The 144,179-nt window shown below is 41.0% G+C and overlaps 1 protein-coding gene, 1 long non-coding RNA gene and 1 pseudogene across 5 annotated transcripts; 1 reads left to right on the forward strand and 2 right to left on the reverse strand.

Moving 5' to 3' along the window:
* Nucleotides 1-6,414: 6,414 nt before the first annotated feature.
* On the reverse strand, nt 6,415-27,579 carry LOC112668322 (ral guanine nucleotide dissociation stimulator-like). Its single transcript, XM_049097153.1, has 10 exons — nt 27,512-27,579; nt 24,809-24,866; nt 15,410-15,449; nt 14,592-14,676; nt 14,156-14,264; nt 13,652-13,768; nt 11,918-12,111; nt 11,270-11,326; nt 10,360-10,553; nt 6,415-10,127 (listed from the first exon to the last, which is right to left on the reverse strand). The coding sequence occupies exons 1-10, from the start codon at nt 27,577-27,579 to the stop codon at nt 9,760-9,762; spliced, it is 1,290 nt and encodes a 429-aa protein (XP_048953110.1). The 3' UTR covers nt 6,415-9,759.
* Nucleotides 27,580-39,141: 11,562 nt separating this feature from the next.
* On the reverse strand, nt 39,142-94,446 carry LOC112644210 (uncharacterized). 4 transcript variants are annotated; one of them, XR_007403784.1, is made up of 6 exons: nt 94,384-94,446; nt 90,245-90,322; nt 48,810-48,902; nt 44,219-44,367; nt 41,076-41,207; nt 39,142-39,658 (listed from the first exon to the last, which is right to left on the reverse strand). It is a non-coding gene; the product is annotated as an uncharacterized LOC112644210 (long non-coding RNA). The 4 variants fall into 4 exon arrangements; XR_007403785.1 differs by having other exon boundaries at nt 39,142-40,506; XR_007403783.1 differs by lacking the exon at nt 39,142-39,658 and adding an exon at nt 88,751-88,850 and having other exon boundaries at nt 40,949-41,207.
* Nucleotides 94,447-111,561: 17,115 nt separating this feature from the next.
* LOC112643522 (vimentin-like) lies at nt 111,562-120,724 on the forward strand (annotated as a pseudogene).
* Nucleotides 120,725-144,179: the final 23,455 nt, after the last annotated feature.

Below are 144,179 nucleotides of genomic sequence, written 5' to 3' on the forward strand. Positions count from 1 at the left end.
ACTTGATATACTGAGTTGTCTTCTGAGAATTCATTAAGATTATGCAGTGAAACCCCATACGTGTTTTAAAATTCAATCGTATTGTATCATTATATCCATGGTTAAGCTGTTAGCAGAGTGAGAAAAAAAGTAAATAGTGTGATTTGATCAAATGCCGTGTTTCCATCGCTCTCGCTCACTGCGTCAAGCAAGCGTGGTTCACGGTTTTCCTGTTTACTTGTCACTTTAACTTTGTTACACCGCTCTATTCTCTGTCCCCTGCAACTTTGAGTTGGCCCCCATCCCCTTTATTTTCTGCTCCTTAATCTTTGCATATTACAACTCTTACATCATTCCACTAATGCTCATGCCTCCTTCTCTTTGGATGAAGCACTGTGGTAGCAAACTGCGAGCATCACCATCGTTTCAGACAGCTCTGGGCTTGTGTCTTTGTTCTGTGACGTGGGAATTGTGAGGCCTTTGGCAAGAAGCTTAGAGTTTCTATGTGTAAAAGGAAGTAATCATATTTAGTTCAGAAAGTTGTGAAATTTAAATAACATGTTGTAAATTTTTGAATACTTAGCAAACTACTCAATACGTTACCTAAAAGGTTTTTTTAAAAATCTGATTCAAATATACTCTTTTCCTCCAGTCTCCCTCCAAACCTCAAATGGCCAGAACTTGATTTTCCCCTATTGTGTTTCTACACAACCTATTGTTCTTTTGAAGGGGGTGTCTCTTCCCAACCCCCATCCCCAGCCACAGCTGCTTTTAGGATTTCCTTTTTGTTTTTGTTTTTCTGTATTTTGATGATCACGTGACCTGTGTGTGATGCGTGCCTGTGTGTATATGTGCACGCGTGTGCTGTGTGTGCCTGTAAGCGCACATGTGTTTTCATTCTGCCTCTTGAATGTGGGAATTGGTGTCTTTCTGCAGTTTGGGATCCTTGGCTGTTCTCTCTCTGGATATTGCTTCTATCTCTGTCCCTCTTTTCCTGGGACCTCAAGTTCAAGTATGATGGGCCTTTTGCTGTGGACCGTGTGTCTTCTGTTCTTTTCATTGCTTCTTCTGCTTGCTCTCCAGTTTTGGTATTGTCTGTTTGCTCTATCTCAGAACTCACCAATCTTGTCCTTTCCTATGCCATCCGAGTTTTCTGTTAAGCCATCGATGAATGCTTGGTGAAAGATAGTTTATTTTATAGGTCTAGAATATCCATGTGATTTCTTCATATGCATTACACTTTTCTCATTCAGTTCTCCATTTGTTGCATCCACTTCTGTCCATCTTGTTACCTGTTTTTCTTACCAGCATGATCTTACTTACTTCACGGTCTTTGCTTATTTTTATTCTGAATTATTGGTTGCATTTTCCTTCCCGTGTATGTTTCTGGTAATTCTTTGGATGTGTGCATAACACAGTGAATGAAAGAACATCGAGGGCCAGATGGTTTATTTAGTTGGTCGATAGTCCCTTCTTCTCTTTGGTGCATTGAGCTGGCCTTCAGTGCCCCTGTAATTTTTCCCTGTTTTTCCCCTGTGGACACTCTGTGTTTTGATTGAGACCCACTAGTCAGAAGCAGGCTCTTTGTCCTCAGCACTGGAAGGCCTCACAAGCACTACGCTAGTCCTTTCAGGGATTTGGAGTGTCATACTTGGTCTTCTTCTGCCCCATGCAGCTTAGTCATCTGGAAGCTCCCACGTGGGTGGGTCTGTGTTTGTGGGAGACCCGTTCTCGCTAGCAGAGGCTCATCCCGTAGGTACTGCGAGGCCACGATAAGCTTCGCTCGGTCCCGTCCCCTTCACCTCCCACCTTCCCAAAGCACACGTCCTGTGGGAATGTCAGCCTTGCATTTGGGCCTCCTTGAGTTTCCAGTGTGTCACTGTATGGTGATGGTGTCCTCTTATCCCAGTGGAGCTGATGTCCTGAATCGGCAAGTGGCCTGGGGACAAAATGGTGCCCCATCATCAGCCTCCCCAGTGAAGCGCTCTCTGTCCTCTGCATGGATCCTTTACCTAGCTCTGGTCATCTGACAGCTTCCTGACTATCGCCAGGAGCACATCTTTTCTGGTTGTTGGGATCGAGGCTTTGGCTTGCACCATGTATGTATGTATGTATCTTCTCAGGAAGTGGAAGTCCCTGATTTAATAAAAAGCTTAGAAATTGTGATTTGTTAATACCTGAAAGATGGTGGTGAGCAAGTTCTTGGTAACTGATGATGCACATAGCGAGTGCCCCATTACTGCTTTTTTAATTGAATGCAGAGTTCTTTCTTCACTGTACACAAGAATGTGTGATTTTTTTCATTCTTTTTTTTAGATTGTATTCAAATTCAAGTTGGTTAACATATAGTGTAGTATGAGACTGGGGTAGAATGTAGTGATTCATCAGTTGCATATAACATCTAGTGCTCATCACTTCACATGCCCTCCTTAATGCCCATCCCCCAGGTACCTGATCCACCACCCACCTCCCCTCCAGTGACTGTCACTTTGTTTCCTATGATTAAGCGTCTCTTATGGTTTGCCTCCTGCTCTGTTTTTATCTCATTGTATTTTTCCTTCTCTTCCCCATGCCCATCAGTTTCATTTCTTAAATTCCACATATGAGTGACCCAGAGGGCTGACACACCCAGCCAGAGAAACAGGGCGCCCGGGCCGCAGGGCAGCCCTGAGCCAGCAGGTATCCCCTGGACTTTACAGCAGCTGCTGTGGGAGGCTGAGGTCAGGGGTGCAGGGAGTCAGGAGGCGGGGCCGAGTGCTGGCACCTTCCCCACCAGAGGCCATCTCCCTACATGCAACAGCGGGCTTCCGCCAAACCTTACATGCAACATGTTCGCCAGATGCCCAACTGCCTGGGGGTTGAAATGGCAGGGATCCGGAGCACCCTGGGTGAAGGAGGACCCCAGAGCTGTGTGGGGCCCCACCTGGCCACTCTCCCGCAGCCCTGTGGCTGCTTCTGCAGCAGAGCTCTTCACTGGGGACCCGCCAGCCTGAGGTCTCCTGTCCCAGGCCCCCCAGACCACCGGACAGCTGACAGGTGGCCCCCGGGGCTCCTATGCCTTTGAGCTCAAGCACGAGCTCCTGTTTGGCAGCCCCTCCATGGCACCTGCCAACCCAGACCCTCTGCAGGCCAGGCACATGGTGGAGGGCTCCTAGGCCCCTGCTGCGGGCTGCCAGGAGACCCCGCCCCAGGCCACAGGATGGCCCCGACCTGGGCAGCTTCCCAACCACCTGCCCTGCAGGAGAGCCTGCCCCAGACTGCCAGCCGCCCCAGCGCTATACCCACACCAGGACTCCTCCTCGGGGAGAAGCACCTGGGCTGTTGGGGATAGGATGGCAAATGACGCCAGGGGCCTACCCCCTGACCTGCAGAGCGTCTGCCAGTACCAGGCCTGTGCCACACGGATGGCAGAGGCAGGGAGGCCCCACTGGAGCAGCATGCGGGGTGGGCGGTCCAGCTCCAGCCTCAGGGTCATCCCTTCCTCTGTGGCCCTCACACCGTGTTTGCATTGAAACGTCCCCGAGTGCATCCGGCTCTGGCTACACAGCGTGGGAAGCAGCATGACAGAGAAGGCGGGAGGCCCGGCCTGGTTTCGTCCTCCATGCTAGCCAGATGGGAGACCACCCAGCCGGGACAGCCCCACCAGGCTGCTGTGCCTGCCGGGACAGGCGGGGTGACACTGACTCACCATGTGCCCCCCCAGCTTGGGCTCCAGTGTCCGTGGGCCTGGTCCCCTCAGGGCAAGGGGAACACACAAGGCCGTACCCATGTCTGGGCTCAGCGGCAGAGGGCAGGCCAGGGCAGCTGTCGGGCTGCACACAAGCTGACCTCTGGAGGCCAGCCAGCCCTCAAGAATCACATCCAGGAAAGGAACTAGGGGTGGGGGAAGTGGAGGTGGGCGGGGTTGGGGGTGACTGGGTGATGGGCACTGATGGGGGCACTTGATGGGGTGAGCACTGGGTGTTATTCTATATGTTGGCAAATTGAACACCAATAAAAAGTCAATTTACAAAGGAAAAAAAAAGGAACTGACACATGTTTCCTAACTGATGGGAAGGCTAAATCCCAATTAGATATTAGCAAAAATTAAAGATACATTTTTCCCATTGATGTTCCAAAATAAAAATAAAAAAGAATCACACCCAGGGAGAGCACCAGAGGCTTGAGCTGAGTGGGGAGCAGAGCCTGAAATGTCGGTGTTACCCCCCACACCCACCGAAGCTGGGACAGGTGCCAGCGGGAGGCCCACGGGAGCGCCACCCTGCCAGTGGGGCAGACCCGGGTGGCTGTGGGTCTGTCCTCAGGTGGGCAGTCCTGGGCACACTCCTCTCCACACCGCAACTGCCACCTCCCGGACACTTCCTTTCTACGTAGAACATGGAGACTGTTCTCCCTCCCACACGTTTTGGGGCAAACTGTTGAAAGATGGGGCCTTTCCTCCCTGGCAGATAATCTCTGGTCCTGGGCACTTGTGCGCTAATGCCACCACGCCTCCTCCATTCACTTGAGAAGCGTCGCTAGAGCCTGACCACAAGCACGGTCCCCGGGACTAGGGTGCGGCCAACGTGCTGTGCCCTGGAGGGTGCAGGCAGATGGGTGAGCCCAGCACCGCAGGGCGAGACTCGCTCCATGGGGTGTGGGGGTGTGTCCTCTGGCTGAAGCTTCGGGATCCTGTGCTCACTTCAGCTTTTCAGAACCTGCTGGAAACCCATGTCAGCTCTGCAACCACAATTCTTTTTTCTTGAAAGCTCATCAGATTTCTGAAAACCACAGGTTAGAGCAGACACAGTTCAGAAGACACTGAGGAATCCCCTACTTTGGCATCTGCTTTGTCCGTGAGTCAGGGACCTCATGGCTGGAGTTCCGGAAAAGCACACATGCAGAGAAGAGTCTCAGAAGCAAGAGACACACACAGATGCTTAAGTGCTTAAATACAGATTTACTGCAAACCAACACTGGAGAGGGGACTTCGTGGGTGGGCACTGGTCTCCGCGGACCTCAGCTGATGGAGCTCACTGGCCAATCTGTGGCAGCCGCGTCTGGAGAGAGAAAACACACAGGCTGCACCAGCTCCAGGGCCCAGGCCAGCAGCAATGGGCAGAGGACACCCACGAGGACGGCCTGCCATCGGCCGCATGGCCCAGTGCCCCAGCCCGCCACTCTGACGCTGGTGAGCCGCTGCCACGGCAGGCGGAGTGGGCCAAAACACAACACTGAAAACGACGTCAGAGAAGATGACGGACCATGGAGTCCATGGCTCCCCAGTCTCCCGAGTAGCTGGGGTACGGTGCATGCCCCACCTCGTCACACCAGGAGACCCCGACGAGACCATCGAGACCGGTTCTCACACACGTGCATGCCATGAGAGCCCTGGGACATGGGACAGGTGTGCAAATCCTGGGGACCCTGAGGATGGGTCTCAGCAGCTCCAGCAACAGGCTCCGGCCCAACTATGGGGGCAGATCTCTGGGCCCCCTTGGCGACGCTCCTCCCAGCCATCTGGTGTCTGCACCTCCTTCGACCGCACGAGAGCTACCCAATGCTTCCCAGGGGCTGCTTCGGACATATTCGGGCATCCCCACCCATTTCTGGCCACCTCGAGCCACAAACCTGCCCCCACACGACTGACGAGTCAGCTCCCACCTACTCAAGCCATTTGAAGGGGGCCATCGCCTAGAAAGGAGTCCTCCTCAGCCTCCAGGACAGCCACCAAGGGAAGGTCCCAGGAAACCTGCCAGCTGACAGCCCCACAGAGCAGCGGGCATGCGGCCTGCGGGCCTGGGGTGGCTCAGGCCCCACAGGCAGAGGAGAGGCAGGAGGAAAGGCCGTGGTTGTGTCTCCTGAGGGCACCCGGTCAGCTCCCCAACAAGGACCAGGCCCCACAGAGGACGTGGGAGGACAGTTCCTGCTGCGTCTGTGGCCTACTCGGGAAGGTGTCCCCACATCCAGCAGCGCCGACCAAGAGCCCCAGTCTGGTCTTCCCGACAGGGCCTTGCAGCTGGCAGACGCACACACACACCAAGCGAGAGCACAAGCGCGGGTGTGCAAGAGAGATGAAGCCGAGCCCCGCCCCCCCCCCCCCCCCGCCCTCCTCAGAAGCAGCCGGCCCAGAACCCGCTCCCCGGGCCCAGCACAAGGAAAGGAAGCAGAGCCCACGCAGTAGCAGCAGGAGGAGAGCGGGTGGCCGGTGTCCCGCTCCCCCCACGCTGCTCCCAACACTGTGGAGATGCAGGGCCAGGCACTGTGGGTTCACCCTTTTTTTTTAATTTATTTATGATAGTCACAGAGAGAGAGAGAGGCAGAGACACAAGCAGAGGGAGAAGCAGGCTCCATGCGCCAGGAGCCCGATGTGGGACTCGATCCCGGGTCTCCAGGGTTGCGCCCTGGACCAAAGGCAGGCGCCAAACTGCTGTGCCGCCCAGGGATCCCTCACCCTTTTTTTTTTAAGATTTTGTTTATTGGAGTTCAGTTTGCTGCCATGTACCATAACACCCAGTGCTCATCCCACCAAGTGCCCTCCTCAGTTCCAATCACCCAGTCACCCCAACCCCCCACCCACTTCCCCTTCCACTACCCCTTGTTCATTTCCCAGAGTTAGGTGTCTCTCATGTTTTGTCACCCTCACCGATATTTTCACTCATTTTCTCTCCTTTCTCTTTATTTCCTGTCACTAATTTTTATATTCCCCAAATGAATGAGACCATATGATGTTTGTCCTTCTCCCATTGACTTATTTCATTCAACATAATACCCTCTAGGTCCCTCCACGTCGAAGCAAATAGTGGGTATTTGTCATTTCTATTGGCTGAGTAATACTCCATTACATAGGTAGAACACATCTTCTTTATCCATTCATCTGTCGATGGGCACCGAGGCTCCTTCCACAGTGTGGCTATTGTGGACATTGCCGCTATAATGATCGGGGTGCAGGTGTCCTGGCGTTTCACTGCATCCGTATCTTTGGAGTAAATCCCCAGCAGTGGAATTGCTGGGTCGCAGGGCAGCTCTATTTTGAACTCTTTGAGGAAGCTCCACACAGTTTTCCAGAGTGGCTGCACCAGGTCACACTCCCACCCACAGTGCAGGAGGGTTCCCCTTTCTCCACATCGTCTCCAACATTTGTTGTTTCATGTCTTCTTAATGTTCACCATTCTCACTGGTGTGAGGTGGGATCTCATTGTGCTTTTGAGTTGTGTTTCCCTGATGGCCAGTGATGCGGAACATTGTCTCATGTGCGTGTTGGCCATGTCTATGTCTTCCTCTGTGACATTTCCGTTCAGGTCTTTTGCCCATTTCATGATTGGATTGTTGGTTTCTTTGCTGTAGAGTTGAATAAGTTCTTTAGAGATCTTGGACACTGGCCCTTTATCTGATGGGTCATTTACAAATATCTTCTCCCATTCTGTGGGTTGTCTTTTAGTTTTGTTGAGCGTTTCTTTTGCTGTGCAGAAGCTTCTCATCTTGATGAAGTCCCAGTGATTCATTTTGGCTCTTGTTTCCCTGGCCTTCATGGATGTATCTTGCAAGAAGTTGCTCTGGCCAAGTTCAAGAAGGGTGCTGCCTGTGTTCTCCTCTAGGATTTTGATGGCTTCCTGTCTCACATTTAGATCTTTCATCCACTTTGAGTTTCTCTTTGTGTACGGTGGTGTGAGAGAATGGTCCAGTTTCATTCCTCTGTGTGTGGCTGTCCAATGTTCCCAGCAGCATTTATTGAAGAGACTTTGTTCCAGTGGATGGTGTTTCCTGCTTTGTCGAATATTAGCTGACCATAGAGTTGAGGGTCCACTTCTGGATTCTCTGTTCTGTTCCATTGATCTCTGTGTCTGTTTTTGTGCCAGGACCACACTGTCTTGATGACCACAGCTTTGTAGTACAACTTGACATCCAGCATTGTGATGCCCCGGCTCTGGTTTTCTTTTTTAATATTCCCCTGGCTACTTGGGGTCTTTTCTGATTCCACACTAATCTTCAGATGATTTGTTCCAACTCTCTGAAGAAAGTCCATGGTATTTTGATAGGGATTGCGTTCAATGTGTAAATTGCCCTGGGTCACGTTGACATTTTCCCAATAAATGAATTCTTCAAATCCATGAGTATGGAATAGTTTTCCATCTCTTTGTGTCCTCCTCAATTTCTTTCAGACGTGTTCTGTAGTTTTTCGAGTAGGGATCCTTTACCTCTTTGGTTAGGTGTATTCCTAGGTATCTCATCCTTTTGGGTGCAATTGTCAATGGGAATGACTCCTTAATTACTCTTTCTTCAGTCTCATTGTTAGTGTATAGACATGCCACTGATTTCTGGGCATTGATTTGGTATCCTGCCACGCCGCTGAATTTCCTGTATGAGTTCTAGCAATCTTGGGGTGGAGTCTTTTGGGTTTTCTAGGTACAATATCATGTCATCTGCAATGAGGGAGAGTTTGACCTCTTCTTTGCCAATTTGAATGCCTATTATTTCTTTTTGCTGCCCAATTGATGAAGCTAGGACTTCTAGTACTATGTTGAGTAGCCATGGTGAGAGTGTACGTCCCTGTCGTATTCCTGATCTTAGTGGAAAGGCTCCCAGTGTTTCCCCATTGGGAATGATATTTGCTATGGGCTTTTCGTAGTTGGCTTTGAAGATGTTGAGGAATGTTCCGTCTATCACTACAGTCTCAAGAGTTTTGATCAGGAATGGATGCTGTATTTTGTCAAATGCTTTCTCTGCATCTATTGAGAGGATCATCTGGTTCTTGTTTCTTCTCTTGTTGATGTGATCCATCCCATTGACTGCTTTACGAGTGTTGAACCAGCCTTGCATCCTGGGGATAAATCCCACTTGGTCATGGCCAGTAATCTTCTTAATGTACTGTTGGATCCTGTTGGCTCATATCTTGTTGAGAATGTTTGCATCCATGTTCATCGGGGATATAGGTCTATAATTCTCCTTTTTGGTGGGGTCTTTGGTTTTGGAATTAAGGTGATGCTAGCCTCATAGAATGAGTTTCGAAGTATGAATGGACCTAAAGTACCACGATGTATAATTTAAAAGCAACAGAGTCAATTTTTACAAAGTTAACTTATCCTTTATTACAAATAAAATTTATGAAGCAATTATAGAGGTTTACAAAAAACACAAAATACAGAAACAGCACAATGAAAGGGGAGGGGAAGGCTTCAATTGTGCTGCAGCCATCACAAGCTGCTGCTCGGGGGCCAAGGCTGGTGGCTCCACTGAGGCAGGTGGCAGTCCGGCCCTTCGATGAACTCGAGAGCCGGCACCGGGACATGCTCCTCCTTCTGGGGTGGCCAAGAAGCAGGTGGCTCCTCCAGGTCGGGACAGTGAATCAAAGGTATGACCCCCAGGTACTTTGGCTTGACCTCAGCAGCTGGCATCTCAGCCCAGGCTTAGCTTTCAGCACCAGCAGCTGGGACCGGCTCGATCACCTCAGGCCCAGGAGCTTCAGCAGGCCCCACAGTCAGCCTCAGGGCGGGGCTCTTGCCACGATGGTTCAGGGTGTTGCTCGGGGTCCGAAGCCGGTTGCTCCCCTGAGTGAGGTGGCTGCTCCAGCACATCAATGACCTCGATAGCTGGTGGTGGGGCCCGTTCGGCTTCCAGGGCTCCCAAGGGTGCAGGTGGCTCTTCCAGGTCGGGACAGGGATTCAGAGATCTGACCACCACATACCTTGGCCTGAACACAGCAGCTGGCATCACGGTTTGGGCCAAGCCCTCAGCTCCAGCAGCTGGGACCAGCTCCATCACCTCAGACCCTGAAGGTGCAGCAGCCCCCACAGTCAGGGCTCAGGCGGGCTCTTGGGGTGGTTCAGGGTGTTGCTCGGGGTCTGAAGCCGGTTGCTCCACTGAGTGAGGCGGCTGCTCCGGCACATCGATGAGCTCGATAGCCGGTGGTGGGGCCCATTTGGCCTCCAGGTCTCCTAGGGTTGCAGGTAGCTCTTCCAGGTCAGGACAGTGATTCAGAGGTCCGACCACGTATCTTGGCTTGAACACAGCAGCTGGCATCATGGCTTGGGCCAAGCTCTCAGCTCCAGCAGCTGGGACCAGCTCCATCCCCTCAGACCCTAAAGGTGCAGCAGGCCCCACCGTCGGAGCTCGGGCGTGCTCCTGGGGTGGTTCAGGGTGTTGCTCAGGGTCCAAAGACAGAGTATCATCTCCAAGAAGACAAAGTATCATCACCAGGATGGACTTTCCACGTCCCTCTCAAATCAAGGACACTCTTCCCACCGCTCAATGTGTGTGAGTGCAAGAGCCCTGGGAGGTCTCCCCAGACTGCAGCCCGTGGGGATGGGGTGTGAGCCTACCCACTGCTCCGGCCCAGCAACACGGAGGCTTGATCTGTGTGACCCACCCTGTCCCCAACTCGGCCACCCCAGTCCTCCTCACCTCCACCCACAAACTCCGCTTGATGGAGATTTCTGAAACGCCAAAGGTAACACACGGCACGACAGTCGAGCACTGAGCCTGGCAAGTACTGCCCCGTGAAGTTCAGCAGCTTTGTCAGGGCAGGAAATTCTGGGGGATCGTGGAAGTCCTCCTCATAGTAGTCCAGCCAGATGGTCAGGAAGGAGGACATGGTGCTGGGGAGGGACAGGTGGGCAGAGGCGTCAGAAGACAGAGCTCCCTCACGCAGAGGTGTCCCGGGGAAGCCCTGCAGGAACCGGGGCCCTCGGCCTCCCATGCAGGGCTGTCGGAGGCCAGTGCTGCTCCTTGTCCACCTGTCACCTGGCGGTCCAGTCTGCCACAGCCCTGCTCGCTGAGGAGGGGCTGGCACAAAGCCTCTGTGCATGGGAGCCCATGACCAGCAGTGTGACCATCACTGTTTTTCCTGGGGAAACTTCCCTCCCGTGGGTCTGCCCTGCCTCACTCATGAGGGGCCCCCAAGGGGTGTCCTTCCACTGACTCTAATCTCCCACGGGGCGGGGGCCGTCTGGTCCGTGAGCCCTCACTGGCTCTCCTGAGCACCTGCCGTGCACCCGGGTCCAGGTGCCACCAGATTGGTGAGTGCGATGCTCCCCACACCCTCTGCTCTGGGTCCCAGGTGTGGGGCAGACAGAGGGTTGGGGGGATGGGCATGGAGGAGGTCACCCTTTGGTGTCCCAGTGCTCTCCCACAAAGCCGACATCCCACCCACGGCTCTCCTTTGCTCTTTTCCTGAAGGGGCCTTAGACCCTTACCCTGTCACAGGAATTGCAGACGTGTGGGGTGAAGGGTCGAGCAGCCCCTCCAACCCACAGCCCCCTCGCGGCCCTCCTGGAGAGGGAAGGCTCCCCTGCATGGTCCAGAGCTCACTCACATTTCCCACTGGTCCAGGATTCCTTCGTTCTTGCAGGAAGCTACGATGTATCGATATCTAGAGGAGGGCAGGGGGCATCACATGAATCGTCCTGTGGACCCGATCTCTCCTCATAGCTGCTGTCACCTCTGAACCCCAACTAGTCCAGAACCCTGGGGGGCCGTCAGCTCTGTGCCTGTGGCCACGGGCAGCTCCTGGAGAAGCACCTGCACCTGCTGGCACTTCCTGAATGCTTGAGGAATGAAAGGGCTCCGGCCAGGCCCATGGCTGATATCCGAGTGGGCCTGGGCGCCCAGGTGTCCCCAGGGACCCCTACTCCGAATGCCCCAGGATATAGACCCCAGATGGACTCAAAACTCCCTTTCAATGGCAAAACAGGCCAGCTCAAGACCCTGGTGACGGTGAGGAGGCGGCACAGGCTTTGTCATGGGGAGAGAAGACGACTGATGAGCACAAGCACAGCCCCTCTAGCCGACCTGCCACAGGCCAGGCACCGGGGGCTGCCCTACAGGACCCGACTAGGCCCTGTGTGACTCTCCTCCAGTCGGAGGAGCAGCCCAAGGGACCGGGAAGTTAAGCAACATTCCCCAAGACTCCCAACCAGTAGGTGGCCCATCCCACTGGGCTGTGGAGGGTCAGAGTGCTCACTTTGCAAACAGCAGGTCCAGCACCTCTTCAGGGGTGCCATATTCCACCAAATAGTTAAGGAATTCAAATATGGACAGGTTATCAAAGCGCAGCAAGGCGGGCACCAGTTCTTCTACCTGCTGCTCCAGCAGCTCCCTCCGGCTGGGGGTGGTTGGGCAGATCCGATTCTTCCTCAGGGCTGAGGCCCTTTCAGCCTGAGGTGGGACAGAGGGGATGTGCAGCCTGCACTGTAGCCTCCAGGAGACCTGGGAGTTGGAGCGCAGACCACAGCCCGAGCTCTCAGTGGCTGCAGGGGGCGGGGGGGGGGAAGGAGTGCCCACAGCAGGGACACGGGGCTTGACGCCTGCGGCTCAGTCACTTAGCATCTGACTCTCAGTTGTGGCTCAGGTCATGGTCTCAGCATCCTGAGATCCCACCCCTGGCAGGCTCTGCGCTTGGGGCAGAGTGTGCTTGAGGAGCCTGTGTCTCCCTCTTCTGCTTCCTGCTGTCTGTCTCTTAAACTGACAGACTATCCAATAAAGAAATAGTTTTAGAGGATAAATTTTCAAAAAAATTTGGATCAATACAAGGATCTCAAGTGGGAGGGGTCAGTATCCCAGGGCCGCTTGTCAGCTGAGTTTTGACAGCACCTCCCTGCATTAACGGCTTCACCCCTTGAATTTGACCACACGCCCCTCTCTCGAGGTGCCAACCCGGAGACCTTTCCTTGGGTGGGAGGGCCCAGGGTGTGAGGGCTGCAGGATGTTCAGCACCGCCCTGTGATTTGGCAACAGAAGGGAATCGCATCGAAGTCCTGCATCAGTGAAGGGCTCAGTGGCTGTGGGAACCAACTGGCCTTCTGACATGTTGTGCAGCACACGAGGCCCCTGTGCCCGACCCCGGGAGCGGGGGCAGGGATGCGCTCCTTCAAAACCTAACTGCAGAGCGATAGACATAGTACAGTGAGCCCCGTGTCCCTTTGGGGAAAAGTCTCCCAACTCACCAGGACCATGCTCAAGCCTTGGAGAAGGTGGGGAAGGACGTCAGGCCAATGGGGCCTCCTGGGAGCACCAGTTAGGAGAAAGCATAGCACAGTGCAAACTACTGGAGACCGCATGCGATGAGACATGGTGTGTCTCTTCTTAAAAAGTTTTTATGGGCAGCCCGGGTGGGTCAGTGGTTTAGCACTGCCTTCAGCCCAGGGCGTGATCCTGGGGACCCAGGATCCAGTCTGACATCAGGCTCCCTGCATGGAGCCTGCTTCTCCCTCTGCTTGTGTCTCTGCCTCTCTCTCTTTGTCTCTCGTGAATAAATAAATAAAATATTTAAAAGAAAGCATTATAAAAAAAGTTTTTATTATTTATTCATGAGAGACACACACACACAGGTGGGGGGGCAGACACACAGACAGAGGTAGAAGCAGTCCCCATTCAGAGAGCCCGAGGCAGAACTCGATCCTGGGTCTCCAGGATCAGGGCCTGGGCGGAAGGCAGGCGCTAAACCACTGGGCGACCAGGCATCCCCTGAAGGCTCTATTCTGATATTCCTACAAATCTGTGCACAGGGACTCTGCATCTGGCCCAGGCAGGGGCAGGGCCATGGGGGCAAGTTTGGGGAGGAGGGGAATCCAGACTCCTGTAGCAGCAGGAGTCTAGGGGGGAGCCGAGGGGAGCAGCAGGCTGGCTTCTGGGACCTGGGGCCCTTCCTGCTGCATCGGGGCCCTGGGTGTCGGGTGGCCCCAGCCCCTGCACTCACCTTGAACCCTTGCAGGTCTCCGTTAGCTGTGCTGGGCTCCTTCCTGATCACCACCGGGGTGTGGGGGATGTCCTCTTCCTCCCGCCTCCGCCGCCACCCCTTGTCCCATGTGGAGCTCTGTAAAGACCGTGTGCGGCAGCCAGGCAGGAGGCCTCAGCGCCCGGTGTGGCCGCCTCGGCTGGGCCGCACACCCAGCTGACTCCATTGCAGACACACCACAGCACAGTTGGCACACACCTCCCCCAAGGAGAGCAAAGGGATGCGGCTGCAGGGCCTTGGGTTAACTCCGGGTCATGTAAGAGGCACCTCAGGAATCCTGTTTCCACCCTGCCCACCGTGACATCAGGGTGACCCTGAAGGGGTCACCGGGGAACCTGCTGCCCTGCAAGGTCCTCCAGCCTGGATGCGACCTGCCCACACATCCCTGGTTCCCTGAAACTGAAGAGGAGGGGATGGGGCTGCCCAGGATGGCTGGCACAGGTGGCCTGGCCTGCTCTGTATTACCCTACAGCGCCTCCTGAAAAGCTCCCTGAGGTGTTGGGTTTGACGGTGGCACCAGCGTCTCCAGCATTCGAAGCAGCCGCATCCCTGGGGTTCCTGGTGTTGCTCAAAACTGGGAAAGCCATCAGGGAACATCTTTCAGTAGCAGAAGTCTCCTGAAAGTGAGCCTGAGGTGGGGCTGCACTAGAATGTGGGGGCCCGGGTACAGGGGTTCCAAGTTCTGTTGGCCTCTGTTGTGAAAGAAGTGACCTCACTGCCTGGGACCCCCTCCCTGAGTCCACTCCTGGAGGGAGCTTCAGGAGCAGCGCTCGGGGCTGCCAACGCCCCCCCCCCTCCCTGCAGGCAATGGCCTGTGTGCACACAGTGACACAACCGCACCCCTGTCTACAGGCCCCAGGGCAAGACTATGTGCAGCCAGGGCCCCAGCCTGGAAACACACCTGGGTTCAGACACAACTTTCCATTCTTCCCTGGTTTTCACCCCGGAGAAGCCGTTGTGCCTGTCGGGGATAGTCTGCCTCTTGCCTGTGGGATAGGGATTATCCTAGCAGGTGCTTCCTCCAGATGTCCCCACGCCACTGTGGCATCATATCTGTGACATTGGAGGTGGGTGTCACGTGCAGGCAATACCTCCCACCACATGTTCTTCCTTGGTGTGTACATGCGTCCAGGCCCACAAGGTCCCTGTGTGCACACACGTGGGCACCGTTACCCTCATTCTGGAGGCCCAGAAGATGACAGTCCCACCGGGGCAGGGATGGGCAATAGCTTCCCACAATCCTAGGCTCCTGAATCCAAGGCAAACCCTACAGTAGGTGTGGGAGTCTTGGCCTAGAAGGTGTGAGGCTGTCCTTATCCTGAAACCCTGCCTGTCAGTGTTACGGGCCATTCCGTCATTTCCACTGGGTGAGCTGTGGACAGCGGTGCACCCAGTGGGTCACCCTGACCTGGGCTCTTCCTCAGACTGGAACGTGCTGGAATGCCTCCTGTCTGGGCTGTCAATGCCCACCCCCACCCCATCACATCCCCATGACTGTAGCCAGTTCCATCCACACAACCTTTTCTCAGCCCCCTGACAAAGGGGAGGGGCAGCCTTGGCCCCCAACGGAGGACACAGAGCTGGCTTCATGCCCCCTTCTGCCTCCTTCCCAGGCTGTGATCCTGGCGAGGCAGTGGGTCTTCACCTCCTCCCCTCAGTGGCCCCCTGGAGCCCCAGCTGCTGCGTTTGTCAAAGCCCCACAGTTTGTCACAGCCTCACCTCCGGAGCTCAGGACCCAGGGAAGCACCAGGCTCTCTTTCTAGGGAGCAATTTGCTCTTTCCATTCCTGATATTTTTCCGTATTTTGTCCATCTTCCCCCCTGGAGCATGAGCTCCGAGAGGGAGGATCTGGTCTGTTTATCAGCTCGGGCACTATCTGTGCTCAGGGCTCAGCAGCTGAAGGAGAAGGTGGGAGGATCCATCCCACCACGGGCCAGCTCAGCGGTGGGAGCCTTATTGACTTGGGGCATTTTAAAATACTTGTGCTTTTCTTTTCTTTTTTTTTTTAAGGAAACTCTGTGCCCGATGTGGGACTCAAACTCAGGACCCCGAGATCAATAACCACACGCCCTTCAGACTGCTCCAGGCAGGCGTCCATTGGTCATTTAAAACTAGTAGACTGATAACTATTTCAGTTAATTTGGTGATCCACATTGCTGAATTACCAAGTGACTCCCCCAATGTCAGTACTGCGTCAGCACAGATTGCCCCACCTGACAGCACTGAGTGGCTGTTCAGATTGGAGACTGAACTCGTTCACGGGGTCTTTCAGGAGCCAGGGTGGCTCCTCCATGGGCCTCCTTCCTCCCTGGGAGGTCATGCACCTCTGCAGCCAGCAGCACAAGGGGAAGACAACAAACACAGGCATGAGGGAGGGGGTCTCCAGCCAGGTCTAGCAGGCCTGCATGTCCACCTTTATGCTCACTCTGTGTGTTATTTATTAGAAGTAGTATTCATTTTTAGGATTTTATTTATTTGTTTAAGAGAGAGAGAGCGAGAGAGAGCGAGCACGCATGATCAGTGGAGACAGGCAGAGGGAGAGGGAGAAGCAGGTGTCCTGCGAGCAGGGAGGCAGAAACCCAGGAATTCTGAATCATATCCCACAAAACAGAGAAAACACATCACCAGATCTGCTCCACAAAACAAACAAAAGGCATCTCCTCAAGCTGAATGAAAATTTTCTACTTGAAGTACAGACTGTATGAGTGAAACGAGAGCAAGATTTGTGTGTGTGTGTGTGTGAGAGAGAGAGTGAGTGTATATGTAAAGTAAATCTTTTTTATATCAATGCTGTTTTGTATAAACTAAAGAAAGCAATGTCTCAGAGAATCTGCAATAACCAAATTGAAAGCTTCTTGAAAATATGTAACTGCTATTAATTAGCTTCATCTGTTTTGGATTTCAAACCATTAGCATTTGGCAAAGGAATAAAACAACATAGAAACTAGGATCTCCTATATGAGTAAAGAGTTCAGTGCAGAATTTTGAGGGTGAGTGTTTGCTGCTTCACCATTATGATCAAACGGAAACTTCATTCCTTCAGATAAAAAGGGCAATGTTACCCCAGCAATGTTACAGACAGCAACTTTCTTCAACCTATAGGAGGTAGGTTCTTCCTATTTTGGATGAAAGTTTAGCAAAACTTTCCAGAGTTACCCACTGAAGAAGCACAGCCTGACACATTTCTTTCATCTGGACACCGCAGAAGGCTGAAGTATTTACAGCAGATGGTATTCAGTGTAATGTTATCATACCATGGATTATCAAAATATCTCCTTTCATCACCTTTTGTTTGGAGTTCTTTTTTTTAAAAGATTTATTTGTTTATTTATTTATGAGAGAGAGAGAGAGAGAGAGAGAGGGGCAGAGAAACAGGAGGAGGGAGAAGCAGGCTCCATGCCGGGAGCCTGACGTGGGACTCGATCCCAGGACTCCAGGATCACGCCCTGGGCCAAAGGCAGGCACTAAACTGCTGAGCCACCCAGGGATCCCCTTGTTTGGAGTTCTATCTGGAGTTTTATGTATTTGAAAAATCCAGGATGAATCCTCAGTTGTAGAAGAAAAATAGACTGTGCTCTAAGCTTATATGTGAAAATGCTCCGAGAAGGTTGGTTTGCTCTGACAAAATTCATAGAAGAGCAGTATAACCAGAACAATTCTGAGGTCTCAGGCTGCAGGACTTGAGAGGGGTCGTCACTGGGGAAAGGCAATGTTGATGTGCTGTGTGGTGCCAGAGGAGATAGCATGTGTGAGGGGGCTGGCAACAGGGCCTTTCTGAAAGAACACAGTGGTCATCAATTTCAGGTAAGGGCTCATATATGCCAGGCTCTGTGCTGCTTCATCTTTCTGACCTTTTCATCCTCATAACAACTCTATGAGATATGTCATGTTATCCACATTTTACAGATAAGAATATAGGGCCTTCGAGAATTGAAGTAAATGACCCAAGGTCACCAAGTGAGTGACAGGAACAGATGTCTTCTTGGGGCTATGCCCCACCATGGTCCACACTCAGTATCTACCCCATATGTCTGTTGACTGACTGGAATCTCAGAGGTCTTAACATCTCACATGTGTAAATGATTGGTTGATACGACCCCTCATCATCCACCAACCTCACAGATAAATCTAGATATTGTGTATATGTGTGTGTGTGTATTAATATTTATATTTATATTTATATATATTTCAAATTTCAGCTTTGCTGGTAGTACCTTACTGGGAACCTCTTGGAATACTAAATGGCTTGAATTATTTGTGTGAGAAAGGATCTTCCTACTATAGCAGGAGGATTCCAAAATGAAAAAAAAAAAGGCATGAAAGATCACCAAATACGTCTGATTTACAGATTCGGTCCCTATACTGTAATCTTCTCTTTGTTCCTGTTCTTTGCTTACAATAATCATCACTGCATTTTGACTGCACTTCAAGTAGGCTGCTTCTTCAGCCTCTGACTTCTCTGATTACTGGCTCTTGATCTTTTGCTTTTTTTAATTTATGTGCATTAGTCTTTATCCCTTTAAAATCCACCCCAAAATCTGCTAAGCATATACATCTGGAATTTCAAATCTCACCCTGCCCCCCTTCACACATGGACATTTCTTCCTTTCCCTCTTAACCTCATTCATCATACATTTTCTGTTTATAGCTCTGGGACACCTTGACTCTGACACACAAATCAGCTTTTTCCTGAGCTCTTACTAGAACTGTGTTTCTCATTTACTCTTGGGCAGTATCCATCCTTATCGACTGAAGTTAGGAGTTGAATTATCACCAAAATAAAAGAAAAAGAAAGAAGAGATTTTTGTTATTACAGCAGAAATTATTTTTTAATCCACAACAGATGATTTATATTCATCAAAAATTTGTGCTGCTTTCAGCAAACAAGCTTACATATGAAGTCATCAGTTCTGTAAAAGGTGAGGAAGAAAACAACTAATTCAAAGAGAGCATTTTTCCCTCCTTTTTGGTATGCAATGTCAAAAACTTGAACAATTCGTATCAAATCAATTCAGTGGTAGAATGTGGTGTATTACATGAGCATGACTTGTAGTCAGGAGACTTTGGGTCTACTCCCACGATTTATTAGAGTAGCTGTGTGACCTTGGGATAAATTGCTTAAAACTATAATCTGAGTCATTTGTCTGTAAATTTAAGATGTTATTTAACTATGTGACCTTTAAAATTATGGACCTTCTGTGGAGAGTGAAACTTCCCTTAAGCCAGAGTCTTTAAAGGGGAGGCTAGAGTGCTCCCAGATCAATTTCCTCCCGGCCCTAGATCTATAAAGAAACAAATTCAAATCCCCAGTTGAAGCCTTCAGATTTGTTAAAATTAAATACATTCAAATATAATAAGAAATTAACATGAATACTAATGAATGAAAGTCAGGGGAAAACAAGAACAACACATTGAGGTTCTTGGGAATTTATAGATATTGAAATCATCAAATAGTATAAAATAATTATGGGTCAAGTGTTTTAAGAAATTAAAGATTCTCAAAAAAAAGAAATTAAAGATGGAATAATAAATGAAAAAGGGTCAAAATGCAAATCTAATAAAAATACCAGGCACATTTGAAAAAAAAACATTTATAAATAACAGATAATTATTAAAACTAATAGCTTAGTGGATGTGTTAAACAGCGGAATATATGCAGCTGAAGATGGAGTTAAATCTGAAAGAAATAGTCAGGCTGTACTACATAGAGACAAGGCAGTAAATACAGAAGAGACATTAAGCTATATGGAGGGCATAATGAGTAATATATATAATTTGAGTTCCAGAAAGGGGAGATAGAAAAAAGGCAATATTTGAACATAGAAGGGCTAAGATCTTCCCCAGACTGACAAAAGGACATGAATCCACAAATAGAGGAAACAAGAGTCCAAATAGATAAAAGGAAAGTCACACCCAGATGTATGATAGTAAAACCAAAGAATAGCAAAGACAAAGAGCAGATCTTAAAAGTAGGCAGAGGGGAAAAAAGTAAATAATAAGGAGGGCAAGTAGGTATCAGTTTCTCAGTAGCAACAATGGAAACCAGAACACAGTGGAATATCTTCAGCGTTCTGAAGAGAAAATGACGGTCAAGCTAGATTCATGGATTTAACAAAACTATTTTTCAAGGACAAAGGCAGTAAAGACACTTTCAGATAAAGATAGATTGCATTTGCAACCAAGAAACCTTATTAAAGGTATTTTTAAAGAATGTTCTTTTTGACGCCTGGGTGACACAGTCAGGTAAGTACCTGACACTTGGTTTTGGCTGGGATCATGATCTCAGGGTCTGGAGATCAGCTCCACGCTCAGCATGGGGTCTGCTTAAGGCTCTCTTTCCATATCCTTCTGCCCTTCCCCCCGCTCTCTCTCAAATAATAAATCTTTAAAAAAAAAGAATGTACCTTAAAAAGAAAAATGGTTCTAGAAACAAGTTTTCAGGATAATACCCTTGGAAGAAAAAAAAAATACCCTTGGAAGAAAACATAGGGGTAAGTTTCCATGATCGTGGATTTGGGGATGGTTTCTAAGATACAACACAAAGAGCACAAGCAACAAACAAACAAACAAACAAAAAATACTGAACTTCAAAATTGAAGATTTTTGTGCTTCAAAGGACGTGATCAAAAACTGAAAGAACCCCCCCCCCAAAAAAAGGGAAAGAACCTACAGAATGGAAGCTATTATTTGTAAATCATATAAATCTTGTGTCTAGTATTCAGAATTTAGAAATTATACAACTGAACAATGAAAAGACAACCCAGTTAAAAAATGGAGACAAAGAATTGAATAGACATTTTCCAAAGAAGATACACAAATGGCCAACAAACACATGAAAAGATGTTCAACATCATTAGTCATTAGAGAAATGCAGATCAAAACTGCAGTGAGATGCCCACTTCATGCTTAGTGGGATGGCTATAATTTTTTTTAATAGAAAAAAAACAAGTGTTGGGTAGAAGGTAGAGAAATTAGAACCCTTGCACGTTGCTTGTGAGAATTTTAAATGGTGCAGCTTCTATGGAAAAAATGTTGGTGGTTCCTTCAAAAGTTAAACATAGCATTGCCATATGAAACAGCAAATTCACTTCTAGTTATATCCCCCCCTAAATTGAAAACAAGTATTCAAACAGATACTTGTACACAAATGCTCATAGTGATACTATTCACAATAACCACATTATGCTGAGTGAAAGAAGCCAGGCACAGAAGGTCACATATTGTATGATTCCATTCGAAATATCCAGAATAGGCAGATCCAAAGAGACAGAAGATTACTGGTTGTCATTGGCTTGGGAGAGGAAGGAATGCAAAGTGACTGCTTAATTGGCATGGAGTTTCCTTTTGGGATAATAAAAATGTTCTGGAACCAGATAGAAGTGATGGTTGCACAACATCATGTATGTACTGTCACCAAATTATATGCATTTAAATGGCTAACATTGTGAATTTTAGGTTATGAATTTTGCCACAATACAAAAAAGTCAAAGGGAGCCTTGTGGCTCAGCCATTTAAGCATCCAGCTCTGGATTTCAGATCAGGTCATGATCTCAGAGTTGTGGGATCAAGCCCTGCATCAGGCTCCACATGGGGCATGGAGCATACTTAAGATTCTCTCTCTCTTCCTCTCCCGCTGCCCCTGCCCCCTATGCTGCCTACATTCATACACAAACACACTCTCTCTCCCCCTTCTCTAAGAAAGAAAAAAAATTTTTTCACAGATGCATAGAAATTAGCAAACATGTAGGTAAATCCAGACATTGTACAATATAAGTGATAATGATAATAATGTCTCATTTGTGTGGTTCTAAAAATGAGCATTAAAGTAGTAGACAACAACAAACATGTGAGTTGAGAAAAAAGTAATCAGAGCATTAAAGTTCTCACAAGACCTTATGAGAGTCATTCACTCTCAAGTGCTTTTGACTGTGATTGACAGTAATGAATGTTTTATAGTCACCCAGTGTACACACATATGTATATGACTGAAACAAAAATTTCTCAAAATAGTCCTTCCCTAACTATATATGTTGTACACTATTTTCTAATCTAGTTAATTTCATTTTTAAAAATGCTAATTGTCTCCCCTTAAGTTGACTCCATCAACCACTAATGGATTGTAACATGCTACTTTAAAACATAACAAAACAAACTGGTATCAAGAGTATGATGGCACCCAAGTAAAGATGTGGGTGAGAAAAAAAATTAAAAAGTCTTGAGTTGTTCACTATCTACTCTGATACTGGGTCAGGAAGCATATGCAAGTGGTGAATTGGCTGTATTTTCCACAATCTTTTGAAGATGTCATCATGTTCCAATATGGTAATCTCCATGGGGCGAAAGTATATTTCTACTAATTCACTGGAAACATTTTAAACAATTCTGAGTTTGTATAACATTCTGTAAATTGTCAAGATAAAGTTCTCTGGAGTATTCAATATGGATGCAAGTAATAGAATTTTTTAAAGATTTTATTTATTCATTCATGAGAGGCAGAGAGAGAGAGAGAGAGAGGCAGAGACACAGGCAGAGGGAGAAGCAGGCTCCATGCAGGGATCCCAACGTGGGACTAGATCCCAGGTCTCCAGGATCACGCCCTGGGCCGAAGGTGGTGCTAAACTGCTGAGCCACCCGGGGCTGCCCAAGAATCTCATATTCATCTCAAATTCATATATGCAAGCAGAATGGTCCATCTCAATTTGAAAAAATCAGAAAAGCTGAATTATGGTCTTACACTTCTTATCCTCTTGTTATTTTGGATAAGTGACTTCATTTGCCCTGGTTTTCTCATCTGCAAAATTAAAGGGAACTTTTAAGTTTTTCCTAAAAGGAAATCTGTGATTCACTCTAACAAGTCTATACAAAACCTTGAGTGCTCTCTCTCTCTCTCTCTCTCTCTCTCTCTCTCACACACACACACACACACACACACACACACAACTGTATTGCATTAAGATGAAGGAAATTTGGGGCGGCCCTGGGTGGCTCAGCGGTTTAGCACCACCTTCGGCCCAGGGCCTGATCCTGGAGACCCAGGAAAGAGTCCCACGTCCGGCTCCCTGCATGGAGCCTGCTTCTCCCTTTGCCTGTGTCTCTGCCTCTCTCTCTCTCATGAATAAACAAAATCTTTAAAAAGAAAAGATGAAGGAAATTTAACATCGACCCTTATGAAACGTTCTCAACATTGGCATTAATCTATTTTAAAGTAGGAAGTGACTTTCATCACTGATGATTTATTGGGCATACTATATATTTTCAGACATGATTTTTTATTTATAAGACATTTGTGACTTTTTTAAAATTAGATTTTTGTTACTGCAACTTCAGAAGCTTTACCAGGTTAAGAAAGGGGATTATGCTGGTCTGAGCCTGTACCAGTAAATATGTCCATATTCCATGGTAGCTAAATGGCTCCTGTTTAAATTCTTGTTCCAACTGCTGCAAAGTACCTTAAGGAACAATGTTTGGTAAGGTATGTTTACACAAGAGATACAAATGTCTGTTTTTCCACCATAGCTTTTTGTTCATGTTAGCTTATCATTGAAACTGTCCATGCTCTCAAGTGATGTGTGACTAAGAGATTTGTTATCTTTAGTCCGCTGCTGTCTGGAAGATTTGTACTAGATGAAAGAGTAGAAAAGACACTCTCCACTTCAGCCATTCTGCATTATTTTCAGGTGCCTAATAGCCTTTTGATGATCTTGCTTACTGGGTTTTTAACGTTGTGTGCATGCCTATGTGTGTGTAGAAAATTTCAAACGTAAACAGAGTAGTGTAATGAGCCCCACTTACTCATCACTCAACTTCAACTATGAATATCCTACCATTCTTGTTTTATTTATACCACCCACTCCCCAGCCCCTCTGTTTGATTATTATTATTTTTTAGAGTTTTTATGGTAAAATTTACATACACTGAAATGCACAAATAATTGAACTGTTTTGACAACTAGATACACCTGTGTAACCTGTGCCCTTACCAGAGTTCCATCTCTTGAAAGAATCTTCCTCTGTCCCCAGGTAATTCCTCAAGTCCCCCAAAAGCATCCAGTGGTTTTTCTCACCTTAGGTGAGTTTTGCTTATTCTAGAACTTCATATAAGTGGAAGCATACAGTATTTCTAAACCCTTTTGTGTCTGGCTTCTTTTCTCTTGTGAGATTCAGTCATTTCATTGCAGGGATCAGTACACTAATGCATCCTTTTTATTACTGAGTGGTAAAATAATACCACAGCTTGTTTGCCCATCCTCATGTTGATGGACATTTGGGTTGTTTACAGTTTGGGGCTATTTTGAGTAAAACTGCTATGAGCATTCTTTATATCCTTTTGTGAAGGATATATTCCCACTTATCTTGGACAGTGACCTAGATCTACAGCTGCTGGACTATAAGGTAGGTATATGTTTAACTTTATAAGAGGCTACCCCACCCTGTACCACACTTTTACACTCCCATCAGCAGTATATATGAGTTCTAATTGCTCTGACTCCTCATCAGCACTTGGGATTTGTCAGTCTTAAATTTTAGCTACTCAGGCAGCCGGGTGGCTCAGTGGTTTAGCACCGCCTTCAGCCCAGGGTCGAGTCCCACTTCGGGCTCCCTGCATGGAGCCTGCTTCTCCCTCTACCTGTGTCTCTGCCTCTCTCTCTCTCTCTCTCTCTCTCTCACTCATGAATAAACAAAATCTAAAAAAGAATTTTTAGCTACTCTAGTGGATGTAAAGTAGTATCTCAATTTAGTGTTAATTTGCATTTCTGTAATGACTAAAGATATTGAGCGTGTTTTCATGAGCTTATCCCTTTGGCCTAATGTATTTTTCACACGTGGTTCCCTTGTCCACAACACTTACTATCTACCACCCTTTTCTAGTTAGCTACTTACACCTTATCTAGTCCTCACCTTATTGAAAGGAATCCTTCCTCCCAAAAAGTTAGGAGTTGAGGAAATCAGCCTGAAAGCTCTATGAGAAACAGTTTTCCAGAATCAGCATCAGCCACTGTCTTTTCGCAGTGCCCTTGAACCTTAAGGCAGGGAAAACTTTTCCTTTACCCTCCTCCAATTCCCACTTTTGGAAATACAAACAGCCCAAGTCGTAGTTGCTCATTCATTTTGATGTTACCGGGTACAGAAGCTCGTAGGGCTGGGACTCCTGTGGAGACAGGGGCATACCATAAAATCTAAAAGGGAGTACCACGTGGAAATTTTATTGAAGAACAGTAAGCACCTCAGCTTCAGTATTTCCCTTTGAAGGGATAATCCTGTGGCTTTCAAGCCTGTAGAGAAATAGGGTGATTACAGTGTACAGCATGAGAAAGAAATACTTCTGGACACCTGGGTGGCTCCGTGGTTGAGCTTCTGCCTTTGGCTCAGGTGGTGGTCCTGGGATCGAGTCCCACAGCGGGCTCTCTGAAGAGAGTCTGCTTCTCCTCTGCCTATGTTTCTATGTCTCTCATGAATAAATAAATAAAACATGAACATATAAACATAAACATAATAAAACAATAAAATGTAAACAGCCTAATAATATATAGAAGTATATAATTTCTTCGGAATATAGACTCTTAAGTTACCATTGACTAGAAAAGCATCGCATTCTCTTGCTGTGCTCTGTAAAGCTTCTTCCTTGACCTGCTCCCAATATCTGCTGAGAAGATAAGCAAAAAATGTTCTCAGGCTTCCCTTAGTCTGACCTCCAGGGATTGCCTGGGGGTCAAGGAGGATCCTGTGTGGGAAGAGAGTAGGACTGCTATCAGAAGGGTTACAATTGATGCTTCTCCTATCTTTCCACCCTCGGTTGCTGGCCTTTTGGTTTCCTCCCATTAAAAAGAAGCTTTATTAGTGTGTTTATAAACAGTTATGCCTCTGAGTAGGTGATTTTGGCACACCATGTATATCCCCTTGTCACTCAACATCCCTATGCATGCTGATAAGCTTTCTGCTGCCAATACCTGCATCCCTTAGCTCTCCCCACAGGAGCATTCTTGGTGCCCGGTGGGCTGGAAGTGCCAGGGAGCTGACATCCCTGGGAACAGCCTCAAACTCATGACAGATGGGAGCTAGTGGCTAAGCCCTCCATCTTTCTTATCCTTTGGGTGAGACAACTCTCGGGTCTGCTCTACACCACTTCCCAGAGTAGCACAGTGGAAATGAGCCCAAGTTCCCCACAGCTATAACATACTCATAAATTCATCTACTGGCTTCCTTCCCTTCCCTGGCTCACTGTCCCCTCCTCCGCCAATGTTTCCTGAGATAGTCTTCCAAATAAACTCCTAGCCTTGGTCCTAGTCTCAGGGCCTGTTCTGGAGAAACCCAATGTAGGCTAGCTTAATAATACCAAGCAAACTCACTAATAAAATATTGGTATAAACATATTGTTAGTAAATCTTCTAATACTTTAAATGGTTCAGATCCAGCGTGGCTAAAGACCTAGCATTCATTTCGTTAAATTTACCTAGCATTATCCCCAAAATGTTATTGTTTCAGAATGCTTCTGAGGTAAAGATCTAGTTTAAGGAGTAATCTCAAAACCAGGGATGTGTGTCTCACATATTTGAGTTTAGATGAAGAGTCAGCGACTTGATTTTTCAAAGCCAATTGGTATAATGTATACTATTGTTTCCCAGCATACTAAGATACTTCTGTGTATAATAAAAGATATCCTCAACATGTTTATATTTTGGTTTTACTCTCTTTAGCCCATTGTTTGGAAACAAAAATGGGAAGGAAGTGTAATTTTGCTGAAGAAAGAGCGCTGATGCTGGTGTATAGGTGTGCATGTATATGGACCCAGGAGTCCTCAGCGTCCCTTGCCCTCCACATACCCACCTAAAATATTTTGGCAAGCTTGGGTTTACGGATGTGTCATGAGTTAAGTTCAGTGAATAACTCCACGTAACATTTTATAGGTCAAGAAAACACAAGAGAAGCACAAATTTGAAACTGTGTCAGGGATTCATGGCACAAGGTATTAGATAGTTTCTGTCACCAAATATGCTTTGCTTCATTATCCATTAAATATTTCATCTTAAATACCAGTTCCAAATCCATAAATTCAGACCTGAGCTTAGTGCCATATGCCCTTCTCAAAATAATTAGCTTCCAGATGCTTTAATATTAATTTCACTGATGCCTTTAGAGAAATTCTTGATGTCTGTTTTTGTGCCAGTACCACACCGTCTTGATGGTCACAGCTTTGTGGCACACCCTGAAACCCGGCATTGTGCTGCCTCCTCCCGCCCCCCCTCCCCCGCAGTGGGTATCTTGGCTACTATTCCCGTGGCCATTCGGGGTCTTTCTGATTCCACACAAGTCTTCAGATGATTTGTTCCAGCTCTCTGAAGAGAGTCCGTGGTATTTCTGAGAGGGATTGCACTAGTTGTGTAAATTGCCCTGGATCACGTTGACATTTTCCCCAATATAAATTCTTCCAACCCAGGAGCATGGAACCTTTTTCCATCTCTTTGTGTCTTTCTCAGTTTCTTTCAGACATGTTCTGCAATGTTTCAGGTAGAGATCCTTTACCCCTTTGGTTAGGTTTCTTCCTAGGTAGCTCATGCTTTTTTTTGGGTGCTGCGGTTGTATAAATGGGATTGACCCCTTCCTCGATGTCCCTTTCCTCGGTCTCATTGTTTGCGTACAGAAAGGCCACTGGTTTCTGGGCCCCGAGTTTGTATCCCGCCACACTGCCAAACTTGCTGTAGGAGTTCCAGCCGTCTTGGGGTGGAGTCTTTTGGGTTTTCTAGGTACGGTATCATGTCATCGGCGAAGAGGGAGTTTAACTTCTTCTTTGATGATTTGAATGCCTTTTATTTCTTTTCATTGCCTGATTGCTGAGGCCATGACATCTCGTACTCTGTTGAGAATAGCAGCGGTGAGAGTGGACATCCCCATCTCGTGCCTGGTCTTCAGGGAAAGGCTCCCAGTGTTTCTCCATTGGGAATGAGAATTTGCTGCGGGCTTTTCGTAGATGGCTTTGAAGATGCTGAGGGACGTTCCCTCTATCCCGGTACTCTGAAGCGTTTGGATCTGGCATGGATGCCATATTTTGTCAAATGCTTCTTCCTCTGCGTCTCTTGAGAGGATCATCTGGTTCTTGTTTTCTCTCTTGCAGATCTGATGAAGCACCTTGAGTGCTCTCCGAGTACTGAAGCAGCCTTGCACCCCAGGGATAAAGCCTACCGGGTCATGGTGAGTAACTTGTTAATAATGTCCTGTTGGATCCCGTTGGCTCGTAGCTTGTGGAGAAGGTGTGCATCCGTGTTCATCAGGGACATCGGTCCAGAATTCTCCCTTTTGGTGGGTGGGGTCTTGGGTTTTGGAGTTAAGGTGACACTGGCCTCCAAGAACGAGTTTGGAAGTATTCCATCTCTTTCTATCTTTCGGAGCAGCTTTAGTAGCACAGGTATGCTTTCTTCTTGAAGCGTTGGATAGAATTCCCCTGGGAAGGCATCTGGCCCCAGACTTTTGTGTCTCGGGAGGTTTGTGTGTTTGTTTCTAGGTGTATTTCTTATTGGGGTTCATTTTGCCAACATAGAGCATAACCCCCCAGGGCTCATCCCATCAAATGTCCCCCTCCGTGCCCATCACCCAGTCACCCCCAGCCCCCCGCCCTCCTCCCTTTCTTGCATCCCTTGTTCGTTTCCCAGGGTTAGGACTCTCTCATGTTCGGTCTCCCTTTCTGCCATCTCCCACTCAATTTTTTCTCCTTTCCCCTCTATTCCCTTTCACTATTTTTTTCTCATCCTCCCCAGAAGAATGAGACCATATGATGTTTGTCCTTCGCTGATTGACTTCTTTCACTCAGCCGTCATACCCTCTGGTTCCATCCAGGTCGAAGCAAATGGTGGGTGTTTGTCATTTCTAATGTCTGAGTAATCTTCCATTGTGTGCAGAGACCACTCGCCCTCCTTATCCATTCATCTTTCGATGGACACCAAGGCTCCTTCCGTAGTGTGGCTGTTGTGGGTGTTGCCACTCTAAACCTCGGGGTGCGGGTGTCACGGCATTTCCCTGCATCTGTACCTTTGGGTCACACCTCCACCAGTGCACCTGCTGGATCGCAGGGCAGATCGGTTGTTACCTCTCTGAAGCACCTGCACACGGTTTTCCACTGAGGCTCAGGGAGGGTGCCGAACCCTTCCGCATGCGCTCACAGGGGTTTGGATGCAGGCACCGTCCACCGTCAGGGCACGGCCTTGGGGTGGTGGCTTGAGGGCCTGGGTTGCTGTGCCCCAGGAACCCCGCGAAGGTCCTTGGCTCTTCCTTCTCCCCCTTCCGCCCCCTCCCCCTCCACCCCTGCCCCCCTTACTCCCTTACTCCTTCCGCCCCTGCCCCCCTTCCCTCTTCCCCCTTCCCAATCTCCCCAGGCTTGCCGGGAGCACGCCAGCCCCCCCTTGGTCCCTATCAGGTGAGTATGGCTATTTCTGAAATTTTTGAATTTTGAAAGCATTCTCCTTTCACCACATCCTCTCCAACATTTGTTGTTTCCTGTCTGGTTTTTTGTTCCCCATTCTCACCAGTGTGAGGTGGTATCTCATTGTGCTTTCGATCTGTATTTCCGTGACCCCGGTGATGTGGAGCATTGTCTCGTGTGCTTGTTGACCATGTCTATGTCTTCCTGTGTGACATTTCTGTTCGTGTCTTTTGCCCATTTCAGGGTTGGACTCCTGGTTTCTTTGCTGTTGAGTTGAATAAGTTCTTTAGAGATCTTGGATAACTCACGCTTTATCTGACAGGTCATTTGCAAATATCTTCTTCCATTCTGGAGGTTTGTCTTTTAGTTTTGTTGAGTGTTTCTTTTGCTGTGCGGAAGATTCTCATCTTGATGAATGATTCATTTTGGTCTTGTTTCTGTGGCCTTCATGGATGTATCTTGCAAGAAGTTGCTGTGGCCAAGTTCAAACAGGGTGTTGCCTGTGTTCTCCCCTAGAAGTTTGATGGAGTCTTGTCTCACATTTACATCCTTCATCCATTTTGAGTTTTATCTTTGTGTACGGTGTGAGAGAATGGTCCAGTTTTATTCTTCTGCGTGTGGCTGTCCAACGTTCCCAGCAGCCTTTAGTGAAGAGACTGTCTTTTTTCCAGTGGATGGTCTTTCCTGCTTGGTCGAATATATGGTCTTGACAATAGAGTTGAGGGTCCACTTCTGGATTTCTCTCTTCTGTCCCATTGATCTGTGTGTCTGTTTTTGTGCCTGTACCACACTGTCTTGATGAGCACAGGTTTGTAGCACAACCTGAAATCCGGCATTGTGATGCCGCCAGCTGTGGTTTTCTTTTCTAATATTGCTCTCGCCATTTGGGGTCTTTTCTGATTCCACACTAATCTTCCGATGATTTGTTCCAACTCTCTGAAGAGAGCCCGTGATATTTCTGATGATAGGGATTGTGTTCCATGTGTAAATTGCCCTGGGTCACGTGGACATTTTCCCAGTATATGAATTCTTCCAATCCAGGAGCATGGAGTAGTTTTCCATCTCTTTGTGTCTTCCTCAATTTCTTTCAGATGTGTTCTGTAGTTTTTTGGGTAGAGATCCTTTACCTCTCTGGTTAGGTGTATTCCTAGGTACCTCATGCTTTTGGGTGCAATTGTAAATGTTACTGACTCTTTCATTTCTCTATCTTCGGTCTCATCGTTGGCATAGAGAGAGGCCACTGATTTCTGGGCATTGATTCAGTATCCTGCCACACTGCTGAACTTGCTGTAGGAGTTCCAGCAATCTTGGGGAAGAGTCTTTTGGGTTTTCCAGGTACGGTATCATGTCATCGGCGAAGAGGGAGAGTTTGACTACTTCTTTGCCGATTTGAATGCCTTTTATTTCTTTCTGTCGCTTGATTGCTGAGGCCGTGACATCTAGTAGTATGTGAGTAGCCATGGTGAGAGTGGACATCGCTGTCTCTCGTTCCCAATCTTCAGGGAAAGGCTCCCAGTGTTTCCACATTGAGGATGATAATTTGCTGAGGGCTTTACTTTCCGTAGATGGCTTTGGAGATGCTGGGAACATTCCCTCTATCCCTGTACTCTGAAGCGTTTGGATCAGGAATGGATGCCGTATTTGTCAAATGCTTTCTCTGCATCTCTTGAGAGGATCGTCTGGTTCTTGTTTCTTCTCTTGCAGATCTGCTAAGTCATGTGGCGTGCTTTCCAAGTGTTGAACCAGCCTTGCATCCCTGGTATAAATTCCACCTGGTCATGGTGAGTAACTTCTTAATGTACCGTTGGATCCCATCGGCTCGTGTCTTGAGAATATTTGCATCCGTGTTCGTGAGGACTGTCGGTCTATAACTCTCCTTTTTTGGTGGGATCTTTGTCTGCTTTTGGACTTAAGGTGATGGTGGCCTCCAAGAACGAGTTTGGAAGCATTCCATCTATCTTTCGGAACCACTTTAGTAGTAATAGGTACGGTTTCTTCTTTAAACGTTTGATAGCATTCCCCAGGGAAGCCATCTGGCCCTGGACTTTTGTGTCTTGGGAGATCTTTGATGATGACTGCTTCAGTTTCCTCCCTGGATATTGGCCTGTTCAGGTTTTCTGTGTCTTCCTGTTCCGGTTTTGGTAGTTTGTGGTTTTCCGGAAATGCGTCCGTTTCTACTCGATTGCCCAATTTATTGGTGTATAGCTGCTCAGGATGAGTTTTAAAGATCGTTTGTATTTCCTTGGTGGTGGTGGTGATCTCTCCTTTCTCATTCATGATTTTATTTTATTTTTTTATTTTCATTTTTTAATAATAAATTTATTTTTTATTGTTGTTCAATTTGCCAACATACAGAATAACACCCAGTGCTCATCCCGTCAAGTGCCCCGCTCAGTGCCTGTCACCCATTCACCCCCACCCCCCACTCTCCTCCCCTTCCACCACCCCTAGTTTGTTTCCCAGAGTTAGGAGTCTTTATGTTTTGTCTCCCTTTCTGATGTTTCCCACACATTTCTTCTCCCTTCCCTTCTATTCCCTTTCACTATTATTTATATTCCCCAAATGAATGAGACCATATAATGTTTGTCCTTCTCCGATTGACTTATTTCACTCAGCATAATACCCTCCAGTTCCATCCACGTTGAAGCAAATGGTGGGTATCTGTCATTTCTAATGGCTGAGTAATATTCCATTGTATACATAAACCACATCTTCTTTATCCATTCATCTTTCGATGGACACCGAGGCTCCTTCCACAGTTTGGGTATTGTGGACATTGCTGCTAGAAACATCAGGTTGCAGGTGTCCCGGCGTTTCATTGCTTCTGTATCTTTGGGGTAATATTGTATTATAATCAATTAATTAATTTTTGTTGTGTTGTTTATATATATACATTTATATATATAGTTTGTATTTTTTATTAAGTGTTTTATATGTTTGGTTGCTCCCACATTGGGTGCATAAATATTTATAGTGGTTAGATCTTCTTGTTGGATTGTCTCCTTTATTATCATATGGTGTCATATCCTTCTTTGTCTCTTGTTAATCTTTGTTTTAACATCTAGTTTATCTGATCTGAGTATTGCTACTCCAACTTTCTTCTGACATCCGTCTGTGTGATAAATATTTCTGCGTCACCCCACTTTCAATGTGCAGGTGTCTTCACATCTCAAATAAGTATGTTGTAGGTACTATAGAGTTGGATCTAGTTTGTTTGTTTTTGTCCATTCTGACACCCTATGTATTTTGATTTGAGCATTTAGTCCATTTACATTCAAAGTAATTATTCATAAATATTTATTTAGTGCCATTTTATTACTTGTTTTGTCATTGTTTCTGGAGATTTCTCTGGTCCTTTCTTGTCTTTGTTACTTTTAGTCTTTCCTTCCCGCTCAAGGAGAGCCCTCTAATATTTATTTTTTTTAATTGAAGTTTGACTTGCCCACATATAGTATAACACCCAGTGCTTATCCTGTCATGTGCCCCCCTCAGTGCCCATCACCCAGTCACCCCATCCCCCTCCCTGCCCACCTCCCCATCTGCAACCCTTTGTTCATTTCCCAGGGTTAGAAGTCTCTCATGTTTTGCCACCCTCTCTAATTTTTCCCAGTCATTTTCTCTCCTTTCCCCTATAATTCCTTTCACTGTTTCTTTTATTCCCTGTATGAGTGAAACCATATAATGATTATCCTTCTCAAATTGACTTACTTCACTCAGCATAATACCCTCCAGTTCCATCCACATTGAAGCAAATGGTGAGCATTCTTCCTTTCTAATATTTTTTGAAGGGCTGTCTAGTAATCATGAACTCCTGTAGTTTTTGTTCTGTGTCCTTCTCAGCCTATTGATAGTGATATTATTAGCTTGGAATGCCTGAGGCACTCACCTGGGCCCCCACTACCTATGGCAAGTCCCCACAGACATTTTCCCATCGAGAGCCAATATTGTGGTTGGCATGGCCCTTGTGGCTCTTATTATTATTGGAAGATGTATCTCAGCAACAACTATCAAGGGACTTTGAAAAAAGAAATTTATTACTCAGAGATCTTGGAAGGCATATGGCATGCCCAAGAGCCATCAAGCAAGGTGTCAGATAGAGATTACAGACCTGGGTACTCTCCTTACTGAGATTGAGGGTAGGCTACCTAGGATTTCTTGGCTTTACTCTTTACTCATAAATTTAAAACAGAGCAGGAATTAGGGCACAAGAGGTGATAGCAGAGTTCCTTAAGTGGTCAATAATCTAGATTGCCAAGGACTTTCTAAAAAGGAAACTCAGATGGGACACCCTGGTTCCTTTTCTTATCTAGTTGTTTTAGCAGTAGTTGTATCATATAGCTGGCAATATGTTTATTCAAAATAGATGTCTTGGAAATGTATGCCTCAGCAATCAAAAGCTGATTTTCAGGCACTTACACTACAAAAACCTTGTTGAATCTTCTTTCAGAATGTATCTAGAATATTACCATTTTTACCATCCCCATAGCCTTGATCCAAGCCTACCCCATTTCTCACCTGTAGAACCACAGTGGCCCTAACAAGTCTGGGTTCCCTGGAGGCTCCTCTAACTGAGTAGCCAGAGTTAACATGTCCTATCTCATCCCTCCCAGGTTCAGAATCCTCCATTACCTCACTCAGCACCAAAACCAAAGCCTGTATGACCAGACCAAACCTGGTCTTCTTCCTTGTGCTGCCTCCTTCCTTCCTCACCTCCTTGTTCTTCTCTTGGTTCTTCTAGAAGTTCACCTAGTCACTCACCTCCCTGCTCACCACACTACAGCCCCAGATGGTTTTTTCACCCTTCTTGAGCACCAGCCTTAGCCTTCCACTCAAAGCCTTTGCACTGACTGTTCCCTCTTCCTGGATGTTCCCTCCCCACACAACTGGGGCGTCCCTCTTTCCCTCTCCTCAGGCCCTTCTCCCACCTCACTGAGGACTTACTGAAAGTCACCCTGATCAAAATCCTGACTGCCTCCCCCAACAGCTTCTGATATACCCGCCCCTGTTTTTCTGATGTAACATACCACACATTATAGTTGTTTAATTAATGTAAACTCTAACCAGAATGGAAGTTACAGAAAGGCAGGGAATTTTGTTCACTACTCTAGCCCTAACACTCAGAACAGTGCCTGCCACAACTGGAAAGTACCAGTTAGGTTGGTGAATAAATGCACAGAAAGATGGATGGATGAATAAATGGAAATAAAACTTGACTTAATTAGTGGTTACACCATAATGACCACAAGATGGAGACATTCTTTAATATAAATTCATCCCTACTTTTCCCTTCTGTTTGTTTCCCCATCCTGATAGTACTTCACTGCCTCTTTTACCTACACACATGCCTGGGTTTTACTCTCCGTGTGTGTGTGTGTGTGTGTGTGTGTGTGTGTGTGTGTGTGTTCTCTCTTTTGAATTTTGTGTCCCCTCTTGGCCACTTGTGTACTCCTCTGTCTACAGAGGCTCTGTTTGCAGGATGGAAGAAACAGGTTAGAACTGAAAGAGATACCTCATTTATTTTTGTTTAGCCTACTGAATTTTAAAAATTTCTTTAATAGATTTTTTGCGTGTGTTTTAAATGGAAAAATAGCATGTTTGCATTTTGTATTCACGTATTTTTATGAAGCTAAATTGATTTACTTTTGGCTTCTGTGCCCTGTATAAAGTGCTGAGGTAGTGGGTCTGAATGAAATAACAGTACAAATCCAAAGATGTGCTTTTTCTTTTGGACCAAACTAGTTCCTTCTCATGTGGTTTCATCTTCAGAGGTGGCCAAGTCTTTCTTGGAGGAAAATGCTTCACTTCCCCGCTCAGGTAGCGCCTGGGGAGCTCAAGTCTCATTGACTTTTCCTCCTTAACACTGACTCAATGTCACATAGGCAATGGGTCTGCTATCATTTATGCAGAAACCTATTTGACATTTCCTTACCTGGGATGAAACCCTATAAATTATAACTCACTTCTTCTTCTTCCTCCTCCTCTTCCTCCTCCTTTTTTTATAGTCTTCGTTTCTATTTCAATTCCAGTTAGTTAATATACAGTGTAATACGTGTTTCAGGAGTAGAATTTAGTGGTTCATCACTTACACACAGTACCCCATGCTCTTAATAACAAGTGCCCCCTTTAATACCCATCACCTATTTAACCCATCCCCACCTACCCACCTCCTTCCAGCAACCCTCAGTTTGTTCTTCATAGTTAACATTCATTTTTATGGTTTCCCTCTCTTTCCCCCCATGTTCATGTGTATTCTTTCTTAAGTTCCACATATAAGTGAAATCATAGTATTTGTCTTTATCTGACTTATTTCACTTAGCATAATAGGTTCTAGCTCCACCCATGCTGCTGCAGATAGCAAGATTTCACTCTATTTGATAGCTGAGTAATATTTTATATATATAATTATATATATATTGCTGCTTCTTTATCCATTCATCTGTCAATGGACATTAAGGCTCTTTCCATAGTTTGGCTATTGTGGATGTTGCTGCTATAAACATTAGGGTGCATGTATCCCTTTGAATCAGTATTTTGTACACTTTCAGGAAATACCTGCTAGTGTAACTGGTGGGTCATAGGGTAGTTCTATTTTTAACTTCTTGAGGAACCTTTATACTGTTTTACAGAGTGGCTGCACCAGTTTGTATTCCCACCAACATTGTAAAAGGGTTTCCCTTTCCCCACACCTGTTGTTTCCTGTCTTGTTAATTTAAGCCATTCTGACATGTGAGGTACTATCTCATCATGGTTTTGATTTGTATTTCCCTGATGACGAGTGATGGTGAGGATCTTCTCATGTGTCTATTAATCATCTATATTTATTCTTTGGAAAAGTGTCTATTCGTGCCCTCTGCCCGTTTCTTAACTGGATTATTTATTTTTTGGGTGTTGAATTTGATAAATCATTTGCAGATTTGATACGAACCCTTTGTCAGATACGTCATTTACAAACATCTTCCCCCATTCTATAGGGTGCCTTTTAGTTTTGTTGACTGGTTCCTTCACTGTGCAGACACTTTTTATCCTGATGAAGTGTCAATTGTTCAGTTTTGATTTTGTTTCCCTTGCCTCCAGAGACCTGTCCACTAAGAAGTTGCTAAGACCAAGGTCAATGAGTTTTCTGTCTGTGTTCTTCTCTAGGATTTTAATGGTTTCCTGTCTCACATTTATTTTTTTATAAATTTATTTTTTTATTGGTGTTCAATTTGCCAGCATATCGAATAACACCCAGTGCTCATCCCGTCAAGTGCCCACCTCAGTGCCTGTCACCTGTCTCACATTTAGATCTTTCATCCATTTGAACTTATTTTTGTGTATGGTGTAAGAAAGTGGTTCAGTTCCATTCTTTTGCATGCAGCTGTCCAGTTCCCTCAACACCATTTGTTGAAGAGACCGTCTTTCTCCCATTGGATATTCTTTCCTGCTTTGTTGAAGATAAGTTGACTATCAAGTTGTGGGTCAATTTCGGAGTTCTCTATTCTGGTCCACTGTCTGTTTTTGTGCCAGTACCATACTGTCTTGATGATCACAGCTTTGTAATACAGCTTGAATTCTGGAATCTCAATGCCTCCAGCTTTGCTTTTCTTTTTCAAGATCGTTTTGTCTATTCAGGGTCCTTTGTGGTTCCATAGGAATTTTAGGGTTATTTGTTCCAGCTCTGTGAAACATGCTGGTGATATTTTGATAGGGATTGCACTAAATGTGTAAATTACTGTGGATAGCATAAACATTTTAACAATGTTTGTTTTTACACTCCTTGAGCATGGAATGTTTTTCCATTTCTTTGTGTCCTCTTCAATTTCTTTCATAAGTGTTCTGTAGTTTTCAGAATGCTGATGATCCCTAGGAATCTTATGTTCTTTCGGAGGCCCCTGACCTCATGGAATCTCTCTCCTGAGATGCAGATGCTGCTCTCTAGCCCCATATTCTTACCCACAGAATATAGTGATCAATTGGCTGCCACACCCATGAATGACTGCCGTGCTCTCTTGGAGGTATGACTGTTGCTTATTCCAGAAGAGAATGAAGTTCAGGGAAAGAGTAGCAAAACAGGGAAATAATCAGTAGAAAAATGAAAGGAAAATTGGGGAAAAGAAATGGGAAGGTAATGGGCATAGATGAGAAGGATGCAGAGAAGAAAAAGAATAATGGGTTATACCTATTAAGTATACACTGTGTATTGACACTGTGCCAACCACTTCATACGGGAGCAATAGTTGAAAAGTTTTTCTCAATGCCTAAAGTCATTTACTCTATAACCCTTTGCTATGGGTTGAGTTGTGTTCTGCCAAAATTAATATGTTGGAGTTCTAGTCTTCAATACCTCAGAACTTTACTGTATTTGGAGACATAGCCTTTTAGGATGAGGTCACTATAGTGGGCCCTGATCCAATCAGACTGATATCCTTATAATAGATGATTGGGACACAGACACTGCCTTAGTCCATCTGAACTGTTACAACCAGATAACACACAACCGATGGCTTATAAACAATGGAAATTTATTTCTCACAGTTCTGGAGCCTGGAAGACCAAGACCAAGCTCCAGACTTGGACCAGCAGACTCAATGTCTGTTAAGGATTCTCTTCCAGGTTCATAGACAGCCATCTCATTGTGTCCTCACACAGTGGAAGGGGCAAGGGAGCTCTGTGGAGCCTCTTCTATAAGGGCACTGATGCTATTCATGAGGGTGGCAAGCTTTGAAAGTCCCCACTATCCAATACCATTGCTTGGGGGTAGGGTGCACAAACATCCAATATATAGCAGACACATGTAGAGGAAGGATCATGTGAAGACACAGGGAGAAGACAGCCCAAGAGAGAGACCTCAGAAGACAACAGTGTTGATGGCACCCTGGTCTCAAACTTCCAGCTTCCAAAACTGAGAAAAGTAATTTTTTATTGCTTAAGCCACCTTGTTCATGTTACTTTGTTGTGGTAGTCCAAGCTGACTGATGTGTCCAGGACTTGGTTATTGGTTGAGAGGCAGGATGGCACAGAGAATAAAGTCCCAGATTGTAAATTGACAATTTGGGTTAGAGTCTCCATCCTGTTGCCACTTTTTCTTTGTAAAACGTATGTGGTGGTAACAGCAACACCAGCCCACTTGAGCTGATGTGACCTCCTTGGAGTTGAATCAGCACAGGATTTCCCATTATTACCCTAAGGGTTTCCTTATCAAAGGTCTCCTGTGTAGGCTCTATTTTGATTTACTGCCTTTCTGGGGACTTTGCTGTTTAACCATTTTTTAGCCTACCATTTCCCCAGTGGGAACTTCACTTTCATACACACTCCTTCCTCAAGCCCTGTCTCAGTTTACCACCTTTGTGTACCAGTTTTGACTCTACCTCCTTTTTCCTCCCTGAATTTTCCTGCCCCTCTGATTATTTGTGCTTAGAATTCCGTGCAGTTACATGCAATCCTTTCATCATTCTCTGTGTATTAGCTCCTTATCCCTGAGGGAGAACCCTGTGTCTTTTGCAGTTTCCATCACTGTGCTGAGCACACAGTGAGAATATGCATAAAACGAGTCCTGGACATATAAACTCTGCACGCTGCCTGCTCAAAAGCCCAGGGAAGAGAAAATGGAGACATAGTCCCAAGGAGAAAGCCACAGTCTATGTAGATTTCAGGCTCAGATAAGCTTATAGAGTGCGAGGGCCCCAGCACGATACAGACAACAGATTGCTTCCCAGAAGGTCATCATTACGTGTGAGGTATTCTTTTCTTTTATGCAACTTACTGCACCCTGTAGGAAACTGAATTTGGAGAATCAAGAGATCCATATGAGCAGGTATCACGGTGTCCATTGTGTTCAGCACCATGAGGACATCATAGTTTGGATCCTGTAAGGGTTATTCCTGACCCCTGCTTCCTCATGGCATCACATGAAGAATGGTTGTGACTGCCCCTGACTTGTGGGACACAGCCTGAGATGCTATCTAATATTTCCTTACTTATTACTTGGGTTGAAGAAAGAATCCATTAGATGAATGAATAAGATTTTTTTTAAATATATTTAATTTATTTTTTTATTCATGAGAGACACAGAAAGAGAGAGAGAGAGAGGCAGAGACACAGGCAGAGGTAAAAGCAGGCTCCATGCAGGGATCCTGATGTAGGACTAGATCCCAGGATTCCAGGATCACTCCCTGCGCCAAACGCAGGTGCCAACCACTGAGCCACCCAGAGACCCCCCTTCAATAAGATTTTTTTTAACCTGAGTTACTAATAAAGATTACAAACATACTTAAGGAAATATCAGCAACTTAATTCTGCAATGTCTGGAGAATGTTGGGGAGGGGAGACATCAGAGGACTCCAACTTTTTCAGGTTTGTAGAATTATGAGCTTGGAAGTGTGCAAACTTCAAAGCAAGACTTTGAGCAAGAAGGGACCAGTCAAGATTGATGAGGTGATGAACATCAGTGGGGATCTCCATTGCTTTGTTCTGTACAGTTGGTACGGATTTTTATGTTATTCAATATACTTATATTCCTCAAGTTGAGGACAGTTTCAGTAGCACAACCCATGGCAAAAATCATAAATATTGGACTATCTGCCAAAAGAAAAATCCAAGAGTTAGTCTTCTCTCTTATCTTGTTTCCCCTCTTCACCCACGTCCTATCCTATCTGCCTCCCTTGGGGAAGAAAAGGGTACACAGAATGCCCCAGAATTCCCCTCTGCCTTCTGTGAAAGAAGCAAGAACCACAGCTCCATCTCTGTCCAGGGACCAAGCCTTAGTTCCCTTTGGGCCCGACATCTCAGTTTAGGATGAATCCCAAAGGGCCCCTGCTGTGTCAGATGCATAGCTGAGATTGGAGTCTGTACCTTCTGACGAGGCAAGAGATAGTTGGAAGAGAGGAAAAAGCCTGAGGTCAGAACTCATGTATTCACCTAAACAGCCCCTTGGTACCTGTTGTTTTCTATCTGAATGGCATCTGTGCATCTTATTACAAGTCCATACTTTTCTCCTCCTCAGGAAAATGGCAAGTCCTTCTGCAGATTTCAGAATCATATCATGCTTATTCATGGGGATTGGGTAATAGCAATAATGGTAGTGATGAAAAAAACCAGAACTGAGGTATCACCCTCTTTGTTGAAGAGGGTGATGGCCAATGACCCAAGTTCCCATTCGAGGAGATCATGATATGACATGTTCCCAAGTGTCAGACTTTCCTGTGGAAAGCAGTTGTGTTCTCTTCATCTTCCCTCTCCTCTCCTCGTCCTCTCCTCTCCCCCTTCTCTCTTCTGACAGATGGCTCCCTCCAAACTTTGGAGAGTGAACTAGGACTTGGCCCTGTATCAGCCTTTGCTGTACATAGTAGTTAGTCTCTAGGATGGCCTGCGATCTCTTAGTATTCATGTCCTTGTATACTCTTCTCCCATGTTGTATCAGAGTTGATCTGTGCAACCAACAGGATACAACAGAAGTGAAGAAATGTTCCTTCTGATATTTGATTACTTTGAAACTGTAGTATCTCCTTCCTCCCTCCCTCTTCTCCTCCTCTTCTCCCTCTGTCATCATTTGCCCTGAGAAATGCCAGTTAGTGCTCTTCCTCCCTCCCTCCATCTCTCTTATCTCTCTTCTCTCTTCTCTTCTCTTCTCTCTATCTCTCTCTCTCTCTCTCTCATCACTTGCTGTGGGGGAATACATTATAAGGACATCCAGGCAGCCCACACAGAGACCCATGTAGAGAAGAACCAAGCCTGACAACTACATGGGTGATCTTGGAAGCAGGTCTTCCTGGTGACAGGCCCTGCTGACAGCTAGATTACAACTTCATGAGAAACTCAGCCAGAAGCACTTAGCTAGGCCACTTCCAAACTCCTGACCCTCAGATGCCATGAAATAATAAATGCTCATTGTTTTAAACTGCCAAGTTTTGGAGTAATGATTACACAGCAAAGATAACTAGCACAGATATATCCTTTGAGAAAATGAACACCAAGAATCCTGTGGAAATAGTTGTACCTATGCCAATAACTTCCACACGCTTTGTCTCTGTACCAGTGCAGGCAAGAAGAACTGGGTCGCAGGAAACATCATACACGTTGTAGCAGGCAGGACACTTAATGCCATTGGGTACTGAGGATTCCTGAGGCACTGAATGAAGAAAGAAAATTTTCATCTCAAAGAGTAAGCCATAAAAGGAGCTCAGAGAATTTATTATCCCCCAACCAAGATCATGCTTATTCCATGATTCCTCCACCCAAAATCAAAATTATTTAAAACTAGGATGGCATGGAGGGTGTGTGTGTGTGTGTGTGTGTGTGTGTGTGTGTGTGTGTGGAGGGGAGTAGGTATTAAGTGGAAAGATAGAGGATCTTATAGGAATTTGGTTTATTTGCTTCTTTCATGAATTGATCCTTTGCCCTGGCTGGAGAAAAATGCTTAGATGCCAGAAGGTAACTTGTGGTCTTAAAAAATACTGGTAAGAAATTTTATCATTTCAAGTTTCACATCTAAGTCTTTAATACATTTTTAGCTTATTTCTGTGAATGGCATAAAAAAGTGGTCTGGTTTCATGCTTTTGTATACATGTAGCTGCCCAGTTTTCCCAGCACATTTTTGGGAGAGACTGCCTTTTCCCCCATTGTATATTCTTCTCTCCTTTGCCATAGATAAATTGACCATACAAGCATGGGTTTATTTCTGCATTCTCTCTTCTGTTCCATTGATCTATGTGTCTGTTTTTGTGCCAGTACCATACTGTTTTGATCACTACAGCTCTGTAGTGTATCTTGAAATCTGGGATTGTGATACTTTGAGCTTTATTCCCTCAGGATTGCTTTGGCTACTCAGTCTTTTGTGGTGCAAATTTTACTTTTATTTTCTCTAGTTCTGTAAAAAATACTGTTGTATTTTGATAGGAATTGCATATCTGTAGATTGCTTGGGTAGTATGGACATTTTGACAATACTCGTTCTTCCAGTCCATAACCAAACATTGGAAGTAATTTCACATCATCTGTAGACACATTTTTCTTTATATATCTCCTTTAGCAAAGGAAATAAAACAAAAATAAACTACTGGGACTACACCAAAATAAAAAGCTTTTGCATAGCAAAGAAAATCACCAACAAAATAAAAAGGCAACCTACTGAATGAAGAAAGATATTTGCAAATTATATATATCTTTTAAATATATAATTAAATATATAAATAATATATAACTTATAAAAAATAAAATATATAAATAATATAAACACTAATAAAAATTATATATAAATAATATTCTAAATATATAAAGAGCTTATACAACTCAATACCAAAAAAGCCCCACGAATAATCCAATTAAAAAATGGGCATGGAGGGATCCCTGGGTGGCGCAGTGGTTTGGCGCCTGCCTTTGGCCCAGGGCGCGATCCTGGAGACCCGGGATCGAATCCCACTTCGGGCTCCCGGTGCATGGAGCCTGCTTCTCCCTCTGCCTATGTCTCTGCCTCTCTCTCTCTCTCACTGTGTGCCTATCATGAATAAATAAAAATTAAAAAAAATGGGCATGGAAAAAAAAAATGGGCATGGGACCTGAATAGACATTTTTCCAAGAAAGATATATAGATGGCCAACGGACACATAAAAAAAGATTCTCAACATCACTAATCATCAGGAAAATGCAAGTTCAAACTATAATGAGATATCACTTTATGCCTGTCAGAATGGCTAAAATAAAAAACATAGGAAATAACAATTATTTGTGAGGGTGCAGAGAAAATGGAATCTTTGTGTGCTGTTGGTAGGAATGCAAATTGGGGATAGCCACTGTGGAAAACAGTATGGAGGTTCCTCAAAAAAATAAAAATGGAAATTCCATATGATCCCATAATTTCATTACTGGGGTATTTACCCAAAGAAAATGAAAAACACTAATTTGAAAAGATATATGCACCCCTATGTTTATTGTAGAATTATTTGCAATAGCTGATATATGAAAAAACAACCCGGGTGTCCATGGACTGAAGAATGGATAAAGAACACGTGATATGTATGTGTGTGTGTGTGTATGAATAAATAAATTTATTTATTCATTAGAGACACAGAGAAAGAGAGGCAGAGATATAGGCAGAGGGAGAAGCAGGCTCCCTTCAGGGAGCCCAGTATGGGACTCAATCCTGGGACCCCAGGATCACAACCTGAGCCAAAATCAGATGCTTAAGCACTGAGCCACCCAGGCGTGTCTATACAAGAGGATATTACACAACCATAAAAACGGATGAGATCTTTCCATTTCAAATAACATGGATGGATTTAGAGCATAAATGCTAAGTGAAATAAGGCAGTCAAGGAAAAATAAATATCTATCATGTGATTTCACTCATATATAGAATTTTAAAAATGAAACAAATTAGCAAACAAAGGTTTTTAAAAAGGCAAACAAAAACCACTCTTAAATAGCATAAACTGATGGTTGCTAGCAGGTAGGTGGGTGGAAGATGGATTATATAGGTGAAAGAGATTAAGAGTACATTTATCTTGATGAGCCCCGAGCAATATATAGAATTGTTGAATCGCTGTATTGTACACCTGAAACTAATATAATACTGTATGTTAATTATACTTCAATAAAAAAATACTGTTGAGAGAGTTAAGAAATAAATAGGCAAGGACAAACACTTTTCAACTGGAATGGAAAAGCAAACAATTTAAACCTACAAACTCATACTTAGTGTAAATCCTGAGGACCCATCCCAGCCGCCCAGCTGCCATTCAGTCTTCCTTAAAAGAAGGGCTTGTGCCTATCCCTTCACAGGAAGGAAAGACAGTCAGTGAGGAAAATCAATAGGCAGCTCAGAAGCAGAGAGACAGGTCGTAGGAAGGTACTTAGAAGACAGACATAAGGGATCCCTGGGTGGCGCAGCGGTTTGGCGCCTGCCTTTGGCCCAGGGCGCAATCCTGGAGACCTAGGATCGAGTTCCATGTCGGGCTCCCGGTGCATGGAGCCTGCTTCTCCCTCTGCCTGTGTCTCTGCCTCTCTCTCTCTCTCTCTCTCTCTCTCTCTGTATGACTATCATAAATAAATAAATTTAAAAAAATTAAAAAAAAGACAGACATAAGACAATGGATTGGGATAAAGGATGGGAAGGGAGGGAGAGCAGAGATGTGTTGGCACTCACCTTGGAAGTCCCCTTGGTTATAGAGCTCATCTTGGCAGCACTGGTAGTTTTACCTGAATGTTTTATTATCTCCTAGTGTTGCTGAGAAGGTCCTTGGGACACACTTGCTTGAAGAACAACCTTCTCCTCAACATATTGTAAGAGCTTCCCTGTACAGAAGCAAACCCCAGAAGGAATTTCCCCTTTGAACCATAGAGAGAGCGATGCCCAAATGGGCTACCATTATTAAAGGATTCTGTGCTTCAAATCCTTTTGTCTTTAGTCTTTCCACTTCTCAAGGAGCCCTTCTGCATTGGTCCATGGAATAAACCAGTGGAGGGATGGTTTGTTAGCACTTGTTAGAATGGGAGTGTCATACTTCAATGAGGTGATGCAGAACAAGGATTGTCCAGTCTTTTTACCAGTGTCTCCCACCCTGCCTCCTCCCACCACCCCACACCCCCAGTCCTATCTGGGTAGAATTCAACATAAGAAAGTAGGGTAAAATAGAAGATGCACAGGAAAGCTCCAGCTGGCACCAACATCAGCACTTGTCTGATCTAATCTCTGATTCCTCAGATGAAGAATCTGAGGCTCAGAGAAATGCAAAACTTGGCTAAAGTTGACTGAGAGGTGATGTGGGTCTCCTAATTTTGTCTCGTGCCTGTTGCCTCCACCACCAACTGCTCTCAACATCAGGAGAACCACAGAAAGCTAGCTCTATCTGTTGCTGCCCTACCTCCCCAGTTCTTAGAGGAATAGCCAAGGGCTTGCTCGTGAAAAGAAACAGGGTCTGAGAGAATGTATTAGTATCTTCAGAGATTCACTGACACTCTGTTAGGGTAGAGTATACTTCCTTGTCTCACTGACAATAGACATGGTCATATGATTTGCTCTGAATACTAAAATGTGAGCAGAAATGTGTATTCTATGTTCCAGCAGAAGCTAGGGTATACTTGGAGTATGGTTCTCTCTATCTCTCTTCATTTTTTTATTGTGGTACAATGCATATAAGGTAAAAAAATACTATCTTAAAAATTTTTAAAGATTTTACTTATTTATTCATGAGACACACACACACACACACACACACACAGAGACAGGCAGAGATACAGGCAGAGGGAGAAGCAGGCTCCATGCAGGGAGTCCAATGTGGGGCTTGATACTGGGACTTCAGGATTATGCCCTGAGCCAAAGGCAGATGCTCAACAGCTGAGCCACCCAGGCGTCCCTATATTAAACATTTTTAATTGCACAGTTCAGTGGTGTTAATCTCCATGCTCTTTCTTCCCTCCACCATGACACCCAGCAATTCTTTAGAAAGCATCTTCTCCATCAACTTGAGTCCCAGGTTAATATGATTTAGAGTAGACATGCGGCTGACCCAGATGGTGTGAGCAAGAAATAAATCTTTAATTTTGTAGCTTCTGACACCTTGGAGTCACTTGGTATAGCAGCGGTACTTAGCCTCTTAGTACTTAGCAGTACTTAGCCTGGCTGATACCAGGATAACACATGGCTGTCATCTCTAACTTGCTGTCCACCCTGCTGGCTAAAGACCATGAAGTTTCCATGCAATAGCATCTGACTTACAACTAAGTAGAAGAAAGTGTTTCTAGCTTCTAAAATCTCAAGGTGAAGGATGCAGACCAAGAATAAAAACATCTGAAAGCAAGGGCAAATGTATACAACTGAACATGTGCTTTCATTGGCACAGGGCATGCTCAAATGGCCTGATCTTCTGCCTTGTTGAGAATGGATTTTCCTCGGATGTGAGTCTTTGAAACAGGGTGTCACAGCCAACTTTCTCATTCTAAAGAGAAAGATAGAAATGAAGAGAAGCCAGGGCAGAGGGAAACATTAGTTCTTCAGTCACTGACTATCATTTCAGGCAGGGAATTTTTATTACTGTCTACCCCTAAAAACACGTAGGAAGACACAGACCAAAGAGATGTGATGGTGTCAAGTTGTCCACCCCCAGCCTGGGGCCACCCAATGCTTGCACAATCCCTGGTAGCCTGCCACCCAAGAGTACAGGTTCTTTGAGTGACCAAGCCCTCTGGTCACTGGGCCTGACAAGGGACAGATGGTGTTTGTACTTCTTCCAAGGATAGACTATGTCATGCTTAGGCGGAGGAGGAAATAAAAGCTTCATAAACACACTCAAGCCCTCTTTATGGTATTCACTTATATACCTGGCAGATGTCCAACTCATCAAAATTCCACCCTTTTCTGAACATGTCAAATGGCCAAAGTTAGGTCGAAGTTTGAGAAGGCAGAGAAGGGTCTGGAAGTGATAGAATTGGGTTGAGCACAGGCAGTGTTCATGGTGGAACCCACCCTGGAGAAAGACAACCAGTTACTCATTTCCCCCTCAATTTCTGGCCCTTGATGTACTCACCAATATCTATCATATCCCTTCTAAGAACCTGGGCCTAAGGGAAGTATAAAAGCTTACAGTTTTTTTTTTTACCTGGATTCTGGAGCCAGAGTGCCTAGGCTCAAAGCACCTAGAACAATGCTAGCATGACTAGATTTGAATAAAGTTTAGCTATAGCTGCTGCTATAATGCTCTCACTCGTCACTTTTCATAGAGCTTGTAATTCAAGAGCACAGATAGGCAGCATTTTTCTGAACCTGAGGCTTGGAAGATAAATGGGATTCAGGTAAGATTCATGTAAGCCTGTGAAAATCCCACTCCCTGAGGCCTAGAGGGAAAATGAAAAGGCAGTTGTCATGTGGAGAAACCACCAATACCAAGAATGAGGGTCCCAACCCTGAATCCCAGATTTTTGGTTATTTCAAGAGGTGGGGATGGAACTCCTCAAAAGCCAGTCTGGAGAGCTAAGAGTAAGGTGTCATCCTGAGGCCCACCACTGTTCATCTGAGACGTGGGCAAGTCAGAGTAAGGATGTACCGGCAGGTGGCCTGATAACAAGAAGTAGGGCTGCAGGTCCTGATGTGCAGGGCATTGTGCACAACATTGTGATGCTCAGACAATCTTGCCAGTAAACCAGGGGAGGTAAAGGTTATGTGCAGGTCTGGGTGGGATTCTTGGCCCAGCATAGGGATGCTTCCCTGAGACCACTGCTCAGTGAGAATCAAGACTCTACATCCAGCTGCCATGGGATCATGAAAGGAAATGACTATAAGAAAATGTCACCCTAACTACTTCTTACTACCAGCTTAAAGCACTCTTCCCCACTCACTAATTCACAGGACCAGAAGGTATTTTCTAACCCCATACGAACATGTAATGGGCAGAACATATAAGGGTGAATGAAAAAGAGTTAGGATGAAGATATGGAAGTTTTCCAGTTAACAAAATAAGCCTAGAAGTCAAAAACTAGAAAGTTTCATGTGAGGGCTATGAATGAAAGTTTGGACAGGGTGGTGTGTGTGTGAAGGTGTGCAGCAGGGAGGCATCTTGGGTTCAAATTATGAAGGTAACTGTCTTGGTTTCTTAGGACTACCATAACAGAGTGCCACCAACCAGGTAGCTTAAACAACAAAAATGTGTATTCTCACAGTTGTGGCATCTAAAAGTCTGAACATGGAGCCAGCAGGGTTGGCTCCTTCAGGAGGCTGTGGAGAAGATACTGTCCCATGCCTTTGTCCTGGCTTCTGGTGGCTGCAGCAATCTTTGTCACCCCTTGGCTTATAGACACATCACTCTGATCTCTGCCTCCATCTTCACATGGAGTTCCCTTGTGTGTCTCCCTCCTCTTTTTATAGGGATAGGGACACTAGCCGTATTAGGTTGGGGCCCACATTATTTCAGTATGACCTCATTTAACTGATAACATCAGCAATGACCCTATTTCCAAATAAGATCATATTCTCAGGTATCCAGGGCTTAGGACTTCAATATATCTCTTTTGGAGGTGCAATCAAAGTCATAACAGGAACAGAAGCCCTTGGATTCCCCCCTCTCAGTGCCCCATTCCTTCTACCTGGGTCCCTCTAACTTTGTCCTTTCATGTGTCCATCCAAGTGGCTAGCACTGCTCTCCTCAGGGACACTCTTTACTGTCTGAAAGCGGTCCATCTGAGAGTGGAAATTGGGACAGCCACTATGGAAAACAGTAGGAAGGGTCCTCAAGAAACTATAAATAGATGCACTTCTGGATATATAACTTAATGAAACAAAATCACCACCCTGAATATGTCTACACCCCATATTCATCACAGCATTATTCACCATAGCTAACCAATGGTAACAACCTAAGTATCTATCAACAAATGAATGGATGAAGGAATACTATTTGGCCATAAAGAAAATCTTGCCATTTATGACAACATGGATAGACATTGGAGGAATTATGCTAGGTGAAATAAGTCAGAGAATGACGAACACTTATAATCTCACTTACATAATAATTGATAGAAACAGAATAGATTGGTGCTTACCAGAGATAGAGGGAGAGTGTGGGGGCATACTCCTTAGTTTTGTGATCTTGGGGCTAAATTTATCCTTTTCTTTGAAAAACTTGTCATGCCCTGTCTTCCATTTTAAGTACCATCTTTATGGATAATGATCATTACAAAGAATACATGTTTGTTGCAAAAAAACCCTCAGAATGTAGAAGTATAGAATAAAAAGTGGAAGTTACCTGCCTTCTGGTGGCTTCTACATCCTGTGATTGTTTTCTGAGTGAGGATGTTCCAGGGTGTAGTCTTCCTGAGGCAACAACTGTTCTTGTAAACTGTAGAGAGGTAGTTTAAGGAAGTGGGTTTATGGATGAACATAAGATTCATCCCTAACTGGGTTCAAATTCCTACCCCTTCTGTTACTAGCTCTTCCAAAGTGGATGTTATTTCAGCTTTCCATGCCCCTCTTTATCTTTAAGCTACAAGATGATCATGGTAGTAGTCCCTATATCATGGAGTTGCTGTGAGAATTAAGTGATTTCACAAACATGGTAATTCTTGGCTACTTTTATTATTGTTTTGTATCTTCCTGCCTACTGGAGGTCTTTGAGCCAAGGAATAATGAGATAGTACAAGTTCAAGAATGTAAATTAACCAACGAAAAGCCCAATAAGGATAATAGCACTGTCTCTGAGGTGTGGATGGAAAACGTAAAAACAATTTTAAAAATTAATTTTTCCAGCTTTATTGACATATAAATGACATGTAATATTGCATAAATGTAAAGAATATAACAGTTGAAAAATATTTTTATTTAAATTCCAGTAAACAGTGTACTGCATATTAATTTGAAATATATATATATATATACTGTGAAATTACTACAATAAATTTAATTAACATCCACACCTCACATGGTTACAAATTCTTTTTCTTGTGATGTGAACTTTTAAGGTTTACATTCTTATCAACTTTCAAATATATAATATTGTTAACTATAGTCACCGTGCTGTGCACTATATCCCCAGACCATTTCATAGGTTGCCTTTTAGTTTTGTTGATGATTCCTACACTGTGCAGAAGCATTTTGTTTTGATACAGTCCGAATAGTTTTACTAGTTTCAGAGGCAGAGCTTAGTGATTCATCAGTTGCATATAACATCCAGTGCTCATTACATCATGTGCCTGCCTTAATGTCCATCACCCATTTACCTCATCCCCTCACTCCCCTCCCCTCCAGCAACCCTGTTTGTTTCCTAGTGTTAAGAGTCTCCCATGGTTTGCCTCCCTCTCAATTTTCATCTTATTTTTCCTTCCTTTCCCCTATGTTCATCTGTCTTATTTCTTAAATTTTACGTATGTGTGAAATATTATGGTATCTGTCTTTCTCTGACTGACTTACTTCACTTAGCATCATACCCTCTAGTTCTAGTCACATCACTGCAAATGGCAAGATTTCATTCTTTTTGATGGTTGGGTAATATTCCATATTATATCCATATATATTGCTTCTCCATTCACCTCTCAATGGGCATCTTGGCTCTTTCCATATTTTGGCTGTTGTACGCACTGCTGCTATAAACATTGGACTGCTTGAGCTACTTTGAATAACTATGTTTGTATCCTTTAGATAAATACCTAATAGTACAATTACTGCGTGGTAGGATGGTTTTATTTTTCAGTTTTTGAGGAACTTCCATTCTGTTTTCCACAGAGGCTGCAAAAGTCTGCATTCTCACCAAGAGTGTAAAAGGGTTCCCTTTCTCCACATCCTTGCTAACATCAGTTGTTTTCTGTCTTGTTAATTTTAGCCATTCTGACTGGTGTGAGGTGGCATCTCATTTTGGCTTTGATCTGTATTTCCCTGATGACAAGTCACGTGGAACATTTTCTCATGTGTCTGTTGGCCATGTGTATGTCTTATTTGGACAAACGTCTGTTCATGTCTTCTGTCCATTTCTCAACTGAATTTTTTGCTTGAGTTTGATAAGTTCTTTATCGATTTTGGATACTAGCCCTTGACCTGATAAGATCATTGCAAATATCTTCTCCCATTCCATAGTTGCCTTTTAGTTTTGTTGGTTTTTTCCTTTACTGTGCAAAAATTTTTATCCTGATGAGGTTTCAGTAGTTCACTTTTGCTTTTGTTTCCCTTGTCTCCAGAGACATGTCTAGAAAGAAGTTGCTGCGGCTGAGTTCAACAGATTGCTGCCTGTATGTATTCTCCACTAGGATTTTGATGGATTCCTGTCTCACATTTAGGTGTTTCGCCCATTTTGAGCTTATCTTTGTGTATGGTGTAAGAAAGTGGTCCAGTTTCATTCTTCTGCATGTGGCTGTATAATTTTCCTAACACCATTTGTTGAAAAAATGTCTTTTTCCACTGGATGTTCTTTCCTGCTTTGTCAAAGATTAGTTGACCGTAGAGTTGATGGTCCATTTCTGGGTTCTCTATTCTGTCTCATCGATATATGTGTCTGTTTTGTATCAGAACCATACTGTCTTGATGATCAGAGCTTTGTAATACAGCTTGAAGTCCAGAATTTTGCTGCCTCCAGCTTTGGTTTTCTTTTTCAACATTACTTTGGTGATTTGAGGTCTTTTCTGGTTTCATACAAATTTTAGGGTTGTTTCATAGATCAATGGAACAGAATAGAGAATCCAGAAGTGGAACCTCAACTTTATAGCCAAATAGTATTCGACAAAGGAGGAAAGACTATCTATCCACTGGAAAAAAGACAGTCTCTTCAATAAATGGTGCTGGGAAAATTGGACATCCACGTGCAGAAGAATGAAACTAGACCACTCTCTTGCACCATCCACAAAGATAAACTCAAAATGGATGAAAGATCTTAATGTAAGACAAGATTCCATCAAAATCCTAGAGGAGAACACAGGCAACACCCTTTCTGAACTTGGCCACAGTAACTTCTTGCAAGATTAATCCATGAAGGCAAGAGAAACAAAAGCAAAAATGAATTATTGGGACTTCATCAAGATAAGAAGCTTTTGCACAGCAAAAGATACCATCAACAAAACTCAAAGACAACCTACAGAATGGGAGAGGATATTTGCAAATGACATATCAGATAAAGGGCTAGTTTCCAAGATCTATAAAGAACTTCTTAAACTCAACAGCAAAGAAACAATCCAATCATGAAATGGGCAAAAGACATGAAGAGAAATCTCACAGAGGAAGACATAGACGTGGCCAACAAGCACATGAGAAAATGCTCCGCTCACTTGCCATCAGGGAACTACAAATCAAAACCACCATGAGATCCCACCTCACACCAGTGAGAATGGGGAAAATTAACAAAGCAGGAAACCACAAATGTTGGAGAGGATGTGGAGAAAGGGGGACCCTCCTGCACTGTTGGTGGGAATGTGAACTGGTGCAGCAACTCTGGAAAACTGTGTGGAGGTTCCTCAAAGAGTTAAAAATAGATCTGCTCTATGGACCCAGCAATTGCACTGTTGGGGATTTTCCCCAAAGATACAGATGCAATGAAATGCCGGGACACCTGCACCCCGATGTTTGTAGCAGCAATGTCCACAATACCCGCACTGTGGAAGGAGCCTCGGTGTCCATAGAAAGATGAATGGATAAAGAAGATGTGGTTTATGTATACAATGGAATATTACTCAGCCATTAGAAATGACAAATACCCACCATTGGCTTCGACGTGGATGGAACTGGAGAGTATTATGGCTGAGTGAAATAAGTCAATTGGAGAAGGACAAACATTATATGATCTCATTCATTTGGGGACGATAAAAAATAGTGAAAGGGAATAAAGGAGAAAGGAGAAAAAATGAGTGGGAAATATCAGAAAGGGAGACAGAACATGAAAGACTCCTAACTCTGGGAAACGAACTAGGGGTGGTAGAAGCAGAGGAGGGTGGGGGGTGGGGGTGATGGGCACTGAGGTGGGCACTTGACGGGATGAGCACCGGGTGTTATTCTATATGTTGGCAAATTGAACACCAATAAAAGATAAATTTATTTTAAAAAATTTTAGAGTTGTTGGTTCCAGCTCTGTAAAAAATGCTAATGCTGGCAGCCCAGGTGGCTCAGCGGTTTAGCGCCACCTTCAGCCCAGGGCCGGATCCTGGAGATTCGGGATCCAGTCCCACGTTGGGCTCTCTGCATGGAGCCTGCTTCTCCCTCAGCCTGTGTCTCTGCCTCTCTCTCTCCCTCTCTGTGTATCTGTCATGAATAAATAAATAAAACCTTTTAAAAATTGGTATTTTGATAGAGATTGCACTGAATGTGTAGGTTGCTCTGGGTAGCAATAGACAACTTTTGGGGTAGCATTAACAATATTTGTTCTTCCAATGCATGAGAATGGAATGTTTTTCCTTTTCTTTATGTCTTCCTCAATTTCTTTCATAAGCATTCCATAGTATCCAGAGTACAGATCCTTTACCTCTTTGGTTTATTCCAAGGTGTCTTATGGTTTGGGGGACAATTGTAAGTGGGATCCATTCCTTCATTTCTTTCATCCGTTCATGTTTAGTGTATAGAAATGCAACTGACTTCTGTGCATTGATTTTATATTCTGCGATTTTGCTGAATTCCTACATCAGTTCAAGCAATTTTGGGATGGAATCTTTTGGGTTTTCTATATAAAGTATCATGTTGTCTACAAATAGTGAAAGTTTGACTTCTTTGCCAATTTGGATGCTTTTTATTTGTCTGATTTCTGAGGCTAGGACTTCTAGCACTATGTTGAACAGCAGTGAGAGTGGACATCCCTGTCTTATTCCTGACCCTGGAAGAAAATCTCTGTTTTTCCCTGTTAAGGATGATATTCACTGTGGATTTTTTGTATGGCTTTTAGGATACTGAGGTAAGTTCCTTCTGTCTTTATACTGCAGTGAGTTTCAATCAAGAAAGAATGCTGTATTTTGTCTTTTATTAATGTTGTGTATCATGTTGATTTGCAACTGTTGAACCACCCTTGCATCTCAGGAATAAATTCCTTTTGGTCATGGTAAATAATCCTTTTAATGAACTTTTGGATCCAATTTGCTACTATCTTGGTGACAATTTTTGCATCCATATTCATCAGGGATCTTTGATCTGTACTTCTTTTGGGTGGGGTCTTTATTTGGTGTTGGGATTGATGCTGGCCTCATAGAATGAGTTTGGAAGTTATTCTTCCATTTCTAGTTTTTGGAACAGTTTCAGAATAGGTACTAATTATTTAAATGTTTGGTGGAATTCCCCTGGGAAGCCGTCTGGCCCTGGACTCTTGTTTGTTAGGAGACCTTTGAGATCTGATTCAATTTCTTTGCTGGTTATGGCTCTGTTCAGATTTTCTATTTCTTCCTGTTTCCGTTTTAGTAGTTTATATATTTCTAGGAATGCATCCAAATTGCCTAATTTGTTGGGATATAATTGCTCACAATATTCTCTTATAATTGTATTTCTTCAGTGTTGCTTGTGATCTCTTTTTCATTCATGATTTTATTTCTTTGAGTCCTTTCTCTTTTCTCTTTTTGATAAGTCTGGCTAGGCATTTATCGATTTTATTAATTCTTTCGAAGAATCAGCTATTAATTTCATTGATCTTTTCTGTTTTTTCCCCCATATCATTGCTTTATGGTCCACTCTATTATTTTTCTTCTCCTGCTAGATTTAGGCTTTATCTGTTGTTCTTTTATCAGCTCCTTTAGATTTCAGGTTATGTTGTGTCTTTGCAACTTGTTTCTTGAGAAAGGCCTGTGTTGCTATATACTTTCCTCTTAGGACCACCTTTGCTGCATCCTCATAGTTTAGGGGACATGTCTAGAAAAATGTCGCTACAGGAATACCAGAGAAATTGCTCTCTTCTAGAATTTTTATACTTTCAGATCTCACAATTAGGTCTTTGATACATTTTGAGTATATTTTGTGTATGGTGTAAGAAAATGGCCTACTTTCATTGTTTTTGCAAGTAGCTATCCAGTTTCCCAACAGCACTTGTTGAAGAGACTTTTTCCCATTATTTTTTCCTGCTTTGTCAGAGAGTAAATGATCATATAATTATAGATTCTTTAGTGTTGTTTTATTAATCTGTGTGTCCATTTTGTACTAACAGTATACTTTCTGAGTTACTACAGCTTTGTAATAGAACTGGAAGTCTGGAATGTGTTACCTCCTGTTTTGTTTTTCCAAGATTGCTTCGGCTGCTTGGGGTATTCTGTGGTTCCATATAAATTTTAGGATTGTTTTAGCTCTGTGAAGAATGCCGGTGATATTTTGATAGGAATTGCATCCAAAGTGTAGATTTCTTTGGTTGGCATAGACCTTTTAACAGTATCTGGCCTTTTTTTTTAAATTTTTTTAAAATTTTTATTTATTTGTGATAGTCACAGAGAGAGAGAGAGAGAATGAGGCAGAGACACAGGCAGAGGGAGAAGCAGGCTCCATGCACCGGGAGCCCAACGTGGGATTCAATCCAGGTCTCCAGGATTGCGCCCTGAGCCAAAGGCAGGCGCCAAACCGCTGCACCACCCAGGGATCCCAGTATTTGGCCTTCTAATCCATAAGCATGGAATGTCTTTCCAATTGTGTCATCTTCAACTCTTTAATCATTGTTTTATAGTTTTCAGAGTATAGGTCTTTTACCTCTTTGGTTAAGCTTATTCCTAGGTATTTTAATATTTCTGGTTCAATTGTAAATGGGATTATTTTATTAATTTGTCCTTCTGCTGTTTCATTATTAGTGTATAGAAATGATACAGATTTCTGTGTGTTGTTTTTGTATCCTGTGACTTTACAAATTTATTTCTCAGCTATAGAATGTTTTTGAAGGAGTGTTTAAGGTTTTCTGTGTGTACTATTATGTCAACTGCAAATAGTGAAAGTTTTACTTCATCCTTGCAATTCCGGATGCACTTTATTTCTCTTTGATGTCTGATTGCTGTGGCTAAGATTGAGAGATAGGGAGGGAGACAGGGCCAGGCCAGGAGGGACAGAGAGTGAGACCGGGAGGGAGAGACAGAGACCCGGACGGAAGGACAGGGAGGGAGACACAGAGCCAGAGAGAGGCTTCGTGCCTCCATGAGCAGGAGTCCCTTGGGACTGAGCGGGGGGCTCAAGGCCTCAAACCCAGCGCCTGACCAGACTACCCGGCAGAGGCATAGGCATTCTCCACTCCGCTCTGAACTCCGCGAAGGGCGGGCCTCTGTGCGGGGGGCGGGCCCAGGGGCGGGAGCGGGGGTGAGGCCACAGGGTTCCAGGAGCTTGCCCCTGCGCCTGACCCCGAGCGTGACCTGAAGGGGGCCGCGGCTGGCCGCAGGAGGAGCTGTGCGCAGATGCGACCCGGCGGTGGCAGGAGGTAGCTCGGCCGCGCCCCCAGTCCAGGCCCGCGGTTCCCCGCGGTTCCCCGCGCTCCGGGCTCGCGGCAGCGGCTCTGCAGGCCTCGGCCCCCTGCGCGCAGGTCAGCGTGGGCCCCGGGAGGTGTGACGGGCCCTGGGGTGGCTGTGCGAGGGGCATCTGACCCTCGCTTGTGGCGCAGCGGGTGCCTGGGAGGGACCGGGAGGGGGACAGCGGGCCTTGGGGCTGCATGGAGGTGGCCCCGTGGCGAGCCGGACCCACACCCTTTGGGCCGCCAGGGTGCCGGGCAGAGGGCTGCGGGGAAGGAGTGGTGGGACCTGTTGGCGGAGGGGGGCGGCGGTGGGGCCTCCTACAGGTCAGGCCAGGTCTCCTTTGGGCGGCTCAGGGAGGGTGCGGGGCCCCTCCCCCGGGCTCAGGGAGGTACCGCGGAACCCATGTGCGTGCGCTCAGAGGGGTTAGGGTGCAGGCACCTTGCAATGTCAGGGCACGGCCTTGGGACGGTGGCTTGAGGGCCTGGGCTGCTGGGCCCCAGGAGCCTCCCCAAGCCCTTGGCTCTTACTCCGCCCCCCTCCCCCTCCCAGCTCTCAGGTCCCTCCCTAAGCACCCCAGCCTGGCCAGGAGCCCGCCCCTCCCGCTTGGTCCCTGTCAGGTGAGTATGGCTACCTCTGAAATTTTTGCATTTTGAAAACGTTCTCCTTTCTCCACAGCCTCCCCAAAATTTGGTGTTTCCTGTCTTTTTAATGTTCTCACCGGTGTGAGGTGGCATCTCATTGTGGTTTTGACCTTTATTACTCTGATGGCCAGTGACCCAGAGCATTGTCTTGCCTGCTTGTTGGCCATGTACATATAGGTCTTCTTCCGTGACTTTTCTGTTCGTGACTTTTCCCGTTTTCTGGATGGGATGGTTGGTCTCTTTGCTGTGGAGTTGCAGAGGTTCTTCAGAGATCTTGGATGCTGGCCCTTTATCTGACGGGGTCATTTGCACATACCTTCTTCTCCCATTCTGTGGGCCACCTTTGAGTTATGTTGAGTGTTTCTTTTGCTGTGCGGAAAGTGCTCATCTTGATGAAGTACCAGCGATCCATTTTCGCTCTTGTTTCTCTGGACTTTGTGGCTGATGTAATTTGCAAGAAGTTGCTGTGGCCCAGTTCAAGAAGGGTGTTGTTTCCCGTGTTCTCCCGGGGGGTTTTGATGGAATCTTGTCTCACATTTAGATGCTTCATCCATTTTGAGTTTATCCTTGTGTTTGGTGTGAGAGGAATGGTCCAGGTTCATTCCTCTGCATGTGGCTGTCCAGTGTTCCCAGCAGCCTTGATCGAAGAGACTGTCTTTTTTTTCCCATCTTTCCTGCCTGGCCAAATATTAGTTGCCCGTAGAGTTGAGGGTCCACATCTGGATGCTCTCCTCTGTTCCATTGATCCATGTGTCCGTTTCTGTGACAGTACCACACTGTCCTGATGCTCACAGCTTTGAGGCGCGCCCTGAAATCTGGCATTGTGCTGCCCCACCCCCACCCCCTGCATTGGATTTCTTGGCTACTATTCCCGTGGCCGTTCGGGGTCTTTTCTGATTCCACACAAGTCTTCAGATGATTTTTTCCAGCTCTCTGAAGATAGTCCATGGTATTTCTGAGAGGGATTACACTATTTGTGTAAATTGCCCTGAGTCACGTTGACATTTTCCCCAATATTAATTCTTCCAAACCAGGAGCATGGAACCTTTTTCCATCGCTTTGTGTCTTCCTCAGTTTCTTTCAGACATGTTCTGCAGTGTTTTGGGTAGCAATCCTTTACCCCTTTGGTTAGGTTTATTCCTAGGTAGCTCATGCTTTTTTTGGGTGCTGCGGTTGTATAAATGGGGTTGACCCCTTCCTCGATGTCCCTTTCCTCGGTCTCATTCTTCGCTTACAGAAAGGCCACTGGTTTCTGGGTCCCGAGTTTGTATCCCGCCACACTGCCGAACTTGCTGTAGGAGTTCCAGCCATCTTGGGTTTTCTAGGTACGGTATCGTGTCATCGGTGAAGAGGGAGAGTTTGACTTCTTCTTTGCCGATTTGAATGCCTTTTATTTCTTTTCATTGCCTGATTGCTGAGGCCATGACGTCTCGTACTATGTTGAGAATAGCAGCAGTGAGAGTGGACATCCCCGTCTCGTGCCTGGTCATCGGGGAAAGGCTCCCAGTGTTTCCCCATTGGGAATGAGAATTTGCTGCGGGCTTTTCGTAGATGGCTTTGAAGATGCTGAGGGACGTTCCCTCTATCCCGGTACTCTGAAGCGTTTGGATCAGGAATGGATGCTGTGTTTTGTCAAATGCTTCTTCCTCTGCGTCTCTTGAGAGGATCATCTGGTTCTTGTTTTCTCTCTTGCAGATCTGATGAAGCACCTTGAGTGCTTTCTGAGTGCTGAAGAAGCCTTGCACCCCGGGGATAAAGCCCACCGGGTCATCGTGAGTAACTTGTTAATAATGTCCTGTTGGATCCCGTTGGCTCATAGCTTGTGGAGGTGTGCATCCGTGTTCATCAGGGACATCGGTCCAGAATTCTCCCTTTGGGTGGGGGGGGTCTTGGGTTTTGGAGTTAAGGTGACGCTGGCCTCCAAGAACGAGTTTGGAAGTATTCCATTTCTTTCTATCTTTCGGAGCAGCTTTGGTAGCACAGGTATGATTTCTTCTTGAAGCGTTTGATAGAATTCCCCTAGGAAGCCATCTGGCCCCGGACGTTTGTGTCTCGGGAGGTTTGTGTGTTTCTTTATAGGTGTGTTTCTTATTTCCTATTGGGGTTCATTTTGCCAACATAGAGCATAACCCCCCAGGGCTCATCCCATCAAGTGCCCCGCTCCGTGCCCGTTGCCCAGTCACCCGCACCCCCCACCCTCCTCCCTTTCTTCCACCCCTTGTTCATTTCCCAGGGTTAGGAGTCTCTCCTGTTCGGTCTACCTTTCTGCTATCTGCCACTCATTTTTTTCTCCTTTCCCCTCTCTCCCCTTTCACTATTGTTTTCATCCTCCCCAGAAGAATGAGACCATATGATGTTTGTCCTTCGCGATTGTCTTCTTTCCCTCAGCCTTAATACCCTCCGGTTCCATCCAGGTCGAAGCAAATGGTAGGTGTTCGTCGTTTCTAACGGCTGAGTAATCTTCCATTGTGTACAGAGACCACTCACCCTCCTTATCCATTCATCTTTCGATGGACACCGAGGCTCCTTCCACAGAGTGACTATCATGGATGTTGCCGCTTGAAACCTCGGGGTGCAGATGTCCCAGCATTTACCTGCATCTGTATCATTGGGGTACATCTCCACCAGTGCACCCCCATGCTGGATCACAGTGTAGATCCGTTGTTACCTCTCTGAGGCACCTGCACACGGCTTTCCAGGCGTGGCTGCACCAGGTCACATTCCCACCAGCAGTGCAAGAGGGTTCCCCTTTCGCCACATCATCACTGACATTCGCTGCTTCCTGTCTTGTTAACGTTCACCGCGGTCACTGGTGCGTCAGGTGGGATCTCGTTGTGCTTTTGACCTGTATTTCCCTGACGGCCAGTGATGCGGTGCATTGTCTCATGTGCTTGTCTGTCACGCCTACGTCTTCCTCTGTGACATTTCCGTTCACGTCTCTTGCCCGTCTACCAGATTGGATCCTTGGTCTCTTTGCTGTGGAGTTACAGAAGTTCTTCAGAGATCTTGGATACTGGCCCTTTACCTGACAGGGTCATTTGCACATAACTTCTCCCATTCTGTGCGTTGGCTTTAAGTTTTTTGAGTGTTTCTTTTGCTGTGCGGAAGCTGCTCATCTTGGTGAAGTCCCAGCGATCAATTTTTGCTCTTGTTTCTCTGGCCTTCATGGCTGATGTAATTTGCACGAAGTTGCTGTGGACCAGATGGTGTTGTTGCCTGTGTTGTCCCCTAGGATTTTGATGGAATCTTGTCTTGCATTTAGATCCTTCATCCATTTTGAGTTTATCCTTGTGTATGGTGTGAGAGGAATGATCCAGTTTCATTCTTCTGCGTGTGGCTGTCCAGTGTTCCCAGCAGCATTTACTGAAGAGATTGTCTTTTTTGTTCCCCCTGCAAGGTCTTTGCTGCCTGGCCGAATATTAGTTACCCATAGAGTTGAGGGTCCACCTCTGGATGCTCTCTTCTGTTCCATTGATCGGTATGCCTGTCTTTGTGCCAGTATCACACTGTCTTGCCAGTAACAGCTTCGTGGCACAACGTGAAATCCAGCATTGTGCTGCCCCCGCAGTGGTTTTCTTGGCTACTCTTCCTGTGGCCGTTCGGGGTCTTTTCGGATTCCACACCAGTCTTCAGATGACTTGCTCCAGCTCTCTGAAGAGAGTCCATGGTATTTCTGACAGGGATTGCATTAGTTGTGTCGATTGCCCTGGGTCACATTGACATTTTCCCGAATATTAATTCTTCCAATCCAGCATCATGGAACCTTTTCCATCTCTTTGTTTCTTCCTCAGTTTCCTTCAGACTTGTTCTGCAGTGTTTCGGGTAGAGACCCTTTACACCTTTGGTTAGGGTTCTTCCTAGGTAGCTCATGCTTTTTTGGGGGTGCTGCAGTTGTATAATTGGGGTTGACCCTTTCCTCGATGTCCCTTTCCTCGGTCTCCTTGTTCGCATGTAGAAAGGCCACTAGTTTCTGGGCCCCACGTTTGTATCCTGCCGCACTGCCGAACTTGCTGTAGGGAGTTTGAGCAATCATGTGGTGGAGTCTTTTGGGTTTTCTAGGTACAATATAATGTCATTGGCGAAGAGGGAGATGTTGACTTCTTCTTTGCCAGTTTCAATGCCTTTTGTTTCGTTTTGTTGCCTGACTGCTGAGGCCATGACGTCTCGTACTATGCTGAGAATAGCAGTGGTGAGAGTGACATCCCAGTCTCGTGCCTGTTCTTCAGGGCAAGGCTTCCGGTGTTTCCCCATTGCGAATGATAATTTGCCACGGGCTTTTCGGAGATGGCTTGGAAGATGCTGAGAGACGTTTCCTGTATCTCTGTACTCTGATGCGTTTGGATTCGTTTGGACTCTTGGGCATGGATTCCGTATTTTGTCAAATGCTTCCTCTGCGTCACTTGAGAGGATCATCTGGTTCTTGTTTTCTCTCTTGCAGATCTGAAGAAGCACATGGAGTGCTCTCCGAGTGCTGAAGCAGCCTTGCACCCCGGGGATAAACCCCACTGGGTCATGGTGAGTAACTTCTTAATAATGTCCCGTTGCAACCTGTTGGGTCGTATCTTGTGGAGAAGGTGTGCATCCGCGTTCATCAGGGACATCGGTCCAGGATTCTTCTTTTTGGTGGGTTCTTGGGTTCTGGAGTTAAGGTGACCCCGGCCTCCAAGAACGGGGTTGGAAGTGTTCCATCTCTTTCTATCTTTCGCAGCAGCTTTAGTAGCATAGGTATGCTTTCATCTTGAAGCATTGGATAGAATTCCCCTGGTAAGCCTACTGGCCCTGGACTTTTGTGTCTCGGGAAGTTTGTGAGTTTATCGGTTTATTTATTATTGGAGTTCGTTTTACCAACATAGAGAGTAACCCCCCAGTGCTAATCCCATCAAGTTCCCCCCTCGGTGCCCGTCGCCCAGTCACCGCCACCCCCCGCCCTCCTCTCTTTCTTCCACCCCTTGTTCGTTTCCCAGGGTTAGGAGTCTCTCCTATTCTGCCCTCTCTGCCATCTCCCACTCATTTTTTTCTCCTTTCACCTCTATTCCCTTTCACTATTTTTGTCATACTCCCCAAAAGAATGAGACCATATAATGTTTGTCCTTCACCTATTGCCTTCTTCCCTCAGCCGTAACACCCTCTGGTTCCATCCATGTCGAAGCAAATGGTGGGTGTTTGTCATTCCTAACGGCTGAGTAATCTTGCATTTTGTACAGAGACCACACACCCTCCATATCCATTCATCTTTGATGGACACCGAGACCCCTTCGCAGTGTGGCTATCATGGCTCTGAACCTAAGGGTGCGGGTGTCCCAGCGTTTCATTGCATCTGCGTCTTTGAGGTAAATCCCCAGCAGTGCAATTGCTGGGTCGTACGGAGGTCTATTTTTAACTCTGAGGATTCTCCATACAGTTTTCCAGAGTGGCTGCACCAGTTCACATTCCCACCAACAGTGTAAGAGGGTTCCCTTTTCTCTGCATCCTCTCCAACATTTGTAGTTTCCTGCCTTGTTAATTTTGCCCATTCTCACTGGTGTGAGGAGATATCTCATTGTGGTTTTGATTTGTGTTTCCCTGATGGCAAGTGATGTAGAGCATTTTCTCATGTGGGTGTTGGCCATGTCTATGTCTTCCTCTGTGAGATTTCTGTTCTTTTGCCCATTTCATGATTGGCTTGTTTGTTTCTTTGGTGCTGATATTAATAAGTTCTTTATAGATCTTGGAAACTAGCCCTTTATCTGATATGTCACTTGCAAAATCACATTGATAGTTTATGAGTGTTGAACCAGCCTTGTGTCCTGGGAATAAATCCTACTCAGTCATGGTGAATAATTTTCTTATGTACTGTTGAATCCTATTGGCTAGTATCTTGTTGAGAATTTTTGCATCCATGTTCATCAGGGATATTAGTCTATAATTCTCCTTTTTGGTGGGCTCTTTGTCTGGTTTTGGAATTAAGGTGATGCTGGCCTCAAGAACGAATTTGGAAGTACTCCATCTCTTTCTATCTTTCCAAACAGCTTTAGGAGAATAGGTATGGTTTCTTCTTTAAACGTTTGATAGAATTCCCCTGGGAAGCCATCATGCCCTGGACTTTTGTGTCTTGGGAGGTTTTTGATGACTGCTTCAATTTCCTCCCTGGTTATTGGCCTGTTTAGGTTTTCTATTTCTTCCTGATACAGTTTTGGTAATTTGTGGCTTTCCAGAAATGCGTCCATTTCTTCTAGATTGCCTAATTTATTGGCGTATAGCTGTTGATAATATGTTTTTAAAATCGTTTGTATTTCCTTGGTGTTGGTAGTGATCTCTCCTTTCTCATTCATGATTTTATTAATTTGAGTCTTCTCTCTCTTCTTTTTAATAAGGCTGGCTAATGGTTTATCTATCTTATTAATTCTTTCAAAGAACCAACTCCTGGTTTTGTTGATCTCTTCCACAGTTCTTCTAGTCTCGATTTCATTGAGTTCTGCTCGAATCTTTATTAACTCTCTTCTTCTGCTGGGTGTAGGATCTATTTGCTGTTTTTTCTCTAGCTCCTTTATGTGTAAGGTTAGCGTTTGTATTTGAGATCTTTCTAGTTGTTGAATGGATGCTTGTATTGCAATGCATTAACCCCTTAGGACTACTTTTGCTGCATCCCAAAGATTTTGAAAGGTTACATCTTCATTCTCATTAGTTTCCATGAATCTTTTTAATTCTTCCTTAATTTCCTGGTTGACCCTTTCATCTTTATTCAGGATGGTCCTTAACCTCCACGTGTTTGAGGTCCTTCCAAACTTCTTGTTGTGATTTAGTTCTAATATCAAGGCATTATGGTCTGAGAATATGCAGGGGACGATCCCAATCTTTTGGTATTGGTTCAGACCCGATTTGTGACCCAGTATGTGGTCTATTCTGGAGAAAGTTCCATGTGCACTTGAGAAGGATGTGTGTTCAGTCGAGTTTGGATGTAAAGTTCTGGAGATATCTGTGAAATCCATCTGGTCCAATGTATCATTTAAAGCTCTTGTTTCTTTGGAGACGTTGTGTTTAGAAGACCTATCGAGAGTAGAAAGAGCTACATTGAAGTCACCAAGTATAAGTGTATTATTATCTAAGTATGTCTTAACTTTGGTTATTAATTGGTTGATATATTTGGCAGCTCCCACATTCTGGGCATATATATTGAGAATTGTTAAGTCCTCTTGTTGGATAGATCCTTTAAGTATGATATAGTGTCCCTCTTCATCTCTCACTACAGTCTTCGGGGTAAGTTTTAGTTTATCTGATATAAAGATGGCTACCCCTGCTTTCTTTCGAGGACCATTTGAATGGTATATGGTTCCCAACCTTTTATTTGCAGGCTGTAGGTGTCCTTCTGTCTGAAATGAGTCTCTTATAGACAGCAAATTGATGGGTCCTGCTTTTTTATCCGGTCTGAAACCCTGCACCTTTTGATGGGGTCATTAAGCCCATTCACGTTCAGAGTTACTATTGAAAGCTAGGAGTTTAGTGTCATCATGATATCTATTCAGTCCTTGTTTTTGTGGACTGTTCCACTGAACTTCTTCTTAAAGGGGAATTTTAAGAGTCCCCCTTAAAATTTCTTGCAGAGCTGGTTTGGAGGTCACATATTCTGTCAGTTCCTGCATGTCTTGGAAGCTCTTTATCTCTCCTTCCAAGTTGAATGAGAGCCTTGCTGGATAAAGTATTCTTGGTTGCATGTTTTTCTCATTTAGGACCCTGAATATATCCTGCCACCCCTGTGTCCTGCCAGGTCTCTGTGGAGAGGTCTGCTGTCACCCTAATACTCCTCCCCATAAAATCAGGGATTTCTTATCTCCTGATGCTTTAAGGATCTTCTCTTTATCTTTGGAATTTGCAAGCTTCACCATTAAATGTCGAGGAGTTGAACATTTTTTATTGATTTTAGGGGGTGCGGATCACTCTATCTCCTGGATCTGAATGCCTGTTTCCCTTCCCAGATTAAAAAGCTTTCAGCTAGGATTTGTTCAAATACATATTCTGGCCCTCTGTCCTTTTCGGCACCCTCGGGAACCCCAATTAAATGTAGGTTTTTCTTCCTCAGGCTGTCATTTATTTCCCGTAATCTATCCTCATGGTCTTTTAATTGTTTGTCTCCTTTTTCCTCAGTTTCCCTCTTTGCCATCATCTTGTCTTCTATGTCATCCACTCGTTCTTCCACCTCGTGAACCCTCGTTGTGAGGACTTGTAGTTTGGATTGCATCTCATTCAATTGATTTTTAATTTCTGCCTGATTAGCTCTAAATTCTGCAGTCACGAAGTCTCTTGAGTCCTTCATGCTTTTTTCTAGAGCCACCAGTAGCTGTATAATAGTGCTTCTGAATTGGCTTTCTGAGATTGAATCGTAATCCATATTTGTACCTTTGTGGGAGAGAGGACTGTTTCTGATTCTTTCTTTTGAGGTGAGGGTTTTCCTTTTAGTCATTTTGCTCAGTGCAGAGCGGCCAAAAACAAGTTGTATTGGGAAAAGGAGAAAAAGAGAGGATAGAAAGAAGGAAAGAAATGAGAAAAAGAAAAAAGGAAGGAAAAAAAGAGAAGAAAGAAAGGAAAATAAAGGATGGGGAAAGCAAACAGAAATCAAAAAGAAAAAAAAAAACACACGGGGGAGTATCTTCTGATTCTGTATACTTTAAGTCCCTTGACTTCCCCTGGAACTTGTGTGTCTAGCTAGTCTTCTGGGGGAGGGGCCTGTTGTGCTGATTTTCAGTTAGCACTTGGGGATCTGCTCTCCCCCTTCCTGGTTCAGGGCTCAGTGGGGGTTGTTTACCCCGTGAGGCCCCAGGAGGGACAACCACAGTGGCAGTGGCTGGCTCTGGAGCCCTGGATTCAGCTTCCGCAGTAACTCGGGATCTCTCGGACTGCAGGGGCCTGGATGCTCCGGGGGCGGGGCCACTGATCTCCTCAGCTCGGGGCAGAAGCATCCTTGCTGTCCTGGGCCCTCCTGGCCTCTGCCTGTCCTGGGGGGAGGTTGGATCCTAGGCTGTGTCCCCAGAGCCCTGTGCTCCCGGGCCTGTGCTGTTGGATTCGCGCTCCTGGCCGCGAAGACCCTCTCTGCGGAACCACCACCTGAGACCCACAGAGCTGCTCCCGGGCCATACGGCCCCCTCCACGTGGAGCCTCTACCTCTGCTAGAGCTGCCTCTGAGCTGCTCTCGGGTCCCTGCAGCCCCCTCTCTCCGGAGCCTCTGCTGGAGCCCCTCCGAGCTGCTCTGGGGTCCCGCCATGCACACGCTGCAGCCCTTAGGGAGCTGGGTGCACTTTCCTGGGGGCGCAGGTGTCTGTTAGTGTCCCAGGGAGCCTGAGGGCATCCCCGCCTTCCTGGGGTCCTGCTCTAACTCCCTGCGAGCATCTTTCTGCTTGGGAAGATTGGTTAAGCTCCTGCTTCTCCCGGACGGGGCTCTCCTGTCCTGGGGACACTCGCCCTGGCCTTAGCCCAGCTCCTTGCGGGGCCTCTCCCCCTTGGAGGCCTTTTGTTTCTTTATTTCTTTTTCCCCGTCTTCCTACCTTGATAGAAGCATGAACTCTTCTTACTGTAGCATTCCAGCTGTTCTCTCTTTAAATCTCAGGCTGAATTCATAGATTTTCAGGATGATTTGAATGTTATCTAGGTAATTTGGTGGGAACAGGTGATTTGGGGACCCTACTCTTCCACCTTCTTGCCCCTCCCTCAAAACGGTAGGGTCTTATTAACACCATCTTTTATTTTATTATTTTTTAAATATTTTATTTATTCATGAGAGACACACACAGAGAGAGAGAGAGAGAGAGAGAGGCAGAGACACAGGCAGAGGAAGAAGCAGGAGCCATGCAGGGAGCCTGATGTGGGATTTAATCCCGGGACTCCAGGATCATGTCCAGGGCTGAAGGCAGGTGGTAGACCATTGAGCAACCCAGGGATTCTAATAAAACGAGAGGATACGAGGGGAGGGGCAAGATAGCGGAAGAGTAGAGTCCCCAAGTCACCTGTCCCCACCAAATTACTCAGATAACCTTCAAATCATCCTGAAAATCTACAAATTCGGCCTGAGATTTAAAGAGAGAACAGCTGGAATGCTATAATGAGAAGAGTTCGCGCTTCTATCAAGGTAGGAAGACAGGGAAAAAGAAATAAAGAAACAAAAGGCATCTAAGGGGGAGGGGCCTGCGAGGAGCTGGGCTAAGGCCTGGGCAAGTGTCCCCAGGACAGGAGAGCCCCGGCTGGGAGAAGCAGGAGCTTCCCCAATCTTCCTGGGCAGAAAGGTGCTCTCAGGGAGTTAGAGCAGGACACCAGGAGGGCGGGGATGCCCTCAGGCTTCCTGGGACACTAACAGACACCTGCGCCCTGGGAGAGCCCCACAACCCAGGCCGAGCTCCCTAAAGGGCTGCAGGGCACGCTTAGCTGGACCCGGGAGCAGCTCGGAGGGGCTCGGGCGGCGGCTCTGCGTGGAGGGGCTGCACGGCGGGAGCGCGAATCCAACAGCGACAGGCCCGGGAGCCCAGGGCGCCGGGGACACAGCCCAGGATCCGACTTCCCCTGGGACAGGCAGAGGCCAGGAGGGCCCAGGACAAAAAGGATGCTCCTACCCCGGAGCTCAGCAGATCAGCGTCCCCGCCCCCGGAGCCTCCAGGCCCTGCAGACGGAGAGCTCCAGAGTTACTGCGGGAGCTGACTCCAGGGCTCCAGAGCTGGCTGCCACCACTGTGGTTGTTCCTCCTGGGGCCTCACAGGGTAAACAGCCCCCACTGAGCCCTGCACCAGGTAGTTGGCAGAGCAGCTCCCCCAAGTGCTGACACCTGAAAATCAGCACAACAGGACCCTCCCCGAGAAGACCAGCTAGATGGACAAGTTCCAGGGGAAGTCAAGGGACTTAAAGTATACAGAATCAGAAGATACTCCCCCGTGTTTTTTTTCTTTTTGATTTCTGTATCCTTCCCCCACCCTTTTTTCCTCTCTTTTTCTTTCTCTTTTTCTTCTCTTTTTTCTTTTATTCTTCCTTTTCTTCTTTCTTTTTCTATTTTCTTTTCTTCTTTTCTTTTTCTCCTTTTCCCAATACAACTTGTTTTTTGCCACTCTGCACTGAGCAAAATGACTAGAAGGAAAACCTCACCTCAGAAGAAACAATCAGAAACGGTCCTCTCTCCCACAGAGTTACAAAATCTGAATTACAATTCAATGCCACAAAACCAATTCAGAAGCACTATTATACAGCTACTGGTGGGTCTAGAAAAAAGCATAAAGGACTCAAGACACTTCATGACTGCAGAATTTAGATCTAATCAAGCAGAAATTTAAAATCAATTGAATGAGATGCAATCCAAACTAGAAGCCCTAACGACGAGGGTCAACAAGGTGGAAGAACGAGTGGGTGACATAGAAGACAAGTGGATGGCAAAGAGGGAAACTGAGGAAAAAAGAGACACAAAATTAAAAGACCATGAAGATAGATTAAAGGAAATAAATGACAGCCTGAGGAAGAAAAACCTACATTTAATTGGGGTTCCCAAGGGCACTGAAAGGAACAGAGGTCCAGAATATGTATTTGAACAAATCATAGCTGAAAACTTTCCTAATCTGGGAAGGGAAACAGGCATTCAGATCCAGGAGATTGAGAGATCCCCCCCTAAAATCAATAAAAACCGTTCAACACCTCAACATTTAATAGTTAAGCTTGCAAATTCCAAAGATAAAGAGAAGATCCTTAAAGCAGCAAGAGACAAGAAATCCCTGACTTTTATGGGGAGGAGTATTAGGGTAATAGCAGATCTCTCCACAGAGCCCTGGCAAGCCAGAAAGGGCTGGAAGGATATATTCGGGGTCCTAAATGAGGAAAACATGCAACCAAGAATACTTTATCCAGCAAGGTTCCCATTCAGGATGGAAGGAGAGACAAAGAGCTTCCAAGACAGGCAGGAGCTGAAAGAATATGTGACCTCCAAACCAGCTCTGCAAGAAATTTTAAGGGGGACTCTCACAATTCCCCTTTAAGTAGAAGTCCAATGGAACAATCCACAAAAGCAATGACTGAATAAATATCACTATGACACTAAACTCCTATCTTTCAATAGTAACTGAATGTGAACAAGCTTAATGACCCCATCAAAAGGCGCAGGGTTTCAGACTGGATAAAAAAGCAGGACCCATCTATTTGCCCCGAATATGGGAGCTGCCAAATATATCAATCAATTAATAACCAAAGTTAAGCCATACTTAGATAGTAATACACTTATACTTGGTGACTTCAGTCGAGCGCTTTCTACACTCGATAGGACTTCTAAACACAACGTCTCCAAAGAAACGAGAGCTTTAAATGATACACTGGACCAGATGGATTTGACAGAAATCTACAGAAGTTTACATCCAAACTCAGCTGAATACACATTCTTCTCAAGTGCACATGGAACTTTCTCTAGAATAGACCACATACTGGGTCACAAATCGGGTCTGAACCGATACCAAAAGATTGGGATTGTCCCCTGCATATTCTCAGACCATAATGCCTTGAAATTAGAACTAAATCACAACAAGAAGTTTGGAAGGACCTCAAACACGTGGAGGTTAAGGACCATCCTGCTAAAGGATGAAAGGGTCAACCAGGAAATTAAGGAAGAATTAAAAAGATTCATGGAAACTAATGAGAATGAAGATACAACTGTTCAAAATCTTTGGGATGCAGCAAAAGCAGTCCTGACGGGGAAATACATTGCAATACAAACATCCATCAAAAAACTGGAAAGAACTTAAATACAAAAGCTAACCTTACACCTAAAGGAGCTAGAGAAAAAACAGCCAAATAGATCCTACGCCCAGCAGGAGAAGAGAGTTAATAAAGATTCGAGCAGAACTCAACGAAATAGAGACCAGAAGAACGGTGGAACAGATCAACAAAACCAGGAGTTGGTTCTTTGAAAGAATTAATGATAGATAAACCATTAGCCAGCCTTATTAAAAAGAACAGAGAGAAGACTCAAATTAAGAAAATCATGAATGACAAAGGAGAGATCACGACCAACACCAAGGAAATACAAACGATTTTAAAAACATTTTATGAACAGCTATATGCCAATAAATTAGGCAATCTAGAAGAAATGGACGCATTTCTGGAAAGCCACAAACTACCAAAACTGGAACAGGAAGAAATAGAATACCTGAACAGGCAAATAACCAGGGAGGAAATTGAAGCAGTCATCAAAAACCTCCCAAGACACAAAAGTCCAGGGCCCGATGGCTTCCCTGGGGAATTCTATAAAACGTTTAAAGAAGAAACCATACCTATTCTGCTAAAGCTGTTTGGAAAGATAGAAAGAGATGGAGTACTTCCAAATTTATTCTATAAGGCCAGCATCACCTTAATTCCAAAACCAAAGACTCCACCAAAAAGGAGAATTATAGATCAATATACCTGATGAACATGGATGCACAAATTCTCAACAAGACACTAGCAAACAGGATCCAATAGTACATTAAGAAAATTATTCACCATGACCAAAAAGGATTTATCCCCGGGACACAAGACTGGTTCAACACTCGTAAAACATACAATGTGATTCATTATATCAGCAAGAGAAAACCAAGAACCATAGGATCCTCTCATTAGATGCAGAGAAAGCATTTGACAAAATACAGCATCCATTCCTGATCAAAACTCTTCAGAGTGTAGGGATAGAGGGAACATTCCTCAACATCTAAAAGCCATGTAGGAAAAGCCCACGGCAAATATCACTCTCAATGGGGAAGCACTGGGAACCTTTCCCCTAAGATCAGGAACAAGACAGGGATGTCCACTCTCACCACTGCTATTCAACATAGTACTGGAAGTCCTAGCCTCTGCAATCAGACAACAAAAAGACATTAAAGGCATTCGAATTGGCAAAGAAGAAGTCAACCTCTCCCTCTTTGCCAATGACATGATACTCTACATAGAAAACCCAAAAGCCTCCACCCCAAGTTTGCTAGATCTCATACAGCAATTTGGCAACGTGGCAGGATACAAAATCAATGCCCAGAAATCAGTGGCATTTCTATACACTAACAATGAGACTGAAGAAAGAGAAATTAAGGAGTCAATCCCATTTACAGTTGCACCCAAAAGCATCAGATACCTAGGAATAAACCTAACCAAAGAGGTAAAGGATCTATACCCTAAAAACTACAGGACACTTCTGAAAGAAATTGAGGAAGACACAAAGAGATGGAAAAATATTCCATGCTCATGGATTGGCAGAATTAATATTGTGAAAACCTCAATGTTACCCAAGGCAATTTACACATTTAATGCAATCCCTATCAAAATACCATGGACTTGCTTCAGAGAGTTGAAACAAATTATTTTAAGATTTGTGTGGAATCAGAAAAGACCCCGAATAGCCAGGGGAATTTTAGAATAACATAAGAAAAAAATAGTATCATAGACAAGGACACTTAATAGCTACTAACACATAATAAAAAGTGTAGTCATAAAAATAGAACCCAAGTGGATAAATGAATTAATAGAATATAATGATAATTCTGAAACAAACAAATGTGAATGTGGGACCTTGACATATATGGAGAAATACAAAGTCAAACATTTAGCTTATAATTTATATCTTCAACTCCAGTTGTGTTAAATACCTAAATTTGAACAACAAAACCATAAAGTTAATAGAATCAAATAGGAAAATATCTATGTGATTCTAGAATATGGAAAGATTTTTTAACAAGACTCTAAAAATGCAATCTGAATGTGAAACATTGATGGATCTTATTACATCAGATGTAAGGGTTTCCATTCCAAAAAAGGCATTTAGTTAACATGTGTGTGACACAGCAGAAGATATTTAAAATGTCTAGATTTGACAGGACATTAATAATTATGTGAAATTCCTGTGAACCACCAAGAAAATACATTACAACTACTAGATGTTTTCTATGTATGTAATATATAAAAAGAGATAAATGAGTACACTTAAAAATTATCATTAAATAAGTATCACAGGATGATTTCTAAAACAATAACATTTATGTGAATTAAAATAAGCAAAATCAATAGTATATATTTCAGAAGTATATAAAATAATAAAATGCATACCTGTGGGAAAAGGAAAGATTATAGTGATCTCTGCTGAAGGGGAACAATATAATGAAAAAAAGAAAAAAAAGATCGTTTCCATGGTCTGAGGGAGACAGTGTTTCTTGAACAGAGAAATATAATTAACTCTGTTCTCTGCGTCAGGATGCAACAGAAAAGTGAACTGAATACCCAAAATCAGGTAATAAAACAAAGTAAGATGAATTAATTTTATGTGAATTTAAAGATATTTACTTACTTGAAAAGTCATATAGTGAACAAAATACTCTGACAAAAATGGGAGGTGAATAAAAAAGAAAGTATGCAAAATACTGGATACACCATAAAACTAAACATAAAATGAATCAGTATTAATGCCAAAAACCTAAATATTCCAGTAAAAAAACAAAGATTACCAGTATTCTTTAAGACATCTGTTACAGAGATGCATTTTATATATTTACTTTTTTTCAATAAAATTCAAGTTTACAGAATAGACAAAGCCATAACAGGAATTACAAAATAAATCTGGTACATCTGTATAATTACCACATGCAAAAACATTTAAAGAAAACAAAAAAAAGTTTTTGATGAAGAGAATTTAGGTACTATTAAATATAAAATGTTAAAAGAACCATAAAGACGAGTTTGTAAATCTCTATACTCTATACTAATAGCATCAAAACATACAAAATGAGAATTTTGATAGAAGTTGTGAAAATGATTACATACTGATTTTTACACTTGATAATCAGAGAAAAAAATTGGAATATAGACTACTTGCATATCACTTAGCAGATTCAATATCAATGGCATGTATAGAAAAACACATCCACAAATCAAAATCAATCAGATATGTACTATACCAGCATTCATAGAATATTTATTAAAAGTAAATCCGTGTATATACACAATATAAGTTTCAAGTCTCAAAGTACAGTCTATTCTCATTATTTATCGTGCTCATGTTCTATAAACATTTGCAGATACTGAATTAGTGAATACTAAACCGTTGCTCCTACAGGAAACAGAGGTGGGTTCATGTCAACCTCCGGTTACAAATTTTTGTCAACCAAGCAAGACACAACCTTGTTTTATGTGTGTTTCTTTAGAAAGAAAAACTTGTTTAATATATGTTATTGATTTATTGATATTGAACTCACATCCAAATGCTGCATAACCTGTGCATGAATGGAGCTTATGTAGCACATATTTCATCCATAAGGCATGTCACAGTCTTGTGCTCAGGACCACTAGACACTTCAGCAGTATATTTGGGGGCCATTTTAAGTGAAATCACCAACAAAAAGCACAGGAATGCAAAACATGTGCCCCTAAGTAAATCACAAGAAAGACATGTATTAACAGTATAAGACCTGAAACAGAAAACCAGCGCGTATCCCTGGTCAGTCTCAATTAGGAATGTGCACATTTGTAGACTCAAATTTTTCCCACTCTGCACACATCCATGAGCGACTGTGAAAGAACCATGAGTATTGATTTGGCAAGTAAACAAATATGCAAACACAGAATCTGCTAATAAAGATTATTGCTATAATTTAGATATGTGGTCTGAACATAATGGACTTAAACCATAAATAAAAATATAGATAAATCATGGCTTCAAGAAATAATGAATATTAGAACATCCTTAAAACTAAAAAAAAAAAAAAGAAAAATAATAATTATGTATCATTTACCTTGCAGGATGACTTTATAGCAGGACTCAGAGGGACACATAAATTTAAGTACTTATTTTGGGAAAGAAAAAAGGCTAAAAGTGAAGGGATTAAAGATAGAATTTTATTTTTTTTAATTTTTTTTATTTATTTATGATAGTCACAGAGAGAGAGAGAGAGGAAGAGACACAGGCAGAGGGAGAAGCAGGCTCCATGCACCGGGAGCCCAACGTGGGATTCGATCCTGGGCCTCTGGGATCACGCTCTGGGCCAAAGGCAGGCACCAAACCACTGCGCCACCCAGGGATCCCCTAGAATTTTAATTATTTTTCAAATAATGGGAAAAAATGAATATGAAGGGAAGGGAAACAAGAGCAAAAATTAATGAATTAGAAAAAAAGATAAAATAAGTTTGAAAAACAAAAGGTTAGTTTTTAGACTAATTACATAAAGTATTATTATCTTTATCACATTACATTTGAAAATGCACCTTCAGTGGATAAATTCATAAGGAAATAATACTGCCACCAAAGGGATTAACAAAAATGGGATAAATACATAATATTAAATAAACTGAATCCACAATAAAACAACTCACAATAAAATACCATTCACAAACTGATTTGCCAAACACTGAAAATGCAAGAAACGTGTAATTCCAGTCTCACCCACAATGGTCCAGAGATATACCCCTTAAAAGAGGACTCACTTCTCAATTCTTTGTGATGAAAGAATTTCAAAACTAGGCATAATGTAAATTTTTAAAAAATCAGTTGTAAATGTCAATGTCAAAAGATTAGCAAGTCGTTTGAGGTAATAACATATATGGTGCAGCAAGTGTATTTTGAATTTATCCCAGGAATTCAAGATACATTTAATTTAGTCATTTTTCTCTACCTGACAAAAATATGGTTAAGAAGAGCTCCAAGTTTTATATATCCTGCAATTCCTACCCTTTCTAAAACTAACTAACACTGCACAGCATTCTTATAGGTCTTGATAGATGGAAATAAATCTCTGTAGATGTGCATTTAAGAAGCACAGATAATGTTGCTCTTTGTAGACTCTCCCTTCATTAAGAACTGCTTCCTTCTCTGGGGCCCCTGGGGGGCCTAGGGCGTGACGCCGGGGTCCTGGGATCAAATCCCACATCAGGCTCCCTGCGTGGAGCCTGCTTCTCCCTCTGTCTGTGTCTCTGCCTGTCTCTGTGTCTCTCATGAATGAATGAATGAATGAATGAATGAATGAATACATCTTTAAAAAAAGTCTTCCATCTAGATTTTTGTAACTAAAATCAGAACTACATATAGAATAAAGATACACTATCTCTGCCAACCTACATTTGTTCAATCATGTTCAATGATTTTTCAAAATTTGTTAGAATTTGTTCAATTCTAACAAATGAACCTAGAAGCATCTTTTGGAAACTAAACTTTCATAAGTAAAAGAACTTTTGCTTTGGGATTTAGTTTCTGATACATGAGGCAGCAGCACAACTAATTGGAAAAAGAAAGCTCACCAGACCAGACAATATCTGGATCATGGATTATATTTTTGGGGAAAAAAAGTAATTCTTACCTCCTACTATTAAACAAAATTAATGGTGGATGAAATACACATATAAACAAACATTTTAAATAAGAAGAAAATACAGGTAAATTTCAAGCTGATAGCTTATAGATATTTTTAAACATATAAGAACAATTAAAGAAATGAAGACATTGTTTACATTTACAAGATAATTTTACTGGATCAAATAACCTAAACAATTTCCAAGTCGATTAGGTAGACTGTAAGGAATATCAACAACAAATATTGTAGACTAAGATTTAATATTTTCAGTATATTGGGGATCACACCATAATAGAAAACTATCAAATTCTGTTAGAAAAAATAAGCAAAAGAATTTATATAGAAATTTCATCCAGAAATCTGTCCAACTTCATCAATAATCCAACAAATCAAGTAAGAACATGATATGGTTTTTGGATTCTCTATTTAATAAAACCGTAATTATAAAATAATAGTACCAGGCTGGAAAGGTGTGGTGAATGAGAACATATAGAGAGGGTATTACAAAGTATAAAACTTCTGAAAACCAAGTCACATTAGAGGATTTAAAAAACTCTTAATTTTTGACTTAGTATTACCAGTTGTGAGCATAGATTTCAAGTGGTGGTAAGATCACAAATTTATTATAGAACACAAGTGTTCATTGATGACAAAGACTGTGACATAGGAAATTGGAGAAAATCTAAGTGTCCAATAACATGGGGATGGATAAATAAAGCACATCTACTTTTTAATAAGGACATTAAGTTAAGTTTTAGGAATATTAAACTCCAATTATGTTACTGCATTCGTATCAATGTTTATCTTTCCAAAAAAAGACAAATTCCCTAGAATGTTATACATATTAGTCAATACATCTTCTTCTCTAAGGCAATTTTCTGAATTACTGTATATTTTTATTTGGAGCAAAGGGATAAAATTTAATGTGTTAAATTATTTTGGATAATTTCATAGTCAACAGTAGACTGATAATAGTGCGTGCTTTCAGTGTAGACACATTTTCTGATCAAATGAAGAGTAATTTATTATAATTGCTCTTGATTTTTTAAGTAAAAGAAGAAATGAGTGTACTTCACTATAAATCATATAATTCTGTATAACTGATATATGTCATTAAATTGTTCCACACACTTCTTAATCAATACTGTATACACAGCTATAATTTTTGAAATTTTTTTCTTAATCAATTCTCCTAGGAATTTGTCTTATAAATAGTCTACATTTACCTAACAGCTACAGTTATTCACCTGATTAGTTAATAAAGAAACATTAGAACAAAGATTTTAATAATTGAAGGTATTTTACAGTTATTTAGATATAAGGGCTTATTACATTTTACAATTTGATATTTTGGAATCTTATGAGATAGGAAATAAAATATTACATCCAAATTTTTTTTTATTAAATGAACAAAAGTCCATGTATATAAATTGGCTAATGCTACCTGACTAAATAGTTGTAAAATAAGTTTAAGTTGCGTGTCCTTTTCCTGGCCACAGAAATATGTGTGAAATTGGAACAGTACTAATTCTGCAAAATTTTACTATTGGTGGTCACCAACTGCAAACGATAATATGAACGAAATCACTGGGTAAACATGAGTCCTGTTGTAGATACGGGATGGCCACTGAAAGCTTTTAAAGGAAAAGCAAAGAAATGATGTAGAGCTCTGGGTCCACACTCACTTTCACTTGTTTTTCCTGCAAGATACAGCAAAAGCAGCATCACCTACAGTCAGGAAGGAAAGTTATTTAGGTACTACTTGTTTTCTAAATAGAGCAAGCGAGCACACCTGGGCGGGGAGGAGGGGCAGAGGGAGAGAGAGAATCTTCAGCAGGCTCCACACCCAGTGGGAGCCCCTTGGGGGGGGCTCAGGCCCAGGACCCTGGGATCACAACCGGAGCCGAAATTAAGTCAGATGCTCAACCAACTGAGCCACCCAGGCACCCCTACGTACTGTTAATATTAGCATTTTACAGACTTAAAATGGAGTATTCTTGTAAGTGGGTGGCTCAGTTTTTAAGGTTTCAAGTCACTGTTTAGTATATTGTTGTATAAGATGTAGAGATAATGACTCAACTGATTTATAACCAAATTGGCCATTTTCTCTTAATTCTTATTTCTCTTAACTCTCCAGATATACTGTTTGTCCATGTATTTAACAAGTGTATCCTCTTCACCTTATTTTCCATTTAATTGTCTACATTCAGGTATTTTTCATAGTATTCCTGCCTTTTTTATTTTTTTGCCTTTCTTTTTTTTAATTTATTTATGATAGAGAGAGAGAGAGAGAGGCAGAGACACAGGCAGAGGGAGAAGTAGGCTCCATTCACCGGGAGCCCAACATGGGATTCGATCCCGGGTCTCCAGGATCACACCCTGGGCCAAAGGCAGGCGCCAAACCACTGTGCCACCCAGGGATCCCTTTTTTTGCCTTTCTGAATCTTACCTTTCTTACCTTCAAATGCACACCACAAAAGACGTGCTGCGTGCACGGAGTAGGAAATCTACCTCCTACTTGCAAGTTCTAAATTTAATCATTGTGCTCATTCTCTAAGCTTCTATTTCTGGCTTTTGAGGGAGCGCGATCCAATTCCAACCCACTTGCGCCTGAACTCCTGAAGGTATACACGCATGCAGTTTAAGTCGCTGTGCTAGAACAACACTGCTGACTTCACAGAAGGAAAGAGAAAACCTACTTTGATTAAGCCCAGTGTGGGGTACAAATGCCATCACTCAGGCTAGCTAGGGCATGCAACTGAAGTGTCTACCTAGAGGGGTAAACGGGGATGCAACATCATCTGGGGATTAGTGACATGGAGGTAGTGAATCCACAGATGTAAAAGCAACTCCTTATACTCTGTAGAAGCTAAAGGCAGGATGCCAAGGAAGATCCCACACCAATAAGTGTCACGGAGGTGGGTAGCCACCGCCCAAACCCCCACCTTTGTGCGTGCATGCACAAAATGTTTTTCCTAATGCATACAGCAAGGAAAATGTTCAATCAGGAAAGTCTGCACAAGGAGAGTGGATTTCTATCCCATGGAAGGATATTTACAACAGCCTCTGGGAAACCCCAGTGCAGATGAAAAGTGTGGTTCAAGGTCAGTGCTACTGGAAGGTACCAAGTGTTAGAAGCCACAGGACTCGCAGAGAAAAGACAATGGGGACCCCACTCTGCAGAGATCGTTTATTCAACCCTATTTAATCTTAAGCAAACTTAACTGCTTGTGGCGATTTTGGCCTGATTTTTAGACCTCTACTGAAGGAGGATTTTGCCATTTTAAAAGTGGTGACTTCGCCTTTTAAAGGGGCTTTCTATAGAGTAGGATTGGCTTTTCCTGAAGTGGATCCAGGAGAAAAATGTGTTTCGTGTTATTAGTAGAGGACGCGGAGAAGGGTGTGGGGAGCAGAGTTGAGAGAGGGTGAGACTGGCTGTAGCTGCCATAGCATCCAGCGTCAGAAAGACTGTTCCTTTCCTCCTTGATGGAATGACCCTCAGGACTGGGTCTTGTCCCCGCATTTAGTTTTATTATCCAAGTCTCAGTAATTCTTTCTGTGGGACTAATTCAAAGCAACCCAATTCCTTGCCTAATGCATTCCTCAAGAGAGCTCTGTGTAGGCCGTTTCCTAGTGTATTTTGAATCAGCCATGACCCTGGGATGATCTTCATGGTCATTTCATTCCCAGGGTGAGGAGATCTGAGTGCTCCAACTCCTTCCCCAGGGAGCTGAAAACCATAGGTGCCATTGGAGACCCTTACCATTAAAATGTGTATCTGTAATTATATCCAAAATCATCATTTTATTCCAGACTTATATCCCTAGAAATGACAGAGAATCACCAAACTCACAGTCTACCAGAAGTCACACACTGGGAATGCAGTTAAGTTAACATGGATCTGTATCTTCCAGATTTATGCAGACCGTATGCATGTGAGGACGAGGGATGGGAGAGGTCTTTGGAAGCCTCAGCTGCTCCCCACTGCTACTTCTGGAACCTCTTGTCCGATGTGGAGAGGAGCGTCTCTGAGCTGCCCCTTATCCCATCTTCTTGATTCTGTATTATTGAGTGAGCTTCTTAAACATGTACCAGGTTCTTCACAGATGGCTTGTGCTCTTCTTTGACAAACTTTACACAGTTTGGGAGGCAGCAGTTTTTCTGTTTGCAGCACTTGGACTTCAATAGTAAGTGCTTCATAGCACTTGTTGACTATGTGAGGTCTGCTCTTCTCACTGCCAGGAATCATTTCTATAGTTGCTCCCCAAATAGCAGCCCCAAGTAGCCTCTCTCTGTCCCTCCCTCCCTTTCTCCCTCTCTCCCTCCTTCTCTTTCTCTCCTTTCTGTTTTCATGCTGTCAGCTTGGTCCGTGTTTTTCTCTAGTGGTAGTTTGAAGTTTCCTGTCGAACTTTTCCAGCCATAGAAATGTTGCCTGGCGGATGCTGCTTGAAATATCTCCACCATAGGGAAGAAGTGATTGGCATTAGGACAGTGAACAGAGAAAATCTCCTAATGTGAACAACACCACCCTAGCCCTGTGTATGGTATTCAAGGCATAACCTTCCCTGGAGGGCACTGGAGATTGGGGTCACTGCCAACAGGAGGCTTAATTTGCCTTTCCACTTCTTAAGGTAATATACCTGATTTATGAGGACACAAATTTCTGCCACACAGTGATACCTACCTGAATAGACTGCAGTTTTATTAGAATCTCTTACGTTCCATTGGTATTTTTTATAAGGTGAATCCTAGCCACCGTATTTAGTCTACATAGATCACACCTGCTCTTCTTGATAGGAACGGGGACTTTGTTCTGGACACTGATGCACATATAATGCTCTTTCTTGCTAAGTACTCTAAAAAATAGGCACTTCTGCTATTGTCGGCTGTGTAGGTTTCTACTGGACCAAGTGTCTTTGGAGAGTGACTTTTTCAAATTTGGTGCCGTTTCTGAAGGTGTATCCTAGTTAGTACCAGGAAACTCCGGAGGACTAATTACACTTAAAACATTCCCCTTCTGATCTTTCTTCGGGAAGAAAAATAATAGTTTTGTTGTATTACCGTGGCACAATGGTTAACTTGTCCAACTCATAGCAACAATTATATTCTAGTTGGTTCTAAGAGGTATGAATTGCGACAAAATAGCTCCTATGACTAGCATATGTGTGTGGTGGTTAAAGATATTAAGATGTCACAGGACTAGAAGTAGTCATTGGTTATCCTATGTTGTTTTATTGTTTGTCAGATACCACATGGTCTTTCCCTGACCAGTCTGTTTTCTTTGCAATTATTGACTAAAGAAAGGTAAATACATTTGTGCAATTTTAAACTCAAGTGGATGTAATGGAAACTAATGGCTCCCACAGAGTAGATGTGGTTAAGATATAAATCGTTGTTAGAGACAATATTGGTCGTTATTCTTCATATCTGAATACCAACCCAGGCCCTCTATATGTATATGAATATGTATAATGTTATCACATATAGTGAGTATACATATATACGTATATAAATATACATATACATGTATAAATATATATATGTATTTATTAATGTCCATAATTCTAAAAAGGGCACCAGAGAGCAGAGAGGAGATAATGGACTTATATATTTCATATTTATTTTAAATAAATTATTAATTTTTTGCTTGTGCAGTACACCTCTTGGTAGTCCTTTGTCTTCTTATGAAATCTCTAAATTATTCTATTTTCCATGTAAGTAGCTGGCCATTTATTTCACATAAATTATACTCAAATTAATATTCTCAGACAGTTTAAGTCTGCCTTTATTTTATAATCGGCAGAAAAATCTTTCTTTGAATGTTAGGTTGTGTTGCCAGATACAGTTTTGATTGAGAAAGATGTAGATCTTTTTCTTCTCCAAGAATCCACAGGCTATACAATCAGTACATAAGTAGTATAAGAAGTAAAGACTAATAAAAATCATAAAAATATGCAGATAAAGTTCTGCAGCAGTTCTGAAGAAATTAGAGTGGGCTAAATAGAGGAGTTGGCATCTGACATAGACCAAAGTTAATGTATTGACCTAGAAGCATGAAGAGCATAGACAGAGCAAGGAACCTGACCAAATTCATAGCAATAAGATTTCACAAAGAGTTTGGTGAAATAGAGAGCCTCCCAAGCTCTGAGTGGAATGTTGACACTTAACCCTTTCAGACTTAGCCTTCCAGATGTTAACTACCTTGTATTTGGCATTAAATTGGATCCACAGTGGCTGGTGGGTATAATGAAAGAAGTCACATTCAATGAAAAGGTACCTGTCTGCTTATTTTGCACACACAGGCCTCTGCTAGGTGCTACAGGAATATCCATAAACATTTATTTTCTATATGCTCCATAATTATGTTATGAAATCAGCATTGCTAAGGCCAGGATCCAAATCTGCTGGCTAACAGTATTTTTACTCCTGGGTTAGTTCTATTTATGGACTGTGGGTTGAGGAGATATACTGTGATGTCATTTCCAACGTACATAGAAAAGGAGAATGTAGTTGTAACAGAATGGGATGATACACATCGCTCTACCTGGTAAAATGGGCCAAAGCCTAGCCACTGACTACAGATCCCCAGGGGACTGCGGTTGAGACACCTGGCGGATGGCTCCCACAATATGCTTCCTCCTCTGCCTGTGAGTACATCACTCAAAAGATTTTATGTGTGGAGCTACTAACCATAAAAGGAATGAATGTAATTTTAGTCATGACACTTCTCCAGAAAATTAATTTTTTCTTAGTCTATCAAACGACCTATGATAGGATATTCAAATTCAACTTTTCAGTTTTCTCCCAAGTTTCATCTCACCTGCAGAAAAGATGACTCTGAGATTCCTGTCTATGGTTATTTCTTGGACAAGTTTGGGTCTGAGACATTCTGGACCTCAGTAATGAGTGAACGGAAGGCCTAGTTTCACCCCAGACACATGAAATATTGAAGCTGGAGCAACAGGAATTTCTAGATGGCTCCTATAGATGCTCTAACCATCTGTAGCTGAAGGCATCCCTCTTCTCCCCAGCTGCACCACCTATTTGGTATAGACTTCTGTCCCCACCTGTGTGAACTCAGTGCAGAGGTGGAGCCTGAGCCTGAAGACAGCGATACAGAGGCATGTTTCCCAGGGAATTCAATGCAGTTCCTGCTGACCCCTGAGTGGAGGACCTGCCACCAGCATGAGTAAGCTGAGAAACCAGAGGAGAAAAATTAAATTCTTAAAACTTTAAAAGACAGGCTTCTGTGTAATATAATCTAGCCATATTAGGGTCCGAACAAGAAATCGGTGCATCTGATTGATTTATCTTACCCTTGAAACCTGCCCAGATGTGGCATCCAGGTGATTTAGTGCCTTGTGTTTGGTTAGTACAGCAGGCATAGGAATCTAGCCATGAAAACATGGAGGATTGGAAAATCAAGCTGCCCAGGGGAAATGGTGTTATAGTATGTATGTGAATGCAATTCAGGTAATTTTCCTTAAGATAATAATGGGGAGGTTCCTATTTCTACTAATATGTTCAAGTCTTTTCTACTAGAATGTAGATTTGATTAGGAACGAAGCTATGTCCTCCTTGTCCTGTAACTCCTACCCACAGGAGAGTGGTTTTCTAGACCAGCAGGATCAGTATCACCTGGGAAATTGTTAGAAACTTGTTAGGATCCAAAGTACAAATTTTCATGCCCTTCTCCTTATCTATCATATCACAAACTCTGGAAGTGGGGATACAACAATTTGTGTTATAATAAGCCTGCCAGGGGATTCTGATGCAAGATATTCCTGGCACATAGTAGACATATATCAAGATGTGCTAAAGGATGAAGCAGTAATAACATAAGAGAGTAAACATTTCTGTTTTGTAAAAACATATGCAAAGCACTGATGAAAGGTGTTTCTCTTACAGCATGAATTTTTATAATGTAAATAAAGAATAACTGGACTGGTTTATTAAGAAACACAGTTTGCACTACATGCAGAAATGCTGGTATAAATTTCACAGCAATCAGGAGTTACCTCTAACCCTGTGTTATCAGTGAAGATCTGTTTCTCAGGGCAAGGATGTAGTTGCTTTATACCTGGCCATTGAGCTTTTGTTTTATCCTTTCATATATTAGTGGTTGTTGCCAGCTATAATTTATTCTGATTTCGCATATGGGTATATTAACTTCAAAAAATAGTTTGCATTTCTTAAGCAAAGGCAAAGTTCATGAACATTTGTGTGACTGATGGGTCCAGCTGGTGATAGAAGAACAGACTGTCCCTCCTCTTGGTGATCACTAGCAAACTTGTTCATTCTTTAGATGCTGCTCGGTAATCAACTGTGTATTTTTGTCAGTCTGCAAGGAAACTATCAACTAACTCAGAAAGATAAGTATCTTTCTTATCACTGTAATTGCAATTAGAAAATGAGTTTGCCATATTTGACACTCTAGACCTCTACCATCACTTCTCCCCTTCCCATTTAAATAATGGATTCAACAACATAATTGGATAGTATAACTTTTTAGGAGCTAAATTCTTAAGTTATAAGAACAAAGTAGCATGTAATATTCTAAATAGGATGTACAGTCTACAAATATCAGTGACAGAAATCTTGAAATAAATCATAGCTGACGGCAAAACCATACATCTCCTGTAACTTTTCCTAATAGAGTCAAGAATCTGATTTGTTGAAACTATTAGGTATTCCTTAATTATTCGGCTCAGTGAACAGAGCTGAGCAAAATATACCAAACATAATCTGTTAGCTAAGTCAGGATTTAGACACTTGAAAATAGATTATGTTTGTATTCCAAATCAGATCATGTATTTATTCAGAGCATATGATGTACAGCTTACCATGTTAATGTGCTGGTGGGAAATATAATGAGTATCAGAAACCTTTTCTGACCCGAAGAATTGGCACAAAACATAGACTCAAATACACTGAGAGTTCTAACATCCTATGCATTGCTAATATAGGACATTTCTAATTTTTAAGTCTATATAGGCAATTCAATTTAGTTATTTAACACTCAACATGTATGGCTTGAACTCATGACCCCAAGATCGAGAGTCACAGGCTCCATGGCCTGAGCCAGTCAGGTGCCCCAAGGCAATTATATTTTTCTTTCAGGAAGGAAGGTTTATTTATGTATAAGTTCAATATGTCCATAACAGTTGCCATGCCAGTAAATACCATATATTAAATTGAGCTATATGAAATTGTCTTTGGGTAGGTCAAAATCATAGAATATTAGCAATTTGGGATCCCTGGGTGGCGCAGCGGTTTAGCGCCTGCCTTTGGCCCAGGGCGCGATCCTGGAGACCCGGGATCGAATCCCACATCAGGCTCCCGGTGCGTGGAGCCTGCTTCTCCCTCTGCCTGTGTCTCTGCCTCTCTCTCTCTCTCTCTGTGTGACTACCATAAAAAAAAAAGAATATTAGCAATTTCATATGGCTCAATATAACATTGTTTTAAAAGATGGCTTTACATTTTTTGAAATATTGTGCTTTATGTTTGACTAATGTTGCCATGAATTCTCTCTGTGGATGACTTTCAGAAGTCTGCATAATTTCTGTTTACTTGCATTCCTCATCCTATAATGTACTTTGAAACCATATGAGTGAACATTTGAGGAAGATTTTTAGTGTCTTGTTCTATCACAAATTAATACTATTGAGTGGCTTTGAAGGGTTATTTAAGCTTCAAAAATATATAGTCCTGGGACGTCTGGGTGGCTCAGCAGTTGAGCATCTGCCTTCAGCTCAGGGAGTGATCCTGGGGTCCCAGGGTCAAGTCCCACATTGGGCTCCCCACAGGGAGCCTGCGTCTCACTCTGCCTGTGTCTCTGCCTCTCTCTGTGTCTCTCTTGAATAAATAAATAGATATTATATATATATATATATATATATATATATATATATATAGTCCAGTAAGAGAGTATTTATCAAATAAGAGGAGCCCAGCACAGAGGAGACATTTCATATTGCTTAACATTCAAATTTTACCTATATGTTATTAAATTGATGTGAACAATTTAAGAAATGGTCTTATACTCATTTTTACAGTAAAGTAATTTTTCAATTATGTTAAATTTGACTTTGAATTTCACATATTGCCATTTTATTTTAGCACCTCTTTAATCACTGTTTTGTGAATTGAATAAATTAAAATATGTAATTGAGTTTTTAGAAATATTAGCAACTTATTTTAATATTCAACTTGATGACATCATCAGTGGAAGATGAGATTTGAGGCTTTTGCTTTTGAGAATCTAAATGGTCATTTGGATTCTTTATTTTGTAAAAGAAAAAAAAATAAAAGTGAATAGTGCAGAGATTGAGATTACACCACAAACCTCCCCACATCTACTCCAAAGAAAGTTCCATTAATTCAGATTTTAGAAAAAGATAATAAATTTCTTTATAGTTACATTTTATTTTTTTATTTTTTTAATAATAAATTTATTTTTTATTGGTGTTCAATTTGCCAACATACAGAATAACATTTTAAAATCCAGCATAAAGTTTAATGACCATTTTAACTACATTTTGAATGCTTTATTTAGTTTATTCAATTTCACATAATGCTTCTCTGCATTGAAAACCTCTTTTCTTTACAATCTCTGCTAACTTCTATTTCTCTAAAATAAATTCCAAATTATTTAGCTTCATATTCAAGATCCTTCAACATCCAGACCCCATCTATCTTGCAACATTGCTATATAGAACCTTCATTTCATTCAAATTTGTTTTTTGATATTAAATCAGCAAATAACCACAATGAGGTACCACTTCACACGCATTAGTGTGACTACTGTTGGTAAAACAGAAAGTAACCAGTGTTGATGAGGAAGTGAGAAAATTGGAAATAGTGAGCATGTGAAGTGGCGCAGCTGCTGTAGAAAACAGTATGGCAGTTCTTCAAAAATTAAAAGTGGAATTACTGTATGAGCCAGCAGTTTCACTTCTGGATGATATATATCCAAAAGAATTGAAAGCAGAGTCTCAAAGAGACATTTGTATGCCTGTGTTCATAGCATCTTTATTTACAACAGCCAAAAGGTGGAAGCAACTCCCATCTATTTACAGGTGAATGAATAAACAAAACATGGTTTTTACAAATAATCAAATGTTACTAATCCTTTAAAAGGGGGATGATGACACCCTCTATAATGGATGAACCTTGAAGATATTATGTTATCACAAAAACACAAGCACTGCATCACTCCCCTCCCAGGAGACACCTAGCATAGTCAAATTCATAGAGGCAGAAAATAGCATAGTGGTTCCAGGAGCTGAGGGAAGGTGGGGATGGGGAGTTGTTTGATGGGTACCGAGTTTTAGCTTCACAAGATGAAAAATTTTGAAGTTCTGTGTCACGATGTCAATGTACTTAAAACCACTTACCCATACACTTTAAATAGTTGAGATGGTTAACTTTATCTCATGCATTTTTTACCACCATTTTAAAAAATTAAGTGAATAGATAATTTTTTAATGTTCCAATAATAATAATAATAATAATAATAATAATATTCCTATATCTAAAGCAAGTCCTTAGAAAGTGGTTTCCGGGATCCCTGGGTGGCGCAGCGGTTTGGCGCCTGCCTTTGGCCCGGGGCGTGATCCTGAAGACCCAGGATCGAATCCCACATAGGGCTCCCGGGGCATGGAGCCTGCTTCTCCCTCTGCCTGTGTCTCTGCCTCTCTCTCTCTCTCTCTCTGTGACTATCATAAATAAATAAGAAAAATGTTTGAAAGTGGTTTCCAGTCACTGTGTTGTACACCTAAAATTAATGTGTCAACTATACTTCAGTAAAATAAAATATAAAAATTAAAAATTAGGGGATCCCTGGGTGGCTCAGCGGTTTAGCACCTGCCTTAGCCCAGGGCCTGATCCTGCAGTCCCAGGATCGAGTCCCACATCAGGCTCCCTGCATGGAGCCTGCTTCTCCCTCTGCCTGTGTCTCTGTCTCTGTCTCTGTCTCTCTCTCTCTGTCCCTGATGAATAAATAAATAAAATCTTAAAAAAAATTAGGGACACCTACGTGGTTCAGCAGTTGGGCATCTACCTTTGGCTCAAGGTGTGACCCTGGGATCCTGGGATCGAGTCCCACATCGGGCTCCCTGCATGGAGCCTGCTTCTCCCTCTGCCTGTGTCTCTGCCTTTCTCTCTGTGTCTCTTATGAATAAATAACTAAAATATTAAAAAATAAATATGAAAATTAAAAATTAAATACCAAAGGGATGGCTACTAAAATTAGTATGGCAGTTATATAATGTATTGAAAAGTCAGAGATTTCTTGTCTCTTGCTGTTTTAAGGATCTTCTCTTTATCTTTGGAATTTGCAAGCTTAACTATTAAATGTCGAGGTGTTGAATGGTTTTTATTGAATTTGGGGGGGGGATCTGTCTATCTCTTTGATCTGAATTCCTGTTTCCCTTCCCAGATTAGGAAAGTTTTCAGCTATGATTTGTTCAAATACATATCCTGGACCTCTGTCCCTTTCGGCGCCCTCAGGAACCCCAATTAAACGTAGGTTTTTCTTCCTCAGGCTGTCATTTATTTCCCTTAATCTATCCTCATGGTCTTTTATTTCTCTTTTTTCCTCAGTTTCCCTCTTTGCCATCAAATTGTCTTCTATGTCACTCACTCGTTCTTCCCCCTCATTCACCCTCGTCGTTAGGACTTCTAGTTTGGATTGCATCTCATTCAATTGATTTTTAATTTCTGCCTGATTAGATCTAAAGTCTGCAGTCTTGAAGTCTCTTGAGTACTTTATGCTTTTTTCTAGAGCCACCAGTATCTTTATAATAGTGCTTCTGAATTGGCTTTCTGACATTGAATTATAATCCAAATCATGTAACTCTGTGGGAGAGAGAGAGGACTGTTTCTGATTCTTTCTTTTGAGGTGAGGTTTTCCTTCTAGTCATTTTTCTGAGTGCAGAGTGGCCAAAAACAAGTTGTATTGGGAAAAGGAGAAAAAGAGAGGAGAGAAAGAAGGAAAGAAAAGAGAAAAAGAAAAAAGGAAAAAAAAGAAAAGAAAAGAGAAGAAAAAGAGAAAGAAAAAGAAATAAAGGGAAAAAAGGGTGGGGGGCAGCAAACAAATCAAAAAGAAATAAAACACGGGGGAGTATCTTCTGATTCTGTATACTTTAAGTCCCTTGACTTCCCCTGGAACGTGGCCATCTAGCTGGTCTTCTGGGGGAGCGGCCTGTTGTGCTGATTTTCAGGTATTAGCACTTGGGGGAGCTGCTGTGTCACCTGCCTGGTGCAGGGCTCAGTGGGGATGTTTACCCCGTGAGGCCCCAGGAGGGACAAGTGCAGTGGGCAGAGGCCAGCTCTGGAGCCCTGGAGTCAGCTCCCGCAGTAACTAGGGAGCTCTGCGTCTGCAGGGCCTGGATGCTCCGGGCGGGGCTGCTGATCTGCTTATCTCGGGGCAGGAGCGTCCTTGCTGTCCTGGGCTCTCCTGGCCTCTGCCTGTCCTGGGGGGAGGCCAGATCCTGGGCTGTGTACCCGGCGCCCTGTGCTCCTGGGCCTGCGCTGTTGGAATTGCGATCCTGGCCCCGCAGCCCCCTCTCCGCAGAGCCGCCTGAGCCACCTCCGCGCTGCTCCCAGGTCCAGCCGTGCGCGTGCTGCAGCCCTTGGGGAGCTCGGCGCACTCTCCCCGGGGCGCAGGTGTCTGTTAGTGTCCCAGGGAGCCTGAGGGCATCCCCGCCCTCCTGGGGTCCTGCTCCAACTCCCTGCGAGCCCTTTCCGCCCGGGAAGGTTGGTGCAGCTTCTGCTTCTCCGGGACGGGGCTCTCCTGTCCTGGGGACACTCGCCCGGGCCTCAGCCCGGCTCCTCGTGGGGCCCCGCCCCCCTGGAGGCCTTTGTTTCTTTATTTCGTTTTTCCCGTCTTCCTACCTTGATAGAAGCGTGAACTCTTCTCACTGTAGCATTCCAGCTGTTCTCTCTTTAAAGCTCAGGCCGCATTCGTAGATTATCAGGATGATTTGAAGCTTATCTAGGTAATTTGGTGGGGACAGGTGACGTGGGGACCCTACTCTTCTGCCATCTTGCCCCTCCTCAATCCTCATAAAGTTTCTATGATTAAGCATGGTAATGTACATAATTTAACAGTAAGTATGCAGTGCTAGCTGTTATTACCATTATTATTATTATAATTATTACTGAAGGATTCTTAATTCCTAAAACATTTAATTACAATAAATTCATGACCTTATATTGAAACTTAAACTGAGGTGTGTATGACACACAATAGATATATATAATGTTTCACTTTTGGGCAAATTTTTAAAACATCTGTACTAACATTCTAATGCTCTAATGAATGCTGTATTTACAACCGCAAGACAAGAAAATAGATGCCAATCTGTTCAACAGACTTCATCATTCTTCAACAGATATTTTATTGTATAAATTTTGGGTTTTTGTTGAGTGTGGTTTGGGGCAAATCATAAGATGGGTAAAGGAAATAAAGAACTAAAATTCATTTTTAAATGCTCATTTGCTTAAAGTAATTACCGCACTAATATGCTTTAAGTCTTAGATTAAAAATACATGCTTTAACTCTTAAAAGTATAAATGTACTTATTTATGTCTCTGGGCAATTTATACCTCCTGCATTCTCATTACAGAGGTGACAATGTTCTGATCTCTTATGTGTATTTCCAGACATATTTTAGGCATATATAAACAAATGCATTTTCCTTCCTTTTCACACAAATGCAAGCATACAAAACACTCTTACCTTCTCATCTTTTTTTTTTCACCAAAAGCTGTATAGTGTGTTGGTGTCTATATCAGCACTTAGTAAGCTTGTAAACTCTATGACTTATACAGCTTCACTGGATGGATATATCTAACCAATGTCATCAGACCACAGCTCATGGACAGTTTCGTTAACAGCTGTAACTTCTTGTTATAAACGTACTGAATACATAGTATTGTCCAATTTAAATCAGTTAGTATGTATGTAGTATACTGGATGATAATTCCAAGGAAAGGAATTGGTAGGTCAAGGATAATGCATGGTAATTAATTTTTAAAAGAAATTTTTCATTTATTTTTGAATATTAATACAGGCATGTAGCACATAACTCAAAAGGAAAAAAATGAATGGTAAAAATAAGACTCTCTCATACCATTTTCCTATATTCATCCAGTTTGTTGGACTGGAGATAATCAGGCTTACCCGCTTTATGTCTAAATATCCTTCCAGAGACAGGTAATGTGTACATGTGTACGGAGAAGAATCCCTATTTTTCAGGCAAGTGTTGTTTTCTGTAGCATAAAAGCTTATGACATCAGAAGACTCTTGCCTAGATGTTTGTTTAAACAGAGATACTGGGCTCGAGGGTAACCATTCACCCAGGATTGCACATCATGTGGCCTTACCATTCAGTCTCAGCCATCGTAGTCCTTATCAGGAAAAGTGATGCTTCCTGGGAATCTCACTATAGGGCACCGTTTTCCCTGAATGAAGAAGGGATAGTGATGAATTCTGTACCTCCTCACCAAGGATTTTCAAACCTCCTGCCATCCGCCTCTATGCTTGGCATGCAACGTGCATTCTGGGATTCCTCTTCACCATAATTAGAGACATTACTTTCACTACTCCTCTAAATCTTTTATTTCATGTGTCTTGGCCACCCTCTTTCTTAGTTCTGTGTCTAGTGTGTTACATCTCCTAGTAGCTTCCTAAAGAAACGTTAAGGGGGTGGCTATTTTTTTAAGTCATGTACGTTAGCACATCTCTTTAGCTAATTCTCTCAGCTGATTTTTCTGGATATAGACTTCCGAAGCAGTTTTTCAGCTTTCTGATTGCCAATGTTGCTAATGAAAAATTCAGACATTCTGATTCTTCATTCTTTGTTTATGAAATTTTTGTCACTCTCCCCCCCCCATGGCAACTTCTGGGATCTTCTTTTTTTGCCTCTACTGTCCTAAAATATCAGAATGCATTACTGGTCTGGCTCACCCATCCTACTGGGTACTTGGAAGGTCCTGTTAATCTGGAATTCGATTCTCTTTAATACTAGTAAATGGTCTTAAATTATATTGCATCATATAATATTCCATTTGTTAAATTATGTTATACATGTTTATTGTGTATAATACATACAGTGATGATGTATGTAGTTTATACTAAATGTGATGTGACATTTATAAGTCAGCATGTAAGTTATTATTATTTTTTTTCAAAATGAACAAGAGTACTATTAAAGAGTGTTTGCAGTCAGTTCAGGAAATCACATATATGCTACTTGCAGAAGAGTTACACCCACAGTAATGATGTCCTCTAAACAATATATATTTTTATATTTTCAAAATATTTTGGCAACAAATGACTAAATTTGACACACCATATTTTATCATTCATCTCTCACACACATACATACAGATACATATCTATAATATTCTACTACTCTATCGCAGAGACTATTCTAGAAATATAATTATTGGTAGGTAACAATATTTTTAAATGAATTAATTCAAGTTCCAAATGTCAAAGTTCACTAACACCTTATTCTTAAAACAGAAATTTATATTGTTTTCTTAAATATTTTACAATCATTTCTGATGTTAAATAAGATAGCTTTTGCTTTTCTATGCTCAAAAATATATAGGGTTATATATAACCTGGATTTAATATACTAATGCAGATTTATAAAATCATAGCATATAATAGCTATGGCCTATAATAAATGTGTAAATATTCATTTTGGATTTTCAGCCCATTATTTCCCCAGATCATCTACCTTCTTACCATAACAAAATTGTTCAGTGTACAAATATTAAGACTGAATTTATGTGATATTATCAATAAGAACGTTCCATCAAGTGCCATACCCCACTGAGGAGTAGAAGTAGACCTCCACTAATAATCTCCCTTTATTGGACAAAATGTCATCATTATATTACATCTCATTATATTTGAAACATATATTTAATTTTCATTTTTAAAAAGCTTAAACACAATTGTACTACATTTCTTTCTTTCTTTTATTACTGTTGCTTTTCATTATTGAAATAATTTGAGAACTAGCATTGGCATTATGCTAAATTATCATTCAAGATTTGTGTTGTTTTGCTTTGTTTTCAGCATGCAGTGACCTGGAGTTCAGGGAATTGGCAAACAGATTGCGGGACTGGTTCAAGGACCTTCATGAAAATGGAAGCCAAAACAAGATGACAAAAGCATTACTGAGGCCTGAGAGAAGCAGTAAGATTTCTAAATATGACATGTGCCATTGTCTTTGACATGGAACTTTATTTCCAATGAATCACTTAGATCAAAACACATATTCCAAAATTTATTCTTTGCTAGGTGCTGAACAAAAATCAGAACATTGCTATTACTTCCAAGCACACTCATAGTATTTTGCAAGGAAATAAAACATTTGTGACAACTCTGATTGGTTAAAAAAAAAGACATATCCCCTCAGAGACGACATTAACTTCCAGTTGAAGTGAAAGAATAAGAATATTTTTCAGTTTTGATAGCAGTGGTAAAGAATAAAACAACACTAGAGATAAAGGTAAGATTGTTCGAGTGCTTGAGATTTTTACAGACACAATTAGTCCCCCCTCCACACACACAGGCCACCCTTTACGTGATGACTCTGCAGGCATTTCTACTTTTCTACCAAAAAGCCAGTAGACAAGAGTTCTTTCAACAACAGAGTGCAAATCAAATTCATTTTTAAAAGAAGAAAATAAGCTATATGAAGATTATATGAATCTTTTATCATCTGTATAATTTCCTCAGTGTTTTCTAATTCCTTAGAAGTAGGAAATGGTGATTGAAGTAAAGCACTTGTTATGAAAATTGTATGAACTTTAATTCTATATTTTTCATTTATAGAAATGTTATTACACATTTAATACATGTAAAAGAAAGATATTGAAATATGAGCTTAATCTGAGGAGGCTTCAAAGATTGAATATTTGCTCTGAAATATAAGAAGAGGTGGTGGGGCAATAATTAGAAGCAGCATCTTTTAGTTGACCAAGTCCCAAGTGTGCCCCCTTCTTTGCTCATTGTGACATGACCCATTCACTCTACTTTGCAATCCTCAAATAGCACTTTCTTTTTTTATTATATTTTATTTACTTATTCCTGAGAGACACACAGAGAGAGGCAGAGACACAGGCAGAGGGAGAAGCAGGCTCCATGCAGGGAGCCCGATGCGGGACTCGATTCCAGGACCCCAGGGGTCACGCCCTGAGCCACAGACAGACGCCCAACCACTGTGCTACCCAGGGGTCCCCTCAATAGCACTTTCTAACAAAATCACCTCATAGATGGTCATGGTTATCCATTCGCTATGGTCTCCAAATACCTCACTTTTTTTTGTCTTCTCATCCAGGGATTTTCTAAAATCCCAACCTTTTGTATTTATGAATCTGATATATGTTCTTAACTAATTTAATAGTTCTTTTTAACTAAACTAATTCAGCTACCACTGATAGACATGATAATTATCTTTGAACATGTGATGACGATGTATATATGTTTCTTCTCATGAACTTCAGAAAGAGATTATAGTATTCCCCTACCCTGTAGGAGTGTTTCTCAGGTGTGTCTCAGGTGTGTCTTTGGAATCATTGATTACATTTATACCAGATGCTAATTTTTTGGATACCTTGAGTATAGGTAAAATGACTAACCTTACTTAATAGAAACAACAGAGTATGTTTGTCTCTGCATTCATAAAGCAAACACATCTGGGGTCGCGTAAAAGTTTGTTCCAGACCCTTACATATCGATCTTTAAAAATTAATGTCTACACCTACCCTACCAATTCTCAGACTTGAATATTTGTATTTCTTGATCTCAAATTTCTCCTTTAAACTTAAGACTAGTGATCTCTCCCATATTTGGAGGTGGATAGAAGGAGAGCTCCTGGAACACTCAGCACAGTGCCTGGTTAATTGTACACAGTCATAAATACCATTTTCCTTTCCGGCTTCTTGTTTCAAGAAATGAGGCACTCTTGATATAGTGGGTTATTTACAAGAAACTTGTAGGTAGCTGAATATCTTTGGAAAGTAAATGAAAAACTGGACATAGGATTATTTTTACTACTTGAAATGGTCAGAGGCCAACTAGGAGTAAGAGATGAAATCCATTCAGAGATAAGACAAATCACTAGAAGAAAAATGGAGGATTGCCTCAATTCCTCAGAATTGGACATCATCTGAGTGTATTCTTTCCTGACTCAAATCATACTTAATTTGTGAACCAACCCACGATATTATATTCTATTTCCTTCATATTTTTATTTTTCCTTCACAGCATTTCTCAGTATCTACTGCAGTAGTAATCTACATGTTTATTTGGATTCTCTCTCTCCCTCTCTCTCTCTCTCCCCTCCCCCTCTCTCTTTCACACACACACACACTAGATGACAGAAATCTTTACTGACCATCGTACTATAGGAGTAGAGTGGTTTGGTACATAGCACTGCTAAATAAAAACAAATACTAGTATTAATGGAAGAAACAAAGAAACCATCAAAATGCTGCATTACCTGGATGTACCACAATTTAATCAGCTTTCCTCTTAAGAATGTTTATTGTTTCCATTATTTTCTCCATGACGACCAATTCTGCAGCTGATTGTTATGCTTTTATTTCTAAGAAAGATTCCAAGAAGTGCAAGTGATGGGTCAACATGTGCATGCAGTTCAAATGCTAAATGATAATAGATGTTGCAGGTTGCTTTGCAAAACAAAAAATCTTAAGGTATTTCTAAGATTAGGGTAACTCACAACATGGGAGTTACCTTTTGTCTTCATCCCTGGCAGCAAAAATATTAACCATTCTTTTTAACGTTTCCATTCTGGTGAGCATGCTGTTATAGTTCATTATTAATCCCATTTGCATTCCCTTGATTAGTAGTGAATTTGAACATAAAATATTAGTGGAGGAGAACTTTCATACAGCAAAACGATATAAAATGACTCATTCAGCTCAGGCTACTCTAATAAAATACTATAGACTAGGCGGATTAAACAGTTGACATTTCAAGAATTCTGGAGGCTGGGGAAGTCCTACATCATGATGCTGGCAGATTGGATTCTGGATTCTTTTCTCATGGTGGAATCAGAAAAAGATCTCTCTAGGGCCTCTTCTTATGAAGGCACCAATCCCCTCACGTAGGCTCCACCTTCATGACCAACTGCCCCCAAAGGCCCATCTCCAAATGCCATCCAGCTAGGGGATAGGACTTCATCGTATGCATTTTGGGAGGACACGATTCAGTACAGAGCACCAAACAAAACGGCACACATACACCTGGAAAAACCACTAGTTATGTCAACTTACAAGTTCCATTTTAAGAAAGGTATATTGATGACTTCCATTATAATTGTTTTTAATCATTCCTTCTAGTATTTTGGGGAGTTTTTGCTATATGTGCTTGCTACTCTATTTCTTAAATATATAGATTTATTTATGTTCTATCCATTAATAAATTATGCTTATCACTTTATTTTATGATACTATATTCTACTTACTGCTTTTTTGCACAGATTTCACCTAATCTGATAGTAATATTATCACTCCTACATTTAATTTTATTGCATTTGCCCAATATATTTGGAAACATTTTTTGTCAATCTTTCTTTATTACTTAGAACTAAATGTCTTTCTTGTAAGCATCCATAATTGAGCTGTGAGTTTTCAATATGATGGTAAGAAAACTGAGTGACTTTTATAATCAAGATATAACAATAAAGTCAACAAAAAGCACAGAAAAAAAAGCACAGAAAAATATTCTGATAAAACACAGAATGTTTGCCATAGGAGATTACCCAGAAGACAAAGAAAACCTTGTTATCACAATTTCTGGTTAAGAAAAGACCAATAATCTAAGAGAAAATTGTCATTTTAAAAGAGAAACAAAATTTTAGTTTTACATCTGTCTAATATTTGATACTAATTTTAATTTTTTCTATAATAAATCTTTCAAATATTAGTGAGCCCTGACTATGAAAATAGTTTCAAGGATCCTTTTATAATATTTTGTATTCATATACCATTTGGTCTTATGCATTTTTGTAACAGTAAGTCATTTTATTTTAGAATAAAACTATGTTTTTTAACAAAGTCATATCTTTCATACCTTGCATATCAAGTTGCTTATATCATTATTTTTTCCTACTAGAGTATTACTTATATAGATATTATCATTTGAAATTACAGTAATTTTTATTTTATATAGAAAACTATGAAGTAGATAATTTTGAACTGTCATGCATTAGTATTTTGCAGATTAAGAGGATTTATAAATATATATTTTATGCTTTTTATACCCATATCATTTTTTATATGTAGCTTTTTAAGTTGCAAAAATGAACATGTTTATTAACATACCCAAATATATAAAAATGAAACTACAAAATTAGTTTGAATCATAAAAATTAGAGGCAAACAGTATATAAATTTAAATTTCTCTAGTAGATGTAATGCTAACTTATTGAATCAATATACCTATTTCAATTTAAGACAAATATGTTCCAGTAGAATATAAATGTATGCTTACAGTATATGTAATGCTGATAACTCTGAAGATACAGTTTTTTTATTAATTTTTAAAGGTTTTTATTTATTCATGAGAGACAGACAGAGAGAGAGAGAGAGGCAGAGACATAGGCAGAGTGAGAAGCAGGCTCCCCATGGGAAGCCCAATATGGGACTCGATCCCAGGACCCTGGGATCAACAGCTGAGCCACCCAGGCATCCCAGTTTTTTTATTAAAAAATATTAAATTAGTTTCTTTTACAAAAGTTTATACTATGCTAATTGAATTTTTAAATTTTTAAATTTTTTTAAGTTGACCTACAATGTTATGTTATTTTCAGGTGTACAACATAGTGATTCAACTTCTTTATACATGACATTAGGTTCCCCAGAAATGTACCTACCATGTGTCCCAAACATCACTATTAAATTACTACCGACTATATTCCATATGTTGTATCTCTCATTCCCATGACTTGTTTATTCCATAACTGGAAGCCTGTACTTCCCACTTTCCTTTACCCATTTTGTCCAGCCCATCACCTCCCAGTCCTCTGACAACCATTGGTTTTTCTGTATTTTTAGATCTGGTTCTACTTTTTGTTTGTTTATTTCATTCTTTAGATTCCATAAGTAAGTGAAATCATGTAGTATTTTTCTTAGTCTGACTCATTTCACTTAGTATAACATCCTTTATATCATCCATGGCTATATGATATTTATATTATATATATATCATATAATTTATATATATTTATATTATATATAATTTATAAATATTAAATGTATACATACACTACATTTTCCTTATCCTTTTGTCTATTGATGAACATAGGTTGCTTACATATCTTGGCTCTTGTAGATAATGCTGCAGTAAATATAAGGGTGCATCTATCTCTTTGAACTGATGTTTTGTTTTGTTTTTTAAAGATTTTATTTTCTCCCTCTGCCTGTGTCTCTGTCTCTCTCTCTCTCTTTCTCTCTCTCTCTCTGTGACTATCATAAATAAATAAAAATTTTAAAAAAATTTAAAAAAGGGATCCCTGGGTGGTGCAGCGGTTTGGTGCCTGCCTTTGGACCAGGGCGCGATCCTGGAGACCCGGGATCAAATCCCACATCGGGCTCCCGGTGCATGGAACCTGCTTCTCCCTCTGCCTGTGTCTCTGCCTCTCTCTCTCTCTCTCTCTGTGACTATCATAAATAAATAAAAATGAAAAAAATTAAAGATTTTATTTATTTATTCATGAGAGACACAGAACTGGGCTAAAGGCAGACACTTAACTTCTGAGCCACCCAGGGTCCTGAACTGATGTTTTGTATACTTTGGGTAAATACCTTTGTGAAATTATTGGATCATGTGGTACTTTTATTTTTATTTTTTTTTAGGAATGTCCATACTGGTTTCCACAGTGATGTTAGCAATTTACATTCTTGCCAATAGTGTACAAGAGTTCTTTTTGTCTACATCCTCACTAACACTTGTTGTTTTTTGCCTTATTTTAGCTGTACTGACAGGTATGAGGTGACATCTCATTGTGGTTTTGATTTGCATTTCCTTGATGATGAGTGATGTTGAGCATTTCTTGTATATTTATGGGCCATCTGTATGTCTTATTTGGAAAAAATGTCTATTCATGTCCTTTGCCCATTTTTTAAAAATCAGACTGCTTGTTTTTTTTTTTCTGATGTTGAGTTGCTTAAGTTCTTTGTGTATTTTGGATATTAGCCCTCTATTAGGTCATTTGCAATTATCTTCTCCTATTCAGTAGGTCACCTTTTTTGTTGATGGTTTCCTTCACTGTGCAAAAGTGTTTTATTTTGATGTAGTCTCAATAGATTATTTTTGCCTCTGTATTCCATGTCTTAGAAGACATATCTATAGAGTGTTGCTATGGCCAATGTCAGAGAAATTACTACCAATGTTGTCTTCTAGGATTTTCAGGTTTCATGGTTTCATATCTTTAATGCATTTTGAGTTCATTTTTTGTATATGATGTTAAAAAGTGATCCAGTTTCATTCTTGTGCATGTAGTTCTATAGTTTTCCCAGTACCACTTATTGAAGAAATGGTCTTTTTAAAACATTAAGTTCATTAGAAGGTTTTTTTTATTTCTAAAAATTTTAGTAATATATAATTAATATAAGCACTTACTATTCCTAAGCTAATCACAATACACATTTCTTAAGTGATTTTATAATCTAATTTGAGAATACCATCTGAAGATAGGGGAAAAATACACATACACACCCCTGCACATTCATGCATACACATAAAGATTGTGTTTACAGAGGATAGAATAGATTGTAGTTATAGTTAAATATGAGACCAATGCTCTACAAAGTATTTTGCAATTTGTCGAGATATCAGAAGGAAATAGTCCTTGGAGAAGCAGGCTCCATGCATCCATTAATCTGTTGATGGACATCTGGGCTCATCCATTCTTCTTTATCCATTCCTCTGTTGATGGACATCTGGGCTCTTTCCATGGTTTGCTCTTGTGGACACTGCTGTTATAAATGTAGGGGTGCAGGTGCCCCTTTGAAACATTATTTTTGTATCCTTTGGGTAAATATTTAGTAGTGCAATTGCTAGGTCATAGTGTAGTTCTATCTTTAACCTTTTGAGGAACCTCCATACTCTTTGCCAAAATGGCTGCATGAGGTTGCATTCCACCAACAGTGTATAAGGATTCCCCTTTCTCTGAATCCTTGCCAACATCTATTGTATCCTGAGTTGTTAATTTTAGCCATCTGACAGGTGTGAGGTGGAATCTCAGTGCAGTTTTGATTTTATTTCCTTGATGATTAGTGATGTTGAGATTTTTTTCATGTATCTGTTGGCCATTTGTATGTCTTCTGTGGAGAAATGGCTGTTCATGCCTTTGGCCCATTTCTTTTTTTTTTTTTTTAATTTTTATTTATTTATGATAGTCACACAGAGAGAGAGAGAGAGAGAGAGAGAGGCAGAGACATAGGCAGAGGGAGAAGCAGGCTCCATGCACTGGGAGCCCGACATGGGATTCGATCCTGGGTCTCCAGGATCGCGCCCTGGGCCAAAGGCAGGCGCTAAACCGCTGCGCCACCCAGGGATCCCCTTTGGCCCATTTCTTAACTGGATTTTTTGTGTTTTGGGTATTGAGTTTGATAAGTTCTTTATCGATCTTGGATACTAGCCCTTTAATCTGATGTATCATTTGCAAATACCTTCTCCCATGCCATAAGATGCCTTTTAATTTTGTTGATTGTTCCCTTTGCTGTGCAGCAGCTTTTTATCTTGATGAAATCCCAATTTCCTCATCTCTCCATCCATCTTTTGTTTCCCTTGCCTTTAGAGACATGCTTGCAAGAAGTTGCTTCGGCACAGGTCACAGAGGCTGCTGCCTGTGTTCTACTCTAGGATTCTGATGGTTTCCTATCTGACATTTAGGTCTTTCATCCATTTTGAGTTTATTTTTATGTATGCTGTAAGAAAATGTTCCAGTTTCATTCTTTTGCATGTTGCGCCCCAATTTTCCCAACACCGTTTGTTGAAAAGACTTTTTTTTGTATTGGATATTCTTTCCCACTTTGTTAAAGATTAGTGACCATAGAATTGAGGGTCCATTTCTGGGTTCTCTATTCTGTTCCATTGATCCATGTGTCTATTTTTGTACCAGTACCATATTGTCTTGATGATTGAAGCTTTTTAATACAGCTTGAATTCTGGAATTATGATGCCTCCAGCTTTGGTCTTCTTTTTCAACATTGCTTTGGCTATTCAGAGTCTTTTCTGCTTCCATACAAATGTTAGAATTGTTTGTTCCAGCTCCGTGAAAAATGCTGACGTTATTTTGATGGAGATTACATCGAATGTGTAGATGATTTGAGTAGGATATACATTTTAACAATATTTGTTCTTCCAATCCATAAGTACAGAATGTTATTCTATTTCTTCATCTCTTTCTAAATTTCTTTCATAAGTGCCCTATGGTTTTCATAGCACACCTGTTTGGATAGGTTTATTCCTAGGTATCTTATGGTCTTTGGTGCAGGAAGGAATAGAAAATATGAACAGACTCATAACTGGAAAAGAAATTGCATGAGTAATAAAAAATCTCCCAACATATGAGAATCTATGGCTGAATGGCTTCCTTGGGGAATTCTTCCAAAAATTTAAATAAATAATACCAGCCACTGTGGAAAACAATATGAAGGTTCCTCAAAAAGATAAAAATAAAACTACCCTGAGACCCAACAATTGAACTATTAGATATTTATCCAAACGATACAAAAATAGTAATTTGAAGGGGTTCATGCACCCCAATATTTATAGCAGCAATGTCCACATAACCAAACTATGGAGAGAGCCCAGATGTCCATCAACAGATGAATGGATAAAAAAGATGTGAGATTCCTATCTATCTAATCTATCTATAATGGAATCAAAAAGAATGAAATCTTGCCATTTGTAATGACATGGATGGAACTAGAGGTTATTATGGCGAGCAAAATAAGTCAGTCAGAGAAAGATAAGTACCACAATTTCACATATGATTTAATTCATATGTGGAATTTAAGAAACAAAAGAAAAAAACAGATGACTATAGGGGAAGGGAAGGAAAAATAAAATAAGATAACACAAAGAGGGAGTCAAACCATAAGAGCCTCTTGACTATAAGGAACAAAGACTGCACCAAAAAGGAGAATTATAGACCACTATCTCTGATGAACATCGACATGAAAATTCTCAACAAAATACTCCCTAATAGAATCCAACAATACATTAAAAGGATTATTCACCAGGACTAAATGGGATTCATTCCTGGGATACAGGCATGTTTTAATATTCAAATATCAAGCAATGTGATATACCACGTTAATAAATGAAGAGTAAGAATCATATGATCTTCTCAAAAGATGCAGAAAAAAAAAGCATTTGACAAAATATATCATCCTTTCTTGATAAAAACCCTCAAGAATGTAGGGTAGAAGGAACATGCCTTAACATCATAAAGCCCATATATGAAAGACCCTAGATAATATCATTCTCAATGGGGAAAACCTGAGAGCCTTTTCCCTAAGGTCAGGAACATGACGGGGTGTCCACTCTCACCACTGTTGTTTGACATAGGATCAGAAGTCCTAGCCTCAGTAATGAGACAACAACAAGAAATAAAAGGCATCGAAATTGACAAGGAAGAAGTTAAACTTTGACTCTGCAGAAAAGTCTTTCTTTTACAGGAAGGAGTAAGCAGACCAGCAATACCTTTGTGGATGAGGAGGCCAAAGGTGTTGTGTAAGCAGGCAGCAGAATTTGGGCACTTTAACAGGGAATAATGTTCCCCTGCTCAGCAGATTCTCAGTAAATCAAGTAAGAAAAGATTTTGTGTATCTTAGCGCTTTAGTTCTTGCTCAAGCATGTGGAAAAGCCAGAGTTTAGGTGTCTGGGGAAAAAGAAAAGCATGGCTAATGTTTGGTCAAGCCAAAGTTCAGTGGCTGAGTAATGGGCAATTGTGAGCATTTGGTCAAACTTTATTCCTAACTATAAGTGATTCATTTATCTACCAAGCGAGGATATGAGACTCTTAAGCTTCTGATTTCACTCATGATTTCAATCTTTTTATATCTTTGGTCTGTATTTTGATACATTCCTTGCACTTGATTCTCTAGACCATTAATTTGATGCTCCACAGTGGCAATTCTCTCTATAATTCACCCACGGGATTACTTGTCTGGAAAATCATGTTTTTCCATCTAGAAAGTATTATTGTACCTTTTTTATGTGTGTACTCAAATACTTGTGTGTGTGTGTGTGTGTGTGTGTGTGTTAAATTTAAGTAGACTGTCTCTTCCCTTATTTATTCCATTCAACATGAAACTAATTTTTCTCTCTCTGGCTACTTGAGCCCTTTAGATATGTGGTGCTTTCTCTGTGTTTATTCACTGAGCCCCAGTCTATTTGATGATATCTCTTTATTGGCGATAATATCACATGGGATGGAAAAGTCTCACACGGGCTTAGCCTCAAAGCATCCGGAAGGCCACTGGTTGCCTGAGCTGTGGAGGAAATCACCGTATTCCTGTATCTCTTACTGTCCTGGCCTCTTTTATGAAATCAAGCTCCCAATATAGTGATTCGATATTGAATACTGACTGACCTTCTCCCCAGGAGTCTATAGATTCCTGTGAGTCAGGCTAATTTTAGGAGCTCTCACTTCCTGTCCTCTGCCCTTGACCCACAATCTGTGCTCCATCACCCACCTGACCCCTCAGGAGAGAGAGCTTGATAGCAATTTGCACTCATTTGCTTTTAGACTCTAACACTCATTTGACTGGAGAGGGTGATAGTGGATTGAAGTTGATCACGGAGAAGGAGCTTGCTGCATTGGTTGGTCAGAACACCGTTCTTGTGCTTCATCAACCAACTTCAAATCTAATACAGAAAGTGACAGATCTGAAGAACAACTTAGAGAAAAATGCTTTTTATATTTAAATATCAAAGTGGCAATGCTAGGAGAAATACCTAAGGGAGGGCCACAATGTGTATTTTTCTGATTGTGCAAAGAAGGATGCTTAAATACTAATATTGTTTAATGTATTACCTTTGAGACAGATGATTTGGCTTTGATGGATTTGTATCTTTATGACATTTAAATTGCTAAAATTTTCAAAAAATGGTCAGTTTTTGCTTTACTGTCTGGAAATATTATAGTTTTCTTTCTATATTATTAGAATATTTGTGAATAGGATATGTAGTTCTTTACAAATTAATTATCAAAAAATACATCTGCTTGATTTAACTTATAGACCACCATACAGTAGAAGTTAATGAATGAGTTCAAGATGTTAGTCTGAGTTGCACAGAGCTGGTTGGCATGCAGGAAGAGAGTGGAGAAAGGATGTTAGTCTAGAGCTTCTTCGCCAGTACTTTCTGTCCTTAAATAGTCTGACAAATTCAGCGTTCTACTCACTTCATACAAAGCCTTAGATTTGTGCTACTTCCAACCAACCACATAGAGCGATAAAGGCTCATAGGAACAACACAGAAAAATCTGGCTCCAAATATTGTCTAAAAGAAGAACCATTGCCTTATCAGACAATGTCGCACATGAATGTAATATGTTAGGTTCAACCAAATGGAATGACCAATTGTGGAATCAGAAAACAATATTCTCAAAGGATCAACTTATAAAATAAAAATCATCTGAAAAATTTGCTACTTTATTTTTTACTCGTATCTCTCATCATCACTTTTTATAGGTAGGTTAATCTGTATACTTTAATAATCTAAATTATTCTCTCTCCCCAAGTAATGCAAACCTTTCACCTGTTTAATTCTTCTTCAGAGTTATAATGAGCAAAAATATAAATTAAACCACAATATCTTGTGTTTTCTTTTATCATAGTCTCATAACCCAGCCCCATTATATATGAACTGCATAGCTGCTAATGATCCTGAAGCTGAATTCACAATGTGTAATATGTTCTCTAGCTTCATTTTTTTCCTATTTGGAAGCCAGATTGCTAAAAACAATTAGTACAGATTGCTCTTGTGGCCTAGCCACTGCCTGCTGACCTCTCTGTGGGTTCTAGGAGGTGTTACAGGACTTTTGATTAATGCACTTCCTCATAATAAAGTACTTGCTTCATACTTACTGTTTTGGGGGGGAAATCCAAGAACACTCTTCACCCTGTTATCTGTACCTTCTCACTTCATTCTGCTTATTGCTTAAATATCTGGCATCAGAGGTTCTCCTTTCTACCATGTATGAAATTGTAACACCAGCATGAGTATTTGCCTGAGTGTTATGCTGCTTTGCTTTTCTTTACAGCAAATGCATTTATTCCAAAGGAAACTTAAGTTCTATGAGGCCAGGGATCATCTGCTATGGAACCTCCAGTTAGTAGAAACAGCCCTGGCACACCATAGGGGCTCAGTGACTAATACAGTAGCTCATCACTGCTTTCCTACCGCTGAACGACACCCAGGTTCCAGGAGGACACATGTTTGACAGTAGAAGGACTGAGAGTCAAGGGTCAATGAAACATAAATGGATACTCTGCTTCTTTTTATAAGGCAATAAGCTTTGAATATATACCATGGCTTCATTAAAGAAGGGAAACTTACTAGCCTCATACACTAGCCATCCGATTAGTAGTATCATATTTTTATGTTAAACATCTTTAAAAAATAAACATCTTATTACACTGTCAGAAATATTTTTCACAATGGTGAAATATAATAGGTTTTTTTTTTTCCCTTAGAGGTTATATTAGTAGTTGTTCTCAATTCTCTAACACAGTAGGGTACTAACCTGTGTTTTTGACTGACCAAATTTTATTACAGCCGTTATCTAAAACATAGTATTGCCATTCCCTAAGAAGAATTGTTTATCTGAATCTTGGATAGTGTCAATTTTCATAGTTAAAATGTTTTCGGTTGACGGGGAAGATCAATAATGTTATTGCTTTTTAAGAAATTAAGCAAACTGGTAAAGTTTGCCATTATTTTTAACAACCTACATCTCCTTTATATACAAACTCATGTGTCTTGGGGTATCCAGGTGGCTGAGTCAGTTAAGCCTCAGGCTCTTGATCTCAGCTCAATTCTTGATCTCAGGGTCGGGAGTTCAAGCCCTGCTCTGGGCTCCAAGCTGGGTACAGAGACTACTAAAAGAAATTTTTAAAATTTACAAAGTCAGGTTTCTATGGGTCTATCTTGTTTGGCTCTATTTTAGAGCTATCGTTGGCCACTGATCCATTATAGAAGAGCAACTAAGATGGTAAAAACTTAAAAGTTGTTATATAAAGAGAAGCTGAAGATAATCAAGCCATTTTGTCTCTAATTCTATGATCTTTATACCATTAATATAACTCTTTGAGTTTTTTTCAATAAGTGTATGTTGTACATAATGTAGTCTGTACACTGGATATATTTTGTTTTATTAGTTATATCTCCAAAAGTTTAAGAACAGAAATACAATACAGTTTTCTTTTTAAAAATGGTTACTATTGAGTACATGTGTATGTGGGGAAGGATATCCTTCTCTGAAAGAGCCACTGTATTAATTTTATTTTTGTCGATTTGTAAAGCATCAAGACATCAGAAACACATGCAAAATCTTCAGATTAACAGGTTAACGCAGATTAAGAGAATGCCTCATGTTTGCATTCCTAGGTACCAAATGCTCTGCACAGTCATAAAAAATGACAATACTTAAACCCCCAGGGTAAATGAATGCATTTGAAATTCTTTTTTTTTTTTTTTTTTTTTTTTGCATTTGAAATTCTTACAGAGACTTTGTTCACTTTATGTCATGCTGTCTTCACATTCAGAGGAAGATTGAATTTGAAATCAGATGACTTGTAAACAATGCTCATTTTAATGCAGTTAGGAGCTGTTTAGGTACATCCTGTAACTTTATCTTTGAAAACAAAGATTTGTAAAGGTGGTAGATGAATTTTCTTTACTTATTTCATTTTAATAATAAATTTAGTTATTGGTGTTCAATTTGCCAAAATACAGAATAACACTCAGTGCTCATCCCGTCAAGTGCCCCCCTCAGTACCCATCACCTATTCACCCCCACCCCCCAACCTCCTCCCCTTCCAACACCCCTAGTTCATTTCCCAGAGTTAGGAGTCTTTATGCTCTGTCTCGCTTTCTGATATTTCCTACCCATTTCTTCTCCCTTCCTTTCTATTCCCTTTCACTATTATTTATATTCTCCAAATGAATGAGACCATATAATGTTTGTCCTTCTGCGATTGACTTATTTCACTCAGCATAATACGCTCCAGTTCCATCCACGTTGAAGCAAATAGTGGGTATTTGTCGTTTCTAATGGCTGAGGAATATTCCATTGTATACATAAACCACATCTTCTTTTTCCATTCATCTTTCGATGGACACCGAGGCTCCTTCCACAGTTTGGCCATTGGGACATTGGTCCTAGAAACATGGGGGTGCAGGTGTCCTGCCGTTTCATTGCATCTGCATCTTTGGGGTAAATCTCCAACAGTGCAATTGCTGGGTCATAGGGCAGGTCGATTTTTAACTCTTTGAGGAACTTCCACACAGTTTTCCAGAGTGGCTGCACCAGTTCACATTCCCACCAACAGTGCAAGAGGGTTCCCTTTTCTCTGCATCCTCTCCAACACTTCTGGTTTCCTGCCTTGTTAATTTTCCCCATTCTCACTGGTGTGAGGTGGTATCTCATGGTGGTTTGGATTTGTATTTCCCTGATGGCAAGTGATGCAGAGGATTTTCTCATGTGCGTGTTGGCCATGTCTATGTCTTCCTCTGTGAGATTTCTGTTCCGGTCTTGTGCCCAATTCATGATAAGATTGTTTCTCTGGTGTTGAGTTTAATAAGTTCTTTATAGATCTTGGAAACTAGCCCTTTATCTGATATGTCATTTGCAAATATCTTCTCCCATTCTGTAGGTTGTCTTTTAGTTTTGTTGACTGTATCCTTTGCTGTGCAAAAGCTTCTAATCTTGATGAAGTCCCAATAGTTCGTTTTTGTTTCTGTTTCCTTTGCCTTCATGGATGTACCTTGCAAGAAGTTACTGTGGCCAAAAAAAAAAAAAAAAAGTTACTGTGGCCAAGTTCAAAAAGGGTGTTGCCTGTGTTCTCCTCTAGGATTCTGATGGAATCTTTTCTCACATTTAGATCTTTCATCCATTTTGAGTTTATCTTTGTGTATGGTGAAAGAGAGTGGTCTAGTTTCATTCTTCTGCATGTGGATGTCCAATTTTCCAGCACCATTTATTGAAGAGACTGTCTTTCTTCCAGTGGATAGTCTTTCCTACTTTATCAAACATCAGTTGACCATAAAGTTCAGGGTCCACTTCTGGGTTCTCTATTCTGTTCCATTGATCTATGTGTCTGTGTTTGTGCCAGTACCACACTGTCTTGATGACCACAGCTTTGTAGTACAACCTGAAATCTGGCATTGTGATGCCCCCAGATATGGTTTTCTTTTTTAAAATTCCCCTGGCTATTCAGGGTCTTTTCTGATTCCACACAAATCTTAAAATAATTTGTTCTAACTCTCTGAAGAAAGTCCATGGTATTTTGATAGGGATTGCATTAAACATGTACATTGCTATGGGTTACATTGACATTTTCACAATCTTAATTCTGCCAATCCATGAGCATGGAATATTTTTCCATCTCTTTGTGTCTTCCTCAATTTCTTTCAGAAGTGTTCTATAGTTTTGAGGGTATAGATCCTTTACCTCTTTGATTAGGTTTATTCCTAGGTATCTGATGCTTTTGGGTGCAATTGTAAATGGGATTGACTCCTTAATTTCTCTTTCTTCAGTCTCATTGTTAGTGTATAGAAATGCCATTGATTTCTGGGCATTGATTTTGTATCCTGCCACGCTGCGAAATTGCTGTATGAGTTCTAGCAATCTTGGGGTGGAGGCTTTTGGGTTTTCTATGTAGAGTATCATGTCATTGGCAAACAGGGAGAGTTTGACTTCTTCTTTGCCAATTTGAATGCCTCTAATATCTTTTTCCTGTCTGATTGCTGAGGCTAGGACTTCCAATACTATATTGAATAGCAGTGGTGAGAGTGGACTTCACTGTCTTGTTTCTGATCTTAGGGGAAAGGCTCCCAGTGCTTCCCCATTGAGAATTATATTTGCTGTGGGTTTGTTATACACGGCTTTTAAGATGTTGAGGAATGTTCCCTCTATCCCTACACTCTGAAGAGTTTTGATCAGGAATGGATGCTGTATTTTGTCAAATGCTTTCTCTGCATCCGATGAGAGGATCCTACTGTTTTGGTTTTTCTCTTGCTGATACGATGAATCACATTGATTGTTTTAGGAGTGTTGAACCACCCTTGTGTCCAGGGATAAACCCTACTTGGTCATGGTGAGTAATTTTCTTAATGTACTCCTGTATCCTATTGGCTAGTATCTTGTTGGGAATTTTTGTATCCATGTTCATCAGGGATATTGGTCTATAATTCCCCTGTTCGTTGGGGTCTTTGTCTGATTTTCGAATGAAGGTGATGCTGGCCTCATAGAACGAGTTTGGAAGTATTCCATCTCTTTCTGTCTTTCCAAACAGCATTAGTAGAATAGGTATGGTTTCTTCTTTAAACGTTTGATAGAATTCCCCTGGGAAGCCATCTGGCCCTGGACTTTTGTGTCTTGGGAGGTTTTTGATGACTGCTTCAATTTCCTTCCTGGTTATTGGCCTGTTCAGGTATTCTATTTCTTCCTGTTCAGTTTTGGTAGTTTGTGGCTTTCCAGGAATGCGTCCATTTCTTCTACATTGCCTAATTTATTGGCGTATAGCTGTTCATAATATGTTTTTAAAATCGTTTGTGTTTCCTTGGTGTTGGTAGTGATCTCTCCTTTCTCATTCATGATTTTCTTAATTTGAGTCTTCTCTCTCTTCTTTTTAACAAGGCTGGCTAATGGCTTTTCTATCTTATTAATTCTTTCAAAGAACCAAGTCCTGGTTTTGTTGATCTGTTCCACAGTTCTTCTGGTCTTGATTTCATCGAGTTCTGCTCAAATCTTTATTAACTCTCTTCTTCTGCTGGGTGTAGGATCTCTTTGCAGTTTTTTCTCTAGCTCCTTTAGGTGTAAGGTTAGATTTTGTATTTGAGTTCTTTCCAATTTTTGGATGGATGCTTGTATTGTGATGTATTTCCCCCTCAGGACTGTTTTTGCTGTATCCCAAAGAGTTTGAACGGTTGTATCTTCATTCTCATTAGTTTCCATGAATCTTTTTAATTCTTCCTTAATTTCCTGGTTCACCCTTTCATCCTTTAGCAAGATGATCCTTAACCTCCATGTGTTTGAAGTCCTTCCAAACTTCTTGTTGTGGTTTAGTTCTAATTTCAAGGCATTGTGATCTGAGAATATGCAGCGGATGATCCCAATCTTTTGGTATTTGATAAGACCTGATTTGTGACCCAGTATGTGGTCTATTCTGGAGAAAGTTCCATGTGTACTTGAGAAGAATGTGTATTCATTTGAGTTTGGCTGTAAAGTTCTGTAGATTTCTGTGAAATCCATCTGGTTCAGTGTATCATTTAAAGATCTTGTTTCTCTGGGTATGTTGTGCTTAGAAAACCTATCGATTGTAGAAAGCGCTAGATTGAAGTCACCAAGTGTAAGTGTATTATTATCTAAGTATGTCTTATCTTTGGTTATTAATTGATTGATATATTTGGCAGCTCCCACATTCGGGTTATATACATTGATGATTGTTAAGTCCTCTTCTTGGATAAATCATTTAAGTATGATATAGTGTCCCTCTTCATCTCTCACTACAGTCTTTGGGATAAAATTTAGTTTATCTGATATAAGGATGGCTACCCCTGCTTCTCTTGAGGGCCATTTGAATGGTAAATGGTAATCCAACCTTTTATTTTCAGGTTGTAGGTGTCCTTATGTCTAAAATGAGTCTCTTGTAGACAGCAAATAGATGGGTCCTGCTTTTTTATCCAGTCTGAAACCCTGCTCCTTTTGATGAATTAAGACCATTCATGTTCAGAGTTACTATTGAAAGATATGAGTTTAGTGTCATCATGATACATATTCAGTCCCTGTTTTTGTGGCTTGTTACATTGGACTTCTTAAATAGGAATTTTAAGAGTCCCCCTTAAAATTTCTTGCAGAGCTGCTTTAGTGTTCACATATTCTATCAGGTCCTGTGTGTCTTAGAAGGTCTTTATCTCTCCTTTTATTCTGAATGAGAGCCTTGCTGGATAAAGTATTCTTGGCTGCATATTCTTCTCATTTAGGACTCTGAATGTATCCTGACAGCCCTTTCTGGCCTGCCATGTCTCTGTGGAGAGGTCTGCTGTTAGTCTAATATTTCTCTCCATTAACGTTAGAGATTTCTTATCTCTTGCTGCTTTAAGGATCTTCTCTTTATCTTTGGAATTTGCAAGTTTAACTATTAAATGTCGAGGTGTTGAACGGTTTTTATTGATATTTAGAGGGGATCTCTCTATTTCCGGGATCTGAATGCCTGTTTTACTTCTCAGATTAGGAAAGTTTGCATCTGTGGTTTGTTCAAGCACATATTCTGGCCCTCTGGCCTTTTCGGCGCCCTCAGGAACCCCAATTACATGTAGATTTTTCCTCCTCATGCTGTCACTTATTTCCCTTAATCTATCCTCATGATCTTTTGTTTGTCTCTTTTTTCCTCAGTTTCCCTCTTTGACATCACCTTTTCTTCTTTGTCACTCACTCCTTCTTCTACCTCGTTCACCCTCGTCATTAGGAACTCTAGTTTGGATTGCATCTCATTTAATTGATTTTTAATTTCTGCCTGATTAGATCTAAATTCTGCAGTCATGAAGTCTCTTGAGTCTTTTATGCTTTTTTCTACAGCCACCAGTAACTTTATAATAGTGCTTCTGAATTGGATTTCTGACATTGAATTGTAATCCAAATTTTGTAATTCTGTGGGAAAGAGGGCTGTTTCTGATTCTTTCTTTTGAGGTGAGGTTTTCCTTCTTATCATTTTTCTCAGTGCAGAGTGGCCAAAAACAAGTTGAATTGAGAAAAGGAGAAAAATAGAGAAGAGAAACAAGAAAAGAAAAAGAAAAAAAAAAGGAGAAAAAAAGCAAAATAAAGCAGAGAAGAGAAAAAAAGAAAAAAGGGGGGGGGAAGCAAACAGAAATCGAAAGACAAAAAACAAGGGGGAGTGTAATCTGATTCTGTATACTGTAGATTCCTCGATTTCCCCTGAAACCTTCCAGTGCTGCTTGGTCAATAATTTGTTTTTCCCCTCTCGGTCTAGCTGTTCTTCTGGGGGAGGGGCCTGCTGTGCTGATTCTCAGGTGTCAGCGCTTGGGGGAGCTGCTCAGCCCCCGGGCTGGTGCAGGGCTCAGTAACATTTGTTTAACCTTTTTATGTGGTGAGGCCACTGTGAGGCTCACTGGGGGTTGTTTACCCCGAGAGGCCCCTGGAGTAACAACCACAGTGGCAGCGGCCAGCTCTAGAGCCTTGGAGTCAGCTCCCGCAGTAACTCCGGAGCTCTCTGTCTACAGGGGCCTGGATGCTCCAGGGGCGGGGCCACTGATCTGCTCAGCTCGGGGCCACCTGGTGGCAGGAGTGTCCTTGCTGTCCTGGGCCCTCCTGGCCTCTGCCTGTCCCGGGGGGAAGCCGGATATTGGGCTGTGTCCCCGGCGCCCTGGGCTCCCGGGGCCTGTGCTGTTGGAAATGCGCCCCTGGCTGCGCAGCGCCCTCCGCTCAGAGCCGCCGCAGGAGGCGCTGGAGCTGCTCCCGGGTCTAGCGGTCGGGCGCTGCAGCCCTTTAGGGAGCTCGGCCACGGGGTGTGGGTGCTCTCACCGGGGGGCAGGTGTCTGTTAGTGCCCCTGGGAGCCTGATGGCATCCCCGCCCCTCCTGGGGTCCTGCTCCAACTCCCTGAGAGTGCCTTTCTGTCCGGAAGATTGGTGAAGCCCCTGCTTCTCCAGGCGGGGCTTTCCTGGGGCTTTCTTGTCCTGGGGGCACTCGCCCTGGCCTTAGCCCGGCTCCTCACGGGGCTCTTCCCCTTGGATGCTTTTTGTTTCTTTATTTCTTTTTCCCCGTCCTCCTACCTTGATACAAGTGTGAACTCTTCTGACTGTAGCATTCCAGCCGTTCTTTCTTTAAATCTCAGGCTGAATTCATAGGTTTTCATAATGATTTGAGGGTTATTTAGGCAATATGGTGGGGACAGGTGACTTGGGGACCCTACTCTTCCGCCATCTTGCCGGGCTCCCTGTGCCAATTTTTAAAAATAATTTTACCTATTTTTTTTAACTTAGGAGACCAACAGCCTATAAACTAAAATAGTCCATGCCCACTTTCTTTAAAAAATAAAATAATGGTTCAATTTAATCACTCCAAACTATGCACTTCTTCTGACTCATCCTCTTATGATACTCTTTTACCCATATTAAACAAATGAGAAACTTTGCAAAGGGGAGATAGGAAAATATTTTAAAAGCCTTGAGTTAATGGATTTCTGGATTTCAAGGATAATGACATCTCAGTCTCTTAGGATATTTTTTTTTCATTGAAAGCTACTGTAGATAGTTTAATGAGTTAAAAGAAAAAAATAACTATTTTTCATTTATTTAACTCTAGGAGTTGATTGGTTATTTCTTTGACGTTAGGCTTTTGAGATTAAAAAATCACACAAATATTAAGATATTAAATACATAAAAACTTTATACAATTAGACTTAAACTTCAAATCCAAAATATATACTAAAAATGTTGAAGATATATTAAAGGATTCTTAACATGGGGGAAATCACGTAGTAAAATCCTCTCTTTCAAACCTACAGAGTATGACCTGGGATATTTTATTAAATAGCGAGAATCTTTTACTGTTAATCAAATGCATCTTCACAAGTGTAGTGATTTTTTTAAAGCATCTGTTGGTCTTTTTAAGAGATACTTGAATCTGAAAGTAGTTTGCTACATCAGTTTACTGAAAATAAACTACACCAAATGTGCTAGAAATGAATAGACAAGAGCAAGATGTTTGTGACCAAAATGAATTGATGTCAATGATAACTGAAGGTACTAAAAAAAAGAAAATGTATATGTTGAAACTTGTAGGTTTTCATTTTAATCATTCAGCACCACCTGACTGAAGTGAATAAAGACAGGAAAAAATAATTTACTGTCACTTCAAAGAAATATGATTTTGGTGCAAGGAAAGAAATATGGCTGACACATTAAGAGTAGTTATTATGAAAAACAATATGGTCAAATTGCAGTTTGCCCATAATTCAGCCAACTTCCTTCTTTCATCATAAGATTTGCATTCTTTGAAGTTGTAGCTTCACAGAACGATGAAGTCTTTTCATTATTCATCTTTGTCACTGTCTCAGAGTTAAAAGGCTTGTTGGTGACAAAAAGCCAATTAATCACATGTACAGTGACAACCATGATCGTAATAAAACATTCTTAGAAAACATGCCCTTTCCTTTACATCAAAACCTGTTGAATGTGCTCTTCCATTCCCTGAAGCTGTGAAGATAGATTATTGTTTTTCAGAGAGATATAAAGAGTACAGACCTAATAGTTGCTGTGATGATGATAGAAATGGACCAAAGTCAGGATTTTTATATTCTATTAGTTTTGACGGTAATTCTTTCTGTTACCTATTTCATCATTTGAAAAGGATGAGGTAATTCATTCTGTAGTAATTTATCCATTAAATCACATTCTAAAGTTCTGGATTGTTCCCTATGTGCCTAGAACAAGAAATTCAAATGAAGACAAAATCTGGACAAAGGCTGAATTTATTCATTAGCTAATGTTTGAAACTAATTATAGTGAAGAGATAGGAACTTAATTATATCATCCTAATCACATTCAACAAAACCTTCAAAAATTCATATGGCACGGTCTAACTGACAAAGTTTTTAAGGGATGTGTCATTCAGTCATGAAAGACAATTGCCTTTTTATTTTATATGGTCAGATTAAGAAATAGGTTGTATTGGTTGGTTGTACAGTTCTTTTTTAGTCAAATATAATTTCTACTTAGTGAATTTAGAGTAAATCTTTTATAACTACAGTCATTGACTTTTTGAAATTAAAAGACTTTTAGAATTTTGTTAGTGCAGGGACTCTTTACTTCTTGTATGCCCAAATGCTTTGGCAGTCTGAAGAAGCCCATGGCTCAACTCCTACAACCATTATATTATGATGTAAAAATAACCTTAACTTCTATAGGTAACAAAGTGAGAGGTAGTATTACTACTAATATACATTTGTTGCTTACAACCATAATTGAAGGAAATGTTAAATTTTAGTGAGGTATGAGTGAGAATAAAAAATGTACTATTTTTCTGCCCAAGTTCACAGACTCTGTCAAATCTATTCAGATGCCCGGGGGTGGGGGTGGGGGGGTGGGGGGCAGTGGTCCTTGGACCTCAGATGAATTGTTGGTCTGTATAATTATCCATTGTCCTGATGAGGAAACACGTCTTTAAGACATTTGTGACAATTTGTACAGGCAGGTGGTGAGTGAAGAGCTAGACCCTGATTCTCCAGATGGTTTTCCCCACACTCTCAGAGCATCACATCTACCTCAGCATGAAGTGTTACAGAGTTTTATTTCATTCTATTTTAAACTAGATATTTTCAAAGTACTAATTTGTAAAAGACAACCATTTTACAGATGGTTGTAGGAGACTTTGGAGAAAGAAAGTTTAGTACAATCACTTTACTTTGTTCCTCAGCACTCATGATGGGAAATCTGAGTAGCTGCGTAGGTTCACAGTGAAGATGAGTAACACAAGCCCTTTTGTAGCACTGACTATTCTTGTTTCTGTTTCTCATGGCTGGGGATTCTCTCTGCATAGGTCACTGTTTTCATTTTTGGGGTGGTCAGGGTTATAAAATGGCTAACACATCCATCATCTTATTCCAGGAGATGGTTGCCATCAAGAACCATTAGTCATATACTTTTGCTGAGATTTTCAACCATAAACTGATGAATATACATTCCTTCTCTTTGCAGAAGCCACAGACACTAAGATTGAACTCCAGAGAGTAGATGTGAATTTATCAGATGGCATGTTTGTCAATGCATTTACTATGCAGGTTGATTAGCAGGGGAAAAAATAGACATCATCTTTTAACATTTTCTGGGTTATATTTGCAATTTACAGCAATTGCTAAAAGTAACAAGTCTTCAAAATTTGAAAAAAAATGAGAGGACAATTTTTAAAGTTAAGGAGTGCTGAGAGAGAACTAGCAGAACTAACAGATGTTGCAGTGACATGATCTGTCAAAAAAGATTGTATTGGATTTTCAGAAAGCAGCACAAATAAAAGTTGAAAGTAAATAGACCTGTTATACTTTTGATTAGTTTGCCCAAATATGTACTTCTATAGAGACAGGGACCATGTAGCTTCCATATATTTAATATTCTCCATCATACCTGGCCAAGAGGAGTTCTATTTGCAGCATGCAACAAATGCTTAGTGTAATGGAAAACCTTGGAATGCTGAGCTGAAAGAGACCTCAGGAATCATGTAATCCAAGCTCCTTTATACTGGGTGAAAAAGCATCTGTAATTTAGTGTTTGAAGTGCCCTTTGCTCAGAAGATTATTTAAATAGGTATTAAGATTGAATTATTAGGCCAACAAAGAAGATTTCTCACCATTTACTATAAAAAGCATCTGATGAATTTTAGGGATGCTATTTTAAGCTACATTTTTTGGTGTTATCCACTATCCATATATTAAGTTTCAAAACAACTCTAAATTAGATAGTATTACTGTCATTCTCAGACAAGGAAACTAATACAAGAAAAGGCTAATCAAATAACCCAAGGTCAAAAAGGTAGCAATTGGCAGGTCCAGGATTCAAGCTAACAATATCCACTTTGAAAGACCATTATGTTAAAAGGGGGAGAAAGAGGAGGGGAAAAATCAAGGCTGGTAGATGAAGGAATGAATATGAATAAGGGCACATACCGATCATGAGGCAGCTCTAGCAAGTTACACTGGATTCCTATATTCTACACAAAAGAGATATAATATAAGCACGTACATATTTGACTAATATGTCTGCAGTGGGGGTAGGGGGACAAGTGCCTCAGGGGAAATGAGAGGGAAGGAGGATCTTACCAATTTTTTTCTAGTGATTCATAGGTAAGTCTTACATTTATTGTTTTCATTTCATATATGGGTTCCTTTTCCCGTATTATGTGACAGATAATGTAAGGCTATATTTTATTTAGAGGATTTCTATTTCATAAGATGCTGAACTAGGAGAACTTTAGTAAGTTTCTTATAGGAAGTTACATACTTGAAATTCTTAAGACCTATTACATCAGACAAAAAAACAGTTAAAATTGTGTTTAATTTACTTATATTTTTTTGTATTAAATGGAATTTTCTGGATTATGATAGATAAATATTATCTTTAAATGAGCTGTTTATTAAAATAATTTACCAAGTAACATCTCCATTCCCAAACTACACATAATTTATGTAACATCTTTTGAAGGTACTCACGGTCAACTCCACTTGAGTCATTCACAGTAAACACTTTTTGAGTTGGAGACATGTTGATGATGAACAATGTACTTTTTATATTAAGACCAGTTTGCTATTTCTCTTGGGAGGCTGGATTAGAGGAGGAATGATGCCTGTCCTCTACTTGGGAAGAACATATTTTTAATTCCTCTAAACTTCCTATATTGGGATTCATCAATATGAATCATGAAAGAAATTTTGGCTCAAGTGAGGCTAGTGCCAGTGCCAAGATTTTAAAATACATTCTGTGGATCATAGCCAAAAATGTAATCATGTTCAGGATTTAGAAATTAGAACACTAGCTGATAGGTCAGGTGCCAGATCATAAAACACAGTGTGCTTAGAAGAAAGAATATTTTGGACATTTTTGTGATGGCCCAAATATAACTGATAGAGAGATCCAGTCCAAATGAATGGCTGATTAACTTTTCTACTCACTTTAACAAATTTACGAGACCTTTGAAGTTTAGCGTTAATATAATGCTTCATCAGGCTCAGTGAGACAAAAGCTTAATGTTGAGATTTCTCATTTACTGTTGGTTGCTTATATACAGAAGTTCCAAACAATTTTCTTCCTTATGGAACCTAGATTTTGGTCATGAATTTGGGGGGGGGGGGTCAAGTATTTCAGAGGAACTGGACACCTCCAAAGTTCCAGGCTGGAGATCCCTTTGCCCTTGGCTGGTTTGATTATCCTCATTATTCTCATGTGACTCTGTTCTAGCCAATGAGCTGTGAAGAGGTTTCTGTTAAATATCTTTTGGGAAAGGAAAATAAGTAGTATATATTATATTGAAGATAACTACTTCTTCCTGACCATGGAAGCTATTCTATGAAGATGAGGTGCTTGACATTGGTATAGCCATCTTGTCACCATGAAGTAACAAACTTGTAAAAAACCAAGACAGTGAGGTGTCAGAGCTTAAATATGACCCTTGGTGAACTATTTCTGTGCTAAGTTTAATACGCTAAAATAGCCCTATCTCCTCACTCCTTGATATGTGAGATAAATTTGCATTATTAATGTCAACCTTCAGAGTTAACGTGGTTAATATCATTGCAACTGGAAACATTCTAACTGAAACATTCCACTGAAACATTCATCACCTGCTACTCTGGGGCTCCTGAGAGTTATAGCATAAGAAGTTCTCTAGTTACAGGTACATTTTTTATTCTGTCCCATAATTCATGCTGCTTTTCCTACCTAGTTTTGGCCTCCTAGACTAAAACATAAAGGTCCGCTTTATTGCTCTTCATAGATCATTTCCTACTTCACTCCAGTTCCTCAAGCTTAGATAATGTAATTAATTCATTCATAGAATTATTTACTGGATACACATTCAATAGCAAGCTCTGAACTAAATAAGATGATGGGGATAAAAATGAAAAAGATGCCACTTCTATTATGAAGGACTCACTCTACTGTAGACACAAATGATTAGTCCATCTTATGAACAATCTGTCCTAGAGGGATACACTGAACATTTGTAAGTACTAAGTGTATAGAGAACAGGAACTTCAGATTGGGTGGGGGGGAATTCTGGAAAAGCCTTCTTGCCAATAGCACCCAAGACAAAAGCCCATGGGAGCACATTATTAATATAGATCAAGCATTGAGTATCTTCTTTCTTTCTGCCTCATCTTTAGATTGTCCCAGAATCAAATGTGCTTCCAAACTGAAGGCCATCAATAACAATACAAACCACTATTTTAAAGATTTTATTTATTTATTTATTTATTTATTTATTTATTTATTTATTTATGTTTTAGAGAGAGCACATGAGAGCGAGATTGGGTTTGGGAGAAGAGAGGAAGGACAAGCAGGTTTGGCATTGAGTGCTTAGCTTGACTTGGGGCTCGATATCAGGACCCCAAGATCGTGACCTGAGCTGAAATTAAGACTTAGATGCTCACTGGGTGTTATGCTATATGTTGGCAAATTGCACTCCAGTAAAAAAAAAAAAAAAAAGAGTTGGATGCTCAGCTGACTGAGCCTCCGAGGCACCCCCAATACAAACCACTCTCTCTCCCTTTTTAAAAGTTATTTATTTATTTATTTATTATTTATTTGAGAGACAAAGAGAGAGACAGAGACACAAGCAGGAGGAATGCCAGGCAGAGGGAGAGAGAACAGCAGGCTCCCCATGGAGCAGGGAGCCCAATGAAGAACTTGATCCCAGGACCCTGGGATCATCATCTGAGCCAAAGACAGAGGCTTAAGTGACTGAGCCACTCAGGCACCCGAGTACAAACACTCTTACTCAAAAAAGAAATCTAGCTATTGCACTTGGGGATGTTATACTTGTCCAATTGTTCAGTGTGAGTGTAAATGGAGCTTCTTTCTCCAAACAGGCTTATGTAGGCTTTATGGAATCTGGTTGATAGAATTAGATTAGAAGGTATGGATAAAGGAATAGGCGAGACTTCTGACCACTCTAGTAAGGGGAAATAATATTATAATATAATGATTAACTACCTTCCCCAGTTTTTAAGTACTGAGAACACTGCTTACTTTAGAAATTTATTTTGCTTTTGGAGTCATCTCATGTAAGCACTGTACATGTAACTGTTCAGGATTATCGTAAGGAATGATGGTTTATCTCTCTCAGTCTAGTAAAAGAGCGATGAAATGCATTTATCTATTTTGAAACATCTATGCCACTTCTACAAATATTTGCTGATGTCCAAATGTATCACTTTTTTCTAAAACTTACCATAGTTATATTTCTGAAATTAGAACTATCACATCAAGGTGAGAATTCTTGCACTGAACTATAGGTACAAATTTCCATGACCCACAAATGATCTTCCAACACCAGCTCATCAAGAATAAGCTCAAGAGCTCTGCCCGCACCCCCGCGCCCTCGCTCGCCGGGCCTCCCTGAGCCGGGCCGCGCCGCCGCAGCCGCGCAGCCCACCGCCGCCCTCCGCAGCCACGGCCACCGGGTCTGTGTCCTCGTCCTCCTACCGCAGGATGTGCGGCGGCCGGCCCGGGAGCCGCCGAGCTCCGCGCGGAGCTACGCGGCCGCGTCCCCCCGCACCTACAGCCTGGGCGGCGCGCCGCGCCCCGGCACCAGCCGCAGCCTCTAGGCCTCGTCCCGCGGCGCGTCCGCCACGCGCTCCTCCGCGCTGGCCTGCGGAGCAGTGTGCCTGGCGTGCGTCTGCTGCAGGACTCGGCGCGCTTCTCGCTGGCCGCCGCCATCAACACCGAGTTCAAGCCCACGCGCACCACGAGAAGCTGCAGCTGCAGGAGCTGAATGACTGCTTCGCCAACTGCATCGACAAGGTGCGCTTCCTGGAGCAGCAGAACAGGATCCTGCTGGCCGAGCTCGAGCAGCTCCGGGGCCAGGGCAAGTCGCGCCTGGGGGACCTCTACGAGGAGGAGCTGCGGGAGCTGCGCCGGCGGGTGGACCAGCTCACCAACGACAAGGCCTGCGTCGAGGTGGAGCGCCACGACCCGGTCGAGGACATCATGCGGCTCTGGGAGAAGTTGCAAGAGGAGATGCTTCAGAGAGAGGAAGCCGAGAGCACCCTGCAGTCTTCCCGACAGGCTGGTGCCAACGCTTCTTTGGCGCGTCTTGACCTTGAGCGGAAAGTGGAATCCTTGCAAGAAGAGATTGCCTTTTTGAAGAAACTACATGATGAGGAAATCCAGGAGCTGCAGGCCCAGATTCAGGACCAGCACGTCCAAATCGATATGGATGTTTCCAAGCCAGCAATATGAAAGCGTGGCTGCCAAGAACCTTCAGGAGGGCGCGGAATGGTACAGGCCCGAGGTTGCCGACCTCTCTGAGGCTGCGAGCCGGAACAACGATGCCCTGCACCAGGCGAAGCAGGAGTCAACTGAGTACCGGAGCCAGGTGCAGTCCCTCACCTGCGAAGTGGATGCACTCAAAGGGACTAATGAGTCTCTGGAACGCCAGATGCGTGAAATGGAAGAGAACTTGGCCGCCGAAGCTGCTAACCACCAAGACACTATTGGCCGCCTCCAGGATGAGATTCAGAACATGAAGGAAGAAATGGCTCCTCACCTTCGGGAGTACCAGGACCTGCTGAATGTTAAGATGCTCTCCACATTGAGATTGCCACGTACAGGAAGCTGCTGGAAGGCGAGGAGAGCAGGATTGCTCTGCCTCTTCCAAACTTTTCTTCCCTGAACCTGAGGGAAACCAACCTGGATTCACTCCCTCTGGTTGACATTCACTCAAAGAGAACGCTTCTGATTAAGAGGTTGAAACTAGGGATGGACAGGTTATCAACGAAACTTGTCAGCATCATGATGACCTTGAGTGAAGCTTGCACAGATTCGGTGCAGCAATTATTACCCGCTAGAATTTCAAAAAAAAAAAATCCATATCTTAAAGGAACAGCTTTCAAGTGCCTCTCTGCAGTTTTTCAGGAGCGCAAGATAGATTTGGAATTAGGAGTAACTTCTAGTTCTTAAGAACCAACACTCTTATAAGATTTAGGAGAAAGTTTACAACATAATCTAGTTTACAAAGAAAACTTGTGCTAGAATACTTTTTAAGAAGTATTTTTGAAAACCATTAAAACTGCTTTTTTCCAACAAGTATCTGACCCACTTGTTTCTGCTTCAATAAATCTTTGGAAAACTCAAAAAAAAAAAAAAAGAATAAGCTCAAGAAATGAAATGAGTGGTATAAGTTTTTTAATTTCAAAAGTGGTAATATTGTAATGCAAACTCACAAAGGAGCTAAGAGAAAATTCTTTTTTCAAAAATCAATTTCTTTAGCATATATAATTTGGAAAGAAAAAAAGCTTTATACTATGGTTATCAATATGCTCCATCAGGAATTCCCACTCAAAGTTCATATAAGTATTAAGTTTAGCTTCATTGCTAATTAGATCAGTGAATTTGGGAATGTTTTGAGAAATGCTTATCAGAGCTTTTAAACACTCATATATTTTAGAGTAGATGAAATGTTAATAATGAGAATTTTTCATTATTTGTTTCTTTACGTTGTAAGTTGACAAAATACAGATGAAGAGGTTAAGAACTGTATTTAGTGAAGTCTTCATGAATGTTATTTTAAAAAGCATGGCCACTATCAAACCACAGGCATTCTTGCATTCAACTAAAGTAGAACATTTCATCAGTAGCAGCCTTTTATGTATAGTTGAGTAACCCAGGAAGGCTAAGGAAACGATTTTTTTTTCAGCCTACAATGGTTATTTATTTTATAAAAAAGTTTTTTGAAACGTGTCTTAATGGCATAAAACTATTGTTAAGTATGGGGTTCCAGAAATTCTATATTTTCCATGATTTTAAAGACATTTCTAAGACTGAAGTTTTCCAGCACAGTCCATCCTTTAATACTTTCTCTCTGGTGATTTTAAAAAGGGAAGCCATTACTTGGGGACCTTCCATGAGAATCATTACGTAAGATGAATAAAAACACATTTAAAATGTTCTTTACCTCAAATTCTAACCAATATAAACTAACCAATTCTAACCAATATAAATTCTAAACAATATAAAGATAGACTACAAAAGACCAGAGGGAGTTTATTTTTTAAGTTTAATTATTTTTTAATTTTTTAAAGATTTATTTATTTATTTTTAGAGAAAGAGGGAGAGAGCAGGGAGAGGAATAGAGGGTGAGGGAAAGAGAGAATTCCAAGAGGACTCCCCTCTGAGCAGAGCCCAATATGGGACTCAATCTCACCACCCTGAAATTATGACCTGAGCTGAAATCAGAAGACAGACGCTTAACTGAGTGAGCCACCCAGATGCCCCCAAAGGGAGTTTTTCATAAGGATCAAGTAATAACTCCTTGCAACTTGGAAGCACTGGTATATTTGTTTGATCTGAGAGGTTTTGTTCTGCATTGTGACCTAAGCATATTGTTGGATTTTTACCAACTTTAGAAACATTGTCATAGGTCCCTAGAATTTAAATATTGCTTTGTGTTCTTCCTGGAAAGAAAAGATTCTTGAGAAAGGCTTGATAGTTGAAGGATGCATGCTTACTAAGTAGAAGACAAAGAAAAAGAAGAGTAAATGATCAACAGAAGTACTGCTGAAAGATAAATAACAAGGTAGAACTTAGAACATTAAAACTGGGAAAAATTAAGTAGAAAGCCTTAGTGATAAACACCCTAATATAAGAATGGGAAAAAATAAAACAAGACATAATCAGAGAGAGAGAGACAAATCATAAAAGACTCTTAATCATAGGAAACAAATGGAGGGTCCCTAGAGGAGGGGGGGGAGGGTAACTGGGTGATGGACATGAAGTAGGGCATGTGATGTAATGAGAACTGGGTGTTATATAAGACTGATGAATCACTGATCTCTACATCTGAAACCAATAATACATTATATGTTAATTAGTTGAATTTAAATAAAATTTTAAAAATACACCTTCTGGAATAAATAAAATGAAAAAGGAAAAGAATGGGAATATAAATAAAATTTATATCCACAGCTCAAACCCAGTAACTCAGTTGAGAAATAAGGAGTACTAGAATAAATGGAATTCACCTAAATCTTAACAGAATAATATAGGCCTCAGAGAGACACTGTGGAGCAGGTAGGTATAAAAGCATAATTGATTCTCCTCATGAGACTCTCTTCTGAGCATTCTCAACTGCCATATTTGTGAATGAGAAGAGCTTCCTAAATGTGTGGACTTGGCCCCGCTCTCCAGTATGTGTATTGGCATGGTTTATGAGATTACATAAACTTATGAGAATATACAATATGAAAATGCATCACTATTTCCATGCTACCCATCCTAAGAGATCTTGGTATGACGTCAACAATGTCTTCAGTCAAATTAGTATCTGTTGAGTGTTAATTATTTACTAAGCATTTCACTAGGCCCTAGGGGTTTGGTGATGAGCCAAAATAGACAGGAGTCTTGCCTTCCTAGACTTCACAAGTGAATGGGAGGAGCCAAGAGTAAAATTATCACTGAAATCTATCATTTAAAATCATAGTGTGCGTGATAAAGGAAGAGTACAAGGAACAAAGGAAAGGGTTCTGATCAAAGTTTCAGGTCTGGGACCTCATTGAGAATGCATGAGTTGAAAAAAAATTTTTAAAAAAGAAGAATATAAGTTTAACTAGGTGAATGTTTGCAAGAATGTTCCAAGACAGAGGTATCAGCATGCTCAAAATCCCTGGGTGACGGGCACTGAGGGGGGCACTTGACGGGATGAGCACTGGGTGTTATTCTGTATGTTGGTAAATTGAACACCAATAAAAATAAATTTATTATAAAAAATAAAGTATAAAATAGGAAGTATAAAAAAATAAGGCCTTTGATAAAGCAGATATTTTGAGAATGTGAAAGTAGACCAGCATGCTTGTATTCAGAGAGCTTGCATTAAGAGCAGCATGGTGAAAGATCGTGTGTCCTTTTGTCAGCAAAGAAGCAGTAACTGGTAAAAACTGATGGGATTGAACACAAGGGGCCTCCAGCTAAGGAAGACCAAAGGGTCTCTATGAGTAGGCTCTCCCTGGAGGGTCCTAGAAGAGTAGATCTAGGAAGACAAAAGCTGTCCTCTTTTCTAACTTATGGACATACCCATTTAGCAGAGAGCCACTGCAGATATGTAGTTCTCACAAGCTGCCCATACAGAAAATCCATTCTAACTTTATTCCAGGGAGAACCTTCTGGCACAAACAGACTAGAATAATAAAATAAGGCCTTTGATTCTTCAAACACAATATTTTGGGGTGAATATGATAAAATAAATCTGGATTTGGCAGGGTCTGAGCATGGCTATTTTACTCTGAGATTAGAGTACCGTGAGCATTTCCCTCCTTCCCCAACTGGTATGCATGCCATCAGCAGTTGCAAGAGACTGGACTGAATGAAGGACAAACCAGACCCTAAACCAAACACAAAAAGAGATGCATCAGTGAGATTTGAGGAGGAAAAAAGTGCCATATGGAACAAAACAAAAATAAAAAATGAACACAATGGGAATCATCAGAGGAGAGAGAAGACCCAAGGCCGGGGGATTTCCCCTTTAGATAACAGAAAGGGTTTTCCCAAGACTCACAACCACTGCTTCTCAAGGTGTGGTCCTTGAACCAGCAGCAACTGCATCCCTGGGGAACTTGTCAGTTCCATGAAGTCTCAGACCCTATCCCAATCTTATTAAATCAGAAACCCTGGGGGTTGTACCCAGCAATCTGATGCATGCAATAGCTTGAGAACCACTGTTCTAGATATAAAGTCTTACTACCCTTGAAGACCAATAATAGGTTGAAACTGTAACACATTACCATCTGCTGTGGATTCTGTGTTGGGTGGAATAATAATGCAAATCTAAAATAAAAGTCATTTATTTCTGGATTCCATTTGCCTGGCTAACCAGTTGTCAGGAAAAACATTAACTTATACATCATGCCTCTTTTTCATGACAAGTTCTGAGTTTCAAAATGTATCTGCTTATTTGGCATATGTAGCACATATTTTATGTTAGATTTATAAGCATCACATGAGAGGCAAAATAATAATATGTAATAGGTGAATTACTGTTCCTCTGAAAATATTTTTGTTTGGTAATTCCATTTGGCACAGAAAGGATTCTACTTGAATTTAAAAGGCAATCAGATAACTATGAGGAAGGTTAAATAATTGAATGAAATTATTAGAAAATTCTAAAGTGTACTCCTATTATTAATATTTCAGAATTTACTTGCACAAAGTCTGTCTGCCTATATCATTCTGATAAGTAATGGATCATGAACACACATGTGCAGATTCCTGGAGCTAAATCTCCTACTTCAAAGAAGACTCGGTGACCTTTTCTAAATGGTTTAGTGGCTCTATACCAGGATAGCAGGAGATCAGAACTTAAATCCAACAGGATATTATTGATATTAGAGTGAAGAAAAAAATAGAAAGGTTCATTCAGAAATCTGGGACTTGATCTACTCTCTTCCTTGGGTAAAATATAACTTTGATGAAATTTTTTTTAACTTTGATGAAATTTATATCTATTAATCACTAAGAAGCAAGACTTGCTACCAATTAGTCAGACAAATCTCATGCAAATCTCACTGAACGACAGTACCAATCCAAATCCTTCAAGTGTGGTTTCAGGATTTCCAAGTCACATGACCTGGGTTTCCATATCACAGTTTCCTACTTATATCACCTTAAGAAATTACTTAACGTCTCAGTCTTTTTCCTCTCTTATCTTCAAAATGGGTAAAGCATCACTACCTACCATGTAAGACTTTTGTGAATATGAAGTGACATAATACATGTGAAGTGTCCACCACTGAGTTCATTAAATGCTTTTATTATCATTGCAGTAATAACAAATTTAATATTTTATTTTGGAAATGAAACTCATGCAATTACATAGTGCTAAAATTAGTCCTTGGCAACCCAACGGTAAGGGACTTATCTAAGCAGTACTACCTAAATACCTTTGACATGTGATTCATAGCTCATTTTCAAGTTTAACACATCGATTTGGTACAAGGACTATCATGGATTTGCATGGTAATATTATATGAGATGGATTTAGGCAAGCCATTGGGGATAATCCAAGCAAGTTACCAGCAGCTGATAGATGATTTCTGCACATGAAGCTGTGTTTGCTCTGGTCTTCCTGCCTGCTGGTAGCAGAAAAATATCATATTAACTTTATCCTTCTGGTGTCCACCTGGCCCTCCACTCCTAGAGCTTGAGTTCCAGTGATGACGCCCTTTGATCTTTCCACTTTTAATGTCCATCTGCTGCGTGACTTTCCCTTCCAGCCTGAAGCACAGATCTATGAGAAAGAACAACTCCTTGTTTAACATGAAAAACTGATTATTTCTACTAAATAATGTTTAAAAATAGACATGGTCTAATACTTTCAATAGATCTGGAGAAGATTCACTAAAACTTCAAAAATCTATTTGTTCTCTTGCCGATGCTTGACCCATCAAGAAAAATGAAGCAGTATACTCCTCCATTTGTCACTGCCTATGCTTTTAAAATAAAAATAAATTTAGAATGCCACAATTAATCCCCAGGTCTCAATATTTTTTTAAACAGGGGAAAAAGAGATGACTTGTGGATTTGGAATAAGAGCGGTTATGTAAAAATAGAGTTAGAAGGAAAACTGAAAATATGTGAATGACCAGATAAAAGAGTAATGAGAAAAAGTGTTTCTGATGGCTCTCCTTCTCAATTCAGCCAAAGGGGAAAAGCAGTTTGTGGTGGTAAATATTGCAGGCAGGATAGCAGCGTGTGTAGCTACGCACATCGGGCATGCAGGGGTCCAAGTGGAATTTGCCATCACTCCAAGAAACCATCAGATGTTGTCTTTTTAAATGGAGAATGGTGTGAGGACTAGTGGAATTTGGTGTTAGATGTCAAGCGTACAACATGTTCATTTAACTCAGGGTTGCAGTCAGAGTCACTGCTTGACATCTTTTTGAGTTAATTTTACTCAATAAAAATGTTTCATGAAGATGAGACAAAAACCAATTTCTTGCTCTCCCTTCAGAATCCTTGCAGGGAACAATTGGGGGGAAAAAAAGGCTGTTTCTAGTATACACTGCTGAAAAACTTATTTAACTTTAGTTACAGAGAGAGCAATGCTTTTTTGATTTGAAAGCAATAAAAAGAGTATCAGAAAGAGTATTGATCACAGATTTATTTTTACTTTTTATTTTTTTCTTAGTTATTTTTAAAGCAGACGCCCAAGAACCAATTTATTTTTTACACAAACACAGGCCATTCTTGGCAACAGTTAGTGTCTTCTGGCTTTTTTAATCCCATTTTGGGTAACTGCTGTCCCCCCTCCTCTCAAATTTCATGGCACCTACCTTTAATTCCGTTCTCAGAGACTTCTACTGTTAGATATACTTAGTTTTATAACCTTGAATCCCTGCAGGGAGAAAATATAGTAACAAAAACAACTACAATAATGAACATTTGTTGTCATTGTAGGAAGCTCGGTAACTGTGTGTTAGCAACTTGAAAATATCTCTTTAATTTTTCCTCCTTCATACATTAAATCAGAGTCCTGCTTATTGGATGCTTGTGGGGTCACTTGCTCTTGGTTTTCAAGAAAATCAGGAATGAACAAAAAAATCTCTGATAGCTGAGAATTTGATTAAGATTATTGACAGCTCTCCGTGTGGCATGAGTAGGACTGTGCATACTTGCATCTGAACTCCCAGAAGCTATGTGCCATATATGCCAAGTTCCCTTGCCTTTCTGAGACTTTTTTTTTCACTAGGCTGAAGGGACATCTCCATGAGTCTTCTTGTGTGGTCTTGTGGTTTGATAGTGACATGGACACTGTGCTTTCTCTCTGAAGACTGTCAGCCCTTTTAACATTGAACTACATGTCTGTGGTTCTGCTAAGGATTACATTGGTCACCTTTTCCCCCCTAAAAACAGAAATTGATTCTTAACCACAGTGGTGTGTATGTGTGTATGTGTGTGTGCCTGTATATGTGTGCTTAAGGGATATTTAGAAATGTGTAAACTCTGGAAAAAGTTTTCTATCCTGTCAATACCATTTATCTTCATTTCTATTCTAATTATTTCTTCTTTAAAAAATAACCTTATTGGGCATTTCCTCTAACTTAAGAAAGTGATTTGTGTCCATTATTAAAAATCTGACATTTACACGCACACAGAAAACCTCAATTACTGCAATTAAATTTTAATGTTAATTACTAATTACTAATGCTAAATTTTACATTACTCAGATATTTTATTTAAGGAGGTATGTATATGTATTTATATATTCTTATATGTCACTAATACTGCCCTTCAAAATTATTTCATGTGTAAATTCATCATGTTATACTGATATATTAATGCAATATTTTATCAAAGTTATACATGTACATGGTTTTAAAAAGCTATTTCCAATGCTTGTAAAAAAAGAAAAAAAAACATGAATTTATGCTATTCTTGATTTTCTAGTAAATATCATTTACTGACTTCCTACAGTGGAAAGATAGATACAATCAGCTACACACACACACACACACCCCTATCTACTCTATCCAAACTTTAAATACAATTACATTATAATTTTTGGTGGCTCTCTTAAGACTATGTAAATATTTTCACTGTTTGGGATGCCAAACAGGGTTGGCATCTGTGATTGAGCATCTGCCTTTGTCTCAGAGAGTGATTCCAAGGGTGCCAGAAATGTGTCTCACATCAGGCTCCCTGCATAGAGTCTGCTTCTCCCTCTGCCTCTGTCTCTGCCTCTATCTGTGTTTCTTGTGAATTAATAAATAAAATATTTAAAACATATTTTCACCATTGTATAATGCAGAATATTATGTTAACATTTCCTATCTTGTTCAATTTCTTGTTGTTATATCCATTGTAGATAAGGGTAATAATAATCACTTCCTTTCTCACTTACTTAGTTTCTATGTTTTTATCACTAATTTATCACCAAAAATGTTATAATTATAATCTTCTTTTTACTGAGGGAAGTGAATGTTAATCTCGATAAAATTGAGGTTCAAGTAAAACTTTTATGAGGTCTGTGGCTGAGTTCCTGGGCCTCGCAGTAGTACATCAAGGTACTGGCAGTATCCTCTAGTATTTGGGTTATCCATTCATCTTTAGTCTTTGTCCGTGGAGATCTGCTACACTATCATTCCTCATTCCTCTCTGCATGACCTCTTCAGGTCCAATGAATCATTTACTCTGCCACTTTTATTCTGAGGCACTGAGAGTCATTCTTCTGCTTTGATCCACACTGGGACCCTCAAAAAGTTGTGAAAGGCTGTCCATTCTTTTATTTTTCTGGACATGTTTTGCATCTAGAACCTATCTAGGGTCACTTATTGAAGTGATCACATGGTTGTTCTTCTTTATCCTATTAAGGTGGTGAAATTCAATGATTAATATTTATTTTTATGATTAATATTTAAATTCAAAGCCAATCTTGAATTCCTAGGATAAGCCCTACTTGGAAATATTGTATTTTTGATTTACTAATTTGATTTACTAATTTTTTGCTAAGAATGTTTGCATCTGTATTCATGAAGTACATTGGTCTGTAATTCTATTATTTGGAATATATTTATCTGATTTGGCCTGTACTTCTATTATTTGTAATATATTTATCTGATTTGGCATCTTAAGGTTTAAGTATAAGTCAGTTGAAAAATATACTCTCTTCTATTTCTTGAAGAGCACATTCAAGATTGGTAGGGTTCCTTTCACGTACATTTGATTGAATTCACCAGTGAAATCATTTAGACTTGAAATTTTGGGGGGAGAAAAACCTAAATAACAAATTTAATATTTTTTTGCAATATATGAGACTCTTCCTATTTTCTATTTCTTCCGTATTGATTTTGTTCATTTGCATCTTTCATACGATTTTTCCATTTTGGGTATGTTGCAAAATTCATTACTCTAAAGTTGTTCATAATATTCCCTTACCTTTTTTAATGATTAAAAAGATCCCTTACTTATTCTGGATATTAGTAATATTTTTATTTTGAAATTTAACAGTTACATTATTTTTCAAAGAACGAACTTTGATTTATTGATTTTCTCTCTATTTTTTTTGTTTTATTGATAGCTGCCTTCAATGTTATTTTCTTTTTTGCACTTATTTTTGGGTTTAAATTGCCAGAGTTTTATTTGTCTTTTACTTCTTAAGATAGAAATACATACAATTATTTTACACTGTCATTCTTTCAACATAACCATTTGAAATTACAACTTTTTAAAAATATTGCTTTAGGGGATCCCTGGGTGGTGCAGCAGTTTGGCACCTGCCTTTGGCTCAGGGCGTGATCCTGGAGACCCGGGATCGAATCCCACGTCGGGCTCCCGGTGCATGGAGCCTGCTTCTCTCTCTGTCTGTGTCTCTGCCTCTCTCTCTCTCTCTCTGTGACTATCGTAAATAAATAAATAAAATTAAAAAAAAATATTGCTTTAGCTGTATCTCATATATTTTGTTAAATGCTTTCATTATCATTTAGCAATCATTAGTTCAAAATATGTTCTAATTACTCGTAAGATTTCTTTGTTGCATGGGTTCTTCAGAAATGTGTTGTTTAAACATATTTGGAGATTTTATAGATAATTTATTGTTTTTAGTTTCTAATTAATTACATTGTAGGTGGAAGTCATATTCTTCCATTCTTTGAAATGTACTGAGACATGTTTATAAGCTATAATATGGTCTGTCTTGGTGAATGCTCCTTGTTTATTTGGGAATGCTACAATAAGTACCTATCTATAGTCTATGAATATCAATTAGGTAAAATTCATTGATAGCAATTTTCAAATCTATTTCTATGCCATTATCTTTGCTGTATTCTATGGTTTAGAAGCAAATCACACACATATTCAAAGAAAAGAGTTCACACAGGGTGTGAGACCAAGGGGACAAGAATCATAGGACTACTTTAGGAGTCTGTTTACCACAATCTAAATTTAAATATTTTTCTTGTAAATATTACATGTTTGGTTTTGTGTTTTTATTAAGCCTAGAAATCTCTACCTTTTAGCCCATTTATATTTAATGTAATTTCTTTCTTTCTTTCTTTCTTTCTTTCTTTCTTTCTTTCTTTCTTTCTTTCTTTCTTTCTTTTTCTTCCATTCCTAGAATCATTTAGGTGAATCAAGGAACTTTTTTTTGTATTTAGTTTTATGTGTCATGTTGACTTTTATTTTTTTTAAATTTTATTTATTTATTCATGAGATACACAGAGACAGGTAAAGACACAGACAGAGGGAGAAGCAGGCTCCATGCAGGGAACCTGACGTGGGACTTGATCCTGGGTCTCTAGGATCACGCCCCGGGCCAAAGGCAGTGCTAAACCACTGAGCCATCTTGGCTGCCCACAATATATATTTTTAACTTATAACAGATTACCTTCAAATAATATAGTATTTAGAGTTCAAATAATATATTCTGTATTATATATAGTCATATATAATGTACCATATATTATATACTGTATTATATACTTCAAATTATATACTACTTTTATATTATCACACAACCATTGTAAGAATTTTATAAGTTTATTACATTTCCTTTCCTATACTTTTTTCCTGTCCTATATTTTAATTCTATGTACCCAAAATCATTCACAAATGCAGTTCCTTCATCACAACCACAGATTTCAAATGGCATTTTTGAAATGCTGCTTTGCATTCTGTGAGAATTAGTGTACCTTGAAAGATTTTTTTTTCAGATTTCTTGCCTAGCCCTCTTCTTTCTGCAGGCTGCTATATTTCCCTTGTGAAATATATTGTGTACCTCATGGAGCAATGTTTTATTTCCCTGCTCTATTTCCAATCATTGAAAAACAAATTCTATTTGTTTGACCTTATTCTTTATGCCTACAATAGCCTCCATACCTACAACAAACCTATCACTGGAAATTCAACATACTTAGTTTTAATGAGCGAATATAGACAGATGGTTCTTGGGCAGTTATTTAGATGTCATACGAATTATTTCTTATTTAATGTACAATCATATTCCAAATGTTATCAGTAGTGTACATGCCCCCAAATGGGCATATACATATAATGACATTGGTTCTCTTTTGTTCTTGAATCTGTTTCAGATTCCAGAAAATAGAAATGTGAAAAGGACTCTATCGTCTCCATTTTGCAAAAGAATTGTGTAGAATAGAAGTAGAAACCGGCCGGCTGTTTTAATATTGATTATCTACACCCAGCTGTAATTTTTGCATCTCCTCTTGAGCCTGACCTAGTTGTCCCCAGGTATCGCTCTGCTGGTGAAAGAGGACACGTCTCTTAGATCAGGGCTGTTACATAGTGAAATAATCACCAACAGATGGTGATAATCTGTTAACAGTCTAATGGAGATCCCTGAAGATATGCTGGGAAATGAAGTTTTCACTAAGGACACTTGCTACTAAAGTACAAAGTGAATAAACAGAAGATCTGGTACAGCTGGAAGGGAAGCTGCTTCTGATTAGAGGAGAGGAATACACAGCCAGTTTAAGTTCCAGTGGCAAAAATCACTCTACATCAATTTCTGTATCTACGCTTGACTTTTAGCCTTGTTGACTATTCGATCATTTACCCCACTGTTTCCTGAGCATTGGATGTAGTTAGTGACAGCTGTTGGGTCAAAGACACCTAACACATGTGGACACATAGGCCTTAGCCTATCTAAGAGAATTCATGTTCTGTACTTTTGGAGCAAGGGTCAGGACTGCTCAGATTTATTTCTTTGCTCATTCTTTTTTGTAATATTTTATTTATTTATTCATGACAGACATAGAGAGAGAGAGGCAGAGACACAGGCAGAGGGAAAAGCAGGCTCCATGCAGGGAGACTGACATGGGACTTGATCCCGGATCTCCAGGATCACACCCTGGGCGGAAGACGGGTCTAACCCTCTGGGCTACCGCGACTGCCTTTCTTTGCTCATTCTTATGGTAAGATATATAACGTGGGTGTTATTAAGGTATGGGAGATGTTTAAAGAGGCTTTTTATTTGTGTGATTGAACTTAGCTACTATCTGTTACAAACATTAGTAAATGTCACTTAATTAAAAACATCATGAACTAAAAATGGTGTATATAAACTTGCTACTCAAAGTATAGTCTGTAGACCCACATTGTCAGCACTCTCCAAGAATTCATTAAAAATGCAGAATTTCAGCCCGACCTCTGACTAACTAGATTGAAATCTGCATATTTTCAAGATTTGCAGTCATGGTTGCCTGGGTGGCTCAGTGAGTGAGGGTCTGCCTTTGGCTCAAGGTGTGATCCTGCAGTCCTGGGATGGAGTCCCACATCGTGCTCCCTGCATGGAGCCTACTTCACCCTCTGCCTCTGTCTCTGCCTCTCTCTCTCTGCGTCTCTCATGAATAAACGAATAAAAAAAAGTTCTGTGGTCACACCTATTCACATTAAATTTTGAGAAGCCTAGGTGGGGCAAGATGGCGGAAGAGTAGGGTCCCCAAGTCACCTGTTCCCACCAAATTACATAGATAACCTTCAAATCATCCTGAAAACCTATGAATTCAGCCTGAGATTTAAAGAGAGAACAGCTGGAATGCTACAGTGAGAAGAGTACACGCTTCTATCAAGGTAGGAAGAAGGGGCACTTGATGGGATGAGCACTGGGTGTTATTCTGTATGTTGGCAAATTGAATACCAACAAAAAATAAATTTACTATTTGAAAAAAAGGTAGGAAGATGGGGGAACAAAAAAATAAAGAAACAAAAGGCGTCCAAGGGGTGGGGCCCCCACGAGGAGCCCGACTAAGGCTGGGATGGGTGCCCCCAGGACCGGAAGGCCCCAGGAAAGCCCCGTCCTGGAGGAGCAGGAGCTTCACCAATCTTCCTGGACTGAAAGGAGCTCGCAGGGAGTTGGAGAAGGATCCCAGGAGGGGCAGGGATACCCTCAGGCTCTCAGGGACACTAACAGAGCACCTGAGCCCCCGGGAGAGCACCCACACCCCTGGCTGAGCTCCCTAAACGGCTGCAGCGTGTGCCTGGCTGGACCCGGGAGCAGCTCAGAGGGGCTCGGTCAGAGGCTGCCAGCGGAGGGGGCTGCGGGCCAGGAGCGCAATTCCCACAGCACAGGCCTGGGAGCCTATGGTGCCGAGGACATGGCGCAGGATCCGGCACTCCCCCCCCCCCCCGGAATAGGCAAAGGCTGGGAGGGCCTAGGACAGCGAGGATGCTCCTGCCGCCGGGTGGTGCCAAGCTGGGCAGATCAGCATCCACGCCCCGAGAGCCTCCAGGACCCTGGAGACTGAGAGCTCTGGAGTTTCTGCTGGAGCTGACTCCAGGGCTCCAGAGCTGGCTGCCGCCGCTGCTGCTGTTCCTCCTGGGGCCTCATGGGGTAAACAACCCCCACTGAGCCTCACAGTGGCCTCACCAGATAAACAGCTTAAACATCTTTCACTGAGCCCTTGTACGAGGCAGGGGACTGAGCAGCTCCCCCAAGTGCTAACACCTGAAAATCAGCACAGCAGGCCCCTCCCCCAGAAGACCAGGTAGAGAGACAGGGGAAAAACAGATTATTGACCAAGCAGCACTGGAAAGTTCCAGGGGAAGTTGAGGGATTTACAGCATACAGAATCAGAGGATACTCCCCCTTGATTTTTGTTTTTTGATTTCTGTTTGCTTCCTGCCCCCTTTTTATCCTTTTTTTTCTTTTCTTCTCTTTTTTCTCTTTTTCTTTTCTTCTTTATCTTCTCTCTTTTTCTCCTTTTCCCAATACAACTTGTATTTGACCACTCTGCACTGAGCAAAATGACTAGAAGAAAAACCTCACCTCAAAAGAAAGAATCAGAAACAGTCCTCTCTCCCACAGAGTTACAAAATTTGGATTACAATTCAATGTCAGAATGCCAATTCAGAAGCACCATTATAAAGCTACAGGTGGTTCTAGAAGAAGCATAAAGGACTCAAGAGACTTCATGACTGCAGAATTTAGATCTAATCCGGCAGAAATTAAAAATAAATTAAATCAGATGCAATCCAAATTAAGGTCCTAATGACAAGGGTTAACAAGGTGGAAGAACGAGTGACTGACATAGAAAACAAGTTGATGACAAAGAGGGAAGCTGAGGAAAAAAGAGACAAACAAAAACAAAAGACAAAAAAATCTATCATGAGGATAGATTAAGGGAAATAAGTGACAGCCTAAGGAAGAAAAATATACATTTGTTTGGGGTTCCCGAGGGCGCCAAAAGGGACCGAGGTCCAGAATATGTATTTGAACAAATCATAGCTGAAAAAAGAGAGAGGCAGAGACAGAGGCAGAGGAAGAAGCAGTCTCCATGCAGGGAACCTGATGTGGGATTCGATCCTGGGTCTCTAGGATCACGCCTGGGCCAAAGGCAGCAGGAAACCACTGAGCAACCTGGCTGCACACAATATATATTTTTAACTTATAACAGATTACCTTCAAATAATATACTATTTAGAGTTCAAATAATATATTCTGTATTATATATAGTCACATATAATGTGCCATATATTATATACTGTATTATATACTTCAAATTATATACTACTTTTATATTATCTCACAACCACTTTAAGAATTTTGTTTATTACATTTCCTTTCCTATACTTTTTGTTTTTCTTGTCCTATATTTTAATTCTATGTACCCAAAATCTTTCACAAATGCAGTTCCTTCATCACAACCACAGATTTCAAATGGCATTTTTGAAATGCTGCTTTGCATTCTGTGAGAATTAGTGTCCCGTGAAAGATTTTTTTCAGATTTCTTGCCTTTCCTTCTTCTTTCTGCACACTCCTATATTTCACTTGTGAAATATCTTGTGCACCTCGTGGAGGAATGTTTTATTTCCCTGCTCTATTTCCAATCATTGAAAAACAAATTCTATTTGTTTGACCTTAAGAGAACATTGGGGGGGGGGGTTCATGACTCCTTTGTATCTGGAACTTCCAGGAATTTCAGTCTCTCAATCTGGTTCTTACACTTCTGTTAGAAGTTCTACTAGTTTCTCCATACTCTCACTTTTATTTTTGCATGTCTAACGATGATTTAAGCTGTTGTCCTCTCTTTTTTTAAAAAAAGAGTTGATTGCTTTCTGGAAATCAGCACAATTAGCTTTCTTTGCATCCCAAACTAGCTGATAATTTAGCAATATGTCTTATTTTGTGGATTATCTCATTTTGCATTTTAGGATGTGAGCAATTGTCTCTTGGGACTTTCTATATCTTAAATGGAAAAAAAAAAAGAAGTCCAAAAACAGACTTTTTGAGTAAAATAAAGCCAGAACTTTTTTTCCTTAATCTACATTCATCCTTATTATAATTTCCCATGGACAAAACCAAGGAAGTAAAAGCAACATGTATTAATGTTTCAAAAGTATTATTCTAGAAAATGCTTTTTTCTAATTTGTAAAGTCTTTTTAGAGAATATAAACTTTACAATTATTTCAATGAAAAAGAAAATTTCTGGACTTGTTATAAAGAAGACAAGTGGTAGCAAGTACAATTTAGATTTCTGAGAGATTGTGTCAAAACACTAAAAATGTGACATTGTTTTTTTTCAATTAATAAAGTCAATAAAGGTTTTTTCAGCTAATAAAGTCACAAACCAGAGTTCCTGGGGTCAGTCAGTTAAGCGTCTACCTTTGGCTCAGGTCATGATCCCAGGGTCCTGGGAGGGAGCCCATATCAGGCTCCCTGCTCAGTGGAATGTCTGCTTTTCCTGCACCTCCCCCCTGCTTTCTCACTCTCTCTCAAATAAATAAATCTTAAAAAAATAGTCACAAACAGTGCTTAGTAAGAATATGTATATTTCTTATAAAAAGTCTTAATAAAGTATGTGAAATATCTGTTTAATAATTACATTGACTAAGCTGAGAAATATTTATCTGAACATTTGGTTTTTAATACTTCACTGAATAACCAGAGGAAAAATAACTATGTCCCTAAATATATATAATAATTCCTCCCATTTCAAGAAAGGAAACTAATATTTCCTTTTGAGCTATGTTCACATAAGTTGAATGACTGAAAAAAAAAGTTGAATGACTGGATTTTTTTTATACTTTAAGCTATGATGGCTCCCATATGTGATTCTTTGTTACTTGCATGGGTGATAAGCCATGAAGATCACTGCAGTTAAAAATAATATCATATAATATAGCAAATATTATTTGGACTCATTTTGTAATTATTAAAGACCACTGATGATTTAACACATAAAGAAATTGAGCCTGAAAACTGCCTACCTCCCATAAATTCATTTCGCTTTTTAACTCTATTTTACTATTGTCATCATTCAGAACAAAATCAGACTCTAATTTTTATATGTTGAAGAAAACTTGAAGCAAAGTAAAGTTTGGGACAATTACTTTTTAGATTATGTTTGGTATCCATTTATTTTATTTTATTTTATTTTATTTTGGAGAAAAAGAACATCTAATTTCTCATGTGATAAAATTTAAATATATATTTTCCACTCCATCTCTTGTTTTTTAAGATTTTACTTATTTATTTGAAAGAGAGAGAACATGAGAAGGGGAAGGAGCAGAGGAAGAAAACTTCCCACTGAGCATTGAGCTTGACAAGGGACTTGATCCCAGGACCCTGAGATCATGATCTGAGCCAAAGTCAGCCACTTAACCCATGGAGCCATTCAGGCACCCCTCACTACTCCCTTTCTAATGACTTCACATTGAACAACAATTATCTTAAGATTAGAAATTAGAAACAACGTGTTTCAAAGGATGCTTATATTTTTCTACTAATTCAAAGAGAAAAGTAAATGTAAAAATATTCAGGGCAAATCACTATTTTCTTCTGATATCTGGAGGCTCTTTCACACCAAAAAGTGGCACTCAAAAATGCCTCAAGGAAAGAGTATCCACTATTATCATTATAATAGCATTCCAAAAGGAACACGAGATTCGTGTGCCTAAGCAACCTCAGTAAATGAGCTCCATTAATTCATTTCATCCTGTTTATAGAAAAATTTACTTAAGAAATCTTTCACTTCCCTGAAAATGTTTATTCTCGCTTTAATTTTGTCATTTTGCAAGCCTAAGGTAAAGAAACATTTCAAACTATAATGTTAGTTCTACTTCTTAGAAGTCTCATATATGAATTTTTCAGTTATAATCAGATTGAAATATGCTCATATTCTGCTCTACATATAGCCTTATGTATGACTTATGTATAGGTTATGTACATGTGTATGTATATGTATATGTAGAGCTTATGTAGCCTTATGTATAGCTTCCTTTTCCTTGCCCACTCTGAATCATGGGCTGTAAAGACAGCTATGTGGCCACATTCTCTCAAAACTTCAACTTCTCTGATATGCTTACCAACAAACAGTGTAGTGGATGGCTGCTATACCTCTAAAGAATTCACCTAAATGTTTGCCAAACATAGTTTTTCTCTTCACGGATAGTCCATTATCACTTTCAGGAACCACACCAATAGGTAGTAATCTTCTTTTCCCTGATAATTCATTTCATTTTATTTTTTTCTTAAGGATTCATTTATTTTAGAGACAGAATGGGGGAGAGGCAGAGGGAGAGAGAGAGAATCCTAAGCAGACTTCCTGTTAAGCGGGCAGAGCCCAACGCAGGGTGGAGTCTAATGCAGGGCTCCACATGGGGCTCAGTCTCATGAACCCGAGATCACGACCTGAGCTGAAACCAAGAGTCAGTCACTTAATGGATTAAGCCTTCCAGGCACTCCTGATAATCCTTTTCATTTTAATAACTATATTGTCTGATATTAATGTAGCTGCTACAATTTCTTTTAGTTAATATTTACATATATGTATATCTATCTATCATCTATCTATCTTTGTTCAGTCTTTCCCTTTTCAAAACATCTGTTTTTATCTTAAAAGGGTATCTTAGAAATGACATATAGCTATATTTTTTCCCAATATGCAGTTGACCTTTGAACAACACAGGTTTGGCCTGCACATGTCCACCTACAGAATTTTTTATATAAATACAGTATAATACAATAAATGTATTTCCTCTTCCTTATAATTTTTTAAATAGCATTTTCTTTTCTCTAGCTTACTTTATTGTAAGAATATAGTCTATAATACAAGTACCATACAGAATAGAGGTTTATTAACTATGTAATCAGTAAGGCTTCCAGTCAACAGTGCACTATTCATACTTAACAGTTTGAGGGAGTCAAAAGTTAAACCTGGATTTTGACTGCAAGGGGGTTGCTGCCCTAACCTCTAATGTGTTTAATGGGCAACTGTGTATCTCAATTTACCTGATGAGTTTGGTCCATTTACATTTATTATTTCTATTGACATTTATTATTTCTAATATATTTGGAATTAAATCTAGCCCCTTTTGTGCTTTCTTTGTTCTATTTTCTTGTGCACTTCATCTCTTTCTTCTTGCTTTTTCATATTAAATGCTTCAGTGCTGTTTTGTCTGTACTCTTTTAGACTGTACTCAGTCTTGAAATTTTAACAATACACATTTCATTTACTAAAATCAAAAATTAATCAATGTCTCTACTCTTTTTCTAAAGAAATAAGAAGCACTTTAATTCCAGTCACCTTCCTTCAATGTGCATGTTAATTGCTTTTAAACATTTTAATTGTATAGAGATTTAACTGCATCCTTTCTTGGATGTTATTATTTTTGCTGTATATAGCAAATTTTGTTCATATTTACTCTACATTTGATTCTTTAATCACCATTCTTTATAGGACTTCATATTTTCTCTGGGTTTGTTTTCTGTGTTCTTGAAGTAAATAACAAGCATCTCTGCTTTTGTTCATATGAAAAATGTCTATGTTATCCTTGATCTTGAAATGTCATTTAGTTGGCTATAAATTATAAATCTATATTTTTCAATCTCAGCAGAGATCAGATTTTTATTATTTTTTATTACTTCAAATTATTTGTTTATTTACTTTGTCAATTGACTTTTTTTTTGTCAATTGACTTTTTCACTAAGATATAGACCCTGAAAGTTTCTAAATTTCATGTGGTAGTCTAAGTTTCATTCTCTACCATATTTTTTCTCCCCTTCCCAAATATGGGCATTGAAACTAAAACTTGAGGTGTGAAGTATCTGTAGTATATCCTGGCTTCATTCTATCGTGTCATTTTGGTTCAGTTCACTTTTCAGTTCTGGCTTCTGTGGGTTAACTCTACATATTGTGAGCACAGTCTTGCATTTTAAAAATGTTTTATCTCCTTCAGAATATTTAGTGATTTTAATGGGATGATTTTTTTCATGCAATAAATGTTATATTGCCTGTTTCAAAACCATTTTAATGTTTACCTCTTTCTTATTTCCTCTGTTATTAAGCTTGGATTCCATAACCCATAATGATGACCACTCCTTGCACACACCCTTGATTTCTTTGCTCCCCTTTCCTTCCATCATGCTGGAGTGGCAAAACCACAGACTCAGTTACACAAATCCCATCTGCTTCATAGGCATTATATTGTGCTGGGTGGGGTGTGCTTTAAATTTAAGACAGCAAACCTTAAGTAATTCACCAGTGCTGCATAATCTTTCTACCTTTCTACAGCCAATTGTTTGTTCTATTCTCTAGGAAGACACATTCATGCATTTTTTAAATTGCCATCAACACAGAGTTAGTGACTCTACCTCTTCTTTCATTGAACAAAAAGACAGCAAAAAAAGAGAAACAAAACAAAAACAAGACAAAACAAAACCAAAAACACAATGACTTCATCTTTCCCATCACCATATCTTCTGATGTTCCTCCATCTTTGGCTTTCCACACTGTCTTCCCCTCCATCAGAGTGGCACAGGGACCTGTGTGTGCTCCTGTCATGTAACAATTCTTTCTTTAGGGATCCCTGGGTGGCGCAGCGGTTTGGCACCTGCCTTTGGCCCGGGGCGCTATCCTGGAGACCCGGGATCGAATCCCACGTCGGGCTCCCGGTGCATGGAGCCTGTTTCTCCCTCTGCCTGTGTCTCTGCCTCTCTCTGTGTGTGACTATCATAAATAAATAAAAAAATTAAAAATTAAAAACAATTCTTTCTTTATACATTGGATCCATCTCCCTCACATGCTCAAAGCCTGCTCCTGCAATCATCTCTCTCCCACAGCAGTAATAGTCTCTTTTCCCTTTCCCAACAGCATATAAAGAAATTGTGATAGTTCTCTGCTTAATGTCACTGTGACAACTCCCTAGCATAGCATTGTTAAATGAGATACAGAGCCATAGGGTATACTGAGACATGAACATGTCCCACAGTTCCTGGCCTCAGACATCTGTGAGTAGTGAAGGAGGAACAAAGTCTGAAAATCTTAAATAATGTTTGTTTTTTCTTTTTTTAATTTTTGAAATAATTACAGACTTGCAGAAAAGAATAATCTTTTCAAATATGGAACTGAGACAATTGGATATCCACAAAATAAAAACAACTATTTTTAGAAAGGAGCTTAGTTCCTTATTCATTGAGCTATCTTGGTACCTTCATTGCAAATCAATTGATATTATGTGTAAGAATTTGTTTTGGACTTTCAGTTACATTTCATTGATCTGTATGGCCATACTATACTCCCATACTGTAATTACTATGACTTTATGGTAAGTTTTAAAATTGGATAATATAGGGTACCTGGTGGGCAGCCCCGGTGGCCCAGCAGTTTAGGGCTGCCTTCAGCCCAAGGCGTGATCCTGGAGAGCCAGGATCGAGTCCCATGTCAGGCTCCCTACATGGATCCTGCTTCTCTCTCTGCCTGTATCTCTGCCTCTCTGTGTGTCTGTCATGAATAAATAAATAAAATCTTTCAAAAATATGGAGTACCTGGTGGCTCAGTGGGTTAAGCATCTGCCTTCAACTCAGGTCATGATCCTGGGGTCCTGGGATCCAGCCCTGGGTGGGTCTCCCTGCTCATTGGGGAGTCTGCTTCTCCATCTCTTCCCTGCTTGTGCTATCTCACTCACTATCTCTCTCTTTTATATCTCATATAAAGTCTTAAAAAATAAAAGTGAGTTGTGTAAGTCCTCCAATTCTGTTATTTTTTTCGTTTATATTTCCAGACATATTAGAATCAGTATGTCCATTTTGACAACAAAATCTGCTAACATTTTGATAGTGTTTATATTAAACTTACACACAAAATCAGGTAGAATTGCCATCTTTATAATATTGAGTATTCCAATTCATGAATAAATATTATTTCTTTATCTATTTTGATATTCTTTATCTCCACAATGTTTTGTAGTTTTTTTGTTGTTGTTTTGTAGTTTTGAGTATAAAAGTGCTACACTTCTTTTGTTATACCCATCCCTAAGTTCTTGGAGATGGTATTGTAAATGGAATTATTTTCTTAAGTTTATTTTAAGGTTTTTCATTCTAGCATATAGAAATAAAATAATTTTTGTATGTTGATCATGCATCCTGGAGCCTTGCTATATCTATTTCTTTTTTGTTAATTCCTCAAAAGTTTCACTAATAGGATCAAGTTATCTGCAAATAAAGTTTTTCTTCTCTCTTGTCCTTAATTTCTTTTTTCTTTTTCCTTTCTTTTCATCATTTTCCTCTTTTCTTCCTATTTTTTTAAAGTTCTTTTCTTACCCTTCTGATTTTATTATATTTTTATTTTATATTTTAAAATATTTTATTTATTCACGAGAGAGAGAGAGAGACAGAGACAGAGAGAGGCAGAGACACAGGCAGAGGGAGAAGCAGGCTCCATGCAGGGAGCCCGACGTGCGACTCGATTCCTGGTCTCCAGGATCACGCCCTGGGCTGCAGGCGGCACTAAACCACTGAGCCACCCAGGCTGACCTTCTTCCTATCTTTTTTAATTGCACTACTTGTGTTTGAATCCTGGCTTCACCACAACTAAGAATTTGTGGTAAGGTTCCTTTATCTCTTGGACTCTCAACTTCTCCATCTGTAATATGAGGTCAGTTAGTATCTACCTTAACGTGTTGTTTTGCAGATCAAATGGTTAAACACACATAAAATGTTAGAATAGTATGTATGGCATTCTGTACCTTCTCAACAAATAGTAGTTGCTATTATTTAACTGCAGACAAGTTTTAGTTGTGTCTATAGTCAATAAGAATTACTTTTCTGAATTCTTTGAAATGCCTCTGGCATCAGTGCTATAATCTTCAGGTTAGCCATGCTCACCACTTCTCTGAGGATATCCTTCAGGCTTCAGCCTACTGCCACAGTAGGTATATCTGAGACCAATGTTTTTTTCAGCTATACCTATTATATCCATCATCTCAGAAAAAGTCAACAGAAACTGCTAGCCAAATGGAATTTTTTTCAAATATAATTTCTTAAGAATATTTCTAGTGTATAATGATTTAAAAAATCTTTTCTAAATGAAGAAAGTCTGTGAATAAACTTTGAGAAGAAAAAACTTGAAGTTTGCCTAGAACATTCAATAAATTTTGATTCTTCATAATAGCAATAAAATCAACACATTAAAAATACAAATGCATTGCACAGATTATGGAAAAGAATGGACATTACATGATGGTATATTAATTGATGTTTGCATATATTTACTTAAGAAGTCTTAATTTTAGTGAGGAAGAAAAAAATCTAAGATTATACCAAAAATTTGGCTCAGTTTTTTTAAAAAAATTAGTTAATTTCATGTACATATACATATATATGTAAAATTATTTCATGTTGTTTGTAAATAACATAAGACCATAGCACTTATTGCAATTTTGAAAATTCATTAAAAGTGTTCATTTATGCCCAACAATGATGTTACAGTGAGTTTTAATCAATTGTGTATACATAGTTTATTTTCTAAGAATTAAGTGTTACCTGATGTCTATTGAGTGAAAGAAAGCTTATAAGATAGGGTTTGGCTCATTGTCTTCTTTTGAAGAAAACCCACTTAACTGAAATATAACACCAATTATGTAATTTTGCACAATTGAGACACTGGGAAACACTGCATACTAAAGCCCACTGCAAAGATTGACAAAGTTCATTAGCATATGAAAAATAAATTTCCTTGGCAAAATGATTGCATTATGTATATGTTTAAAAAAAGAGTAGATTTTCTTGTTGAAATGTCTGGAAATATAATTGTGGATCATATTGTTTTAAGTGGCCATCTACTCTGCTGGATCATGCAGCTCATCTCTGGCTTGAAATACTTCACAAAATTAGTAACTGAGTCTGGATTCCTGCTATGACTTGCTGAACATAAGTTCAAACATAACTGTTGAAATTGACTAATAGGAACTACTAATCATATAGTAAAGTGAGCTCAGCTCAAGTAAACAAATATACATAGTTACCAAAAAAATAGTTACTAAAGCAGTGTAGCTGATGTATTTCCCACTCTTCCTGTTTCCAT

The sequence above is a fragment of the Canis lupus genome, chromosome 19 (genome assembly GCF_003254725.2).
Source record: "Canis lupus dingo isolate Sandy chromosome 19, ASM325472v2, whole genome shotgun sequence".
NCBI classification, from domain to species: Eukaryota; Metazoa; Chordata; class Mammalia; order Carnivora; family Canidae; genus Canis; species Canis lupus.

What these genes read in the sequence shown, in the direction of transcription:
- LOC112668322 (XM_049097153.1), bottom strand. Translation starts at nt 27,579, where the DNA reads ATGGGGATGTCCACTCTCACCGCTGCTATTCTCAACAGAGTACGAGAT. An exon ending in CTGGGTCCTGAGCTCCGGAG is followed by an intron (nt 14,677 to 15,409) that starts GTGAGGCTGTGA and finishes CCTATCCCACAG; the next exon opens with GCAAGAGGCAGACTATCCCC. An exon ending in GAGACCTGCAAGGGTTCAAG is followed by an intron (nt 12,112 to 13,651) that starts GTGAGTGCAGGG and finishes GTCCCACCTCAG; the next exon opens with GCTGAAAGGGCCTCAGCCCT.